This window comes from Amblyomma americanum, chromosome 2 (genome assembly GCF_052857255.1).
Source record: "Amblyomma americanum isolate KBUSLIRL-KWMA chromosome 2, ASM5285725v1, whole genome shotgun sequence".
Lineage (NCBI taxonomy): Eukaryota > Metazoa > Arthropoda > Arachnida > Ixodida > Ixodidae > Amblyomma > Amblyomma americanum.
The window spans coordinates 175,704,361-175,848,539 of record NC_135498.1 but is presented as its reverse complement, the minus strand read 5'-3'; the positions used below and the strand labels follow the sequence as shown (position 1 = coordinate 175,848,539).

At 46.4% G+C, this 144,179-nt stretch overlaps 2 protein-coding genes across 2 annotated transcripts; both read right to left on the bottom strand.

The window, feature by feature from the left end:
• Positions 1-36,726: 36,726 nt before the first annotated feature.
• On the bottom strand, positions 36,727-66,410 carry LOC144120252 (uncharacterized). The gene is made up of 6 exons (XM_077652651.1): positions 66,345-66,410; positions 63,531-63,635; positions 60,779-60,865; positions 49,495-49,760; positions 38,863-39,277; positions 36,727-38,100 (listed from the first exon to the last, which is right to left on the bottom strand). The coding sequence occupies exons 1-6, from the start codon at positions 66,408-66,410 to the stop codon at positions 36,727-36,729; spliced, it is 2,313 nt and encodes a 770-aa protein (XP_077508777.1).
• A 22,891-nt stretch (positions 66,411-89,301) lies between these two features.
• LOC144120250 (uncharacterized) lies at positions 89,302-135,737 on the bottom strand. Its single transcript, XM_077652650.1, has 10 exons — positions 135,657-135,737; positions 129,868-129,957; positions 126,551-126,652; positions 122,394-122,486; positions 121,972-122,028; positions 106,644-106,748; positions 104,086-104,172; positions 96,399-96,727; positions 91,348-91,762; positions 89,302-90,600 (listed from the first exon to the last, which is right to left on the bottom strand). Exons 1-10 carry the CDS (start codon positions 135,735-135,737, stop codon positions 89,302-89,304), a joined length of 2,658 nt encoding a protein of 885 aa, XP_077508776.1.
• Positions 135,738-144,179: the final 8,442 nt, after the last annotated feature.

The following is a 144,179-nucleotide window of genomic DNA, read 5'->3' as shown; positions in this document are numbered from 1 at the left end:
CACCACTCAGAGAACGTTGCACTCTATTTCAAGAGGACAACGTTGGTAAACTTTTTTTTAGACATTGGACCATGGTGCTTCTTGTTTCTTTTTTTTGTGTGTGGAGACGATGCGAATGACGTTGGATAGAAAAATTATGCACTTCAGCTAGTTTTTTTTCGAGAATAAAATTTCCAGCATCACATAACTCTTCCTTCACTTTTGCTCCAGTTTAGAAACTCATTTCTAGAACAAATGTATACATTTCTCTAGCAACGGTGACAATACATTCATTGTAGTCCTTCGAGGAAGTTGATTAAGCATAGCAGTTGTGGTAATATTTAGGTTATTTTTATTATCTTCTTTTGTTAGTGATGTTCAACCGTTCAGTTATTAGAATGCCTTTAAATTTTCTTCTTTCAACTATTTACTCAAGGGGTGAAAATAACTCAGATTTACTATAGATATGAATATGCACTTACAAAATATGCACAAAACAAGTGCAGATGACCACAATTTCATGTATCAGTATCGAAGTTATGCAAACGCATTATGCAAGAAAATATTCCCGAAATTGACACTTTTAAGCTAAAATGCGAGTTAAAATCAGCAGCACTGGAGAAGCAGACCTCTTATGCGGCTTGGCGTTGGCTGTATAACTAGCCCTTTGACTTCATATAAAGCCCCTCTTGAACCAGTCTGTACAAACGCGTCAGCGTTGCCTATGCAATCACGAAAAAAAAACAACTTCCGTGGCGGATTAGTAGCGTGTCTGACTCGTAACCTAAAGTTGACTGGTTCAATTAAAATGTAATTCTTCCGGTTTTCTTTTCAGCGCAGTTTACTTTATGTACATGGATGTGCTCTTCACGTTTGAGTCAAGCTGCGACTTTCTTATCGTCGGTTTCTAAAGTGTTTATCACTTTTCAAATCCTCGGCTTCTCGCGTGACGTAGCCAAATTTTCCACCGATCCGGATTGTTCGCTCACAACAACGAACGCAGTCAGATTTTCTGCTGAACCGAACCATTCAGGCGGTCGCTATAAGAGATCTACCAGAGAATGAAGCAGCAAGGTTATGCTTTCATTCTTAGTTAAGCCATTGTGAGGTAATATACTGGTGCCGTTATGAAAGATTCCTATACGTCTACTATGAGGCTATAATTCTAGTGAATAATTCACGAAGTGTATCCATTTAGTGTCAGGGAAGACAAGCGCAAGCTTTAATGGCGACCTAGAAAAGGCTGGGATCTGCTTTGTAATGAAATAACCTGACTTAAAGAAAAAATACTTTGGAAAGCGAAACAAAAATCTCTTGAATACGTAAAGCCAAGATATCCGACCAATAACGCTTTTCATTGCGCTGTGCAGTTCTGTAGAAGCGTCATTTGTATTCACATACGGTGTCGGCAATTGACACTAAATCCAAGCGCTTGTCCTTCGTTTTTCTTTGCGTCCATGTGTTTTTTTTTCGCGCTTTTCGCCTTACAATAAAAGAGTGTCCCCGGGCTCCCGTGCGCAATTGTTATTGTGCATGATTTCCTCGCCGAGCAGCTTGTTGAGTTAGAGCACATCACAGTGAAGAAAACACGAGCTCCAACTCCAGCTTGGCAACTTTTCAACGCACCACATGCTCCTTTCTCTGGTTGTGATGGAAACTTCCCTCTCACTACAGAATTCAAAGTGCAAGATCCAGATACCGGACATGGGCGTCATTCACGCGCTCAAGATGTCCTAACGTCCAGCTCTTGCTGATAGCAATTTGGACTAGACGGCGATGTTTGGCTTCGGATATCTTTCTTCGCTGCTGCGAAAATTATTAAGGCAATGCGGATGCGACTGACTGTGGAGTGCACCAAGAATTGCGTCCGGAAAGCACGCGTTATGGGCCAAGGAATGACTGGTAATATTATTGAACAACCGCATGATTAGACGCATGTGTTCTGTAGCAACGCGTTGTTGATGTACAGATCGCCCCACATGATTTCGCTTGTGATGACATTGAAACTTCATCTGAAGCGTAGTGTCATAAGTATAGCTTCGGACATTCAAAATTCTCACACAGGCAAAGCTGCTGTAGTCGAAGTGCCAGCGCTGCCCGACTGGCGAGGACCTGATGACGATGATCGGCAGGCCGACCTGCCACTATTTGCTGTGAACGCTTTACGAATGATTACTAGTAATATCCTGTTCTCAAAACAGCTTTACCGTAGGGCCTCGGTGAGGAACATGCATTTAGACCACTCTTGGACGCTAGGAAAGCGCCGGGATATTTTCTCCTTTCAGGAAGCCGGCGGCCACGACCAACTTTTGTAAGAAATAAGCAGCAATTTTATAAACTTCGTATTTCTGACGGTAAAATGAGAATTCCTCTACTATGAACATCAGATACAACGGATGCTATCCTGGCGACCATCAAGTTCGTTGTAATGGAGCTCAACTGCAACCATCTCTCCGGTTTTAATTATGAGAGGGGCGGTGGGGGGGGGGGGGGTGAAAGCAGATGATATTTTTCTTTCAAACGTCCCAGTCACGTGCCAAATAGCCCCCCAGGAAATAGGTGTATATATGCGAAAGATTAGAAGGTTACGTGTATGTGAAACGTTACTCTATATGAAAGGTTAGAAGGATAACCTGTTAATTAAAGTGCCTCATTCTACCGATCGAGCCAGAAGTATGCAAGGAATTACAGCAAAAGGATGCTTTCTCTCGGCCCCGTTCCTTTATACAGGTATTTTACTAAAGCATTATAGTTACTTGTGTTGCCAAGTGTACGCGTAGACAAGCTTCTGTGCGCTTTTCTACATATAAGAAAAAAGTTTATAAGAACTACAGCGTCTAGAATGCAGTTTGCAATCTAATTTGTAGCTAATATGCTTGAGGATCTGGAGACGAGAATGCAGATTCTCACTAGGCTACTGTATAACGAAACAATCTAAAATGCTCCTTTAATAATAATTGGTTTTTGTGGGAAAGGAAATGGCGCAGTATCTGTCTCATATATCGTTGGACACCTGAAACGCGCCGTAGGGGAAGGGATAAAGGAGGGAGTGAAAGAAGAAAGGAAGAGAGAGGTGCCGTAGTGGAGGGCTCCGGAATAATTTCGACTACCTGGGGATCTTTAACGTGCACTGACATCGCACAGCACATGGGCGCCTTAGCGTTTTTCCTCCATAAAAACGCAGTAGCCGCGGTCGGGTTCGAACCCGGTAACTCCGGATCAGTAAAAATGCTCCTTTCAAAACACTCTTGTCGTACAAAAAAATCATGTATTGCCTGTTTTATTGCGAAAAGAACAATTTTTGCTCCGTATATAACGTGTCGAGTCTCCGTTCACACCCAGGTGTAAAACGCTGCACGCATCAGAGTGTTCCTGAACCTGTTTCCGCGGTCAGGCTAGTCATAATTTCAGTTTATTCTTACAGTACCAATGGTTTATTTGGTGACCTCGAGGACGACGGAAACAGACGGGAGGCAGTGGTGGCCCGCCGTCGGTCAGGATGATCATGGCAATGCGGCTAGGCTAATACCCATTTTCTTCACAATGGCCCTGAGGAGAAAAGGAGCCATCCTGGCGACTTATGATGCCGTCAAAACAACCGGGTCGTAGTACGGTTTGCGGCAAAGAACATGCAGAGTCTCGCGGCCATGGCGGCGGAGTTCGGCAGACGGTGTGAGTGGCTCAATACTGTTAGTTAACTAGAAATGTGCGTTCCAGGGCGCTGTAGGGGCTTGATATTTCAAGACAAGTTTCTTGGGGAGGCCTGGAGTACTGGAGAGTATCCACAGCCACACGAATGAACCGGGTGGGAGAGCTGGTGTAAGCTGACCTTCGTCATGGCGGTGTTTGTGGCGCCTCTAAGTGTCTGTCGTGAGCGACATTGAGATGTGGCGCCAGTGTTCGACGTCCTCGGCAGCTGCAGAGAGAGTTGCACACTCAGATGCAGCAGGGCGGGAGCGGAGAATTGTGTCGATGGGAGCGGATGTACGCCGACCGTAAAGCAGAAAAAAAAAACAGAGAGAAGACTGTGGTGGATTACGTAGCAGTGTTATAGGCATACGTTATGTAGGGTTGAATGAGGCCTAAGCTCGTGTGGTTGGCTGCGATGTACGTGGCCAGCATGTCGCCAAGACTGCAATTAAAGCTTTCGGTTAAACCATTTCTTTGTGAATGATAGGTGGTGCAAGTCCGACGAAATATATTGCACTCGGCAAGCAAGGCTTCAACATCGTCAGAAAAGAAGACGCGTCTTCTGTCACACACAAGTTAGGAGCAATGTGGCGAAGAATGAAACGGTGCAGAAGGAATGACGCCACATCACGAGCTGTAGCAGACGGGAGCACCGCGGTCGCAGCATACCTGGTCAGGTGATCAATGACAACAGGGATCTAGCGGTTGCCGGCAGTGGTACACTGCAGAGGGCCGTATAAATCGATTCCTACGCGGTCGAACGGGCGAGGCGAAAATGGTATTGGCTGCAACTCGCCAGAAACATGATGAGTTTGTTGCTTACGGCGTAGGCAGACCGGGAACGGGCAGGCGTACTTGAGGATGAAGTTGTGCATGGCGCGCAAGTAATACCAGAGACGGATGTGAGTGTATGTCTTGTAAACTTCGGCGTAGCCGCATTGCGGGTCAGCGTAGAAATAGCTGCAGACTTGGGAGCGTAGATGTAGAATTACGAGAAGCCCTTTGCGTCCATGAAAGTTATAGTTACGCTTCCAAAAAAATGTTGTCGAGAATGACAAAGTGTGAAGCTTGGAGACGAAGGTAGCGGTTTGCTCGAACCCTAAATAAAACAGATAAAAAGTCGAGGAGAGAAGCAATCTATTGATATTTACTCTGCACGGCATGTCGCTGATGCTCGGCATGTCGCTGATGATCAGAGAAGGTGCAGTGGATTCGAGGGCGGAGAGGATGGCAATGTCGCCTGTAAGCGGGCAGAGCGACAAGGAATCGGCCTCCTGTTGCTTGCAGCCCAACCCGTAGACAACGCGTATGGTTTGTTCATGTAGGCGGAGAGCCCATTGAGGCAGTCCGCCGGAGCGATCTTTTAACGAAGAAAGCCATCAAAGGGAATGCCGGTCCGTGACCTCGTTAAATGGACGGAAATAGATATAAGGGGGAAACTTTCCGAGGGCCCAAACTGGAATGAACAAGAACTCTTTGTCCTTGACAGATCAATTGGTATCGGCTTCTGTCAGGATGCGGCTAGCGTAAGAAACTACATATTCTTCGAAATCATATTTGCGCAGAGTGAGCACAGTACCGAGTTTAATACCACTGGCGTCCGTGTGTACTTTGGTTGGCGCTGACGGGTCAAAGTGGCGCATGATGGGTGTCACCGTGAAGAGATTGCGCAAGTTGTTGCAAGCATTGTTGCAGGCAGGCGACAAAGTCGAGTCCACGTTGCTGCTTAAGAGCTGAGTTAAAGGTTCAAAAATCGCAGTCAAGTTCCAAATAAAACGCCGAAAATATGAACAGAGGCCTAGGCAGCTGCGCCGTTCCTTGATGGAAGTAGGTTTTGGAAAAGCACTCACAGCACCCTTTTTTGACACAATGTGGCATAAAATGGTCGTTTCGCGAGCAGCAAATCGGCACTTATTTAAGTTGAGCTGCAGGCCGGCGTCCGTAAGGCAGGTCGAGTCATACTTGAGCCGGGACAGATGAGTCCCGAAGTCGGGCGAAAAGGTCACGTAGTCGTCCAGATAGCACAGGCACGACTGCCACTTCAGGCCACGCAAAATAGTGCCCATCATGCACTCGAAAGTAGCCGGAGCATTACAGAGGCCGAAATACATGACATTCATTTCATACAGGCCGTCATGGGTCATATATGTGGCTTTTGGGGAAATCGTCGACTACCATGGGGACCTGCTAGCACCCAGAGCACAAATCAAGAGAATATAAAAGTTCCCTTCCTTGTGGGCAGTCTAGAGCGTTATCAATACGTATAATAGGGTAAACGTCATTCTGCGATATCTGATTCAGATGGCGGTAATCAACAAAGAAACGAATAGAGCCATCTTTCTTCCTCACGGGTACCACAGGGAACGCACATGGACTGTGAGAGGCCTGAATTACGCCGCCGTGAAGCATGGTGTCAACCTGTTCGTGAATAACATAGCGTTCAGTGCCGGAGACGCTGTATGGGCGCTGACGCAGAGGAGTATTGCCACCAGTGTCGACGTGTGGCTCAAAGCGGGTTTGTGTGAATCGAAGGACGAGCGAACTTGATGAAGGAGCGCAATAAGTTGAGCGCGTTGAAGGGAGGAAAGGTTGCGTCGATGGAGCGACCCTCTGAGTTCAGTCATAAAAAGGACCAGACTCTCCTTTGAACCGAAAACTCGCACATAGAGCACGTTCACACCATAAATAAACTGATACAAAAACACACCAAACGTAACAACACATATATATACAATTTTCAAAGGCTAAGGAAAAGAGGTTGCTTTAGCGGAAATCTCAGCAGTCATGCATGCTCTGCGTATCCAGTGTGTTGAGGTTGCATGTGTGAATGTACTGGTAACATTAACAGCGGCTGCACAGCGACAATAGTCCTCTTGTGAGAAAGCGAAAAATTTCCAAACAAGAAGGGTTTCAGGAAAAACGACAGGCTCTCGTAACTATACTATTCACTTCGTGTTCATAGTAAGTATTCAACGTATACGATTGGGAAGAGCTGAGGAATAAATAGTAATAGAAAATAAATACGATCTCATTTGGTGGTTACACTAGAAAGGCAAAGATGAAGGATTGGCCGAAAAATATTCACAATAAAACTTAAATATCGCTCAATGGTCTCGAACAGCACTTCACGATAGGCAGCAAAACATCGGAAATGATCGGGGAGGTAGGGCAGACAGCAACGTGGGATACGGGCAATGAGGATTTGACAACTGAGAGGATGCAGTGAGGAGTATTCAGTGGTACTCTCAAGTCATGAATAACAGCTCACCTGTACCGCTTACAATACAGGTAGATAACTGTCGAATGTTGCTAGTATTAAGCTATGGGGCAGAATCTTGGAGGCTAATCAGAAAGTTTCAACTAAAACTGAGGCCTGTGAGGAGGGCTATCGAGAGGAAAATTGTAGGTGTACTTTTCACAAACAGGAGGAGAGTATGGTGGCTTAGGAAACAAACATGCGTTTATGATAAACTGGTAAGAATCAAGGCTGAGAAATTGGCATGGGCAGGACATGTAGAACGAAAGGAAGATAACCGATAGAACCTTACGGTAATGAGCGGGCTATAAAGAAAGGCAAGAGCAGCAGGGGGCGGCAGAGTGCGGTCGACGGGTGACGTCAGCAAGTTTTCAGGGAGAGGTGGCCGCAGCAGGCGGAGGACCGGATCAGTTGTAGATGTGAGGCAGTCTTGCCCCACATGTGTAGCAACTATGTAGATGTGTGGCAACTGTCTGCAGATGATAATTGCCCCGCCTGTATGCTCTGGAGAGAGAAATTTTACACTTGCGCTGCTTTTCCGAACGGATGTGCTGCTGCCTCACGCCGAACAACGGGTGCCGCCTCAACTAGACGGATAACTTTACGGGCTTCCGCCTGAACCTGATTTAAAACTACAATGCAAATCTAGCTGGGAATTGGAGGCTTTATCTCTGCCGTGCCCTGGCTAATGAAATAGGCCTATACAGTGCTGCATCCCGGAAGATGTTTACTAAATACTGACGAATACTACACATACACATGCACATACATACACATACTACACATACACATACTGCACCATGATTTTTTCCAATCACCATCAGCCTCCTTTCAGCGGCTCGAGCATCCGCACAAAGTTAAACGCATCGCGTGTCGTTCATCTGCATTTACAAAGTCATTCATACCACGCACGATCATACAATGTAACAATTTACCAGCGCACATAACCGTTGAATCTAACGCCTCCCCATTTCTTGCTCTCATCAGCAGCGCCGTTTGCATTTGAAATGTTTGAAACGTTTGAAAATGTTTAATGTTTTCTTTTTTCTAGTTGCTGTACTTTTGTGATTACTTCTGTTCTTTTCGTGCCTGATACGTACACTGTAGTGGTTTTCATTTCCATTATGCCTAACCTTTATCCTTAAACATATAATTTGTATTATATTGTTTTTTTATCGCCTGCTTTTTTATTTACTCTCTGGTGCTTAATTATTTTTTCCACGTTATACCAAGCCTATTTATTGTTCCTTTCCGCGTTATTGATGTTCCTTGTAGATATTTTACACTGCCCCCCCCCCCCCTTCTTTGTAATACCCTCGAAGGAGGGCCTTTACGGGTATGCTGAATAAATGTATAAATAAATGATTCGATTAAACTTGTTAAAGTTAGAGTTGCAAGTCCTGCAAACAAAATCCACTTGAAAGGATCAAAGTTCTGTCTCCCTCAAAGTTTTGCCTGCTTTTGTCGTGTGTCAACAGAAAGAGGTCGCTCGGGTTTTGGTTAAGCAAAGCTGAAATATAAGTGCTGCTTCATGTGCACTAAACGTAAGCAGGAAGACACTTATGTCTTTCGGTATTTTTCCTACCTTCTTTGTTTCTGTTTCCGCTGGAACCTACACTACAGGGATGGATGATGATGCAAGTCGAAGCGCCGCGAATTTCTTCAATTATCAATGTTAGGATTAGTCAATATTAAGACGCCAATAGCGATCCTCCTTAGAATTCGTAACGCAAAGTAGAAAGTCACCACTGTCGACGTGGGGGTCTGCTGATATGGGACCTGTTAGCAAAAATTGAGGCGTACTGATCCCTTTCTTTGCCGCACTGCTACTGCTTCGTAATGCTGTACTGCAAGTAGAAGTAGTGTCTTTCGATGCCCAGACGTTATAAAACATTTCGTTTACTTCGGTGATGAAGCGCGCGTAGGATTAAGACAACGTTGCTTTTTGGTGCAACCCTGTAGATATGAAGCTAACGTGGCGTTTTCTTTGCTTTACCCGTCCGAAATTTCCTTATTTTTCTGAAGAAGAACAGGCTGTATTTTTAACCCAGATTGGCTGGTTATAGGTAATGACATCTAAGGCTGTGCGGTTATATCGTTATTGTAATACCGTTCGCAAGATCACTTGTAGTTATTTATAGTTGTTTATTCGAAAGTGCAGCACAGTCGCTTTACTCCAAGCAGGAGTCGGCACAAAGGAAAGCTACATAGCTCGATAGAACACAACAACCCATCAGCTTAGGCAATAAGAAGCAACTACAAGAAACCAAAGCCTGAAACACTGCAGTGAACGCAATAGAAGTCTACAAGTGCATCTTCACACTAACAATTATTTTAGTTTGTAGTGAGCGCTTCAACACTGCGACTATCGACGATGTGTTTCAATAATTTGTCCCAAGCGGTTATGGTTCTCGAATGAAAAGAAAATTTTAAATTATTGATTAGATTGCTGTACGCCCGGATCGTTTTCCTATTTTCAAAGCGCGAGCTTTTGCGCACGGTGCGAGCGGCAATAAAATTGCGGTTGTAACTTTGTATTATGTTGTTATACATTAGATACACGTATTTTAATCTCAGTTCGGCAAGTCTCGATTTAATTTATGAAGACCAAGATAATAAATCATTTCTGTTACGCTATCACTGCCTCTGGACCTGTTGCAATTGAATCTAGGTGCAATTCCTTAACTATCTCTAATTTGGCAGCGGTTTTCTCTGTAAAAGCGTATCTTTGACACGAGGCGTACTATACACATTTCCGTACTAACAATTTCTAGGCTGCTAGCTTCACATGCTTAAGGGCTTTCAAGGCTTTTGAAACCGGAGGGATTTCAAAGCATTCGGGAATACTGAATCGATACGAAGGTTTTAACTCTGAGATATTTATGAGCCGGTGAATCCTTAAGTACAGTGCCAAGTACAGAATAGGAATAATAATAATTGGTTTTGGGGGAAAGGAATTGGCGCAGTATCTGTCTCATATATCGTTGGACACCTGAACCTGCCGTAAGGGAAGGGATAAAGGAGGGAGTGAAGGGCTCCGGAATAATTTAGACCACCTGGGGATCTTTAACGTGCACTGACATCGCACAGCACACGGGCGCCTTAGCGTTTTTCCTCCATAAAAACGCAGCCGCCGCGGTCGGGTTCGAACCCGGGAACTCCGGATCAGTAGTCGAGCGCCCTAACCACTGAGCCACCGCGGCGGGTCAGAAGAGGAATCGTCCAAAACGGTTTTGTTCCTGCCTATATGGAGAACTAAGCTCTTTGCTTCGTTTAATGCGACAGCCACAATACCAGTCGCCTGACCATTATATGCCCGTATTTACCTTCTAGTCATGAATCCTCAAATAACAGATGAACTTTACTGGTAGCGACGTAGTAACTCGCGCGAAAACAACATAATGAAACCCGAAAACGAACTGCAGGGACACGTGTGTCCTGTCTGTTCCATCCCGCCCCTGTTCGCTGTTTTTTTTTCTCGCTCGTTACTCTGTCGCAACAAGTTACTGAGCACCAACTAGACCAACTTTCTCCTTTAAGGTCAGGGGTACGATCTTTTTAAATGCCCTTGATTCCTTTAATAAAAACAAACTGGTCATTGGTTCGATGAACAATATCTGATGGTACCACGGTCCGCGTAATCCACAAATTGTACACAAACGTTGAGCATAGTTACTTAAGGTTCCTCAACAAATTTCTGTTTATTGATTTTTTCAGTACGCTCTGGTTTTTGAAAAGGGAGCAAGTAAACGAGGTCCCATTTAGAAGAGATATTGTGTGAGCGACAGACTTACCACTACCGCCACCTATCAATCCCAGCAACGCCAGGGGCCAAGCCTCAAGCCTACTGCAATGTTTCGCGCAGTGAGCGTGAGCAGACTCAGCGACAATGTGCTGGTTTGAGTGCAATCAGTTTTTAAGCCTGTAGTGGGGCGCAATGCCTGAATAATAAAGTTCTTATCAGTGCGCGAGACGCCCAGCCTCTGCCTAACCTCGCCGATGTCCTCACAACTAGCGCAGACAACCTGGAACCAGCCCGGAAGCCTTGCCACTCGCCCGCTTGAAGTATCCCCTTGCCTCGTCGCCTTCGTTACTTTGTGCGGTTCTGCCGACCACCATGTCCCCACCTCCCCGCCAGATGAAGCCTTTCATCCGCTTCGCCTGAGCCATTTCATTGGCCTCGCTTCTTGTGCTGCTTGTGCTGCCCACCAGAACTCCGCCTGAACTGTTCGCCTGCTCGCTTTCGCGCCCTTGCGCCTCTTGTGCTGTCCCGCTGGCCTCCATGACCATCGGGAAGTGGGACGAGGCTACATCGGAGGACCTCGCCAGCTTTACAGCAGATTACCGCCGCGAATAGCTGGCCCGCCGAAACGTCGATACTGTCGGATCGAACGAAGACGTAATAAACCGCCTCTCGCTGATATCGCCAAAAACTGCGCAATGCCGCCCCTGTGCCGTCCCCGGATTCCGCAGCGTCCATCCTGCGCCCCGACCTTGCGCCCAGTCTGGATGGAACCAAACCACAGAGTTGCTCACGGGTTTACTCCAGCAGGTCCTTCCACATCTCGCAACGCTCTGCAGTCCCAATTCAAGTCACTACTCTACCAGACTAGTCCGCATAGCTTCCAACATACAGGGGTGATGGCAGCATTTACGCGTCCAATTGGATCGAAGAATTGGAGTGAACCCGAAGCCTGACTAAGTGCGAACCGTCAACAGTTCTCGCTGTCTCCTTGGGAAAATTTCGTGGGGCCGCGGTGGATTAGAAAGCCGCCAGTGCCCAACATGAGAAAGGTTCAGGAAAGCTTTTTTAGGTCAGTTCAGCGACGAGCTTACCATGCTGCAGTGGCAATAGGCAGTTACTTGTCGCGTACAAGCGCATGAAGAGAGCCTTGCAAACTACTCTCTTTAATTTGAGCTAATTTCTGGTTGCTCAGTCCCCCTCACCGGCTCTCAACGCATAGAGTATGCTCTTCAAGGCACTGCCGACCAAATTTGGCTTCTACCATTGCAGCGCTACGCACGGCAACAGTCGCAGCGTACATGGAAATGGTCACTCAACTTGAGCAGACATTAAGCCATTCATCCATTCGACTCACACGCATAGAGACTTCTGTTCCCAGGCTACCAATGCCCACACCTCAGGCGCTGCCACGCGCCACTGAACACACAAACCCTCAGGCATGATCTGAGAGAACCGCCCGGCCGCAGCGCATTTCAGACCTCCCACCAGACCAACGAGAAGCCCGCTACCATTCGTATCTCCACTAAGCGCGGTTCCCCTGCCTACCTTCCAGGCCAGAACTTGGTAGATGCTGTATGCTTTCAGTTCAGTAAAAATGGACACCTCGCATCCAAGTGTCCATCTAGATCAGCTGCATCGAAGCCTGCCATGCATCCTTCTGAGATCCTCGATGGATCGCTGGCCTAGTGTGCCCTCGTCAGTGCCACTCTTGCTGGGGTTGGCCCAGTGGATGTATTTACGGACAGTGGTCCTGAAGGGACGCTAATATCACGCCAACTGGTCAGTTTCCTCTCCTACTCTCGACAAGACCCCTCCCACTCATTGTTGGAGGAACATCGGTAACTCCCACCGGTCCTATCTGGTTGCAGATTTCTGTTTAGCCTATCACTTGTTTGGTCGAATCAGCTGTCCTTGATAACAATGTCGTGACCCTTACCTTGGGTGAGGACTGGTTTTCCTTTAGCCAAGCCGAGTTGGTGTTTCAACCACCCAAGCCTACAGAGATTCGCTATTTATTAACAGGCGCAACTGTACTGTGCCATTAATAACTGTTGCCCAGGTTGTCAAATACGGTTATGCTCCAAGGGTTTTGTTTTGACCCCTGTGTACCAGGATACCTCAGCTCAGCAAGCCTGTAACGGTTGCCACTTCCTGGACTTGTGGAGAACCTGTTTCGCCCCATCCATTTCTTCGCGGCCCATCTTCACCATCGTGCGTCAGGACAGCACCGGCTGGGCGAAAAGGAAAGTCTCCCTCAGAAGGGGGAGGGTGAACTGGAAACAGCCACGGGAGCGCCACCTCGAAAGTTACGCGAAATTCCGCTTAACCTCTCGCGCACGCTCCCGTCGCTTTCCGTGGTTCGCGCACGGAGATCTCCCGTGCCTTCCCGCTGGACTTCTGGTTCCAGGCTGCGCAGTGAGCGCAGAAAATGTGCGCTCTCGGAACCTTCCACAGCAATAGGTCGGTGATGGCTTTGCCTCAACAATGCGGCGCGCACGGGAAAACCCGGCCGCCATTGTCGGCGCATAAAAACGCTCGCCGCCGATACCTCCGAAGTCGCGCCCCTACCCCAGCCGGTACGACGGAAGCCCTTCTTACGTAGCCTTCCATTTCCCAGGAATGCCTCATTTATGTTTTGTAGCTAGCTTGCCCACTCTCTGTATTATTTGCAAGTGTAATAGATAGCATATGACTGTTCACGCTTTCCCGTCTCTCCCTTTGTTCCCTCGAACACGAACACCCCCGCGGTTGGCAAGCGGATACTCTGCATCCGCGGAGTGGGAGAGCGGGGGCGGAAGTCTGTCCCCCCCCATATTGCCACAGACTAGAAAAGCTCTTGTGGGTAGCATTGCTTTGCCAATATGATGTTTTGAACATTTGCAGCACTCCCTCTAAATCCAAGCAAGCGGCTTCCCCAGAAATTGAAGCTTGCATTGATTCACCCTTCCCTTCCTCAAACATCGATAGCCACTTGCCAGTGCCTCAGCAGCAGGAAATTGCAAGCCTTCAGCCAAAAGATGCTGAAGTGTTCGCTTATTGAGAGGGTTACTTGGGTCTCTACGAAAGTGAGGAGCACGTAATTGATCTTCTTGACGGTTTTCATACAGTAAATCCCCCTATCGCTGTTCTGCTGGAGAACGTCGTTTCCTTGAGGACTACGCAAGCGCAGTTGTTCGCGAAGGATTCTTTCTTCCAGCCTTAGGACCTTGGAATTCCCCGTCTTGGTTGTCAGTAGAAGTACAAAAAAGGATTTTGTTTTAACTGTGTGAATCTAGCAAGATGACTTTGAGTGTTGTTCAGCTACTTTCATTATAGATGACATTATGGATTATAAATGGTATTGGTGGTTCACTCCACTTTGCCTCCCTGGACCTCAAGTTCGCTTACTGGCATCGTGAAGACGACCAAGCAACAGCTGCTTTTATCACATTATGGCACTTTCATGTAGACCTTAGCCAAAGTTAAAAAACAGCGCAAGTTGCCAAACCTTGCGAACTCAAACAGTGTTAATTTCGTTTATTACCTGACCGAACGGACTTGCTCTAAGAGGGACCGGACGTGAGCGACAGATTCACCACCACCACCACCACCACCTACCATTCACAGCAGCGCCTGAGGCCAAGCCAACAAGCACAGTGCAGTTTTTGCCGCGCAGTGAGCATGACTGAGCGACGATGTGCTCGTCGAGTGCGCGCAGTTTTTAGCTTGTGGTGCGGCGGAATGACTCATTAATAAAGTTGCTCTTATCATTACGCAGGCCTCGCACAGCCTCCGCCCAACCTCGCCCACGCCCTCACAATTGCAATAATTTTGTTACGTGCAATCACCCCCCCCCCCTTTATTTTTGCTAAAATTACGAATATAATAATTATTAATTAATTAATGTAATTAAGGTCTTGTAAATAAGCAATATAATAAATTCTTTGAAGCAGTAATTTAACAGGAAAAGTAATTGATTACTTTTGTAATTGCTTAAGCTGAAAATTCGCCACAATTCTTTGTGTGTAAAGCTGTGCTCTCACGCATACCGGACAGGACGCCTCAAAAGAAGGTTAGACGCGCGGCGTGCCTGTGCCAGTGTGACGAATCGGCAGGTAATGATAGTTCGACCGAAAGTCGGTAAAGTGTTTTATTTGCCCGAGATCGCGGGTGTCCTTTGTTGTCCGGTCGCTGGGGTTGCGGTAGAGCAGTGATGTGTCGCGAGCATTTTCCAAGCATCAATCTGTACGGCTGTGCTGGGGCCTCCGCAAGGGCAGAGAGCACATTTAGTGGTTCGAGACGACTTAGAGGCCGGCACATTATGCTCTGATTTGACCGGGAAAGGGCAAAACTCTGAACTGTTACGTTCGCCGCTGTGAGGCACGTGGGATAGCTTCAAAGACGTATTCTGCAAACTATTAACCGTGTGGCGCGTACATTCCCGAACGGAAGCTGACTGTGTCGATAAAAGTTCTGAGGACACTCAGTTCTGCTTAGGATCAGGAATGCGAAAGCGTGGAAATTTCTAAAACGCCGGTTTTATCCACGATGGCTGTACGCGTTGTTTTTGTCTGTTCTTATTTTTTTTATTTTCATTATTCCTTTCTATTTTTGTTGCAATTTTTTTCTAATTTTACAAAATATGGCCCCATTTTTTGTTTTATTTCATTTTTACTTTTGGTACGTTTTTATTTAATTCATTTTAATTGGTTTTTGCTTTTATTACGTCTTATTTTTATGTCGTCATCAGTTTGACAGCTGTCCCCATCCCTACATCCCCGCTGGCGAGTCATGAGCCTATAAAAGCTTTCGCCTTAATACCGCGGAAGCAATAAAGAACGTGCGTAGTAGACTTTAAATCGTGCAGACAGCTGAAGACAGGAAGGCGCTGGGTTCGTCGCTCGTTTCCATCTTGCGCGCTGAATGTGACGACTGTTTGGCAGTATTTCTCTTTTTTTTTTGTTTGGTCGCAGTGTTTTATCTTCAAAAGGCCCGAGTCAAGGGGAAAAAAACGAAGAAGGGCGAATGTTGACTGATGTGGAGTTTGGAGGCAAGACTGAAGAATGCACGCGTCATGTTCTAAGTAAGAATTTAACGTTACTTTACTTTCTTTGGAAGAAATTTACTGGGACCAACAAGTTTACGGCTGGCTCACAATTCAGTGGACCAACTATTCTTGCACTTGGCCGTTACTGCGTAGTTAGGACCAGGCTACAGCAGCGGGTTGCCCGTGTTCTGGCAGTCTGACATGTGAAGCAGAGAAATAATTCTTCGAAATCAAAGAGGCCCGATTGCATGGCACAACGACAGATTAAGTTCACCGCCTGATGCAGAGTGACGTAAGCGGTTTTACGACATTTAACTGTACCAAAAATGAAAAAGCTTTTCATGTGCTGCAGACAGTTGCCCTCACCTGAAAAAAAAAGGACGGTCTTTCAGCACTGCATGGGACAACCTTTGTCCAAGCGAAATTAATGCTTCGACTCCCACTTTGTAGCTTAATCGCTCTTCGGGTGAAATAAATTGTTTACCTGGAATGCTGAGAAGAGCTGTGATCAGTGTGGTTTTTTTTAAGAAAAACAACACCAAAATTGTTTAGAACTAAGGGCGTCATATTTCGCAAGTAATTATTATATAAGTTCAATCCATTCTATAAGCAGTGATTGGTAATGTAATTTAACTGCATTTGAGACAACACTCATTCTATACCTACTATATTTCAGCAATGCTTGTGGAACCAGCTGTGTTGTGTGAGGAAAATCAGCTTCTGGTTGATAAGAGACAATAAATGAGAATTTCTGTGCAGGTTCGTAGCCTATTATTAAATCCGAATGATTTTCTTGCGCACGAATTAGCGGCAGATGACGCGAGGAAATTCAAAATTAAGCCCTTTATTTAAAACAGCGACTTACTATCTTTCTAGACAGCGGCTGTAAACACAAAAATACTTTGCGTTGCTCCTACATTATGGCCATCCACAGAGTTGGAATGTATTGAATAACACCGCCATTTGCATTTTGTCTCACAATTTTATTGTAGCCAATGGCGCTTCTCAGTCACGATGTTCCATACAAAACACACTGTCATCTGAGCAACTCACGCACACATCAGCAGCTTGGCCTTGTTTTGCAGCGACAACTCTCTCCACAGCCTCTACTTATACAGTATGGTAGCTCTTCATTGTCCAACAATAGTTCTTTGATTTTACAAAGAATGACTGGAGAAGCTGGTCTCGGTGGACTCCGTCAGAGTTGCGTATATTTTGCGAGGATTGCACGAGCAACATCGCTCAGGTAGGGAGGCTTACTGCTGGCAAGACGCCCGTGCTGTTAGCACCATGACTTTACTCTATCAATCTTCATATAATCCGCCATAGCCTCCTCCGTAGGCTTCTCCGCCGTCGCCTCCAGCGTTACCTCCGCCATATCCTTGAGCGTATCCTCCACCATAACCTCCCCCAAAGGCTCCGCCGTAACCATAATTCCTGCCTCCACCATAGCGTCCGCCATATCTTCGGCCGCTGCCTCCACCGTACCCGCGGCCGTAGCCTCCGCCGTATCCTCCACCGTATCCTCCACCATATCCTCCACCGTAGCCTCCACCGTATCCGCCTCCGTATCCACCGAATCCTCCATCGTTACCGCCTTCTCTGCCTCCATCGTCACCTCCGCTGTTGTCTCCTCCATTGTCTCCACCGTTGTCTCCGCCTTTATCTCCGCCATAGCGTCCTCCAGCGCCCCTGCCCTTGCCTCTTCCATATCCTCCACTGTACCCACCATCGTACCCGCCGCCATAGCCTCCACCGTAACCGTTTCCGTAGCTGCGTCCACCATAACCTCGGCTCCTTCCTCCACCATAGCCTCCGTATTTGCCCGCACCAGTCCTTCCACCGTCACCTCCACCGTCGCCACCACCGTCGCCACCGCCGTCGCCTCCACCGTCACCTCCATCGTTGCCTACAGTGTTGCCTCCAACGTATCCCGGGTAATAACCATCCTTGCCATACCGTGGGCCGGCAGTCGTGGTCACCATTACAGCACAAAGCACGGCAGCAATACACTGAAATGCAGAACATAGTTTTCAGAGGAGCATCTTTTCAGTTTCATTAAATCAACTACTTGTGCGCCCCACTCCTGCTGCCGTGTTCATAGTGTTGTGCGCGTATGCGTTCTCTTCTTTTATGGACTCTACACGCGTGCAACCTGCATTTCTGTATTATGGTGTAAATAGTGTATTTGTGTATGTTACCTTTCCTCTTATCCTTTTTTGCTGTCCCCTCACCTCTTTTATTTCATTTTTTCATTCTGCCTGCTATGCTTCATTTCCGCTGCCCCAGCTCAGGTGCCTCCGTAGTGATGGCAGATGCCGGGGCTAGCAAAAATCTTTCCTTCCTTTTGTTTTTATTTTTGAATGAACGCCACCACCTCTTCAGTTTGTTTTCTATGGCACCCATCTTTTTAAACGCACAGGTGTCTCATTTGCAATTCTACGGCACTCATCTTTTTTAAACGCGCAGATCCAAGTTTGCAACAAGCTTTTCTGCCATATTCTAAGAACAGAAAGTCTTCAAACCTTTTTCTTTCCTATCTGATTGCTAGTACCTTGACTGGACAAGCAAAAAAAAAATAATTGCTTAAAGCAATATGTAGTTTTTTTCATTTATTTTATTCCTTGTCATAAATGGTCGCTTGTTTAAGAGAATTTATAAGACACTGCAGTGCACACGAGGAGATTTCCGTCAGCAAACAAAAAAATGATGGTCGGTTAGCGTAATTAGGCAAAATGCAAATCAGGTCCACTGGCAGTTCGGTTTTCACTTCGAGTCTTGTGTTCAGATAATTTTCACGGATGGCAGTTCTTTAAATAGGGATAACGTATTAATCTCCTCATACGTGAAATTGGTCATTATTTACATTCATAGATCGCTGGGAGTATTCCTGCCACTCCTGGCGCAGTGGTGCAGTGGTCAAGCGATGCTCCATTGCCCTTCTATGGCAGGTGCTGCCATCGGTTAGAATTGGGTTCTATGAGTTGGGTTGCGATCCAGATTGCCCATCGTGGGCAGCCTCTCACGATTAACTGAGCTGCCGTCTTACACGTTTGGCAGGCTGCTCACCTGCCACATAACAAGCTTCAACAAACAAACAAACAACGGCTAAATGCGATGAATGGCCACCATACATGCTAGCGCACTAAAGAAGTATGTTCTTGCGTATGAATGCATTATTAGTCTCTACAAATGAAGCTTGTACACACTCACATATTGAAAAATTAGTCCATTCCACTTTAAAAGATATGCTTCTCTGTAACGCATCATGTGCGTGGTGAGTAGACCTAGGTTAAGCAAGAACGTGAAACCTTTAATGAAAACTTTCAATTAAAAAAGGTCTCTAAGTGAGTCAGTTGGATCAGACTGTCACTTAAGCAGTAAGCCGTGTTCTGATGTTTCCTTGATAAGGAAGCCTTCTTATCCTAGCGCAGTTGCAGTTTATTCATTTTTCTTCTCTCCCAATGCTATTAAGTACCGCAAAAAAACAGTTAAAGAGGGCTCCGGCGACCAATTATGACACGCCAGTGCCGTGGCTAACAGCGTGGGGCCCCACTAGAGAAATTATTGGCTATACTTCACTTAAATAATTGGCTGACCTACATGCACAAGACTGCTAAACAGTTTTGCCAAATTTTAAATTTCATTGGTAACAGTAGAATATTATGTTCAAAGGTAGACGAAATGACTCAAGAGCGCTCTTTGTTCTTTTTTGTCAGTGTTTTCTGCCTTGTTAGCAACGGAATATGCCAAATTTTCGTCCATTCACCGAAGAATCCGTCTTTTCATTAACTGATGATCACTTCAACTTTTTAATTAGAAAAAGTGCTTCGATGGACAAAAAATGTAAAATCTGAATAGCTGTTGTACGTTTTCTTTACAGGTGCGTAGCATTTAACCCTGACCCACACGTGAGCCTCTGGCAATAACGCAGATCAGAAAAAAAAACTGTTCATGTGACCAACTAGTCAACGCTCATGGATTGCATGCTCCTGATCACAACGCAGGGAAAGCTGCCGTAAGTTCGCGTACGATCATGTGCTCTACTGTGTGTCTGTGTCAGAATGCAGCATACCCAGCAATTCTGGACAAAAGTGTTTTTCAACGGCAAATAGTTAAAGATTCAAAATATTTTTTAATATATTGGAAGATTTCATTATAAGAATAAATATGTCCGAACACCTTCCCTCTGCAGGTTGCATTTTTTTCCTTTAACGTTCTTGATTCAACCTCCTAAAGGGTTTCCCATTAGTTTTCTATGGCAGTCTTAACTGCTCGATGAGAGCGATGGGAAAACTTTAAAAGAAAGAATTTGCTGTGATTCGAAAGAATTCGCCATTACCTCAAATATTTCTGCAACAGAACGTTGCAATACTCTAAAAATCAAATTTTTTCCGTAAATGCTGGACATGTACACTAAATGAGCAAAATTTCCATACCCGTCATGCTTCGCTAAGTATCCGCTGCCGAAATAGCTAAACTGCAGTGAATAAATTCGCATGTGCGCAAAAGTGTTAATGCAATCACTATGAACGAAAACGCAGCCATGCGACCAAAAAAGCTGTACTGAGCTTTGCAAGGTTTTTTGTGTATATATTTACCTACTAAAGTCTTCTTCATTTCACAGTGTTTAAAGTGAAATAGGCTATCGTTTCTCAAAGCTAGGTGGTATGCATTTTTTCTTGCATGCAGTTCGCAGAATGGGCGGGCAGATTTCACACAGGGAGGCACTTGTAACGATAAAAACGCCAAGAGGGCGCGAGCTCTGTATAAGTCTTCCTTCTGTCTTGTATTGTGCCGTAAGTTACATAGCCTGCCGAAACCAGCTTGTAAACTCTCGAGTTCTTTTTTTTTTTACTTTTCACGGTGCGAACTTTTTCCACCTTTTTTTATAACGGTCCTAAAAAACTTTCTTTTAACTTTTAGGGGACATCCACAAGTCTGGCTCGTCATAAACAAACTATCATTCGTGGCTCTTGACGAGTCCAGCTTGTCTTGTGTTTTCTGATACTGTGTGTCCGGTTTGCACCGTGTATAGCTCGTACATGGCATCTGTTTTTCGTTTTGTGCAGAAATATGGCAGCACGGATCCTACGTAGCCATTTTTTTCGATTTTTTTTATTTGCCCTTTAGGGTGTGATAGTTTCAAAGAAAATAATCTAATTCTGCGTTTGTTGCATGAAAGCCAATGCTTTTTATGCGCTAATAATTCCAAATTACCCAATTGCTAAACAGAAACGCATCAGTACATGCGAATTGCAGTCTGGCCTGTGTATGCGCATAAACTGCAACGTGTGAACCACAATTTGCAGTGTCCTGCAAGGTTCTCGAAAAAAATACGGGTTCTCACCAGAGCATTCATGGCTGCTGTACAACCTCCTGAGGAGCCGAAGACGATACTGCGCATCGGGCCGCCCCAGCTTTTATACCTTCACAAGCAGGAACATCCTCCTCGGCTACTAAAGGTCCCCTATCCGCTTTGAACCCAGAAAGTGACCCATTTGACCGGGACGCCATCACGCACAATTTAACCAAACCAGATACTGTAAAGTGCACGTTAGCTCCTTGTATCTTTTTTGTTGAGGGCGAGTAAAAAAACGATAGTGTTAGGAAATGTGTTAGTGCGCTTCAAAGATGCTTGGCTAATGGACGTCCACAGTACCTAATCTAGCGCAGGGGGCTTCTGTGCTGCCACTAGCACAGTTTATCGCTTCCTCAGATAGTCGGCCACGGCGACGCCCACTGAAGTCGCTGTCGTTGCGGTGCAGTAGTTGTGAGAGATGAGTCATGACGCTGCGTCGGATCAGAAAGGGCTCTTTATAATTGAAACGTGCACGAAGAAAGAGGACGTGCTGTTTTCCATAAGGGCAAGTAACTAAAGTGGTCATAGGAGATTTTATTCTCAGCAGGTAGCTAAGCACGTCATATATTCCCGTTAGCCCGTGCACTGTATTGCTCGTAAACAGGAAATAGAAACTGCTTTGCAGGAAACGAGCACTCCTTCTTCTCAGCTTACGGATGGTGCGGGATGTAGCGAAAAAGTGTGAGTGCTGGAGATTTAGCCAATCAGTCAAAAAGATTTGAAGCACGATATCTTCGTGCACAGCGGACGGCTGTTGCCGGAGTCGTGTACCTTGAACTTTGTCCTTAGAATCTAATGCTAAGGCTTTTTGCTACTTTGTCGACAAAAAATACGTAGTTGCAGTGTTAAGTGCTCTCTGAAGCAAAGTCGTCTTTCTCTGTCAAGTCGGCTGCAGACGCGGAAGTTGTCAGTGCTTTTTCTTCGTAATCCAGTTACTAGGAATAGCCCGACGTGGTTGTTGTCATAGTTCGCTTTTTGTGCTTTTGTGCTAGTTAGGAAGCCTAAGCGAACTTTCAGGATGCTTTTTAAATTGTGATTTACCCAACAGGCAGATTGTGATGTAGTTGCTCACGTAATTTGTAGCCAGGTTTTAGTGAACTCTACAGGTAATTTTTGGCCAGGTTGCGGTGTATATGCATACACATCCTGAACGATATTAATCGTGGGAGTATTAAATTTAAGAAAAAATAAACTTTAAGTGCATAAACCACCTCTCCAAACCTACGGTGTTTTATTTATTTATTTATTTGAACATACTGCTGGTGTTGATGCCGTTTTCGGTGATCCGAGATTACTCAAGGTGGCAGTATTTTTTCATTGCCTAATTTTTCCGGCAATTGCTTCTAAGATGATAATATATAGTTATACATGCTGAAAGCATCCAAAGAAAAGCATAAACAATGCGGCTTCATGCGTCAAAAAATTGTGCACACTTCACAATCACTCACACTGATATTAAGAAAGGGCTGTATGCGGAATGAGCGATAATTTATATAACGACATAAATCGGTTTTCCTTGCACCAAGATTAATTCACAAACTGAAAAGGCTTCAGAGTGCAGCTATTAGAGATCTGTTCCTAGGTTGAGTAACTAGACTGTCGATGTCACCATTGAAGAGTAATGACAAAGAGTGAGATGCAAGGGAAAAGACACGGGAAGTTAAGTGAGGTAGCCGAGCGCGGCTCCGATTGAACAGCAAAAACTCTTCGGATCCTTGCCCAGCTCATAAAACAACTTACTGCGGCAGAGGTTTTATTCCCTACTATAAAGGCGCAACTACGACGTGACCGTGCCGATCTAAGTCGCAAAGAATGACGGCCAACATTAACTGTGCACTTTCGGCACGGCATTATAAAAACAGCAACCAACACGAACAATACGAAAGCGCGCCGACATATCAAGAGAGCCGGCCATGTGAACTCCACAAAACCGACTGCACACGCAACGTCTGGGTTTTTTATCCGCATTTCATATCGCCACTTGTATGGGTTCAGTGGCGACCGCATTGAGGCCTCCGAGAGAACGAGGTTGAGAAATAGCTCAAAAATGTTCATGAAAAATATCGTTTCAGTTAAAACCGACCCTAAGACATGCCAATAAAACGTCAAGCGAAAAACTTAGGGGACGCTTATGCGTTGCCTTTCGGAGTAGAATGCGATAGCCTTGAATTTTCGACAATTACCCAATTCCAAATTCGCATACTCGTAATTACTCAGGCAGGCATCTGTGCATCTATATAAGGTGCTTCACCAAGTATAAGATCACAACCCGTTCATTACGTCCACAATTATTCAGCTTGAACCAACGAGGCCTTAGTACGAGGCGGGTGGTTCAATCCCGGCCGCAGCAGTGGAATATCGTTGGAGGCGAAATTTTAGAGGCCCATGTGTTGTGCGATGTCAGTGCACGTTGAAGAACCCTACATGGTCAAAATTTCCGGAGCCCTTCACTACGGCTTCCCACATAGCCCGAGTCGCTTTGGGACTTTAAACCCACATGAACCGTAAGCCTTAGTACATAAATTCTGATCTCATACCAACCGACATTATTGTGGTGTTTCTGCACTTCCCGCAACAGGCAATACAGAAAAAAGCCTATGGGTAGGATGCCAGCCCCTCTATCCGAAGATCCTAGGTTCTATTCCCACCCCCCACCCAGAATATAATTATAATTGGTTTTGGGGGGAAAGGAAATGGCGCAGTATCTGTCTCATATATCGTTGGACACCTGAACCGCGCCGCAAGGGAAGGGATAAGGGAGGGAGTGAAAGAGGAAAGGAAGAAGGAGGTGCCGTAGTGGAGGGCTCCGGAATAATTTCGACCACCTGGGGATCTTTAACGTGCACTGACATCGCACAGCACACGGGCGCCTTAGCGTTACCCAGAATAACCGAATTCTCTTTTCAGCACTTCCTTTCATTTCGATGTGCAAACCTGCCTGGGAAGTTTAACGGCAATCCTAACATTTTTTTATATTTTCCTGAATTTTACTCATTATTATTCATTGGAATTTTTCGCTCACGGCCGACGATGACGACGACGGTTTTTCGGTAACACGGGATCCTTAGCGCTTTAGCGTTATTAACGCCCCCTATGCGTGTTCCTGTGTGCGCAAGCTCAAGGCTTGAACCAGGAAAACGTGGTGTATCGCGTATGTTCAAAACCTCTCACGTCACCATGGCTCTGCGCGTGTCCGAGCGCGTGAGACATCGCCGTCGCAGGAATGCAAGCTGTGTTCTGAGTGCGACACCACTCACTACGACTGGCTTCCAGCCCGGCCACGCTTCAACTATACTTATAGGTGTTGAGTGCGTGGCCTGTGGGGAAGATCTGCACGACCGTTGCCCGGGCACGAATAAGCCGCCCATGTGCATTATGTTTCTGGCGACCGGGGTCGACCACCGCTATATCGAGCGCCTGCCCAGAGCGATCCTCGATTCCGAGACAGGAGCGTTATTTGTCCGTACGGGCTATCTAATCCCGGAGCACTTTATAACACCAGTTTACAGTCTAGACACCTACATTTGGTGGCGCGGAAGGCACTATTCTGCATGAATCATCACGTGATATTCACGTAGCACCGTTAAATAATTTATAATCGAATTTTTCTGTCAGGCCGGTTCAGTTTCAAAGGCCGAATGATCACTATGACGTCAACATGCGCTTTTAGATCACGTTAGGCAGGAAATAACTCCGATATAATTGCTTTTTCTTAAATTTGTGTGATTCCTCCTCTTGTTGCAGGCTGGTTTAAACATTGTAGTGAACTAAAACGACGACGGAGCAGTGATCAAATAGAAGTTTTTTTATGTCTCGCGCGTCCTAAACGAACACGTCGACATTACAGTCATCGTTCGGCTGTTTAAACCGAAACCAAAACAGCGCAAGAAAAGCTTCAATTATGAATTATTTAGCGTTTGCAGGAGAAGACCACGCGGTAATTCATGTATAATAATGCCGTACGCATCATTACAAAGATGCACCAAATATTTCGGTGTCTGTACTTAAATATCTTCCACAAGCAGAATCATCTCGCTTTATATCACCTGCTCGTATGCAACCTGCCACTGTTGTAAGTTTGTGCTTTTTTTACATGATTTTACATGTGCCACATGAATCTTCAAGCTATTTTCCTTAGCTTTTGGCCTGTGGCCGATTCTGAACATGCTTGCATATTTCCGCAATGAAGTGCTTCTTCCTCTTCTTCTTCAATCAGTTTAGGTATACGTAGACCAAAACGTTACAAAAGCTAGTAAGAGCAACACTTACTAACTCTGAATGCTTTTATTGCTTTTTTATGAATTATTGCTTTCTCTTCAAAGTAGTAAAAAGTCGCCTCTGCCGATCTTGTTTCTACTTGTGATCGCTAGTTAATAACTGGTGAGCAACCACCCCATTAACCGTGAAACAAAGGCGTAGAAGATAGCCAGCAAACACTATTGAATAAACTCAATAATTTTATTTATTTATTTTATTTATACAATATACCTTACAGGGCCCAGAAGGGCATTGAGTTAGGGAGAAAAATAACGGTTAAGTACGATAGGAACAATGTGTTAAATACAACGCGCAGTGCAAGGCAAAAAAAGTAAAAACAGTTATAATTATGCAGGGCAAATTGTAACGACAAGACACTCATCGCCGCGAGAAACAAGAAAGTACATAAAAGGTAGCAAGAATGCATCGCGTGTACCCAATACACATCTAAAGAAAAAGCAGTAGCCATAATAAATATGCGAATTATTAGTTGGTTGTTAAACATTTTAAAGCCGGGTGCGCTGTGGCAGACTAATTTGTTTCTGCAATCGTAAACTCATAATTAAGTCAGGTGTACTAACCCTAGGGGTAAGGGAGCGTAGCCCTTAACTGAAAGTGAGATTGACGGAGAATATAAAACGCAGAATCATTTGCCTTTAGTATGCACGCGCGCTGAGCATGTCGCGCTTCTGCGTCCCTTTCCGGCTTGTGGTTTTCATTTCTCCTTTGTGTGTTCCGGTAGGATTGATTGATGCCTTCGCCTCGCACGAGTTATGCACGTAATGCCAGGTATGTCGAAGCGCAAATGTGTGATTTACGGGGAGCAGAATATCGTAGCTCTCATTGGTGCAGGGAACTGGATACATTGATAATGCAACTTCTTTATTTTCGGTGCGCCCATTTTTAACACAACCCGACAAAACACCATGCTCTGAACCCAGTAACATATGCTCAAACAATTACAACGTATTTTGTGCGAAACTATTACTACCATTTTGTTTCCTTCTTAATACAAATTTAGCCCTCTTTGGGGGATTTCCCTAAACATTGAACCAATATCTTTTTGTTTGTCACTGTCGCGCTCTTCACTAGCTTCTTAAGGCAGTAAATTTCACCAACTTTACTTTTATTACTTCCTGTTACTAAGAAGGTTGTATTTTGTACGACAAATACCACACACTAAAAACGACTAAGCCTATATAGGTGTGAAATGGGAGTTAGCTGACCTCTAGCACTCTAGCCTCCAAGCACAAAGTGTGCTGCCGAACTTCCTCAGTAGATTTTGATCACTAAATATACGGAATGCTTACGCTTGAGAGCGGAGGCTTATTCCCACTGCGAAGCAAACTAACTTAATGGAGTTAGCAATGTGAGGAGGCATTTAAACGTGGCACCGGAGATGTTGGGGTTAGCAAATAGGGGAGATAACAACTTCGGTTAAAATCTTAAGAACTGGTAGAACTTCGCATGTACTGACGAGGACATTTGTTTCTAGTGCCTACTCCACGTATTACGCATATTTTGGGAAGGAAATCTACCCCAAGGCTTGAGCAGCATACCGTGCCCCTTAACCGGAGTGCTCTAGATGACATCTCACTTACTGTGCCTAAGTGGCACACAGGGAGCAAGGCAGTAGTTAGTGAATTCTCCGACCTTTTTGTTATGACACTTACATAGGTTTTAATGCTGTCATTTTAGGTCATGCAGTCAAGAAGCCAAGTTATTTTTATTTTTTGCATAACCACCTGCGAAGCGATGCTCTATTACTGCCACATCTGCGCTACGCCCTGAGCCATTTGCTCCTCTGTTCATTTCGTGTACTGTTGTGTGCGTTCTGTTGTGTAGAAACACCATCGATGCCAAACTAGCCAGTATCGGTGCCCTAGCGAAACATCAACGCTTTCACAGTTACGTTGTTCTCGGTCAAGTTGTTTTTCACAGCCTCCAAAATATATACTCCATCAAGTCAACAACCTAGAATCAGGCTCCACCGAAGCAGTGGTAGATATCAAGTTGAGGTCATTTGGCAATGAGCGTTACCGGCAGGTCGACATTTGGTACGCTCCTAAGGTTACGAGCAGCTGTTTGCGTGAATAGCTGACGGCACGGATGTTTTTGCTCTTCAAGTCAATAATAAAAACTACACTGAATTTTAACTATTCTGCCTTCACAAAAATGGGTCCTTTTGAATGAATTTATCTGGTTCGTGGTTGTCTTGAGCTTGTTTAGGAATATTGCATATGATTAGTTAATGTGTTTAAAGGTTCTATGTGAATTTTAAGCTGAACATATTGTCAGTGATAAGAAATGGCTTATTTTTATGTAGGGGCGTGGCTGGATCTAATGCCCAAGATTGGAAATAAACCTAACGGTTGCCTGTCCGCCGTCTCAACCTGAAATTATATTTTTTTTTTGTACCAAGGTCCCATAAAACGGAAGCATACTGCCACTTCCATCTATATGCCAGAAATTTGGGCTTCGTAAGAGCACCTCGCAGTTTTCGCGTAAGAGGGCACAGCCTATAAAATTGCGAGAAACAAATACTGCTCATGCTCAGCGGTTTGTCAACCACGCCATTCCATGCTTCTGATCTGTAAATAGAGTAATACAGTTATATTGCAAGTTTTCAAAAACCTCTTAATTTATTTTTCCAAATTATTGTGGAAAAGACTGCTTGTTTCTCTTTACCTCCATAAGTTTTTGACTGCTTTTAAGTGCCAACTTATATAGGCAGTAATGAAAATATGCCAACCAGAGGAATGGTAAATCATGCCTGCGCATATGTCAAGCAACGCACTGAAAATTTTTGCAGAAAATACTAAAATGAAACATGTCTCGCAAACGAAAGCATCATCGGTTTTCATGATGTCGTACACTTCCAACACCTCACAGGCTACAGTGTTCGTGCATGTGTCTACAATCTTCACCCTCTTAAATGCTGGCTGGTAACCTTTGCATGCAATGCAGAGGGCGTGCAAGTTCGCTCCTTCTAGAAGAGGGCTGGAGACCAGCGATGGAGTGGAGGCAGAGCATCCGCCTCGCGTGCAAGAGGACCGGGCCTCGAATCCTGGTGCCGCGCATTTCTCCACTGGGTTTAAAAACAAATATCCTCGTTTCGATGGAATTGCTTAACCAGGCCTTGGGTGCAGCCCGAGCTCGGTGACGAGAACCGACAACCGACTCCCTCACTTGAACAGGATTTCGCCACCCTGGTGTAGCACTTGGCCACAACCTTCTACGGAAACACCGATTAACCCTCGGCCCTCAGTTCCCAGCAGCTGCGGAGCAACTGATTAAGGCGGCGGCCAGACCTGTCACGCAGCAGAGGGTGCTAGGAATCTGTGGCTCCAGACAGGCCGCCATTGCAATCTCAACCTGGCAATGTTTAACGCTAGAACCTTATCTAGTGAGGCTAACCTAGCAGTGCTGTTCGAGGAACTAGCGGGAATTAAATGGGATGTCATAGGGCTTAGTGAAGTTAAGAGGACAGGTGAGGCGTATACAGTATTAAAAGACGGGCACATACTGTGCTATCGCAGATTAGCGGTTAGACGAGAACTAGGTGCGGAATTCCTCATCAAACAGGATACAGCTGGCAATGTAGAGGAGTTCTGTAGTATTAACGAGAGGGTGGCAGCTATCGTAATTAAGCTCAATAAGAGGTACAAGCTGAAGGTGGTGCAGGCCTACGAACCCACACCCAGCCAAGATGACCAGATCGTTGAAAGCTTCTATGAAGACGTTGAATCGGCAATTATCAAAGTAAAATAGTACACTGTACAGATGGGCGACTTCAATAAAATCACAGTACACTGTACAGATGGGACAGTCCAATGCGAAGGTAGACAAGAAGCAGGCTGGCGACCAGGCGTTACGCGAGTAAGGAATCGGTTCTAGGAAAAGCAAGGGATAGTTTTTAGTAGAGTTGGCAGATAGGATAATTTACGGATCATGAATACCTTCTTCCTGAAACAAGTGAACAGGAAGTGGACATGAAAGAGCCCTAATGGTGAGACTAAAAATGAAATAGACTTATTGCTATGCGCTCAACCTGCCATTGTGCAGGATGTGGAGGTCGTCGGAAAGGTTCGTTGTAGCTACCACAAAATGGTAAGGTCTCAAATTAGCCCAGATTTGAAAAGGGAACTGAAGACAATAGTGAAGCAGAAGCCAATTAACTAGCTAGCTTTAAGAGGGAATTATAGGAATTAAGGATTTCGCTACAGAACAGATATTCTGCTCTGAGGAAGCCGATCTTAATGTTAAAACAATGAACGATAATACCTATGCTATCATTGCGGTGCGCACTGTAGAAGTGGGCGGTAGTATTGTTCGACGGTATACCGGCAAACTATTTCAGGAGACAAAAGATCGATTAAGAAACGCCAAACCATGTTGATGTCTAACCATAGATACAGAATAGATCTAGCAGAGCTATTGAAGTTGATAAATATGAGCAAGTTAGCCGACACAAGGAAGTTTACTCCGTCTCTAAAGATGGAAGGTAGCCTAAAAGCGACGAAGAGGAAACTAGGCATCAGTAAAAACCAGATGTATGCGGTCAGAGACAAGGAGGGTAGTGCCTTTAGTAACAGGAATAAGTTAAAGAATCCGAAGAGTTCTACACAAATCTATACAGTAGCCAATGTAATCAGAAAGTTAATGAGAAAGACAGTTGCGCACGGCCACTCCTCACGTCAGTAACGAAAGAGGAAGTAAAGAAACCCTTAGGGAGCAATACAAAGGGAAAAAAACAGCTGGTGAGATCAGGTAACAGCAGATCTGTTAAACGACGGAGGGGAGATTGTGCTAGAAAAACTAGCCACCCTGTATAGGCAATGCCATAGACTCGACCGTACTAGAAGCTTAGAAGGACGTTAACGTTATCTTAATTCATAAGAAAGGAGACAGAAAGGACTAGAAAAATTACAGACCGGTCAGCTTACTGTCCGTTGCCTACAGGTAATCGCTGATGGAGTCAGGGCAACCTTAGACTTCAGTCAACCAAATTATCCGGCAGGCTTCGGTAACGGCTATTCCACAATAAATCATATTCACACTACAATCACGTGATAGAGAAATGCGCGGAATATAACCAACCCCTATATATAGTCTTCATTGATTACGAGAAAGCATTTGACTCAGTGGAATCCTCAACAGTCATGCAGGCATTGCGGAAGCAGGGTGTAGTAAAGCCTTATGTGGAAATACTGTAAGATATCCAAAGCAACTGCGCAGCTACCATAGTCCTTCATAAAGTCAGCAATAAAATTCCAATAAGGAAGGGCGTCAGGCAGCGAGACACGATCTCGCTAGTGCTATTCACCGCCTGTTTACAGGAGGTTTTCCGAGACCTGGATTGCTGATAAGAGTTACTGGAGAATACCAAAATATTCTGCGATTCACTGATGACATTGTCTTGCTGAGACACTCAGGAGATAAACTGCAAATCACTATTAATGAGTTAAGCAGGCAGAGCAGCACGCTGGGTCTAAAATTAACGTGCAGAAAACCAAAGTAATGTTCAACAGTCTAGCAAGGGAACAGCAGTTTATAATTGGAAGCGAGGTGGTGGAAGTGGTAAAGGAATACGTCTACTTGGGACAGGTAGTCACAGCTGATGCGGATCATGAGAAGGGAATAACCAGAAGAATAAGAATAGAGTCGAGCGCATATAGTAGGGTAATTCTCGCTGATCTTGAAAGGCCTTTACCAATATCCCTCAAGAGATAAGTACACGACATTTGTATCTTACCAATACTCATATATGGGGCAGAAACGTGGAGGCTAACAGAAAGGGCTCTGCTTAATTAAGGAGAAGGCAGCGAGCTATGGAAAGAAAAATGACAGGGGTAATGTTAAGAGACCGGAAGCGGCAGGATTGGGTGATTAAATAAGCGCCGGTATAATGACATCCTAGTCAAAATCAAAAGGAAGAAATGAGCTTGGGAAGGCCATGTAATGCAAAATCAAGATAACCGCTGAAGGGTGACGCAGTGTATTCCAAGAGAAGGCAAGCGTAGCAGGGTGTGACAGAAAGTTAGGTGGGCGGATGAGATCAAAACGTTTGCGGAGATACGGTGGGCGCAGCTAGCAAACGACAGGGTTAAATGAAGAGACATTGGAGAGGTCTTTGATATGCAGTGGTCGTAGTCAGGCTGATGATGACAAAAGGGGTGAGGCGGGCTGTTTGGTACTTATTGACGATGAGGATGTAACAGCGCTTGAAACGGGAGAAACGTAACGAGACATACGGTTGCGCTGGCAAGCAAACAAAGGATTTATTGCAACATATGACGCGCATAAAAAGTGAACGTGGCAAGGAAAAAATATAAGGGAACCCGCACAATCCCACAAACGGGAGGAATTATTCAGCGCCACTGATTAGAAAATATAATAGATCTGTTTCACCAGCAGTTGCGCTACGCCACCGCCGCAGCGATGCACTCTGGGAATTGTGGCCTCCAGCCGGCGGCCGCGTCGACGCGGTGCGTGGCATACGCGCGGAAAGCGGGTCCTGTTTGCGCGCCACACGACGCTTCGCTGCACGAATGCTGGATTTGTGAGAGAAGTAGGTTCACCTCAGGGGTTCATGTGCTCCGAGAACTGCGCGAAGCAGAGTACCCCGCAGTTTTAGTTTCCTCGAAAAGATCCCCAGGACGGAGTGTAGAAGAATCTGGTCATGAGAGGCAGCTGGAGAAGTCCTCTTCCGCACATTTAGCCGTCTTGTTTCTGTTGGTCGGCGTGCATTGGAAAATGGTAAATTGTTATTGTCTGAAGCTCTGAGATGCCTTTTATGCGCCGCTCAGCTTTGAGGCAGTACCTTAACTAGTTTATTAGGAGTGGGTCGAATTTACCTTCGTGCTGCTTCGTCGAGCAGTATTGGAAGCAATTTCTGCCCGATGCAAGGTTGTATGTGAACAACTGTGTACCATTTTATTGTCATATTCAGGAATCCGCGATATGTATGCTTAATGCGCGTATTCACACTTGACACCTCAAGCTGCCAGAGTAGCGATAGTGCTTTCTAGATTTCATGGAATGAGAAAGTGTGGCTACTATGATCGCGGTTAAGCTAATCTTATCTGTTCGCGCCGCAGATGGAAGTTGATGAAGACGACGATGTGCAATGCACAGTGTGAGACTGCGTTGAAAGGAGGCCTTCCTTCCTTCCTTCCATTGCGTTGCCGTTTAACACATGAGTGTTCGGCTGCGGCAATAGCCTACTGCTCTCGTGCAGTGGCCTGTGTCTGTTTTCGCCTCCGCGGGCTCCAATCCCGGTCGGGGCAATGTTTTATTTATTTGCTCAAAATCAAGACTTCAACAATGGCCCCGCTTTGGCGGCTTTAGTCATGAATTAGAGCTTTCGCTCTTAAAAACGCTTATTTATAGTGTGTTTACCCGTCAGTCAACGTGTTCAGACTCGTACTGAGAAAATAACGAGAGTAAGTCGCACGAGAGGCGCATTCTCAGCAAAGATTGCATTACCTTTTATCAAAACGAAATTCGTGTTGAAACAATCCCCTCAAAAATTAACTTATTGGTCAAAAAATTAAAAACCATTCAACTATAATATGGCGCACTTAAAACATGCCCAGCTTGCTCCTCCTTTTATCACTTTGCACTGAACACATGCGCTTGTCACAACTCTAGAAAAGCAGCCTAGCTCGCTCCTATACTCCTCAGCTTTCCTGCTGATAAGGCGCCTAGCCATCATGAAGCTATATATATATATATATATATATATATATATATATATATATATATATATATGTTTGTACGAATAAGAAAACAACTACCGAATAGCCAGTTTTAAACAAAAGGCATGATGAAAAATGTAATCTGACACAGCTATAGGGATTACTTAGATAGATACAACGAATATTAGCGCGCGCGGCAAAATAAGGTGGAAAAAAATGCAGACTCTGTCTGAAGATATTAAACCGCGTTAATCTCGTTGTGTAGAAATCTTCTGCTTGCAAAACGAGAAAAAGGGATAGCCAAGCGCGTTTTAATCGTCACCTGCATCATTTTTAACGGCAAGGTTCCAGTAAAGAGAGCAGACCGCCGCCGCTCTCGCGTCACTCCCAGCTGCAACTGAATACCCCCTCAGCGCTGCGTCTGCTGTGATTAGTACTGCACCACTCAAAACTCATTAGTTGTGCCTCTGACCCCTTTCACTCAACTGAGTAAATAACACGGTGGAAAGCTATTGCGACGTTGTATAATACCAATGAAGTTGACTTCCAGGCGAGAGATGGCGCAACTGCACCTCCTACTCAGAGCGTTTGTATGCCATATACTCTTTGACGCCTGAATAAATTAAACGTCATGGAAAATAAAAAAAAATTATGAAGGAGCGTGACGTCACACTCTCAGCGCACGCAACCCATCCTCCTATGATGCCTCCGCGTTTTCTTCCTGAAGGCCCGTTTACGCGCTGAATCTTGGGAATTAGGCCCTTGATAGTCACCAGGCTGCAAGCCATGGCTCGATTTGTGATGCATGCATGCTGCGGAACAGCGCCCAGCTGACCGGCGGCTCCGTCGAAACTGATATTGTCAATTAACATAGTCCCTAAGGCAAAGATTGATAGCGGTCTAGATCCAAGTATTAGCGACATGAACTAAGGAATGGATCTGAAGCGCGAAAATTAGCTTGGAGAAGGAGAAAAATGACAGATAAATAATTCGTTATATATCTGTGGTCTTTTGAATATTTAAGACACGAGTATACTTCCTGGTATTAGAAATATTTTAGTTGTGTACATTTGGTTGGAACGTAAAACGCTTTGTGATACAAAAATATATTTATGTTGGGGTTCTTTCGCAGCAGCGGGCAGCGGCTCTTATGTCATCAACTCGACTGTTCTCTGCTTCCTAAAGCGTCAGTACACTCAGCACCTTTTGGACGTTCCGCCTTAAAAGAAAAATATTTACCATTTTACACTATGTGCAGCGAATCTGACATGGACTAAAGAACGTAGGAAGCAGATATATTCTTGGTGCTTTTCTCACAGCCCCCATCAAGCTGAAAAAAGTGTGCCTGGCTGCTCAAAGAAGGAAAGAGGCCAAGAAACGTAAACGGTGTGGTGTCGCACACAGGATCAGTTCGTTGCCTGCAGAACGGATCCAGTGTAAACCTTCCCCTTTTCCTGCGGGGGCCATTACATCAATCAGACCGGGCGATGTCTGAACAAGCGCTTACAAGAGTATAGGAAGGAATTAACGAATGGAAATGACCTATCATATCTGGCCAAGCGTTGTCTAGGGTAGGAGAAGACCAAAAAGAAAACAAAAGTGCGTAGCATTGTTTTATAAGTCACGTGCACTGCACTTTACACCCACCAGGATCAGAGAAAGCGGGAAGTGGTTGAGGCTTTGCGCATCACTAAGAGCCAACAGAGGTGCATCAGCCAAACAATTGTTTTACTAAGCGATAGGGAGATTGCTTTCCTTGAAAATGCTTGAAGGCCGGGCGCATCTCTCGTTGTTTTTCTGTGTTTTCATGGTTTATCTGCATGACCACTTTTCATGTCTTTGAGCGTTCCTTTGTACAGAAACAAAGCCTTTAGCAAATAAAGCCTTTAGTTGAGAGCCAGCGCTTGTGCTTTGTCTATCTTTCTCTGGTCCGTTGTTTCTTGCGGTTTTTTAAAATGAAATGTACCTCATAACCTCCGACTGCACAGAGATCTTGCACCCTCTTCCTCATATGTCTCATTGCATAAAGTCGGTTACGCTTCTAATTCACACCTGACGTAACCTCTTGGTAGCAGACGAGGACTTCTGCCTTCCAGCCGTTGTCAGTCATGTGGTGTGCATAGAGATTAATGCTGTTTGATGAGATGGACCAACGCAGCGAGCGTGGATGCGCGCCATGCATTCCGTTATACTGCAAACGCCACGCGCCATCCTTTTGTTATTCTTTTTACAACGAAACGGGGCCGCTACTGCAACTTGATGGCGAGCGATACCCAGGCTTGGTGGCTAGCGAGACATAGCCCAGTCTCGGAGGCATCTAAAGTTCAAAACACGAGGGCCCTTTGGAGTTCAAACGCGTCTACACCAGTACCGGGCAACGCAGCCTGAACGTGTCTGAAATGATTTTTATGCTCGCATTCTAGTACGGCAGGTCTATTGAGGTGGTCTGTGTGTACTGAGTGAAATTTTAAAGCTCTGTGTGCTCCCTATAACTAAAAAAAATTGATAAAATTTTCTGCTTGCTGTAGCAGTAGATCGCAACCGATTAGGCCGGAACCTAACCGCGAGTTCTTAACCGTCCTGCCCTGATGACGTCAGTGGGTAATCTGGTCGAGCCTTCTGATTGGGCGTACTCAAGTGGAGTGCGCACGATGAGGCTGGATGGGGCGGGAGAGATGCAGTCATGACCGGTTTCCATCTTTTTTTTTTCTGGCGCTTCAGCGTGTATGAGTTGAGACAGGCACGGAGGGGGTTTTAATCGCTGGTGCTGGCAGGAACGTCAGCTTCAAAACATTTTGCGGAGTGCTGACGAAAGATGGAACACCGATCGTTCGTGAGCTTTCCAAACCTCAATAAATATCATGCCATGCTACATTTAATGACAGCGCCAATTCCGTATGCTCTGCCTCATCGAGGCTATGGTCCGCACACTCCCAAATGGCCGCTTGCTGCTGCAAAGGGTGCGACCATCTAATCATAACCATCATGACTGCAACATCAATGCCGGTCGAGTTCAAAGCAAGCGGAGCAATAGTATGGTGCGAACATTGTGCCAATATTTTTTACTCCCGACTGTACATACGTGTGGAGATTTTCAGCTGTCGCCGGGCTCGGCTAGGCGGTGCTAGCCCGCAGTGCTTTTCATATGCAGCGTGCTCAGTTTACTTATGTGCGCAGATGCACATCCGACAGAACAGCTGCAAGGATTTTCATTCGTTTATTCACTCTGAACACCAGTAGTTTTAGGCCGGAATAGTAATGCTCTCCTTTTTATTCCTTTGACAATATACATTTTTAAAAATATCGTGCTCTGGCAATGGTGGCATGGCAGCCTCATCTTTGTTTCACTGGTGTCAAAGCAGTTGTTCTTAGCGAAAATGCCATTTTCTCACGAGATCTAACGGCAGTATGAGCCAGTCACAATAAATTCTCAACTAATTTTACAAAACAACACATTTGAGTCTATATTGCCCACGGAAAAGTTCTGCACTTAAAATAAAACTAAGTTGCAGCGTCATCTTGAGTTCACAAAATAAACAAAATTGATCGTCATACATGGCTCCGTTATGGGGCAATGCAATGATATTAAAAAAACATTTGGTCATTAGTTACCTTATTCGAACGCGAGCTTTCTCGCGTTCACGGTAAACGTCCCTGCCAGAACGTAACAGGTAATGGCGAGTGAAATCTACTGTTGGAAACAAAAGCAAATTATTCATAGTTGAGTGGTGGCGCCTTCGGCAGGCTATTTTCAACCACAAGGGACCAGTCTTCAAAGGCAGTACTCCGTAGCGCGCAGTGAGGCTTACTCCAGCACCGGACACTCGCGGCCGGTGTACATCTGGCTGCCTTGGAGCAACCGAAGGTGACGCCAAAGATCCTGAATGCCTTCAGTGGGACGTTGCACTTGTCCCGAGCGTTGGGTGTGCCGCACTGAGAGATGCACCAAAAAATGAACAACAACTGCTTCTCCGTGATTAGAGGATGCCCACTCAACCGCATCGGCGTCTTGCGCCTGTTGATAGGCCAGAATGAGCTGTAAAGCATCCGAACCGCCACCGCCCGCTTCATGAGCTCCAAGTTGTTCGCGTCTAGAAGGGTCTCATTTCCCGCCTCCTGCAGCGATTCGTAGAAGCATGAAGACTTGATTTCAAACTCCATTAGCGTGTCGCTGTCTTCCTTGATCAAAGCCTCGAAGAGCAGTTCCGTGAACGCTGTAGCGACGTAACTGCCGAGAGGACCGTAGTTTGTGCATAACAGGGCTTGATCGTCGTACAGTGGGACCTCAAATGCGATCGGGAGCAGTTCGAAGCCTCCTGGTTTAAAGAGGAAAACGCATGGAAACCCACCGCTTCTGTAGCCCTTCATTCTGATGTCCACTTCTGTTTGGCGAGCAGCCGCCGTCGCGCGAGCGATGTTTTCCATGGCGTAATCCACCATGTCCGGAAAATGCTTGTAAGTCTCTGCCAGTGATTTTTCCTCGAACTCTTTTTCCAGTTGCAAGACATCAAGGGGGTCGCTCTCTACATTGAGCAAAGGTATATCGAGGAAGAGCGCCCTTGTCTTGGGATTCTTGATTTTCGCCCGGAACACGTCGCGGATGTTTCGAATCATACTGGCGGCGCCCCTCATTGCTGACGATACGATTTCTCGGTTTATGTAGTCGGCGTAAAACGCAAGACCCATGTAGTGGCGGGACAGCGCGTAACAAAAAGTGACGTGGCCGGTTTGAACCTCCTTGTCACTCTGGTACGAGTAGCGGAGGAGGTCGTTGTTTGCCATTTGAGACGCTGCCAGTACCACGCACCAGCCTACGTAGTAGGTCATACGATGTTCACCTTCACTCTTCACCAGGCTGAAGAAGGCGCTGAAAAAGTCGACGTTGAAGATGGTGAACTGAACACTTCCGCGCTCTCCTGTTTTATTGCAGAGTGTGGACAGCTCTTCTTCCCACAAGTCCCTGGGTAAGGCGTCCTGTAGTAAGGCCATGACGTCGTCCAGGCTAGCATTTGTCATCGACCTCCAGTTGGGCAGCCGCATTGGAACGAGCAGCGTCGATATAACCCGGCTCTCGATCGCGGACAACTAGGCGTAGGAGAGCGGCTGCAGAGAATAGTTTTAATGTACTCGTGCTAAAGGAAATTCCGAGTTGCTTGCTTTTCATCCTTTTGCTATTCTTTAAAGTGCCACAAGTACAACGCTTAGAATTAACATATAATTTATGTATGTTCGTGAACAAAAGTAGCCCTATTATGAATTTTAAAATATTTCGACGAACTTGAACTCTGTCTCCTCAAAAACGCCACTAAAACTAATTGTAGACCTTTTTGGCGACTTATTTGAAGTGTGCTAAGTTCAGAAGAAGGAACACAACACAAAACTTTTGCGCATTCCTGGGCTTTTTATAGAAAGGCCCAGCTGTGGCGATAAACGCACATTTTCGTGGATATTCTTCACGTCTTACCAGAAAAAAAAAGCGACGTGAGGAGTGTATCTCAACTGTATCTAAACAGGCAGCCAATGAGACATCGCGGGTTCTTCGAATGTCTTGCTCTTCAACATTTTCGCGAGTTTGTGACACTCATGAGCGGTGATTGAAACCACGGCGCACGGCAGCCGCAATACTGGTGAAACAAGGATGGTTCTAACTAGCGACAAGGCTCAATAAGTCGGCCCCGTACTTTGTTGTTCAGGGCCCAAGATGTATTCTTAAAATATAATGCAGCGCTATGTTTTTAAACGCAGCGCTGGATTGCTTTTTCGAGAAAACAATGAATCACTAATTAGGCCCACAACGCGTTTTCTTAAGGGCCCACAAGTAACGAAAAAGAGAGCAAGTAGGCGTGCCTTGATATCCGGCCTGGAGAACGCTTGCACCAGCCTCTCGTAGTAGTCAGCGTAGTACGATCCCTGTCCTGTGTTCTGGAGCATCACCTTCCTCTTTTCCAGCATCGCTGCGTACAGTGCCGTGGGCTTCACCTCCAGATTTCCTGGGCGGTACAAGATGAAGTGGATAGGGCTGGCCCAGTTCCACTCCACCATCAAGGAGAAGAGCATGCGCAGTAGGCTGGCGTTGCTGTTCGCCTCGGGCCAGATCACGTCGGCCGAGAGCAGTGAGCTCTTGAGTTCCTCCAGGTGGTCTTGCTTAGATTTGTACACGCCGTAGCAGGACTTGTAGAACATGGCCCCCTTCTGAGAAGTGCTCTGACCCGAACTTGGAACGGCCGTTTTCCAAGCGTGCATGGACACTTTGCTGATGAATCTGAAAGCAGCAGAAGGACAACCGGAAGGACGAAAATAAGCTCCATGGCCCTCTGCTGCTCACTGTACATGTGAAAGGTATTTTAAAAATATGCAGTTCGAACGCATGTTTTTATAACTATCAAACCTGCTCAGATAAGAAAACAAAAACGATAAACTGGCAGAGCAAAGGAAAGCAAACACCAGGCAAACAGCAATATCCTTAAGCGCATTAAATCGGTATGTGAGGAAAAAGTTACTCTAACTGCCCACTTCTCGGCGCACTCCCGAACCACACTGTGACAGAAGGGAGGAAGGTGTGAGTGGAAGAACAGAATTAAATTGTAAACTGTGGGAATTAACGTCCCGAAGAGACTCATGCGAATAGGGAACGCCGTAGCGGAGGGCTCCGGATTTATTTAGATCACCTGAGGTTCTTCGACATGCACTGACGTCAGACAAAGCTGACGCGATGGCTGCGTCGTTATGGTGCTCGGCTGCCGGCCCGAAAGACGCGGGTTTGATCCCGGCCGCGGAGGTCGAATTTCGATGGAGGCGAAATTCTAGAGGCCCGTGTGCTGTGCGATGTCAGTGCACATAAAAGAAACCCAGGTGGTCGAAATTTCAGGAGCCCTTCACTACGGCGTCCCTCATAGCCTTAGTCGCTTTGGAACTTTAAATCCCCATAAACCAAACCTAACGTCAGACAGCCACGCGCCTCTTTTGTGGTTGACCCCATCGAAACGCAGTCGCCGTGGTCTGGGATGGAACCTGGGTCTTATAGGCTCAGTTGCGAAGTGCTCTAACCACTGAGCCACAGCGGCGGATGTGCTTTTCGGAGGTCGTACATGCAGTGGGATTTTTGCAAGTCTTTCTGTGAAGAAAAGTTATCTCTGCGCGCTTTCCTGGCTATCTGTTCTTATTTCCAATGCAAATCGATAAGCTAAGTGTGTGACGACTGAAATTCCTGCGGTTGAATCAGCGATAGAGATGAATTACGGCACTGCAGGCATGCCTGCGCACTGTGCCGAGTTTTGCTGTCATGCATGCACAGCGATCGCTGTCAGTAAAGTAACTTATCATAGAACGCGTTTCTTGTCAACAGTGGTAAGCACAGCGGTGACAGTAATGAGGACGAAGTATCTTCATCATGTCGTAGCGTTAACGCCTATACTTGACGTTTCGGCGCGGGAATTTGTCTTTTGTCTTCATTTTATGCTTTCCCTTGGTGTGACGCATTAAATGTAAAGCCAAGCAAGTGAATATAAAGGCGGAGGACGCAAGGGTTGGCATGAGCATAGCCATTTAAGAAATGCTATACGGGACAGCCAAGCATAACATACACTATTACACGAAGAGAACAAATACTGACAGTATAAGGATGTGAGAGCTTGAGAGGGAGACAGGCCCACGCTTGTAAGGATGCCAAAAACACATACTCGAACACTGTAGAGAAGGCACCATTTAGAAGCACACTGTCCACGTTCGAGTGAAAATTGTAAATTGTGTTTTTAACGTCCCGAAGAGACACATGGGCTGAGCCACGCCGCACTGGTGGGCATCGGACAAATTTAAACCACCTGAGGTTCTTTTCTATTCTATGACATAACAAACAGGTGTTTTGACACCTCTCCTCCACTGAATCAGCGCCACGCGGCCGAGACCGAGCTCACAGCCTTGGCATCAAGAGCGGAACGCCACAGTGCCACAGCCGCCGCGCCGGTTCACGTTAAAATCGATAAGAAGCAAAGTTTCATTCAGTTAAAAAAAGACAGTTAAATGTTTGGTATCTGAAAACATAGCCAGTGCAAGGAAACTGACTTGCAATGTCACTCTCCTCAAGCAGTGCTGTCGGTGTGGTGAGGCGCTGCCACCAAGCGTGGGAGCGCTGATATGCATCAAAAAAGCAGAGGTTGGCTAAACGCTGTAGGCAAGAGATCTGCCCTTGTAAAGGTCCCTGATGGTGTAGAGGAGTAAGGTTAGGTGTCAAAGATGCGATCGAATTCGGGGGGAACGGTTCAAAGCCTGCAGAGCAGGAACTCTGAAAGTACCTCAGCTGCCTTCTCTCTGCCGCTTGAAAGCCTATTGACCAGCTTGGGTCACGTGATTAGGCGCCGCCATAGATGTTTCACTCGCTCTAGATGCCGACGGGGCTCAGTTCTTCTCAGGTGGTTGGCTGGGCGTGTCTTACAAAGTAGATCGCTCAGTATCGCGCTGTGTGCACAAACAGCCACTCTGGGTCTCCAAGGATGGCGGGACGTTGCGCCATCGGATACAGCAGTCGAAGAGAACCTGGCAAGGCCCTATTTGTGAAACCAATCGGGAAGACTGACAGCAAACGAAGAGATGAATATATTGCTGCATCACAGCTCTGCAGCCATATATACATTGTGTGTTTGTGCGTGCGTGCGTGCGTGCGTGCGTGCACGTTTATGTGATAGCTATATATTTTCAGAGGCGATGTTTTGCGAAATATTTCTGCTGTCAAAGAAGCCGCCGAGCACGGAACGGGAACTGGTATCTTCAGTGAATATGGGGAGCGCAGAATCCCGGCTGAAGATTAACCGTGCTTCGGTTGGAGTTTTCCGTTAGCCGACCATTTTCATAGCACAACGCATCCGCACGCTAAGATGCATGCTTATTCCCCGAACCCTTTACTCGGCTTTGCGTTTCTTTGGCAGAGAGGCTGCATCCCTCGCCATCGGCTCCCTCCCCCGCCTGTAAGCGAAGACTTTATCGGGCGGCCATCTGGCCCCACTGTTAGAGCGCTGACCTGCGCCTCCCTAAAGGCCCACCCGCCTCCCTAAAACTTTCGACCAGCGGCTGAAAGCACGGAGGGAAGAACAGGCGGGCAGGAAACACCAAGCGTAAAGGGAAGCTTTACTACGCATCGCACTTCCAAGCGAATCAATTTACTAAACGTTTCGCTATATCCCGCTCGTATGTGTGCACGCAGCCTGTCCGCTTTAAAGTTCTTCGGGCCCCGAAAACGTACTTCTTCGAGCCTCTCACTATAATTCGGTTCAGCTAATCAGAGTCATCTGAAGAGCATCAGAGTATCAGAGTCAAGAGTATCCAGCGTTTTGAACAAGCCGCCGCGATGGTTCAGGGTTTATGGCGCGCGGCTGCTGGCCCGAAAGACACGGGTTCGATCTCGTCGTGGTGGTCAAATTTCTATGGAGGCGAAATTCTAGAGGTCCATGTACTGTGCGATGTCAGCGCACGTTAAAGAACGCCAGGCAGTCGAAATTTCCGGAGACCTTCACTACGGCGTCCTTCATAGCCTGAGTCGTTTTGGGACGTTAAATCCCATAAAGTAAACGAAACGAAGCGTTAAAACAGGCCTGATTCTTGCATTGTCCGCCGACACCCGCGGACTCAAGAAAACGAGGCGCTGCGCAGCTGTCGTGCGACTACTTGAAAGCTTTCGTAAACCCTTATCTCATATAAGCTATGAATTACTAATATTTTTTGCGCAAAAACAATCAACAAGGCGGCCGCAAAGGAGAGACTTCGCCTAGCAGACGATCCGTTCATGGCGGTGGACCATGTGGCCCGTGCGCCGCCCACTCATTGCGGTTCTTTCAGAGTTCCAGTGACTTTAGTGCGGCGCTGTTCGGAACTTTCTTTCAGGGGGGTGGGAAACTTGTGACTCTAACTGTGCTTGCCGAAGAAAGGCAGGAACGAAGGAATAATTTCGAACGACATCTACAGAGTGTAAACATGAGATGTACTTTTGGGGACAGAAGTAGCCAGGAAGCGGCCTCGACGGCCGGAGCAGGCGAAACTGCATCGCTGCGCCATCTGGCGATGACAAGCCTGGTTCGAGATCGAGAAGGAGCTAGTACGCGTGCGCCCCTGTTTGATCTCGAAACAGGCGAGCCATCGCTATATGGCACTGCAATGCAGTTTCGCCTTCTCGGGCCGTCGAAGCCGCTCCCTGGCTACTTCTATCCCCAATAGTACAGAGCGCATAAATCTCGTTCACGCTCTTTAGGACCGCCAGGGGGCGTCGAGGAGTACGGACGCGTTCACGTCGGCTCCGCGAAATCAGTGATTTCATGGCGGATTTTTCCTACGTTGACCGTAAATGTCCTTGAAACCTGTTTCCTAAGGTGCAAGCAACCCGAGGATACGACATTTGTGCCTGTAAGTGCATCTTTAAAGCCTATATCGTCACTCCAAGTTCGCCAGCGCTACACGCTACGATAGGCCTACTTCGACCGGGAAGGCGGCGACCGGCGAGCTCCCGCCATCGCCGACCGCGCCCGGCTCCACGATGACGATGGAAGTGGCGGTGGTGGGAACCGACATCGACCCCAAAGAAACCGAAAAAGAAGAATGGATTATGCGACTGAAGAAGCGAGCGGAAAAATTGGAGAACAACGAACGCCACCTAGGACACCAACATGGTGCCGGAGACGCGGCGGCAGCGAACGCCGCCACTGTTGCGACGACCGACGGCAGCGACACGAGAGCCTACAGAGAGGCGGGACGGAAACTCGCTGAACGTTCAATAGCCTCAGACCTCCCGAGACTTCCAGCGACCGGATGGAAAGTAGTTCTGCGTCCCAAAGAAGGACTCACAATGCTGAAGAGCACCACCGAGATGAGAATTGCGGCGGCCATCAGGGAGAACGCCGGAATCACGGACGAGGAGGCACTGAAGGACAGACTAGCTATAAACGCCAAGCAAGGAACGATTACCTACCACTCGCCTAGCTACGAAAACGCGAGGAAGGTGGAGAAACTTGAAACTGTCAAGATCGGAGACAAGGAACGCGGTGTGACCACCTACATGAACGCACCAGAGAGTTGCGGCAGAGGAGTCATCCATGGAATTGATGTGGAATACACACACAAGTATGTACTAGAAGGACTGAACATTAACGGATTCAACCCTCTAGTCATAGATGCACGAAGAATGGGGAAGACTAAATCTTTCCTAATCACCTTTGAAGAAGAGAAAGTACCACGCAGAGTAGTCTTGAGCGCCATCACTTTCAAGTGCTTCCTATACAAGAAACGCTATGAGGTCTGTTACAAGTGCGGAGGACTTGGCCACCGCTCGGACGTCTGCGACAGTGAGGTGACCAAGTGCCGCGGCTGTGGCATGACATCGCCCCCCGAGGGGCACCAATGTACACCGCAGTGCCAACTATGTGGCAAAGAACACTACACCGGGGACAAGAGGTGCAAAAATCTCTTTCGCACCCCTTATATTGTCAAGAAACGCCAATGGGAAGCCAAACAGGAGGCTGAAGAAGCGAAGCAAGAAGACCGAAGGAACAGCCGCTCCCGTGATAGATCCGGCAGCAGAACGAGGTTTCGGTCAGAGTCGTTCCCCCGGCTACAAACCGGACAGCAACAGCCACGCAAGGAGCAAGCTGCAAAGGTGAGCTGGCCAGCTAAAGTTTCCCAGGACTCCGAGACAGTTAAAGAATTAAAAGAACTTATTAAACAGCAGGCAGATCAGATTAAGACTTTAACTGATTATATTAAGAAGCAAGAAGAGCGGATCAAAATGCTAGAAACGACAGCTAAACAACCCGAGGAAAACAAACCGCAACAGGAAAAGGCAATGGCGCCTATGCAAGTGGAGCAGGATAGAGAGGTTGAGACAGAGAAGGTTGAAAAACCCCCTTCAAAAAAGAAACGTACCAAAGAGTCGGATCTTGAGACCAAATTCGAACAACTAAACGACAAACAACAACAGGACATGAAACTACTGAACGGAACACTAATGCAATTCATGAAACAAGTCACAGAAACGATCAGAGTAGAATTTGCAAAGCGAGACGCTGCTCTCACGGCGGAATTTGAGAAAAGGGACCAATGGATATACGCGGAATTCCAAGCAACCAAAAATGCCTTGGCCAAAGAACAATAATACTATCTGGCAGTGGAACTGTAGGGGCTTTCTGCGTAAACGGGCCGTTTTACAATCGTTCCTTGCAAACGGAGACAAACCGGAAATTATAGCTTTACAAGAGTGCGGGAAAAACGCGAAGCTGCCCGGTTACAAATCGTACCCGGGCCGAGGGGACAACACGTAGGTTGCCACCCTTGTCAAACGCAACGTTACCGCGCTGCAGCACGAGACAGGGCACGTCCAATTACATCACACTCTAATCGAAATGATACCGCGTAAGCGGAGAGAGAAAAGCCTATTCGTCTTAAACGTATACAGCTCTCCGAAACAGAGAAAGGATTGCGGCTTCGACAGGCTATTCGCAAAAACGAAGCAGATAGCGGGCAAAAACCCTATCGTCATTGTCAGGGACTTTAACGCTCATCATCCCGCATGGGGATACAAATATACGCAAATCAAGGGCAGAGAACTCTGGGACAGCATTCTCCACAATGAGCTCATCTTGATCACTGACCCCATCAAACCAACAAGACAGGGCAATAGCGTGAGTAGGGACACTACACCTGACTTAACACTCACCGGAGGCCAAATCACGGCAAGGTGGTGTAACACGGGGGAGGACCTAGGAAGCGACCACAAAATTATTGAGATTGTGGTAGAAGACGGACCGCCCACACCGAGACCCAAAAAGGTCGCAGCGGTAAATTGGGATCTATTCAGGGCGAACCTTCCTACCCGAGACGCAATCAGGGACATAGAATCTTGGGGCACAGACCTTCTCGCAGCAGTTAAAGAAGCCACCGAAGAGGTGGAAGCAGACGAAACGCAAGAGGAGGTAGACAGGCGTATGATAGGCCTGTGGCGCAAGAAAAGGGAGCTAGAAGAAAACCTTGCTCAAAACAAGGGGAACAGAAACATAAGTAAGCTCCTAGCCAAACAGAATAGAGATATCGAGGAGCACGCGCTGAACTTAACCAGACAAAACTGGGGTAGTATCTGCGAGCAGATGGACCGCAGAATCAGCAAAGCCAACACGTGGAAAATGCTCAGACATCTCTTAGACCCGGACAAGACAAAGTATGAGGCACGACAACAACTACAGAAACTCGTATATAAATACGAAGGCACTAGCGATCAACTAATCTCTGAAGTGAGGGACAGGTACTTGAGGTGCACACCACCCACACCCCTTCCCGAGTACAAGGGCGCAGAGAATCCTCTTCTAAATGGGCCCATCACCATCGGAGAGGTTAGGGCGGAGTTGAACAGACTCAGAACTAAAACTGCGGCAGGTCCAGACAGAATCAGCAATCGCATGCTGAGGAATTTGGATGATGCATCAATTAGAAACCTAACAGCGTACATGCAGGAATGTTGGGACAAGGGCCGAATACCACCTTCGTGGAAAGAGGCCAACCTAGTCCTTATTCCAAAACAAGGTAAGAAACTAAGTCTCGAAAACCTGAGGCCCATTTCGCTTACCTCATGTGTAGGTAAGCTAATGGAGCACGTTATTCAAACGAGGCTAAACAGATTCCTAGAAGAACAAAAGCTTTACCCCGACACAATGATCGGATTCAGGACACATCTTTCTGCATGCGATGTTATGCTTCAACTTAAAGAACAAGTGCTAGACAAAGAAACAGCTGATACCAGAGTAATAGTCGGCCTTGGCGTGGCCAAAGCTTTTGACAACGTTGACCACGCAGCCATACTAGAACGCTTAGAAACTCTAAATGTAGGGGGAAAGGTATACAACTACGTGAAGGACTTTCTTTCAAACAGAACAGTTACTATCAGCCTAGGAGGGAAGGAAGAGAAAGGCATAAGGCTGGGCAACAAAGGTACTCCCCAAGGCTCGGTCCTATCACCGACACTCTTCAATATTGCAATGATTGGCTTACCACAGAAATTGACGCGTATAGAAGGGCTCAACCACACAATATACGCGGACGACCTCACCCTCTGGGTTACCAGAGGCAGTGACGCGCAAATCGAAGGTACCCTCCAAAGAGCGATCGAGGAAATTGAGTCGTACCTAAAACAAGTAGGACTCAAATGTTCTGCCGAGAAATCTGAAGCGCTCTTCCTCGGCCCACAAAAGAGACGAACAAAGCCCCATGAACATGGGATAACGCTAACGGTAAACGGGGACAAAATACCATCAGTGGAGATGATTAGAGTACTGGGTCTTAGGATACAGACAAACGGTAAGAACACCGAAACGATACGAAAACTCGAATCGAGTGTAAGCCAGACGTGTAGGCTACTCAAAAGAATAGCAAATAAACACGCGGGAATGAAGGAGACGAACCTCTTAAGACTAGTTCAGTCATTTGTAATCAGCAGAATCACATACGTGGCACCATACCTACGGCTAGCCAAAGCAGAAAAAAACAAGATTGAAATCCTAATTAGGAAAGGCGTCAAAACCGCTCTGGGCCTCCCCCCGTACACATCCACCCAGAAAATTCTGAACATGGGGATTTCAAACACCCTAGACGAGCTCATTGAGGCTACCAGAGTAGCGCAACAACAACGACTTCTACGCAGCCATTCGGGGCTAAAAATACTAGAAAAGCTAGGCTTCGAACCTCGAGCGCGGCTCAAACACACGGAGAATATCCCAACAGACATAAGGAACAAAATCAGAATCCCACCACTCCCAAGGAATATGCATCCGGTACACCATGAGGGTAGGCGAAAGGACAGAGCGAAAGCTCTGCAGAAAAAATTAGCCAATAGACAGGACGTGGTTTACACGGACGCGGCGGAATATGAAGGCAGAACGGGTTTCGTAGCCCTGGCGACCAGGGAGGGCGGAGACCGAGTCTCGTGCTGCAGCACACAACAGAGTGATGCAACAGCGGCTGAGGAGGTAGCCATTGCGCTGGCTTTAACTCAACGGAATGTTAGGGTGATTATAACAGATTCCAAATCGGCTATCCGCAACTACAACGCAGGCAGGGTATCTGTCGAAGCAGTCAAAATTCTCACAGCCGGCCCGACACCGGCAGAACTAATTAACCTTGTTTGGACTCCGGACCACGAGGGCCTCCGTGGAAACGAGACAGCGCACGCATTGGCCCGAGGACTCACACACCGGGACCCCAATGCGGTCTCGTCGAGTAGAGAGTCCCTTCAGACGAGCGAGGAGCTGAACACGTACCAAGATATTCTTAACCATTACAGATTAGGAAGACAGACATTACGTGGAGCATGCAAGGGCCTCAGCAAAAAGGAAGAGGTCATATGGAGAAAGTTACAGGCGGGTTTTTTTCCGAACCCACTCGCACTAAGCAGATGGCATCCGGCGATCCAAGACCCCAGGTGTCAACAGTGTAATGAAATAGCAGACATGATCCACATGGTGTGGACATGCCCTAGCCACAACGAACCAGACAGTAATATAGAGTCCTGGGAGGCTTTAATGGCCAGCCAGAAAGACGAAGAACAAAAAGAAGTCATCCGTCTGGCCCTGGACACCGCTGAATCCCAAGGGATCCCAGCCTGCTGAAAGGGGAGGAAGATGACGGCGGTCAAGACTTGTCTTTTTCGCCCTCTGATTCCTTGACGGGTGCAAATAAAGTTATTTCATCATCATCGCGCTCTTTAACGGTGATTTTTGCTGTTCTATTATCCTTGGTTTCCCTGCGCCACTACGTGCGCCTGAAAAATAAATACGCAGCATTAGCTTTCCAGTTTCCTTCACAAAAACCTTCTTGACGGAAACGTTGTGAAAAAAGGTCTTCGGCCTTACTTTTCGAATACTAGCTTATCTGACCAATCCGTCTTTAGGCCATAAAAATGTAATCATTTTTCCTTGAATTGTAATAAAGCTTAACACAACCTTAATAGGTACGCAATATTAAGACAACAGAGTCAAACTTTGCTTTTGATATTTTTTTTCCTCAGAGGATATACGCTACGTCAGGACACGAGCTTCCGTCGACGCATTCCACAAGTATTCTAGTCTCAGGCGCTGGCAATGCAGCTGCGCATGTTTAGAATTCGTTACCGTGCACTACCAATTCTACTCGAAGGCTAACTGTGCAGAACGTCTTAGGAGAATATGACCCTCCTTAACCGCGTGATACCAGTTTCCTAACTCCTGTTGAAAGTTATACTAAATTGCGTAAACCACGTCATCAATATAGCCAGTCTTTTTTCAATGGCGCACATATTGGCTGCAATGACATCGCTGAATGACATGCATTTGGCACGTTTCCTTTAACGCAAAAAAGGCAGATAAATGTTAGCTCTCAGCAGTATTTTTCTTTAGAGAAAAAAGAGACCACAGTGTACCGCTTGTAGACGTCCAAACCAGCGGCTTCTTTTTGCTAGCCTCCCTGCCGGAGCACACGAACTGGTGGAAGTCTGTGCAAGGGTCAGCGTTGGGCTCTAGGGACTCGCTGAGAAGGCTGCTGTAGTAGTCGCAGATGGCGCTGTGGCACACCAGAGGTTTTTGGAAGCGAATGACCAGGATCACCACCAGGGCCAGGAGAAACAGGGTGCCTCCAAGCACTGCTGCCATGAAGAACGTGCTGGTGCGCCCTCTTCCTTCCCGGTTGCTGACCCACGATCCCTCGAGCGTGCGGTTCGTCGTCGTGCCAGATTTTAAATTGGTGTCCATCTGCAGACACACACGTGACTTCTTAAGCAAAGGCGCATGCACAGAGCTTTAAGATAAGCTCCAATGTTTGCAGGATTCTCGTTGATGGTGTCGAAGAGAGAGATAGAGAATCCATTCAGTTTCGGCCGCGTATTAGGCTTACATGATACTGACGACATCCGTGAATCCTCACCGCTACAAAATATTGGAACTACGAGCTCGTTAAGTACTCTTACTTCCTGTTCCCATCCACCTGCGCCCAACGTCTCTGCGATGAGGAAACTATAGAGGGGGCTGCATGAGTTAGTGCGCAGCCAGCATGTCTTGTGGCCTGGCAGGGTGGCAGGAGGATCATTGAGAACAGTGCAGGGAAAAATCTGGTTGAAGAGAAGACGGCAGGCACAGAAATCGTTAGTTCGCAAAGTGAGTGTCATGCCCCTCGCTGTAGCCGACGTTTTTGCGCTGAGCGTGGAAAAAAGAACGTAGAGAGGAACAGATCACTCACTGCAACTAACTGCTTCAGGTGATGCTTCTTATTTACATTCTAGAAAAATATTTTGCCCCTTAAATGAATTATTCATACCACATCAAAGCTAATACTGGAGTTTCCGAAAGCAAAACACCAAAGGATCATTTTTTACGGGCGTGTAAAAAATTTCGTATGAACTGTTAGATTTGAAGGAAATTTTAACGGCGAGAAATCAGGTTCTTGAGCGAAACAACCAAGGGGCCATGGGACGACTTCCTTTCGAAGATTCATATGAGGATAGACAGTGAGGAAATTTCTAGTGGCCAATCATGTCTTTACAAAATAGGTGGAGGTCGTGCTTACGAACTCACTGCTTTGAGAAATATCAAATCAAATCTTATTTACCTCATAAAAGAAGGAAGGAGCACCTAAAAACCGCTACCGCTACATGTAGCTCGACGAAGCGGTTAACCCATCTCACTATAGCAGGAGAGGCATACTGCGCCCGTCTACTGAACGGAGTACCCGGGATAGAACCCGACCGCGGCGGCCGCGTTTCAATGGAAGCGAAACGCAAAAGACGCCCGTGTGCTGTGCGATGTCAGTGCAGGTTAAAGATCTCCAGGTGGTCGAAATTATTCCGGAGCCGTCTACTGCGGTACCTCTTTCTTCCTCTCTTCTTTCACTCCCTCCTTTATCCTTTCCTTATGGGGCGATTCAGCTGTCCATCGAGATACGTGAGACAGTTACTGCGCCATTTTCTTTCCTCGGAACTAATTTCAATTTTTTCTCAGCGATTGAACCGGTGGCGCCATCTCGTTGGTCAAACGTGGAGATTAGGCGAAAGACGGAATCTTTTGCGGCAGATTTGAAGACTTCACCAACTGCTTTAGCGATAATCACGAAAAACTTTTTTGGTCAAATCTGCTGTTTGAAGAATTTCTTGGAACAACGTCGTCAAACCTCCCGCACGAAACTCCGCCACCTCGTTTGCCGATTCTCCACGGCCTACAAAACGAGATGGCGCCACCAGTGTAATCGACTTGTTTCGTTTCGTCGTCGTCCCAGACGATGCCAGCATACGACTTTTTCTTAGTTATTCAGGCAAGTACCCCAAACAACCGCGATATGAAACAAGTCTGCCAACCAAATGCCATTTCTGAGCTCTAACAATTCAGCGATTTAGCGGTGACGTGCATTCTACGGCGCGCCTCTAAATGTAGAACACGCTGGACAGTGAAAAGTGCAGAGATGTGTCCAAGAAAATAGCACTGGCAGCTTCAAATGAACGGAAAGAAAATCATCGCACTCACTTCTCGCCATTGGCACATAAAAAGAACGCATTTTCAACCGTGTTTAGGGCGCTAGCACTAGTTGTTATTCCCCGCATTTGGGCGTTTTGTGTTTGTATGTCTGCCTGTTTATCTACTTCTCTCAAGCTGACAGGCTGCTCACCTGCCCACCGGATGGTGGGCAACTTGCAAGGCGCGCCATGCGGCAGCCCATTTAATCGTGAGAGGCTACTCGCGGGAAGAAAAACCTGGGCCTCGACCCAACCCAAACAACCCACGTCCCACCGATGTCACCACCTGCTATAGCATCTGCCTTTTTTCCTTGTTCCACTGCTCACCTACCCACCGGCTGGCTTACATTCCAAGGTGTAGAAGGTAATAACCTGGCAACAACCTGGGGCGCTAATTACGCTGCACCGACCCTAACCGCACCGAGCTAAGCAGAATGAGCAGCAAGGGTTAGGAGGAGAACGTTATTCGGATGATGTTTGCACAGTAACTAAACAGAAGAAGAAGTTGGAGTTGCAATTAGGTGGTAGCCTGGTCCCGCCTAGTAGGCCGTAGCTGCAACCGATAATTGCCGTGATGCTAGTGCACATATCCGCATTTGGCCTAATTACCCAAATCGACTGCCATTTTTTCTTTGAAAAATGGCAATTCTTGTGGACAACTGGAAAGCAATGGGATAATACTCACGAGCTTACTTGTTGTAGGGCTTGGTAGCGCGGGATGAAACTTTCGATATGTGAAGACACTTCATTATTGTAAAAATATTACGAAACAAGTGACGCAGGGCGCTCCAGCAGTGTTTGGCTCCTTCGCGCATACAAGCCGCCGCTTTAAAGAAAACAAGCACCGCGTCTCCCCCAACGACACCTGACCCCTACGGCCCCAACGAATGACGCATTCTCTATTCCCTCTGACCAACTGCACTCCTAGGGCACCGGAAGTGCTTTCTATCACACTCTCTCTCTAACTCCCTACTGCAATAAACGGTTCGGTCTTCACGCAGCAACCGTGTTGAGCAACAGCAGCAACCGCAGAAGTGGCCTCCTGGTAGAGCTTGGCCTCGTGGCTTCGGTAGGTGGTGGGTTTGACTCCCACTGCCGCCGGGAACCTACCGGTCATGCTGTAATGGGTACAAACCATTCCCCGGCCTGGTGCTCGGCTTCTTAGGGTGCATGGCACTGGAAAGGAGCCTGCGCTTTAAAATCCCAACACCATATGAGCCTTCAAGGGGCACTTTTTCAAAAAGGGCCAAAAATGGGCCAAAAAAAGGCATACGAGACTTGGGGAAGAATAAGCAGCAGGAACTTAATATTCTGGGGTAACACGTGCCTACATTTGTTCATTATGCGAATAGTTTTGCAAACGTTCTTTTAGGTTTCATTAACCTGGTGATCCGAGGTTATACTGCTGGGGAAATAAACACCGAGAACCCTCAACCTTTCTGCTAGTTGAATCGGGCTCTTACCGTGAATGACTTGGAGTGAGGAAACACACAAAAGGTTGTAGCAAAAGTACGAAAGGCATAGTTTTTTTCTGCAGTTATAATTAACGAATGTTGTGTTCTCTGTACTGCCAGCTATGGTGGCACCTGGTCAAAACTTTTTCTACATCTTGGGCTGTCTTGCTTGTAGATAATGAACTTTAGTCGTTGGCACAATGGAATAAAGAAGCCTATAGGTTCAGAATTAAGCCGAGCGTGTAACTAATATACAATCAGAATAAAGCGATCCTAGAATACTTTGTAGCGGAACGGTTCTCCTTTTATGAATTTATTGTCTGGGGAGGAATTTGCCAGGCGATACTAATTTTTACGTTTGCTTTAATAAGAGGCATGTACCTCGTACGTGCCGCCGCGCACCCAGTACAATCTAAGTTTAACAAGAAGCATATAAGGCTTTAAAAGAGATCTGTACATATTGAAAGGGCTTAGGTATGTAGTAGTGATACTCTGAATCGCTTCTGACGAAGGACCATAGTTTGAACCTGACGCTGGTTAGAGCGTACGAGTCTTGAGTCTGAACTCTTCACTGGGGAGTGAAACACGAAGCACCTTTGCAGGCTGAGTTGTTCGAAACTGGGTTTGCCCCCGAAGGGGCGCAGCGGGGTTTGCGGAGCCTCCTCCAAGCACACACCCCTGAAGAAGCCGGGCGCCGGGCCGGGGGTGGCTTGTACCCATTTTTACCGGTGGGTGTCCGGCGGTGGGTGTAGAAAAACGGCGTTTTCGAAACGAAACCAGCAAACGCCGTTTTTTCGCTGAAAGGCGGCAGTGGCGCCATCTGTTTTCTGTAGTGAAAAACGTTACGTCAAGGCGCGAGGCGAGCGTTGCAAACAATATTCTTTTAAACGAAAAGCCGGGTTAAATCAGTCGTTGAGATATTTTTTTTCCGGCTCACTTAGCCGAAAATGTTGCAAGCGCTTCAGTTGAAGGGGATGAAACGGCCGGAACGGCACATTCAAAAGGCCCACGCTTCTTGCAAAGCCCGTTTCGGCGCCTTAAAAACGGCGTCTGCGAGTTTCAGCTCGGCTTGATCCGGAGTTCCCGGGTTCGAACCAGACCGCGGCGGCTGCGTTCCTATGGAGGCGAAGCGCTAAGGCGCCCGTACGCTGTTGGATGCCAGTGCACGTTAAAGATCCTCAGGTACCTGTCAAAATTATTCCGGAGCCCTCCACTACGACACCTCTCGCTTCATATCTTCTTTCACTTCCTCCTTTATCCCTTCCCTTGCGGCGCGGTTCAGGTGTTCGTCGATATGTGAGACAGATACTGCGCCATTTCCTCTCCGCAAAAACCAATTGTCATTTTCATTTTTCATTTCGGCTCGCCGATCTCGGCGCAGACGATTGTGTTTTCGCATGATGAACGGCTCAACTAAGGCGTAATGCACAAGCTCTGCGTGTAGTTTCACTGCAAACGAACCAGCGGTGGAGGCGGGGACATTATTGAAAATCTTCACGATAAAGGTGCACAATACTGTATGTACGGTCTGTGCGGGTGCCGAGACTGGTGGCACTTGGCATCGCTATTGGTGACAAAATCGTGACCCACGTGTTTGGGGGGCATGATTTGGAGTGGTGGCAAATGGATCGGCAACATACGGCTCACAAAGTTGTTAGTCGAGTTGAAGCCTGGTATATGCGAGGGAGTCGTACCGACGACTCTGATCCTCCAAACCGTATTTGTAGGCGACCTTCGGAGGGCCGTGGCGGGCGAACCATTGGTTGCAGAGGGATTCGGGAAGTAACAAACGAATCGTCGTTTTCTGATATACATGTTGGTATCCGAATTTTATCGAAAGCATAGGTGAAAACAACTTGAAACAACAAGGTGAAAGAATTGAAAACAGTACTAACTACAAGCTCGGCTATACAAAAAAAGAAAGAACAGAACTCAGACCAATTGTGATGTGCACGAGATCCCATATCTACCTCCGCTGCAGGTGCCCATGCGACTGCATCTAGTGAGGAAGAGAGAAGGTGATGGCGCCGTTGTCATTCGTTGCGTGGCTGACCTTGATAAGCTGTAACATAGTTCAACCTGAAAAAGCCTCCCGTTTATCTTTGTTTTTGCCCCGATCATGCTTGATCCTTCGACTGCGCACGTAGACGTTGCAAACCTTAAATACTTTTGCGATACTAGTTTTCAGAAGTGTCTTAGTTGTGTTCACTTTAACTTGAGGTCTGGTAGAAATAAGCAGGATGCACTTGACTATTTTTTCGGCGAAGCGCAAATACGCTTTAATGTCATGATGTTTTCAGAAACATGGTTTGCCTCGGAAGAGGATGTGTTTACACCTCCGACGTATAAATCTTATTACATGAACCGCTCAGGCAAAAGGTGTGGTGGCGTAGCAATGCTAATCTCTAACTCGATGGATTCTGAACTAATGTCAGAATTCAGCTGTATCACTCCTTTTTACGAAACGCTTGCTATTAGATGTGGTACTTCTGTTTTTTGTGTTTGTTATCGCCCGCCTTCAAATGACGTTCGTCTGTTCTTGCCTTTTTTAGACTCTTTCTTAGAATTTGTCAGTGAAAGAAAATATACATTAATTTTAGGTGGTGATCTGAACATTGACATGTTACAGAATAGCGGGGTTAAATTAGAACTAGAATCATTATTAAGCTCTTACTCCTGTCAAAACTTTATAACGTCTCCTACACGAATAACTGCACAATCAACTACACTTTTAGATCTGTTTGTCACCAATATTGATCCTTCCCTTGTTAGAGCTGGCACTTTGATTTATGATATCAGCGACCGCTTGCCTATATTTATGTTTGTCAGTCAAGTCGTTAACACGCCTACACGAATGCGCTCAGAATTTTCATACAGGCGCATTACTCCTGATACGCTATCCGCTTTTAGAGACTGCTTAAGCAGTGAAAACTGGAACGATGTGTTCGCAGTGAGCGATCCTAACTTAGCGTATGAGTTATTTATGAGCAAGTTCTCTACGGTATACCTTGCGTGTTTTCCTATCAAGACGTTTAGAATTTGTAAGAGAAGTAGGAAGCCTTGGGTGGATAAAGAGTGCCTTAAGCTTATTAGAAAACGGGACCAGTTGTTTAAGGCATTTATAGAGAGTAAGTCCCTTGAAGCCCTCAAAGTGTTTAAGAAGTACAGGAATTTAATCAAAAACATCTTCGTAATGCAAAAAAGCAATATTACTCTAACCTGTTCGAAGCAACACAAGGACGCACAAACAACGTTTGGAAGGCACTAAACACTGTATTTGGTAATGATTCAGAAGCGGTAACCACAATCGTAAAAGATGGGATAGAACTTCAAGGCACTAAGTTAGCTGACGCATTTAATGACTTCTTTTTATCAATCGGTGGTGCAACTAGTAGAAACCCTGATTTAAGATATATGAAGGAGCGAAGTAATCCAACTATATTTCTAGACCCAGTCGCTAATAGTGAGCTTGTAGCGACATTTTTAACCCTAAGCAATAGTAGAGCTGCTGATGCGGACGATATTCAAGTGAAGCCTGTAAAATTTGCCATTGATGTATTAGCACCTTGTCTTACCCACATTTTCAATATGTGTTTGTCCACAGGATGCTTTCCTCAAAAAATGCAGCGAGCAAAAGTGACAGTTGTGTTTAAGAAGGGAAATAGAAATGACATGTCAAACTACCGCCCCATATCCGTTTTACCTGTATTCTCCAAAGGTTTAGAGAAAATAATTCTGAAACGCTGACCTCTTTCACTGAACGCTACAACTTAATAACATCTGCTCAGTTTGGCTTCCGCAGGAACAAATCTACGGAACTCGCACTGCTGGCCCAAAAGGAGTTCATTCTCGAAAACTTTGAATATAAAAATAGGGTACTTGGGCTGTTTCTGGACTTCTCCAGAGCCTTTGACCTCATTAATCATGAAATTCTCCTTCAAAAACTTGATCACTATGGCATAAGAGGCATTTCGCATCAATTAATTGCGTCTTACTTACAATACCGTACTCAGTTTGTCGTCATTGAAGGAAAACACTCCACATCAAAGTCAATCAAAACAGGTGTCCCACAGGGAAGCATCCTGGGACCATTTCTTTTCATTCTTTATATTAACGAGATAGTTCGCGTTGATGAAACGGCACATTATATAATCTATGCTGACGACACAAGTTTATTCTTTTCAGGCAAATCGTGTGTGGATCTAGGTATCCGAGCGAATAGAACGTTGTCCGAGATTAATGCCTGGGCTCAAATTAACTGCCTAAAGCTAAACATTAATAAAACGAAGGCTATTTTATTTCACCCCCGACAGACACATGTCCAGCGACCTTCTATTTTTTTAAATAACACTGAAATTGAAGTGGTAACGAACTTTAAATCACTGGGCGTGTATTTCTCAGAAAACATGACATGGGATGATCACGTAAACTATATCGTTGGTAAGCTATCTAGGACAGCTGGCGTTATGCGCCGTTACTGCTACAATTTTCCCATACCTGTTAACATGCTCATATATAACTCTTTATTTTCCTCTTTATTAAATTACGCGTTTTCTGTATGGGCAACAACAACAGCTGGAAACATTAGCAAACTTACCGTCTTGCAAAAAAGGGCTTTACGCCTCGCCTGTAACGTTCCATATCGCTTTCACACAGCAGGCCTATTCAAGAAGTACGACATAATACAAGTTCCATCGATGAACGATCACAGACTGTGCCGCTTATATAAACTCAGTTAAATAAAAAATAATGATGCCATTACTAGCCTAGCAAGGCTAGAGAAAAACATTTCTGCTTATAATGTGGGCCATCCTGAGATGTGGTATGTTCCAAAATGCAGAACCAATTATGGAAATCAAATGATAAAATTTAAATTGCCTACACTTCTGAATCACATGATAAAGGATGCTAACATTGACATATCAGATATATCACCAAAAGAACTGCGTTTATTGTTTGTATAATTGCTGTGACATGATTTTCTAGTTCTTCTTGCCTGTTTTATACTAACGTTTTCAACGATGTTGCCATATCCGACTGTGTTCTCTTGCTGCACGCTTCTGTCCTACCCCGGGTGTTGGGGGGTCAGGGCTTTTCAAGCTGTTCACACAGCTTTTCTCCTGTCCTCCTCGCAGCATCTTTTTGTTGTGGAATAAATTTCAAATTTGTTGTGGAAATTTCTCTAGTGAACAGCTGTCATATTGCCTATCTTGAGAGGGCACAGAAAGGGCAGTGTGTTATGTATGCAGCTGAATGTCTCAAGGAGGGTGGCTAAGAAAATGTGGCTGTGTATTTTATTCTTCACGTAATAAATTTCGCGCCCAGTGCAGTGGTTTATTCTTTTTTGTATTTTTTCGGTTTCTATATTATTTAACCAGTAAGTTTTCGAAATGTTTAGCAAAACCAAATCTGGCGTTTCCTACTTTGGGAAATATTTTCAATAAGCAGCTACAGTTTGATGTACTGCAATGCGGAGTGCATTAAGTAGTTCTTGGAGAGATTACTTTTTGTTTAAAACTCTCTTGATAGGTCACATTTCGAGGTAAGGGAAGAGCTAAATCGAAGAAATCGCAGGACGTCTAAAAACTTCATAGGCCCCAGATTCTGCTCTTAAGGCGTACAGTGGGGCAATAACGAACGCTCTCGAACCTCTAAATATATGCAGCACGTCGAAGCATCAATATCACCGATCAGTGCCCTGACAGCTTCACAGGCGTCTTAGGCGCAATAATGAGATTCTGGAAAGCAGACCGTGTTGCCTGGTAACTTTTAACGCGGCCTGTACCACTTGTATACATAGCACCTTAAATGAGTAATACTGGTGGACTGCAAGTTAGCACTAATAAGTGGATTTTGTTGTAGTCGACGAAATTCATGACACAAATCATTAGGATTTACGGAATGAAGAAATGCTGCAGTCTGGAATGCTGAAAACCGCTAAATTAATTGTGTTTGGGAATGTTCCATGCTTTCATATAGCGAGTTTAATATCGAGCTATCGGATTTGCTGAGCGAATCAAATAGTGCACATTTAGAATCACGGCAAACTGTTTAATTACGTTGTCAAGTATTCAAGCAATCTGCACGAAGAAAAGTGCTAGTTTTACTCAAATACTCTTTTCAAAGCAGGGCCGGGCAACACCGCATGCGGCCGCGATCGGGCTGCACAGGAAGGATAGTCCATGGCCACGAGTTACCCTCCTCATGTCACCTCGCGTACCAGTTGTTTCACCTAAAACATTTTACTTTTTTAGACAGGCTGTTTGAGTTAGAAGAGCGCTTTCTTTGGCACAGCATTGTAGGTGGTGTAGAGCATCAGAATAAAGCTAAGACTAACTAGACGGCGGTTTCACTAAGATTTAACAGTTGACTTTTAAATGTTACTGTTAGTCTCCTTATAGCTTCCGCGATGGCTCAGTGGTTATGGCGCTCGGCTGCTGTCCCGAAATACACGGGTTTGATCCCGGCCGCGGAGGTCGAATTTCGATGGAGGCGAAATTTCTGAGGCCCTTGTACTGTGTGTTGTCAGTTCACAATAAAGAACCCCTGGTGGTCAAAATTTCCGGAGCTCTCCACTACGGCGGCCCTCATAGCCCGAGTCGCTTTGGGACGCTAAACCCCCACCAATCCAGTCAAAGTGTTAGTCTCCTTATGCCTTCAGAGGTGTGTAGCCCTCCATAGGTAAAGTCCATATCTGTTTGTACTTGCGAAAACAGAGTCAAATGCTTGGGAGAATCCCCCAAGTGGAGTAGATTTGTAATAAGGGAGTAATTACTCATTGTCACCCACCCAAGCGCAGATATACGGCGACAACGGAAAGCTAAACAGCTTATTATCTATTTCTAAACAGCTTTTGCAGAAACTTCGTAGTTAAAGAAAAATTCGTGCTGGTCCGGGGTCTCTGAGTGTTTCTTAATTTCTGAGAGAGCTGTCAAGCTTTTCTTTGTAGCCGTATGGCTGCGTTTGGGTGGATTCCAGTGAGTATTTACTACCCTTATTAGAAAACAGAGTTACCCTCGGCGCTATGGCCCGCCAAAGTTTGCCTCTTCGCGCCAAAATGCATGCGCTTTCAAGAAACGTCCAGGCAAAGCAATTCCTCCAGTGCATGTAACTCGTGCGCTATAATAACGTCTGAGCGTCTCCTTCGTCTTCGCAAATATTAACCACATCTGTAAAAATCCTTCGCGATTACCGAAGAACACAACATTCTCAGCATACATTTAATCCTGCAGCCGCTACTTTACGATCATTACGCCTTGCTTGCACGAGCGATCATATCGCACACTATTTTGTTGCAGCCTTCTTTCCATATTCTTTACATAGATAAATTACATAATGCAGATATCACTATCATTAGTATACCGCAGTGCCACCAAGTCTACATTCTCGCTCGAGTAAACTTCTCTGAAATGATTGTTGGCAACCCTGGTACAAAGTGAGAAAAACAAGAGTCTTGTCTTTGGATTACGCTGCGTGTCTTCCCGCATCTAAACGTGCAAGCCTCAGCCCGATAACGAAGCAAATGTGCTGCTAGATTTCTTATCGCTAGTCCAAACGCGGCACCCATATGCGAGCTGCTCATCGTTAACGTATTTGTGATGAAGCCAGTTATATTGTTACAGCTGTTACATTGGTGAAAAAGAAGCACCTTTTCACAGTGGTGTTTTGCTTTTCCTCTCAGGAATGCTGGATCATTGCAGTGTATCCTTGAGAGCGTGCATCGCATACAGGCGTATTTATTGCGTCCGGAAAAGCAAAGGACTAAGAGGGTGCTGCGTTCGAAATGCACGGCTCCAAGGCCGCCAGCGCTCACCACTGGCTTCTTGTCTGCCTCCAGGACCGTTGAGCGGGACATCAGTGTTGGTGTTCCGTGGGGGCTTTCCTGTCCTTCGGGTACTGCCTGCGCGACACGAGGATCGTCACAGGTTTTAATACCACTGAGATCGAACTCAGCGTTAAATAACGTACTGGTATTCGTGCATTCATCGTTAGCCAGCATGGTTTTCAATGTGAACGGGGAAATGTAAAATAATAAGACTACTACTTAAGGAAAGAAATAATATTCGGAACTCTTAGACAGATGGCGTCATAAAAGCAGTAAGATTTAAGAATAAATGAAGTGAATAGAATAAAAACGTTGACGTGCCATACCGTGCATGTTAAATAGCAATTTAATGTGACTGATACTTTATCTTTCAGTTATCCCCGTGTGTGTAATCTTAATGCAAGGATTCTTTACCTCAAGTCTATCTTGGTATGCGTCATAGCAGCGTGTGATTCAACTGTGATTAATTCCACTTGTGATTAAAAAATATAGTGCAGCCCTCTTGCCTGCTTTCAGTTTTTTAGCATTGTATCGCGGATTGCTATGATGAGTGTAATTCAGATTAGGAATCACTGCAATAAAAGAGCATTTATTCTGAAGCTCATAACCTGACAGATGCTTGCCTCGCCACAACAACGCACATTCCAATCATTTTTTCGCAACACAATCCCATTGGAACTGTACTCTGGAAAACTAGAAATACGGAAGATACGGTTAGCCACTTGTAATCATTTAGTTGCTGCGTTTTCCAGTGTTTGTGTAGCAGGTGCATGGGGAAGACCGTTTATTACTGCCAACTCCAATGTGTTAAAACGAAACTGAGCTTGAAACTCAAAACAGTCGAACGAAGACTTTGAGGGTACTAGGTGTACCTATTGGATTGCAGAACTTCCCAGACAGCAAGTGCATACTTTCGTCCGGTGTTTTGGCAATAGAGTCTTAAAAAACCACGAAAGCCATCAGAAACAAAGCTATCCTGAGTGACATTTTAGTTTAGTTTCAAATTATTTATAGCTGCAAATAGACTCTACAACAGCTTCCCGTTTGGGAGCGTGTAATCCACAATTGATTATGTGTGTCATATTATTGTTAGTTACAAATTTGTTTCCCGCTGCAAAGGAGTTAAATGCTTGCTGCTCACATGGGTATTGTTTTGACATGCTACGCGTATTGCATAGCAAGTGGTCACCTTGCAATGAAAGGATAAACATAAAATCTCGTCTGGCCATGAGATTCGACATATGAATAGACCACGCTTCGTAAAGGGTATTTGAGCTTCTAGGCGCAAAGGCCATCCTGCACTCAGCACGCACAAAATTTCCAGCGGCAGTAAGAATGTTTGCGAAATATCAAACGCCATATCGCTTTGAAAGGCGCGTGCTTCAGGGCCGAAGTAGAAAGGGAATTTCTAGTCAAAATATGAGCAGCAGAGTGCTAAAGATAGTTTTGGCAAGAAATTAAGATCCCCAGGTGGTCGAAATTATTCCGGAGCCCTCCACTACGGCACCTATTCTTCCTTTCTTTCACTCCCTACTTTATCCCTTCCCTTACGGCGCGGTTCAGGTGTCCAAAGATATATGAGACAGATACTGCGCCATTTCCTTTCCCCAAAAACCAAATATTATTATTATTATTAAGAAATTAAGGCAATGGCGCAGTTCGCGCCTATCAGTCTAGCTTGGCCACATTTCTTAGGTCCCTGTTAGTTGTGCCCTCTCTGTCATGGACAGAGCCCCCGTCATCCCTGCCGGCGATGAAGATACTTCCGTTTTGTTTGGCCTGCGTTCATAAAAGTTGGAAGTCAGCGATGTGTCCCCTCGGCTCCTTTTCGTTGTCTTTTTCCCGCCGTTGAAGCTGCCGTAATATAATGTGCACATAAGCTGATCTTTTGCTACCTTAATTTATACCAAACAGAGTTTATATTTATTTGCTTAAACTCTAGGAAGGGTACTTCTGCACAAACCTTCGAGAGAGAAAACTACGCTTTTTTTCGCATCCTGTGTATATAACAATTATTTTTCTGTCCGCGGATAGATGTATTCAAGTAATAAAAATCTTCCTCGTAATGTAAAGTTTCGGTGTGAAGAAAGGCGTCGGAATTTAACAAAACGCAACGTTAACCAAAGGGCAAGCTAAGAGCATATGTGTGTCTCTAACTCAATCCTCGTGACTACGCATGAGATTGTGGCTATCAGTCCAAACTCCGTCCCGGTGTGACGTAGTTTTTTCGCACGTTTTTTCATCTGCGAATGGCTTAGGATAACAGACGAAACAAGTACCGTGGTACCTTGGCATTAGACTCACGCAATCCAAGATATGCCATAAGCAACATCTCCGCATGCCAGGAAGTTTTGTGGTTGAGTTGGAAATTTGGATGATAGTGTGGCATTTCAATAAGAATTCCGCCATTAGATACTTTGGTAATACATCCGCGTTTAAACTTTCAATTTAAAAAGTTCGAAATACCTTGAGCGGCCTAAATATGTGATAAATACATATATTTTTGACAGCTAGGGAGAGAATACTTCTGTCATCTTCTGTCTGCCTGGTCGTGTTTGCTTTAGAGAAAACAGCTTTCGTGTACTACTGATTGTTTGGTTGGAAAAAGCACTTAATACGCAATGCCGTTTTATAGACAGGAGTGCACTGTATTACAAGAACCTTTATACCTGAAACATCACGTAATACCCTACATCTGGGCGCTTTTGACGTGAACTCTAAAAAATTAGGCCATTCTCACTGCGGGCGCCTTCGGCAGCTGGCCTCCGTAGACGGCAAGCCCGGTCTCCGTAGCAGGTGCAGTAGTCTGTTCAGCTTGGGCCTCAGGAGCGGCAGCGGTCAGTTCCTGCAAGGAACACACATTTAAAAGCCGCATTGCAATCACCTTCACACGCATGCCAGCGTCATCAATTAGCGATTCAAAATTTTCCCTGCGCCTTTATTACATACTCACGCACAGCGAATGGACGTCGACAGTCACTCCATTAGAGCGGCTGTCCTTTGCAATTGGCTAATATGAATTCAAAAGTGAGGACAATAAGACGTGTCACGGCTGGCGGGAGGGGCGGGGGGGGGGGTATGGATGATCACCGTTGCTACCCAAACCATGTGTTATCTTAAAGGTTTTTGCTAGACGATATTTTGAAACTACAACGCTATGAGCAATATTGTGGCTATGCATGCTCTGGGCTATGCTGGCATTTCCTCCGTTTCAAACACGACCTTGCCTACATCGCCTACCCGGTGACGCATCGTCTATAAAAGGCGCTCCTTTAGACTGCGTCCCCAAGTGCGACGCTTCCTTCTGTCAGCTGAAGAACCTCTCGACGTGAGATCCTATCCTCGGGCACTCCAATCCTTCCGTGCCAACCTAAGTTGGCCGGCTGCAATTGGGGTTGGCACTGGTGTTGTTGTGGTGCAAAGGTGCGGCGAGCATGAGCATGTTATTGCATACGCAAGCCGTTCCCTAAGCAATCCAAAGCGGAACTGATGGTGACTTAATACGAATGCCTTGAAGTGATCTACGTCCTGCTCTTTCATGCCCACTTGTACGGACGTCCATTCACCATCGTCACCGACCATCGCTCACGCTGCTCGTTGGTCAACCTTCGAGATGCCTGCGGTCATCTCGCCCTCTGGACAAGAGCGGTCTGCGACACGGCGACGCAGACTGTATTTTGTGGCCTCCACTTGCCACCACTGCGTCTGAAGCCGATAAATTGGGCAATTACATTTCAGTTCCCGTGCCGGAATTTCCGAATGGTTGAACTACAAAAGGGTCTCGGTCTCAAACTCTTCTTAACCACCTCGCACGACCATGGGGCTACTGGACATATTTGTGTACGCAACGGTCTCGTGTTGGAAAAGAGCTGGGGGTACGATTTCTTATCATAGTTCGACAAAACCTTTTCCCATCTGTTTTATGCGTACTGCAGGATGACCGCCCCTCTGGTCATATCGGTTTGGCTCAAATACTCCGCCGTGCACAAGAACGGTTTTACTGGCCGAAAATGCGCTTCATGACTGAACAGCGCGTGGCCAGTTGCAGGCAGTGTCAGCACCACAAACGCCCTCAACCGTCCCAGCTAGACTGCTGCAGTCTGTGACGAATCCCTGCGCTCCATTCGAGCAAGTCGGCATAGGTCTGCTGGGTCTGTTTTCGAAGACTTCCGTTGGGAAACTCTGGATCGTCGCCTGTGCCGGCAATCTTTCTCATTACTACGTAACGGCCACCCCCCAAAGGCCACCGCGTACCAAGCGTCGCTGTTCCTACTCCGCACAATCATCCTACGCAATGGACCAATGCTAGCTTTAGTAAGGGACCAAGGCCGTCAGTTCACTGCTCATGTGCTGCAGCGACTCCTGCGTCTGTGCACAACTTTCCGCCCCTCCACGGTTTATTACCCACAAAAGTACGGCTTGACTGAGAGCATAAACAAAACTCTAACCAACATGCTTTAGATGTAAGTGACCTCACATCACAATAACTCGGACTCTGGACTGCCTTTTATTAGCTACGCTTTCAAGACTGTCATCCAAGAAAAGTTCTGGTGTAGCCCTTTCTTTGTCCTCTACAGACAGCCAGCATATTGTACCGTGGAGACCACTGTGCCTCTCTCCGCCAATTACGACCCCTGTATCGCAGAAACCCTTTGCTCAGGCAGGAAGCTCGGCGTATCCAGCCTGTGGCCAGCTTCGCATACACGCTCAAAAGGATGCTACGAGGAGCGCTGTCAGCACGTCATCTACACTCCGGGCGATGTAGTCTGGCTTTGACGACCGCACAGGCGGCTCAGCCTCCGCCAAAAACTGTATGTACACTGAGACAGGCCTCACGTCGTTATTAACGCGATGGCATTAGGCCCCTGCTCTGCAAAAAATCTCGCTTCGACGTTGTGAGCGAGCAAGAAAATGGCTCATTTGGCACCTAGGTGGCGTGATCTTGTGACGTCATCCTGTCCACCGCGTCCGCCGCAGTGGACACCGCGTAGGGAGAAAACTGCCCAGGGCAGTTATTAATTGTCGCGAGAGGTATGCATTGCGCTCGGGGAGAGCTACCGGGGTTGAGACATGAAAGCGGTTGAGACATGAAATTTTAAGGCTATTATAAGCTTGTAACGGGCTTCCTCTGTATGTAAGGTCACCCACGGCGAAGTTTTGGAAGCAACAAGCGCCTAAAATATATTTTGATCCAGCTCCAAAGAGTCCCTAAATGCTCTTTCTCAAAATCGAGACGCATCGATAGCGCTATATTTGGTGACGTAGGATTGTGGAACGATATCAGTGAATGGTAGGGACATCACAGCACACTAACGTGACGTGCTATGAACGGCGGCGCGCGACATCGGCTAGTCGCTCCGTCGGCGACTGAGCGGAAGGTGTGCTGATCGGGAAATGTGCTGTTGTTTACACTCTAGCCGGCATCAGCATCGTCGGCGCTGAGCGAAAACTTCACTTCGATGAGGCGATGACTATAGTTGCTCGTCTGCGCATTCTCCGTACTACGAATAAGCGAAACGGGCGACTACATTTCACACGTCACCCTTTGACTCACCAGCGGTACGAATAGGCCTGAGTCCGCGGGGTTCGTATGTGCGATGTCGACGACTATGGAGACCATGTTCACAATTTTTAGCGAATACAAATGGTCACCGAGCATTGTTTTGACAACAGTGACCTGAAATCGAAGATTACTAACATCTTAGGACTCAAATACATTGAGCGGGAACCGCCGCTGCTAGCCGATATGACCCACTCTTCCGACAGCTGCAGTGCCCGGTAGCAATCGTTGGCGTCGCGTGCGGACAACAATTTAAGCCATTTTAAATATTGGAAATGGACGCGGGACGTACTTTTAGATAAAGCAATTTAAAAGCAAGTATTGGACACATCGGAAAAAGCAGTTAAAAGGAGCGAGAAGCGCCGGACATACGCGGCGTCAGCAACGTGGCTATGAAGCGTTCCCAAGGCTGGCGCTCTCTTTCGTCAGCGATTCTTGCTGAGTTACCGCACTGCGTAAACAAGTAAACGTACAACCGGCGCAAAAAAGAAGAGATTATTCATCCTAAGTATAACGTATCTTTACATTTAATGCCCAACGAACGCGCAATTGATGCAATACAAACAAAAGTAGCGCTGAGGTGCAGTTGTCATGGGCGTATTGGTGGGGGATTTCCGTACTTCGCGCGGTAAATGCTAAATCTTTGTACAATCATCTTGAAGCACTCATTCGGCGAATACACGGAATCTTTGCTATACAAGCAGCAGAAGAAAGCGAGCAACAGATATCGTAATCAGCAGCCACTGGACCCTGAGCAGAAACGCGGCTGTGTGGGCGGAGCGAAGTGAAGAAAGCGACTGTTATTGGTCGGAACGAACAGTTAGAAATGGTGCAGTTATGTAAAGAGGAGATCGACCGACTGACGCGCTGTAGTCTACGGGCCAACGACACAGACGTACGCCGATCATCGGCGGCAGCGTAGCGTGGTAAAGCCAAATACAACGAAGAAACCGCGTTGGTAAACGCGGTATGCCGACATAGAAAGGCCCAAGCGAGCCGCTTGGTTTCAGAACTCGATGTCGCCCCTCGCCCATTTGACTTTGCTCAGCATATCGCTGTACCAGCTGGCATTTCGAAAGGCGCTGCTATGCACAGCATGTGTACGAGAGCAGATAGCAGTCTGTGCGTCACTACTTTTGGGACCCACGTGACCAGCGTTGCTGCTCTTCGTTGGGATTGACGTCGTAACACACCCGGCGCTCAGAAACCGAAACCGCTCAGCATAAATAATGCCAGAGTAAATTATTTATAGCACATATATGAATCGCGGAGCACGTATCACGCGTCTTACGGCAAAACGCAATGTTTGAAACATACAACACGCCAACCAAATATTGAGTGTCTCCACCCCTTAAAGGCAGAGCTTAAGTGCCTCTCAAGCTTTGCTGTAGAAGCACTACTTCACAGCGTCAAGCCCAAGATTAATGTGGTCTTCAGGCCACAATATTATTCTGGCCTGACCTTGAAGGTCCAGAAATAAAATAAATATTGCCACGGTTGTGTTTCCAACCGGACGTGGCGCAAACTTATCAGCTTCGCTGGACATTGCACGAGAGCACTATGCTATCGCGGCAGCTGGTCACGCCTCGTGTTAAACTGCAGCACGCTCTTGCGCTGTGCATTGCACATCGTCGTCTTCATCAACGTCCATATGCGGTGCACATAGTTCAGATCAGCGTAACCTTGGATAGTGATTAACGTGTGTCTAATATTGTCGCTAGACGTTTCGATGACACAGCAAAGCAAAACCATGAGGTAACCAGGCTAAACACATGCGTTCGCGCGTCTGCTTAGTTTAACTAGGTACCACTTATTTACTTGCCTCTCTGAGGTGACCTACTATATTGCAAGTTTCACCGCAACGAGCCGCCGTTCAACAAAACCCTAAGTTTCTCATGTGGCATGGTTGAAGCCCTGGCGCTCTTGAGATGCTTCATATCTCGGCCCATGGGCTTCGGCTATGGAAGAGGAAAGCTTAATGGCCTCAAAAACTTTTAAGCCCTATTTCCTTACTAAAGGCAGAGAGGATCTAGGCTCTCTCGCGCTGGGCTATCAACCGGGTCGAAGCTGGTCAACGCAGAATAGTAAGTTACGAAGAAATTTAGATGAGGAAACAGAGTTCTGCTCGAGCCTGAAGCACGTACAGGACGCGACACGCAAGTGGACTTCAAGCCTAATAAAATGTCTCGAATCGTAAATAAAAACCGATTACATTGTTTGGGATTGTATGGCTCCAATCAGAGTTTTTTTCAAAGCGATATCATCATAAGCCTCATCATGAAAACAATCATACCTAGATCATCGCCATCAATATGTACAAATAGAGAACTGCCGTTCAGATTTGAAACAAATCAACAGAGGTGTTCCTCAAGGCAGTATTCTTGGCCCGTTCCTTTTTATAGTCTATATAAATGACTTAGTTCATATCTACAGAGATGCAAAATATATTTTATACGCTGATGACGCTAGTATATTTTTTTCATCACCTGAACCTAGTAGCCTTCAGAATAAAGCCAACTCTGCTCTAAGATCCCTTCATAAATGGTCCGCAGCAAACAGTCTACAAATTAATACAAAAAAGACAAAAGCCGTAATTTTCAGACCGAAATCGAAGCAAATAAACAGCAATCTAATCACCCTTCTTTACGAGAACGAAAAAATCGAAATAGATAGTAGTGTTAAAATACTTGGAGTTATCTTCACACAAAATATGCTTTGGGATGCGCACATTGAATCTGTGCCAGGGAAGCTATCGCGTATTGTTGGTATGACGGCGCGACAGAGAGCTATATTACCTTTCAATATAAAGCTTCTTATTTACAATACTCTCTTTTTTTCTTCTTTGTATTATTGTGTATTGGTATGGGGTACCACGACACGTACAAATCTTGAAAGAATACATATACTTCAAAAAAAATTGTTCGAGCACTTTTTAATGTACCGTATCATTCCCATACTTCACAGCTATTTTCGAAAGCAAACATAATACACGCGTTTAATCTTTATAACTATAAGTTAAGTCTGGCTTTCAAACGGGAGGTGAAAGAAAATCTCAAATTTTTTCATGAATTATCAGATCTCGATAAAAACACACATTCCTACACCACCCGTTACACAGAACCGTGGAAAGTGGTCACTGCGCGGGTAAATGATTCCAGGCAAAAAGTGTCATACACACTGCCAACCCTTTTAAATTCATTTCACAAATCAGGTATAGATTTGCATACGATTTCTGTACGAACCCTACGCCAACATTTCATTAACAATCCTTGCTTACAATAACAACTAAAAGTGTTATCTTGCCTTTTGTTATGTTTACCTGTTGTGACTATCAAGTGTGCGTGCATTAATTTTGAATATTGTGCTTTCTGCGAGTTCTTTGTTTTATTTTTTTGTTGTTGTTGTCCTATCGCTGCCTGCTTTGTAGGGAGGCTGCGGGCTTCAGTCAAGTCGCTTGTTGTCAAGCGGCTTTTATCCGCAGTCTTCCCCATCACTGATGGAAATAAACAAGTTATTATTATTATTATTATTGTAATAAATTTGGCCGATGGAGAGGTTTGACTTCAAGAAACAAAACAAGAATCAAAAACCTCATGGGCGCAAGTCGGATTCGAACTTTAGGCGGTACAAGCAGGTGAGTTTTGTTGTCCGCTTCATTAGACCACTACGTAAAACCCCTACCCTAAAACTCGCGTGTTAAACTCCCTGCTGTGCTTCGGATGTTGAAGTCTTCATCAGCTTCGGTGCGTGCGCATCAAATAAAAGCAAGAGAACGAGGCAACTCCGACGTGTGAGTTCAAGTTCGAACGCCTGGCCGGTTTAGTGACAACATAAAAGGTAGGGTGCCTCGGTAAAACGTTCCTTGAGGCAGCCTAAAGAAAGATTCATTGAAGCGCCACCTGACGAACATGAATCAAATCATACGGTTCTGTTTGAGATCTGAAGGTAGAACATTGAGACCTGGTGCTACCGTAATGTAAAGGGGTAATTTTTCAATTGCTCTTAATTATTTCGTCAGAAGTGGATGATTCTGAAATTTCAGTTCTCATTTTTGACTGAAGGTTGATTTGTGTTGTAGCGGGTGTTAATAAACAACCGACAGTTTTCGGAACAGCGTACCTCATGAGTGGTCCTTTCTGTCGGATATGAAACACAGCTCCCGAGGTATCTAAAACTGACTTCGTTCTTGGTTCATCGTATTGAAGCGCCCTCAACGGTGCGAAGTGTGGGCGTTGAGCATGCCGGAGTTAGTTACCGAAGCGATGGTCCTGTGGTAGAGCATCGGCCGCGCATTAAGAAGGCGCTGGGTTTGATCTCCAGCGCCGCCGATTACCCACCGGTTTTCTAATGGGTACAAGATTTCCCCCGGCCTGGTGCTCGACTTTTCTCGGGTGAAATGATTTAGAAAAGCGTCAACGACCAAACCGGCCCTGAAACTACGCTAGTAATTATGACCAGAACATAAGGGACGCGTGCTGTATATCGTAAGGTACTTGGTAGGCCATTAAAAGCCATTTGACATAAAGCTTCTATCTCTTTGCCGCACATATGAAGCATTAAAGGAAGGTAAAGCGGCGGGAACGTCCTCAACGCTGCGCATTTCATCCATTATTTATTCCGCCGTAGGAAAAAGGAGCTACCTAGGAAATCAACACTACCCAGTAGGAAGCGATGAGCAAGTACCACGTAGAGGTGCTTGAAAGCGGTGGGGCAAGCATTGTCTCTATCAGAAAACGATGGATTGGCCAGGGTGAGGGGGGATGCAGGGGCGTAGAGGATTTAGGATAGACGCATAACCGTTGTTTTTTTTTAAATGGACTGTAGTGAGTACCACAAGACAATCCGTATATAAGCGGCTAAAACACTGGGTAACGTTATATTTCACATTTATTTCAACTATTGGCAAAGACAGAGCGAGTGGTTTCGACAGCGCATTGACTCTTATGTGACAACCAATTTATTAAGCTCCTTTCAAGGTGCTACCTTCAAGGCGCTACCTCTCCCGCGAGCCCCTTTATTTTTGTACAGCTATTCCTGAATATCAGCACTTCTAGAAAGACATCAGCGGTTATATAACGTTCGCCTTTCGATAATTCTGCGACATTCGAACAGCAATGCTTAGGTGTTGCACTACCACCTCTACTTGATATCCGCTACTCTCAGCAAGGTCCGAGTTTGAATCGGCTGTAATGTTTCCTCAATATACTCTATGTTTATCGTCCTCCTTAGGTAGCCTCAAAAGAGGAGAACACCACATTTTGAATAACGAATTCTTCCTGGTATCAATTTTTGCCAATAATCTCTTGTCTAGAGTGTGCTCTGTTTCCTTTGACAGTTCATGCACCAGAGCAATTAGCCTAGCTATAGCTCGTGATAGCAACGCACTATCCAGCGTCAATCACTAAAATTAATTTCCCGGCATTAGCGTCTAAGCAGCGGGCTAATATTGCATGCGCTTAGCTTTGATCGCTCGCTACACCTCCTGGTCTTCATTTGCACATTACAATATATATATATATATATATATATATATATATATATATATATATATATATATATATATATATATATATATATATATATATATATATATATATATATATATATATATATACATACATACATTTCATTTTCTTAGACAGCGGCGCCAAATATGCAATAAATACTTTGTGCGAATCAGCGCACTTTCGCGCTAACCATAACGTTTAAACAAGGCATTAACTTTTTTTAAAACCCAGAAAAGAGCCATGGGATGCCTTCCAATAAAGGCCGGTATGAAAGCATAGAATGCCTGTTTCGCGCATGAAACGACACTGAAGACTCGTGCTTTGATTATTATGAAGTACCCCTCCAATGTTGCGCCTTGAGGCAAGTTGGAATGCGGATGCTAAAATGAACAGTATCGAATCAAACTTATTCCTAACATTGTGGGTTTCTGCAGCTCGCTCGCGGCATCCACAGGCTTGGAGTCATCGGCCTGAACAGTAAGAGTGATGATAAGGTTCTTGTGTGTGACCAGTTTCCTCACAAAAGTGGGCAGTAGTAGAACGAGAAAAAATTTCACCAACAAGGACTTTTAACATATAAGGACCTGTGTTCTCAAACTATTCATCTTTCTTCATTAGATTCACTGGCTCCGGGAAGGACGCCGTGTTCTTCTTGAAACCAGATATTTCCCAAGATGCCTTTGGGACGCAATAGAAGGGTAAGATTGTTACATTAAATTGACCAAACGTTCGTGCTTTTTCAACAACCCACAAAGCTTGAAAATTTGGAAGCTGCTCCCAATTCTCCTATCCCTTTTATGGTGACGTTTTCTGCCGCTTCTCCAAAAGCGTATTTAGTCTTCAAATTTTCACCACCAGTCCAATAATTTTCTATACAAATTAGAACTGTTCCGCAACCAAGACGAACACAAGAAAGAGGCACACAGGATTAGCGCTAAATTTCATCTAACTTTATTCACTGGCAGCGCAGCAAATATAAGGAAAAACCAGAGAACTCAATATAACGGTTGGTCGTTATGCGTAACGGAGCGGATTCCAAGAGGAGGCAGGCGTAGGACGGGGCGGCATTAAGTCAGCTGGGCGGATGAGCTTAAAAAGTTTGCAGGGATAGGGTGGGTGCAGCTGGCACAGGATAGAATTAATTGGAGAGCTATGGGAGACAGCTTTGCCCTGCAGTGGGCGTAGTCAGACTGACGACTAGAATGATGACTAGAAGCTATTAGAATAACGCCATAGTCAAAAAAAGAACACGTGAGAGATTATTACGCTATACTAAACAACGCAAGCACTTCTTGTTGATAATGATATGCACAATTGGCTGACGCATTTACTCTGAAGTAACGCTGTTTTTGTGTTTCAGTGATCTCTTGTGTGACTCCTGTTTCAGCCCTTCCCAATCAGTACCAAAATTTTGATCAGTTGATCCCGCATGCTCCTCTGCTACCGCATGTTTATGACTCCATGGACAGCTTCGATGCTACAGCATTACACGAGGAAACAGGAGTTCGTCTACTGGTTTGCTGCAATTTCTATTTTTATCAGTAAAATACGTCCATCCTGATATGACAAGTCCCACATGCAAAAGAAAAGGGCGTGCATTGGGCCACGATTGGCGCCTGTTTTAATTTACACATTTGTAATCCACCTCGACTAAACTCTCCTGCGTCCATTGGAGGGTTCAATGGCTAAAAGGTTGGAAAGTTTTTTTATTCGCTGATGATTTTTTAATATTCACTGACTGCGAACAGAACACCCTTCATCAAAGAGGGGTCTCCTATCTTCATTTTTCTCTCTTTGTGATGACCTAAAGCTAAATTTTCATCAACTGCATTTTGATCACTGATCAAAGGAACAACATGCACATTACTGATAATGTCAGAGGCGTCAGCAAACCGCCAATCGAGTATATTAGAGTCAAGAGGTGGTTCCGACACATGTTGGACAAACTCTTGGGTACCCGAAATAGTCATAAAATCAGAGTACTCTTTCGATTACAGGTCAACACACATTAGCCATTATTCCACATTCCCTCGGGTAGGTTAAAGTCGTCACCAGGATCAGCACAGTCACCACAGAAGCAAAGTGCAAATTTGTGCAGCCGGCGAGTACCTCCAGGATCGCAAGCAGGTGAGCGATCATACTGTGTGACAGTTTGTCACAGAGCGGTCACACTGTGTGACTCAGTACCAAATTTACTCAACTGAGTTGTTATTAATGCAAAGTTCGTTACTTTGATAACAGTTCTTACATGTGTAAAATCACGAGTACTGGGCGTTGCTGTGTCTTCGCGCATAAAAATTAATGAAACACAGAAATATCTCGCTACCTTTTATTGTTGGGTTTAGCAATCATTCCGTGCAAACTATCACAACAGCCTTTCGAGAACTGATTAAGCCAGTTAGCTTTACAATTGGGCAATTCAAGACAAGGAGAGCAATTTTAACGGCGTTCATAACTTTCACACACCGCCACGGCCACTTGTGTCGCACCACCACTTGTAAGTCTGAGTCCGACGTGAAAGGCTTTCCGTCCATAATTATCTTGCCGCAAGAGAGTTTCACAGTGTGGGTGCCTTCACCTTTGCTGGCTTTCACATATTCCCATAAATGTTTTCGTTTAATACGGACGTCATGAGAGCAGTAATAACTGATAGATGTGTGCCTTTTGACTTGTGGGCTCTAAAGAATAGTTTTCTTTTCATTCAAGTTAAGAAGGTCTATGATAAGCGGCCTGGAAGAGGTAGTTGTCATCCAGCCAACACGATGAATTCTCCCAATGCGAGAGATTATTTTTTCCATCTGTGCGGTAAACACACTTTTGAATAACCCATTCCTGAAGTGAATCAGCTGTTCCATCACTGTTTTCCTCGAGTTGACAGATAACAATCGCGTTACACCTACCGCGGCTATCTAGGTCACCATATAAGCTGAACGCGCATTTCCTGCACAGCTGCAGACAGACCCTCTGGATTTTTCTATCAATGCTCTACTTGTCTTTCGCATCCGAGCAAACGTTTAACCTGGCTTTCAATAGAGTTAAGCCGCAAGCCTGTCCGAGCTGTGTAGGGTCGAGCTTTTTTGCTGACTTTACCAACAGTTTGAAGTATGGTTTTCTGCCCGTTAAGAGACATCTGAGCATCATAAGTTTCTTAACCCGAATTTAACTCGACATCTCCACTTCTGAGGAGCACCAGAATGCACGAGGGATCAATGCAGCAAAATCTTGTCGCCACTGCATGGTCTTAAGATCTGCCAGGGAAGTAAAACGCGTATGCGAAGTAGGCTACGCTGTTTCAGTACTGGTTTCCGCAGCAGGGAGCATTATTAGGCGCCTCTGTGCTCCTGAAGCAAAAGGTTCCTCGGTAATCAGAGAAAATAAAATTGTGGCTGCAATTCCTAATCTTCACATCGTTTCAGAAAAACTAAACAGGGTAGCGAAAACACAAATTTAAAGTGGTGTTCACAGCTACTCTCAAGCTAAACAAAATTTAGAGGCCAACGAAGCCCTGCGCTTCCTTTAAACAAAAAAATGCAGTATAAAACACCAAACAAAACATGTTGAGTGCGCATATTAAGTTGCCGATTGCTTCCCGCGGTCTTGTGGCAAGAGTTACGTGGGATGTGCGGGGCGCTTTATCATTGACCGGTTGCGCGACACAACAACCTGGGAAGTTTAAGCGCTGGTTTTCTAGTCGTTCGCTGCCAAAACTTCGCTATAGTGCTCCGTTTCTAAATAAGTGCGGCATAAGTTGAATAAGTCCTGGTCAGCCAGACACGTTAAATCACTGAAGCAGAAAAAAATAGTCGCACTTGGAATAACTGCATAAGTTCACCACCCATCTCTATCAGCAACATAGCATGCGTTCTTTAGTATGGCGTAGTAATCTTTCATTGTATTCTTTTTCTCTGATTCTCTAATTCCAGTAGCTTTAGAGAGCGCATAAAATGAATTGAGGTTTCCCTGAATAAGTCGATGGCAAGTAGCACTCTTCCATGTCTATGTTCCTATGTCCATGTCAAATTTTATACATTCCGAACGACACAACTTCCCGTCTCTTGACCTTATAGGCTATCATTATCATTTACACAGGTCGCTGCGTTGCCTTTAAATTAACTTCAAGCCTATTCGTTAGACTGCAAGTTTCCACTCCACAGGTGATGTCTGGCAAGACGCAGCTATTTTGTACTTCTCTCTGCGGAAATACTAGCAATCTGAGTCCGAGCAGCGTTAATTCATCCACCCTGTTCCAGTCCTGCTAGCGATTTCTTTCTCGTAGTCCGTATCTGCGGTCACTGCCTCCCTTTAACAAGTTTCTTTGCTTACCACTGCCAGTGCTTTACAGCCTTTCCTAAACTTACGTTCCTTTCCCAGGAGCCTAAGTTTAGAGGTGTATGATCGAAACATAAATAGCGAAGTGTTCTAAATTTAATTTCAGAAACCCGCGCTATGTTTAAAGCACTTTCGTTTCTCAAGTCTTGATAATCTAATGCAGTTTGCGAAGAAATGCAGTGCGGTACCATCCACGCAGAAGTGCAATATATGGCAGTCTTCTTGAGTGTATTGAAGCGCATCGTTTTCTTTATTGACAACCAACATTCAGAATTCGTCTCCCATGTTTTTTTCGGATGGGCTCATATAGACGCAGTCGGTTCGCTTTTAATAAATACGTATATTGGGCGTCATGCGGGCTATGTTTATGTGCGGACTATACATTATTTAATTTTTCAGATCGTTTGTCAGACCCGGAGAAGCCTAACGGTTGCTCTGAAAGAAGAAAAGAAACGTGCCCCAAATGGGCGCCTACGACATGTTATCGTGATAAATTATATAGCGGTATCAGCTGCAATTTGCAACAAGCTTCGAAATGCAAGCAAATGCTGTCGCGGTAGAGAAGGGTGGCTGCTTTCGAGTACTTGTATTTGTGAATAGATGCTCAAAATGTCACCAATATAAATAAATAATAAAAACGCGCACGCATCACTGTAGGCGTAACACCAGGGATGGCACCGTCATAATGGTTGCAATGACAGTGATAAGACGAAGATATTTTTTATTATTAAAATAAATTATTCTTAGCGAAAATTTTCCCCTGTGGACTACAGACCGGGAGCGGACTATAGTCCGGAAATTACGACAAGTTCTATTGAACTTCTGATAGCCAGTAGAAAGATACCGCTTTCAGTACTTTGAAAATGCACTGTTCGTGTATTGCTTACACAGGCCATTTTAATCATTTCCACTATCCCAAGCGGAAAGATGCTCGGCACGCAAGGGACATGCGAAGAACGGTGGTACCTTGGTGTCACGTATAATGACGATCTTATTGCCGTCCAACCGCGCGCGTAAAACCTATCGTCTCCCGGAGTGCCGGATACAATCAGTTGGTCGCCGGCTTAAAAATTTCTTCCAATGATTGGAAAGTAGGAACTAAAATAAGACTGAACTTGAGGCGGCTGAAATTACCCCAGCTTCGAATTCGCATCCAGTGACACCGGTAGGCAATGAAAAGAACGATCATACATGCAGACTTAAAGCAGCCGTCCATTACATTCGGAATGTAGTAAGGATCTTTAGATGCACTTTTCCTCTTTCTGCAATCACTTCAACAGTTAAGCGTGGTCATTGAATGTTCTGAAGGTCGAACAAGGAATGCTGGGTTTTGAGCACACATCTTTTACCGTGCTTCGCAGTTTTCCATGTCCTGAAGAGGAAAGCATCCAAACGCAGTAGTCAAGTTTATATGACTCAGCAGCCATGTTTTCTGCGATACCGTGAGACCTCCTTTTCCTGGTAAACATGATTATGCCGGATTGTGTTGCTTCCAAAAATAAACCAGGCTCCGCTATTTCGGCTTGTATGGAACGATTCAAAGTTCCCCTTAGCGATATATATAAAGCTGCAACCTTGGCATAGCAGATGAGGGAAGACTAAATATGGTTGAGGCTTTGCTGACGTATGTGACCTTCTGGCTGGTTGCAGCTTTTGTTTGTTGTTTTTGTTTTTTGCCGATTAATTCGAACGCTTTCTCAGCCTTCATTGTTGGCTTCTTAAGTACACCGAAAAAGCACTTCCTTTTTACCGTTATGGCTTCTAAATGTAGTGTTCAACAATGGCGATCATCGTTTTTAGGTTATAGGGATAGTAACTCTGTGTCTTAGTGTCCACTAAGGTATTTTAATCAGAAGGTAACCAGTTATATTCTCCGGAACGTTTTTAAAGTTGTGCGGAAGTGAGGTGGAAAAATTCGTTGGAGGCACTTAGATATCTCTTACCTGCTGGAAAGCGAAAGCTGTTTGCGACTCATTGCACTGATTTGAATTTGCCGCGCTCGAATTCATTTCACGACAGAGGGTAAGAGCAGCTGGCGCGAGCGGGGCAGAGGAAGCGGTGACGCCACGCTGCGCATGCGCAGCGCGTCGGCAGTTGTTGCTTGGCGGCGGATCACACAGCTTCGAAGTCCTTTCGCTTGATGTGACGTTATCATCCACGTTTCCTCGCCTTTAAGATCACGTGACCTTAAGATGGTCACCATAGGATCACGTGACATCACAGGGTCACGTGACATCCCAAGGTCACGCGACCTAGGTGGCGATGTAACCGACTCACGTTCACTGCCAGAATGAGCCATTAAAGGCTATCGCCTCAAAATTCCTCGAGAACATTGTTAATTGCTGAGTTCTTCTCTTTTGCATTATGGTAAACACCACAATGGAAGGAGCAACGAATTATAGAATAATCACTCGGTATAGTTGTCAGCGGAAAGTTATTAGGATGAGATGTAAGACAGGTATGTCAGATGCTGTACAGCCGCGACGCTTTGGCCGGTCAATGATTTGTGTTAAAATAAAGCTGAGGCTTGTGTGCCACATAATCTCAGCGCAAGCTGTAAAAGGCAGAGTGGATCAGTTTTGCGTCGCTTGACGTCCGATTTCCGCGAACTTTACGTGACTTCAAACCTTTGCAACGGCCGGAGTAGCATGTCATCTCTCTCTGCGAGGACATGACCGCTTCGCCGCGGCTTACAGAGGCTGCTTCTGATCTTCGAGAAATGCACCATGGCCGTTTTGTCGAACGTTGCAAGGTCTACCAGCATTTGTAATTTTGGTGGACATTGCAATGTGTACCAGCAGAGAGGCATGGCTGAAGTTTTAAAAATATTCTTTTACGGCCTGTGTGACAATCACGTGAGTCAAAGCTATTTGAATAGTGGTTAAAAGTTGTCCCAAAGCGATTCAGGCTATGAGAGACGCCATATGGAAGGCATGTGGAAATTTCGACAACCTGGGGTTCTTTATTTTGCACTGACATGCACAATGCGCGATGCATATCACATATATTTTTCACATCGCATTTCGCCTCCATTGAAAAATTCGACCACTGTAGCCGGGATTGAACCCGCGTTCTTGTACTCTACAGTGTAAACTGCGAAGTAGTCATCAAATATGCCGAAAATTACATCTTAGGATGGCCTCATATCCGTGTCTCACTACGGTTATAGTTATGAATAAAGCAGAGAAACCTACAGCTGGCCCGTTACATCGCACTATCTTGCATATCTTGCTGTATACTCAATAGGCAAACCCAGACTTCTGGCCTTCATTTGAACCTCAAACACCTGAGTGGCATGGCCGTGGATTGTTGTCTGTCTTGCGTCTGGCGGCTTTAATTGACTTCGTAGGCATGCTCCTCTTGGTCTTGGCATCGTTCTCTCATTTTCTGGGCATCTCACTCCTGCACGTCGTAATCATTTCGCTTTTGGCGCTTTTGCTTCGTAGTTAACTTCACATGACAAAATGGCGCCGGCAAAAAGAATGCCACCTAAAGAATCGAAAGTGCCAGCAGTTTACTGAGGAATTTAATTTAAGGGGGCAGGTGGTATCTATATTTAAAACGGAGGAGAATACGAACTCGTTTTTTGCTTTTAGTACGCTGAAGATAAAATCCCCACCCTCGGATTACGCCCACGTTTGTCTGTCCGAAGTCTATTGGCACGTGGCCCACCTGCAACGGTGGGCAGGTGGAAACGTGGCCACCGCATTCACAGAAACATGCTAGAAAGCTCTAAGGACAACTATGCGAAATATTTTATGGCGAAACATGCTTTGAAACAAGGGCTGGCTTTGTAGAGTCATTTATATTGCGGTTGTATAACCGGTACTGGAACACCAATCATTCTCATGTGGAACAGATCGTCTGCGAATGGTTACATTGTGGACGTCTTGCCATAACCAGAAAAACAATAGTTAAAACCTTCTAACGTTCCTCATCTGGTCTAATTATATGCTAAGTCGGATACCGTATTTCTATTTGTTTCCTTGTTTTTCGAGTAGGGCTTGCAACGCTTATAACTCCACACTATCGCAAAAGATGACAAACGTTGCCCGTCATGTGTAAAAAAATTGATGAAGAATTAACGGGCTGCCTTCAGAAAAACAAGGGGCAGTGTTAATCACTGGGATGTGCAGTCATCAGCTCGCACTATCTACGTCTATCGTTCGACCCTATCTCAGCGTCGTTGGATCTGAGGCAGATGCGGTCACGTTTTAACGCGTACGTTTTTGAGAAAGTCAGGAACGAGCCCTTTTGAATCGAAAAGCTTCACTACGCTAGGTAAAGCAGTCGTCCCGTAGACCGGAGAACGACCATGAACGACTTTGAGCCCACCCATGACCGTGTGTTGTAGTTATGGCGCCGAACCCTTGACTCTTGATCTTTAGTTTTCCTTTGACAATGGGTGACCTTTTGGTTCACCTTTAACCTCAATAACATCCAATGGGATTATGTGAAGCGACGTGATGACATCCGATGGGGGTGTTGTTAAGACCATGTGATACGACATCATAGCCACTTAGCCGCGCGGGTTTATACAGAACGGCTATGGCGAGCGTGTAGCGGAGCTGCCATGGACGAGCCTCAGACGCTTAGCAAGCGTCCTGCCTTTTCGCTGAATTCTGGGTTAGCCAAGTTAAGTCACTGCCATTTTTTTAGTCCCAAAAGCACTACTCCAGACGTACCAACCCCGAACAAGTCTCCTCTTGTCCTGTGCCGTGCTCCGAACTAACCAGAGCTTACCCGAGTTTCTCGGATAACCTCGAGTTAGTTCGGAGGAGCGTCGTGGAAGCTGCAGCCGATGGGAGGAGGAAGCTCGGATAAGTTAGGTGCAGCATCGCGCGAGTTGCCATTTGGAAGAAGGTTGCAGTTAAATTACTGATTGGTCTCAAGAGGTTGTTCGGGAAGAGCATCATAGGTCGAACAACTTCCACCGGTGGCAATGAAAAAAAAAGAGCCACCTGCCAATGAAGTGACGCATTAAGTGGCTGCGCCACTGCACTGGTAGTGGTATGACGACTCCCCGAAATCTCTGGATTGTTCTGCATATATGGACATTAACCCACTAAACCTCCCCGCAGCGGTGGCTCAGTGGTTAGGGTACTCGACTACTGATCCGGAGTTCCCGGGTTCGAACCCGACCACGGCGGCTGCGTTTTTACGGTGACAAAACGCTAAGGCATCCGTCTGCTGTGCGATGTCAGTGCACGTTAAAGATCCTCAAGTGGTCGAAATTATTCTGGAACCCTCCACTACGGCACCTCTTTCTTCTTTCACTCCCTTCTTAATCCCTTCCCTCACGGCGCGGATCAGGTGTCCAACGATATATGAGACAGACACTGCGCCATTTCTTTTCCCCAAAAAACCAATTATTATTATTATTATTAACGCACTAAAGCTGTCGTGTCATACGCTAAGAGGGAGCTTAAGCGTCCCCTCCGAATGAAGATTGAGCACATTGTTTCGCACGTCTACTCTGTTTAACTACGTGAAACCCGTGTAATTTTTTATTACGCTTCTTCCCTGGCCAGTATTGTCCAGGGAAATCCGCGCAGTGGCTTGGAAACTTCCGCCGTAGGTGGCGGCAGAAAGGAGCGACGAAGCGATTGAGTGGGCACGGGAACATTGCAAGAAGCATGGCTCCTGACTTCCGCTTTGCTCCGATGCAGGTTACGCTGACGCTCTTCTTCACCTGGCTGATACCGGAATCGCTATCTCCCCCTGCCCATCAGCTCAGATGCTACCACCGCCACTGCCTGACAGTGGCCCCTTCAACATATATTTCATCCCTGCGCACCCGATGGAATCGCTCGCCTTCGGCTGTTCAACCCCATCGACAACTGCATCATCGCCCGCAAGGAATTTATGCTGTGGCCACTCCGTCCTCGGATTCAGTGGGCACGGGAACATTGCAAGAAGCATGGCTCCTGACTTCCGCTTTGCTCCGATGCAGGTGTGTACGTTTTCCTTGTACGCTAAAAAGAGCTATGACATCTGCCTGCTGCTGTTCCCGTGCCCAGGGGTGCTGTGTGAAACTGTGTGCGATTGCTTTTCTATGGCTTTCCTACTGTTGTGCTCCGGCGACATAGAAACAAACCCCGGCCCCACCACTCAATCCCTATCAGAAATTCACTCGCTCCCCGAAGACCCTGCACAACAGATGACCGTAATTTTTCAACCTCTCAAAGATGTTCACGCCCGTTCATTGCAAAGTTCGAAGGCACAAACTGAACTGACCGCAGATATTAAATCCATTAAGGCTGGACAGAAAAGCATCGAAACAAAAATAACCAACATTCAGAAGCGTTTGGACGAAGTAGAAGAGAAAGGGAAAGTTCTTGACACCTTCAGCCATGAATTTGCAGGCATGCAAGAATCAATTGAACGCTTAACTTCACAAAATAACTTTTTACAAAAACGCCCAGACGATATGGAGGACAGGTCGCGCCGCGATAATTTGATTTTTTCATGGACTAACAGATTCATCTGAAACGTGGCAACAAACTGCAAGCGTACTGACCAATGCACTGATGAATGTCCTTGACTCGCTACCAAACGACCCATTTCAGCGTGTTCATCGTTTAGGGATATTTTCCGCTAATAAATGCAGACCAATTATTGCTAAGTCTACCAACTACAAAATAACAGAGTTAATCCTATCACATCGCAATGATTTCAAGGAACACAAAATTTAAATAAGCGAGGATTTTTCCCCCGCCACTCGATTTGCGAGACGGAAACTTACCGAATTTGGAATCTGCCATCCGGGATAACCCAAAATTCGCCTTCGCTAAAATAAGCTATACATACGCAGCAAATGCTTCATGTACAATCCATCTACCGAAACAATCGATGAAATCGAGATTCCATCTGAACACGCGCCCCAAGGATCAGTAATTCACCACATGGGGCGTCCTAGGGGCGCAAGAGGGGCAGTGGTCATTCATCACCATCTGATGTTATGATTCTTTATACTAACATCAGAAGTATCTTGAGTAAGAAAACTTCTCTTTCATCGGCAATCGACACCTGTTCTGCGCATATCATCGCCCTTACTGAAACTTGGCTATCATCTCAAATTCACGATAACGAACTATTTCACAACGCACACCGCTTCGCAGTATATCGCAATGACCGAACTAATCAGCGGGCAGGCGGCGTACTCCTTGCTATTTCGAAAGACATACCGTCATCATGCATCTACACTAATAGCGTCTAGGAAACTGTCTGCGCATCAGTTACTCTCGACCATCAGAAAATAATATTCGGCGTATGCTATCGTCCTCCTTCTCAACGCTCGTTTATTAACGACCTTCATGACGAGCTTAACATAATACATAGCAGATTTCAATCTGCTTCGTTCTTTTTGCTAGGTGATTTTAATTTCTTGGGTTACCCAGCCTCCCACCCTATCTCAATTTTCATCCGATGCCAGTGATTTTTTTTATTTATGCTCCCTTTTTTCACTTACCAAATTAGTCACTAACGCTACCAGAATCTCTGTCAACGCAGCCAACACTTTAGATTTGATCCTAACAGATCGAGCTGACTCAGCTTCAGCCATCACCTATTTACCTAACATAAGTGATCACTCTTTGCTCATTTTCAACATTGACACTGCCTGTCCTAAACCTGCAAGAAAGAAAAAAAAATATACTAGATTATATTAGAGCAGACTTCGATGCCATTAACAATGAATTATCAGTTTTTACTCAAAACTTCGTCAGAAACTTTGACGATCGCTCTGCGTAAACTAACTGGGATATGTTCACGGCCAAAATTCACGAACTAACTCAGAAATATGTTCCAAGACGCACCATCACTTCTAATCCTCAAGCCGCATGGTATACCGCCGATATAATACGCCTATGTAACAGAAGAAAACCGCCGATACCGCACAGCCAGGTTATCACCATGTAACGCTCACTGGGACGCATGCAAGACTGCCGCTGATGCCTATATAACTGCGCTTAAGCAAGCAAAAGATAACTTTCTTTCTAACACTTTACCATCCATGCTATCTACCAACATTAAAAAATTTTGGCGCGTCGTCAACCCCCATACCGAAGAATCTATTAACTTAACGGATGCGTCAGGTGACCCTATTCCGGCTCATTTATGCGCATCAGAACTTAACGAAACTTTTGTTCAGAACTTCTCACGCACATAAAACACCCAACATCCCGTTCCATTCCGGTATAATTTCTCAACTATGCCTCAAATTGTCATCGATTCATCTGGCGTTGCTTAACTTATTGATGCCATACAATTTCATTCATCGCCCGGTTTTGACTCCATTGATACAAAATTTAAAAAAAATACAATTGTCTACAGTTCCTTTTTACTAACAAAAATTTTTCAGCAGACTCTTGATAGTTCCATTCTGCCAACACAATGGGAAGTCGGGAAGGTGCTTCCATTATTCAAATCAGGAAATAGAACATCCCCAACAAATTATCGCCCGATCTCGCTCACTAGTACTTTTTGCAAGCTATTAGAACATGTCATCTTCACTAACATTGTGAACTTTCTCGATGACATTTTGTTTTTTACACCCGCACAGCATGGCTTTCGGAGGTCATTTTCTTGTGAAACCCAACTTGCCAGCTTCACCATCAAACTTCACCATATTTTAGATCGCGCATCAGAAGCTGACTGCATTTTCCTAGATTACTCGAAAGCATTCGACAAGGTATGTCACCGCTTACTATTTTTAAAGCTAACCCAACTGAATATTGACTACAACGATCTGAAATGGGCTGAATAATTTCTTCTTAACCGATCGCAGTTCGTTTACACTAGTAATTTTAATTCACCTTTCAGCGAAGTTTACTCGGGCGTGCTGCAAGGGTCAGTGCTTGGGCCCCTTTTATTTCTAATTTACATCAATGATCTCCCTTCCATTGTATCATCTAACATTCTTTTGTTTGCTGACGACTGTGTTTTTTCCGCGAAATAAAATCCCCCGACGATGCTAACATTCTCCAGCGTGATCTATATAACATTTCTCTTTGGAGTAATGAAAGGCTAATGGAACTTAATACTAATAAGTGCAAAATTATGCGAATATCAAGAAGTTCCAACTCTCCGCCTGTGTACAACCTAAATAACGTTGCCTTGGAAGGGGTTACTTCATATAAATACCTGGGTGTTCATATTTCTGCTGACCTTAACTGGACTCGCCATATTAAGTACATTGCTAACAAAGCTAACCGCCTGTTGGGCTACGTGCGCCGTAACTTTTCCAAACCTCCATCTTCTTTGAAATTATTGCTTTATAAAACACTAATACGTTCTAACCTGGAATATGCCGCAGCGATATGGAATCCGCATCATGAAAAACTGATAACTTTGCTTGAGCTGGTTCAAAATAACGCTGCTCGTTTTATCCTGTCCAACTTTAACCGTACCGCAGGTGTAGCAAGCATGAAAGCTAATCTTTCTTTACCTCTTTTGGCATCCCGCCGGCAGACAATTCGTTTGAGCCTTTTTCATAAACTATACCATCACACCACGCTTCGCGATTCCCTCATTTCGTCCCCCAGATACGTGTCAAATCGCATTGGTCATCGTCACAAAGTTGGCATTGAATCATGTAACACTAAAACGGCATTTCAGTCTTTCTTGCCTCGTACATCACGTGAATGAAACCGCCTTCCCGCAGATATCGTCGACATAATTGATAACCAGCATTTTCGTTCTGCACTAGCTAACATTGTATAACAGGAGAATGATAATACTTGTTCTGTAATATGCATTGTATCTATATATGTATTTTTTGTTTTGTAACCACTCCCCTCTTTAATGCATTTGGCCCTGAGGGTTCAATAAATGAAATGAAATGAAATGAAGTTGACTTCCAGGCGAGAGATGGCGCAACAGCACCTCCTACTTAGAGCGTTTGTATGCCATATACTCTTTGACGCCTGAATAAATTAAACGTCATGGAAAATAAAAAAAAATTATGAAGGAGCGTGACGTCACACTCTCAGCGTACGCAACCTATCCTCCTATGATGCCTCCGCGTTTTCTTCCTGAAGGCCCGTTTACGCGCTGAATCTTGGGAATTAGGCCCTTGATAGTCACCAGGCTGCAAGCCATGGCTCGATTTGTGATGCATGCATGCTGCGGAACAGCGCCCAGCTGACCGGCGGTTCCGTCGAAACTGATAGTCAATTAACATAGTCCCTAAGGCAAGGATTGATAGCGGTCTAGAACCAAGTATTAGCGACATGAACTAAGGAGTGGATCTGAAGCGCGAAAATTAGCGGGGAGAAGGACACAAATGACAAATAATTCGTTATATATCTGTGGTCTTTTGAATATTTAAGACACGAGTATACTTCCTGGTATTAGAAATATTTAAGTTGTGTACATTTGGTTGGAACGTAAAACGCTTTGTGATACAAAAAATATTTATGTTGGGGTTCTTTCGCAGCAGCGGGCAGCGGCTCTTATGTCATCAACTCGACTGTTCTCTGCTTCCTAAAGCGTCAGTACACTCAGCACCTTTTGGACGTTCCGTCTTAAAAGAAAAATATTTACCATTTTACACTATGTGCAGCGAATCTGACATGGACTAAAGAACGTAGGAAGCAGATATATTCTTGGTGCTTTTCTCACAGCCCCCATCAAGCTGAAAAAAGTGTGCCTGGCTGCTCAAAGAAGGAAAGAGGCCAAGAAACGTAAACGGTGTGGTGTCGCACACAGGATCAGTTCGTTGCCTGCAGAACGGATCCAGTGTAAACCTTCCCCTTTTCCTGCGGGGGCCATTACATCAATCAGACCGGGCGATGTCTGAACAAGCGCTTACAAGAGTATAGGAAGGAATTAACGAATGGAAATGACCTATCATATCTGGCCAAGCGTTGTCTAGGGTAGGAGAAGACCAAAAAGAAAACAAAAGTGCGTAGCATTGTTTTACAAGTCACGTGCACTGCACTTTACACCCACCAGGATCAGAGAAAGCGGGAAGTGGTTGAGGCTTTGCGCATCACTAAGAGCCAACAGAGGTGCATCAGCCAAACAATTGTTTTACTAAGCGATAGGGAGATTGCTTTCCTTGAAAATGCTTGAAGGCCGGGCGCATCTCTCGTTGTTTTTCTGTGTTTTCATGGTTTATCTGCATGACCACTTTTCATGTCTTTGAGCGTTCCTTTGTACAGAAACAAAGCCTTTAGCAAATAAAGCCTTTAGTTGAGAGCCAGCGCTTGTGCTTTGTCTATCTTTCTCTGGTCCGTTGTTTCTTGCGGTTTTTTAAAATGAAATGTACCTCATAACCTCCGACTGCACAGAGATATTGCACCCTCCTCCTCATATGTCTCATTGCATAAAGTCGGTTACGCTTCTAATTCACACCTGACGTAACCTCTTGGTAGCAGACGAGGACTTCTGCCTCCCAGCCGTTGTCAGTCATGTGGTGTGCATAGAGATTAATGCTGTTTGATGAGATGGACCAACGCAGCGAGCGTGGATGCGCGCCATGCATTCCGTTATACTGCAAACGCCACGCGCCATCCTTTTGTTATTCTTTTTACAACGAAACGGGGCCGCTACTGCAACTTGATGGCGAGCGATACCCAGGCTTGGTGGCTAGCGAGACATAGCCCAGTCTCGGAGGCATCTAAAGTTCAAAACACGAGGGCCCTTTGGAGTTCAAACGCGTCTACACCAGTACCGGGCAACGCAGCCTGAACGTGTCTGAAATGATTTTTATGCTCGCATTCTAGTACGGCAGGTCTATTGAGGTGGTCTGTGTGTACTGAGTGAAATTTTAAAGCTCTGTGTGCTCCCTATAACTAAAAAAAATTGATAAAATTTTCTGCTTGCTGTAGCAGTAGATCGCAACCGATTAGGCCGGAACCTAACCGCGAGTTCTTAACCGTCCTGCCCTGATGACGTCAGTGGGTAATCTGGTCGAGCCTTCTGATTGGGCGTACTCAAGTGGAGTGCGCACGATGAGGCTGGATGGGGCGGGAGAGATGCAGTCATGACCGGTTTCCACCTTTTTTTTTTTTTCTGGCGCTTCAGCGTGTATGAGTTGAGACAGGCACGGAGGGGGTTTTAATCGCTGGTGCTGGCAGGAACGTCAGCTTCAAAACTTTTTGCGGAGTGCTGACGAAAGATGGAACACCGATCGTTCGTGAGCTTTCCAAACCTCAATAAATATCATGCCATGCTACATTTAATGACAGCGCCAATTCCGTATGCTCTGCCTCATCGAGGCTATGCTCCGCACACTCCCAAATGGCCGCTTGCTGCTGCAAAGGGTGCGACCATCTAATCATAACCATCATGACTGCAACATCAATGCCGGTCGAGTTCAAAGCAAGGGGAGCAATAGTATGGTGCGAACATTGTGCCAATATTTTTTACTCCCGACTGTACATACGTGTGGAGATTTTCAGCTGTCGCCGGGCTCGGCTAGGCGGTGCTAGCCCGCAGTGCTTTTCACATGCGGCGTGCTCGGTTTACTTATCTGCGCAGATGCACATCCGACAGAACAGCTGCAAGGATTTTCATTCGTTTATTCACTCTGAACACCAGTAGTTTTAGGCCGGAATAGTAATGCTCTCCTTCTTATTCCTTTGACAATATATATTTTTAAAAATATCGTGCTCTGGCAATGGTGGCATGGCAGCCTCACCTTTGTTTCACTGGTGTCATAACAGTTGTTCTTAGCGAAAATGCCATTTTCTCACGAGATCTAACGGCAGTATGAGCCAGTCACAATAAATTCTCAACTAATTTTACAAAACAACACATTTGAGTCTATATTGCACACGGAAAAGTTCTGCACTTAAAATAAAACTAAGTTGCAGCGTCATCTTGAGTTCACAAAATAAACAAAATTGATCGTCATACATGGCTTCGTTATGGGGCAATGCACTGATATTAAAAAAAACATTTGGTCATTAGTGACCTTATTCGAACGCGAGCTTTCTCGCGTTCACGGTAAACGTCCATGCCAGAACGTAACAGGTAATGGCGAGTGAAATCTACTGTTGGAAACAAAAGCAAATTATTCATAGTTGAGTGGTGGCGCCTTCGGCAGGCTATTTTCAACCACAAGGGACCACTCTTCAAAGGCAGTACTCCGTAGCGCGCAGTGAGGCTTACTCCAGCACCGGACACTCGCGGCCGGTGTACATCTGGCTGCCTTGGAGGCAACCGAAGGTGACGCCAAAGATCCTGAATGCCTTCAGTGGGATGTTGCACTTGTCCCGAGCGTTGGGTGTGCCGCACTGAGAGATGCACCAAAAGATGAACAACAACTGCTTCTCCGTGATTAGAGGATGCCCACTCAACCGCATCGGCGTCTTGCGCCTGTTGATAGGCCAGAATGAGCTGTAAAGCATCCGAACCGCCACCGCCCGCTTCACGAGCTCCAAGTTGTTCGCGTCTAGAAGGGTCTCATTTCCCGCCTCCTGCAGCGATTCGTAGAAGCATGAAGACTTGTTTTCAAACTCCATTAGCGTGTCGCTGTCTTCCTTGATCAGAGCCTCGAAGAGCAGTTCCGTGAACGCCGTAGCGACGTAACTGCCGAGAGAACCGTAGTTTGTGCATAACAGGGCTTGATCGTTGTACAGCGGGACCTCAAATGCGATCGGCAGCAGTTCGAAGCCTCCTGGTTTAAGGAGGAAAACGCGTGGAAACCCACCGCTTGTGTAGCCCTTCATTCTGATGTCCACTTCTGTTTGGCGAGCAGCCGCCGTCGCGCGAGCGATGTTTTCCATGGCGTAATCCACCATGTCCGGAAAATGCTTGTAAGTCTCTGCCAGTGATTTTTCCTCGAACTCTTTTTCCAGTTGCAAGACATCAAGGGGGTCGCTCTCTCCATTGAGCAAAGGTATATCGAGGAAGAGCGCCCTTGTCTTGGGATTCTTGATTTTCGCCCGGAACACGTCGCGGATGTTTCGAATCATACTGGCGGCGCCCCTCATTGCTGACGATACGATTTCTCGGTTTATGTAGTCGGCGTAAAACGCAAGACCCATGTAGTGGCGGGACAGCGCGTAACAAAAAGTGACGTGGCCGGTTTGAACCTCCTTGTCACTCTGGTACGAGTAGCGGAGGAGGTCGTGGTTTGCCATTTGAGACGCTGCCAGTACCACGCACCAGCCTACGTAGTAGGTCATACGATGTTCACCTTCACTCTTCACCAGGCTGAAGAAGGCGCTGAAAAAGTCGACGTTGAAGATGGTGAACTGAACACTTCCGCACTCTCCTGTTTTATTGCAGAGTGTGGACAGCTCTTCTTCCCACAAGTCCCTGGGTAAGGCGTCCTGTAGTAAGGCCATGACGTCGTCCAGGCTAGCATTTGTCATCGACCTCCAGTTGGCCAGCCGCATTGGAACGAGCAGCGTCGATATAACCCGGCTCTCTATCGCGGACAACTCGGCGTAGGAGAGCGGCTGCAGAGAATAGTTAGAATGTACTCGTGCTAAAGGAAATTCCGAGTTGCTTGCTTTTCATCCTTTTGCTATTCTTTAAATTGCCACAAATACAACGCTTAAAGTTAACATATAATTTATCTATGTTCGTGAACAAAAGTAGCCCTATTATGAATTTTAAAATATTTCGACGAACCTGAACTCTGTCTCCTCAAAAACGCCACTAAAACTAATTGTAGACCTTTTTGGCGATTTATTTGAAGTGTGCTAAGTTCAGAAGAAGGAACACAACACAAAGCTTTTGCGCGTTCCTGGGCTTTTTATTGAAAGGCCCAGCTGTGGCGATAAACGCACATTTTCGTGTGGATATTCTTCACGTCTTACCAGAAAAAAAAAAGCGACGTGAGGAGTGTATCTCAACTGTATCTAAACAGGCAGCCAATGAGACATCGCGTGTTCTTCGAATGTCTTGCTCTTCAACATTTTCGTGAGTTTGTGACACTCATGAGTGGTGAGTGAAACCATTGCGCACGGCAGCCGCGATACTGGTGAAACAAGGATGGTACTAACTAGTGACAAGGCTCAATAATTCGGCCCCGTACTTTGTTTTTCAGGGCCCAAGATGTATTCTTAAAATATAATTCAGCGCTATGTTTTTAAACGCAACGCTGGATTGCTTTTTCGAGAAAACAATGAATCACTAATTAGGCCCACAACGCGTTTTGTTAAGGGCCCACAAGTAACAAAAAAGAGAGCAAGTAGGCGTGCCTTGATATCCGGCCTGGAGAACGCTTGCACCAGCCTCTCGTAGTAGTCAGCGTAGTACGATCCCTGTCCTGTGTTCTGGAGCATCACCTTCCTCTTTTCCAGCATCGCTGCGTACAGTGCCGTGGGCTTCACCTCCAGATTTCCTGGGCGGTACAAGATGAAGTGGATAGGGCTGGCCCAGTTCCACTCCACCATCAAGGAGAAGAGCATGCGCAGTAGGCTGGCGTTGCTGTTCGCCTCGGGCCAGAGCACGTCGGCCGAGAGCAGTGAGCTCTTGAGTTCCTCCAGGTGGTCTTGCTTAGATTTGTACACGCCGTAGCAGGACTTGTAGAACATGGCCCCCTTCTGAGAAGTGCTCTGACCCGAACTTGGAACGGCCGTTTTCCAAGCGTGCATGGACACTTTGCTGATGAATCTGAAAGCAGCCGAAGGACAACCGGAAGGATGAAAATAAGCTCCATGGCCCTCTGCTGCTCCCTTACATGTGAAAGGTATTTTAAAAAATATGCAGTTCAAACGCATGTTTTTATAACTATCAAACCTGCTCAGATAAGAAAACAAAAACGATAAACTGGCAGAGCAAAGGAAAGCAAACACCAGGCAAACAGCAATATCCCGAAGCGCATTAAATGGGTATGTGAGGAAAAAGTTACTCTAACTGCCCACTTCTCGGCGCACTTCCGAACCACACTGTGACAGAAGGGAGGAAGGTGTGAGTGGAAGAACAGAATTAAATTGTAAACTGTGGGAATTAACGTCCCGAAGAGACTCATGCGAATAGGGAACGCCGTAGCGGAGGGCTCCGGATTTATTTAGATCATCTGAGGTTCTTCGACATGCACTGACGTCAGACAAAGCTGACGCGATGGCTGAGTGGTTATGGTGCTCGGCTGCCGGCCCGAAAGACGCGGGTTCGATCCCGGCCGCGGAGGTCGAATTTTGATGGAGGCGAAATTCTAGAGGCCCGTGTGCTGTGCGATGTCAGTGCACATAAAAGAACCCCAGGTGGTCGAAATTTCAGGAGCCCTTCACTACGGCGTACCTCATAGCTTTAGTCACTTTGGGACGTTAAATCCCCATAAACGAAACCTAACGTCAGACAGCCACGCGCCTCTTTTGTGGTTGACCCCATCGAAACGCAGTCGCCGTGGTCTGGGATGGATCCTGGGTCTTATAGGCTCAGTTGCGAAGTGCTCTAACCACTGAGCCACAGCGGCGGATGTGCTTTTCGGAGGTCGTACATGCAGTGGGATTTTTGCAAGTCTTTCTGTGAAGAAAAGTTATCTCTGCGCGCTTTCCTGGCTATCTGTTCTTATTTCCAATGCAAATCGATAAGCTAAGTTTGTGACGACTGAAATTCCTGCGGTTGAATCAGCGATAGAGATGAATTACGGCACTGCAGGCATGCCTGCGCACTGTGCCGGGTTTTGCAGTCATGCATGCACAGCGATCGTTGTCAGTAAACTAACTTATCATTGAACGCGTTTCTTGTCAACAGTGGTAAGCACAGCGGTGACAGTAATGGGGACGAAGTATCTTCATCATGTCGTAGCGTTAACGCCTATACTTGACGTTTCGGCGCGGGAATTTGTCTTTTGTCTTCATTTTATGCTTTCCCCTGGTGTGACGCATTAAATGTAAAGCCAAGCAAGTGAATATAAAGGCGGAGGACGCAAGGGTTGGCATGAGCATAGCCATTTAAGAAATGCTATACGGGACAGCCAAGCATAACATACACTATTACACGAAGAGAACAAATGCTGACAGTATAAGGATGTGAGAGCTTGAGAGGGAGACAGGCCCACGCTTGTAAGGATGCCAAAAACACATACTCGAACACTGTAGAGAAGGCACCATTTAGAAGCACACTGTCCACGTTCGAGTGAAAATTGTAAATTGTGTTTTTAACGTCCCGAAGAGACACATGGGCTGAGCCACGCCGCACTGGTGGGCATCGGACAAATTTAAACCACCTGAGGTTCTTTTCTATTCTATGACATAACAAACAGGTGTTTTGAAACCTCTCCTCCACTGAATCACCGCCACGCGGCCGAGACCGAGCTCACAGCCTTGGCATCAAGAGCGGAACGCCACAGTGCCACAGCCGCCGCGCCGGTTCACGTTAAAATCGATAAGAAGCAAAGTTTCATTCAGTTAAAAAAAAGACAGTTAAATTTTTGGTATCTGAAAACATAGCCAGTGCAAGGAAACTGGCTTGCAATGTCACTCTCCTCAAGCAGTGCTGTCGGTGTGGTGAGGCGCTGCCACCGAGCGTGGGAGCGCTGATATGCATCAAAAGAGCAGAGGTTGGCTAAACGCTGTAGGCAAGAGATCTGCCCTTGTAAAGGTCCCTGATGGTGTAGAGGAGTAAGGTTAGGTGTCAAAGATGCGATCGAATTCGGGGGGAACGGTTCAAAGCCTGCAGAGCAGGAACTCTGAAAGTACCTCAGCGGCCTTCTCTCTGCCGCTTGAAAGCCTATTGACCAGCTTCGGTCACGTGATTAGGCGCCGCCATAGATGTTTCACTCGCTCTAGATGCCGACGGGGCGCAGTTCTTCTCAGGTGGTTGGCTGGGCGTGTCTTGCAAAGTAGATCGCTCAGTATCGCGCTGTGTGCACAAACAGCCACTCTGGGTCTCCAAGGATGGCGGGACGTTGCGCCATCGGATACAGCAGTCGAAGAGAACCTGGCAAGGCCCTATTTGTGAAACCAATCGGGAAGTCTGACAGCAAACGAAGAGATGAATATATTGCTGCATCACAGCTCTGCAGCCATATATACATTGTGTGTTTGTGCGTGCGTGCGTGCGTGCGTGCACGTTTATGTGATAGCTATATATTTTCAGAGGCGATGTTTTGCGAAATATTTTTTGCTGTCAAAGAAGCCGCCGAGCACGGAACGGGCACTGGTATCTTCAGTGAATTGGGGGAGCGCAGAATCCCGGCTGAAGATTAACCGTGCTTCGGTTGGAGTTTTCCGTTAGCCGACCATTTTCATAGCACAACGCATCCGCACGCTAAGATGCATGCTTATTCCCCGAACCCTTTACTCGGCTTTGCGTTTCTTTGGCAGAGAGGCTGCATCCCTCGCCATCGGCTCCCTCCCCCGCCTGTAAGCGAAGACTTTATCGGGCGGCCATCTGGCCCCACGGTTAGAGCGCTGACCCGCGCCTCCCTAAAGGCCCACCCGCCTCCCTAAAACTTTCGACCAGCGGCTGAAAGCACGGAGGGAAGAACAGGCGGGCAGGAAACACCAAGCGTAAAGGGAAGCTTTACTACGCATCGCACTTCCAAGCGAATCAATTTACTAAACGTTTCGCTATATCCCGCTCGTATGTGTGCACGCAGCCTGTCCGCTTTAAAGTTCTTCGGGCCCCGAAAACGTACTTTTTTGAGCCTCTCACTATAATTCGGTGCATGAGAGTATCAGAGTCAAGAGTATCCAGCGTTTTGAACAAGCCGCCGCGATGGTTCAGCGTTTATGGCGCGCGGCTGCTGGCCCGAAAGACACGGGTTCGATCTCGTCGTGGTGATCAAATTTCTATGGAGACGAAGTTCTAGAGGTCCATGTACTGTGCGATGTCAGCGCACGTTAAAGAACGCCAGGCGGTCGAAATTTCCGGAGACCTTCACTACGGCGTCCTTCATAGCCTGAGTCGTTTTGGGACGTTAAATCCCATAAAGTAAACTAAACGAAGCGTTAAAACAGGCCTGATTCTTGCATTGTCCGCCGACACCCGCGGACTCAAGAAAACGAGGTGCTGCGCAGCTGTCGTGCGACTGCTTCAAAGCTTTCGTAAACCCTTATCTCATATAAGCTATGAATTACTAATATTTTTTGCGCAAAAACAATCAACAAGGCGGACGCAAAGGAGAGACTTCGCCTAGCAGACGATCCGTTCATGGCGGTGGACCATGTGGCCCGTGCGCCGCCCACTCATTGCGGTTCTTTCAGAGTTCCAGTGACTAGCGCGGCGCTGTTCGGAACTTTCTTTCAGGGGGGTGGGAAACTTGTGACTCTAACTGTGCTTGCCGAAGAAAGGCAGGGACGAAGGAATAATTTCGAACGACATCTACAGAGTGTAAACATGAGATGTACTTTTGGGGACAGAAGTAGCCAGGAAGCGGCCTCGACGGCCGGAGCAGGCGAAACTGCATCGCTGCGCCATCTGGCGATGACTCGCCTGGTTCGAGATCGAGAAGGAGCTAGTACGCGTGCGCCCCTGTTTGATCTCGAAACAGGCGAGCCATCGCTATATGGCACTGCAATGCAGTTTCGCCTTCTCGGGCCGTCGAAGCCGCTCCCTGGCTACTTCTATCCCCAATAGTACAGAGCGCATAAATCTCGTTCGCGCTCTTTAACTGTGATTTTTGCTGTTCTGTTATCCTTGGTTTCCCTGCGCCACTACGTGCGCCTGAAAAATAAATACGCAGAATTAGCTTTATAGTTTCCTTCACAAAAACCTTATTGACTGAAACGTTGAGAAAAAAGGTCTTCGGCCTTACTTTTCGAATACTAGCTTATCTGACCAATCTGTCTTTAGGCCATAAAAATGTAATCATTTTTCCTTGAATTGTAATAAAGCTTAACACAACCTTAATAGGTACGCAATATTAAGACAACAGAGTCAAACTTTGCTTTTGATATTTTTTTTTCTCAGAGGATATACGCTACGTCAGGACACGAGCTTCCGTCGACGCATTCCACAAGAATTCTAGTCTCAGGCGCTGGCAATGCAGCTGCGCTTGTTTAGAATTCGTTACCGTGCACTACCAATTCTACTCGAAGGCTAACTCTGCAGAACGTCTTAGGAGAATATGACCCTCCTTAACCGCGTAATACCAGTTTCCTAACTCCTGTTGAAAGTTATACTAAATTGCGTAATACCACGTCATCAGTATAGCCAGTCTTTTTTCAATGGCGCACATATTGGCTGCAATGACATCGCTGATGGACATGCGTTTGGCACATTTCCTTTAATGCAAAAAAGGCAGATAAATGTTAGCTCTCAGCAGTATTTTTCTTTAGAGAAAAAAGAGACCACAGTGTACCGCTTGTAGACGTCCACAACCAGCGGCTTCTTTTTGCTAGCCTCCCTGCCGGAGCACACGAACTGGTGGAAGTCTGTGCAAGGGTCAGCGTTGGGCTCTAGGGACTCGCTGAGAAGGCTGCTGTAGTAGTCGCAGATGGCGCTGTGGCACACCAGAGGTTTTTGGAAGCGAATGACCAGGATCACCACCAGGGCCAGGAGAAACAGGGTGCCTCCAAGCACTGCTGCCATGAAGAACGTGCTGGTGCGCCCTCTTCCTTCCCGGTTGCTGACCCACGATCCCTCGAGCGTGCGGTTCGTCGTCGTGCCAGATTTTAAATTGGTGTCCATCTGCAGACACACACGTGACTTCTTAAGCAAAGGCGCATGCACAGAGCTTTAAGATAAGCTCCAATGTTTGCAGGATTCTCGTTGATGGTGTCGAAGAGAGAGATAGAGAATCCATTCAGTTTCGGCCGCGTATTAGGCTTACATGATACTGACGACATCCGTGAATCCTCACCGCTAAAAAATATTGGCACTACGAGCTCGTTAAGTACTCTTTCTTCCTGTTCCCATCCACCTGCGCCCAACATCTCTTGATGAGGAAACTATAAAGGGGGCCGCATGAGTTAGTGCGCAGGCAGCATGTCTTGTGGCCTGGCAGGGTGGCAGGAGGATCATTGAGAACAGTGCAGAGAAAAATCTGGTTGAAGAGAAGACGGCAGGCACAGAAATCGTTAGTTTGCAAAGTGAGTGTCATGCCCCTCGCTGTAGCCGACTTTTTTGCGCTGAGCGTGGAAAAAAGAACGTAAAGAGGAACAGATCACTCACTGCAACTAACTGCTTCAGGTGATGCTTCTTATTTACATTCTAGAAAAATATTTTGCCCTTTAAATGAATTATTCATACCACATCAAAGCTAATACTGGAGTTTCCGAAAGCAAAACACCAAAGGATCATTTTTTACGGGCGTGTAAAATATTTCGTATGAACTGTTAGATTTGAAGGAAATTTTAACGGCGAGAAATCAGGTTCTTGAGCGAAACAACCAAGGGGCCATGGGACGACTTCCTTTCGAAGATTCATATGAGGATAGACAGTGAGGAAATTTCTAGTGGCCAATCATGTCTTTACAAAATAGGTGGAGGTCGTGCTTCCGAACTCAATGCTTTGAGAAATATCAAATCAAATCTTATTTACCTCATAAAAGAAGGAAGGAGCACCTAAAAACCGCTACCGCTACATGTAGCTCGACGAGGCGGTTAACCCATCTCACTATAGCAGGAGAGGCATGCTGCGCTCGTCTACTGAACGGAGTACCCGGGATAGAACCCGACCGCGGCGGCCGCGTTTCAATGGAGGCGAAACGCAAAAGGCGCCCGTGTGCTGTGTGATGTCAGTGCAGGTTAAAGATCTCCAGGTGGTCGAAATTATTCCGGAGCCGTCTACTGCGGTACCTCTTTCTTCCTCTCTTCTTTCACTCCCTCCTTTATCCTTTCCTTATGGGTGATTCAGCTGTCCATCGAGATATGTGAGACAGTTACTGCGCCATTTTCTTTCCTCGGAACTAATTTCAATTTTTTCTCAGCGATTGAACCGGTGGCGCCATCTCGTTGGTCGACCGTGGAGATTAGGCGAAAGACGGAATCTTTTGCGGGAGATTTCCGTCTTTGGCATGAATCGCGCGTGACGCTGTTTCCTTCGCGGTTTGGGTATAAAGGATCAGTAAGTATTTCCAGGCCCAGGGCATCCCGAGCTCGTACCACGCTCAGACCACGAAGCGAGTTCGTTTTGTTATTCACGCCCACAACCTGGACTCATTTCTTATTGTGTAAATAGTTTGTACATATTACTTCTCCCCCTATCCTCTATTCCTGTCCCCTCACCTCTTTCATTTCATTTCTCCATTCTGTATGCTGTCCTTTATTTCCGCTGCCCCAGCTCAGGTGCTTCAGTATCGATGGCAGATGCCGGGGCTAGCAAAAATCTTTTCCTTCCTTTTTACTATTATTTTTAATAAAACCACTACCACCACCACCACCTAATCTCCACGGTCGACCAACGAGATGGCGCCGCCGGTTCAATCGCTGAGAAAAAATTGAAATTAGTTCCGAGGAAAGAAAATGGCGCAGTAACTGTCTCACATATCTCGATGGACAGGAATCTTTTGCAGGAGATTTGGCCCCGCCGCGGTGGCTCAGTGGTTAGGGCGCTCGACTACTGATCCGGAGTTCCCGGGTTCGAACCCGACCGCGGCGGCTGCGTTTTTATGGAGGAAAAACGCCAAGGCGCCCGTGTGCTGTGCGATGTCAGTGCACGTTAAAGATCCCCAGGTGGTCGAAATTATTCCGGAGCCCTCCACTACGGCACCTATTCTTCCTTTCTTCTTTCACTCCCTCCTTTATTCTTTCCCTTACGGCGCGGTTAAGGTGTCCAAAGATATATGAGACACATACTGCGCCATTTCCTTTCCCAAAAAAACCAATTATTATTATTCCGGGAGATTTGAAGACTTCACCAACTGCTTTAGCGATAATCACGAAAAGCTTTTTTGGTCAAATCTGCTGTTTGAAGAATTTCTTGGAACAACGTCGTCAAACCTCCCGCAAAAAACTCCGCCATTTCGTTTGCCGATTCTCCACGGCCTACAAAACGAGACGGCGCCACCGGTGTAATCGACTTGTTTCGTTTCGTCGTCGTCCCAGACGATGCCAGTATACGACTTTTTCTTAGTTATTCAGGCAAGTACCCCAAACAACCGCGATATGAAACAAGTCTGCCAACCAAATGCCATTTCTGAGCTCTAACAATTCAGCGATTTAGCTGTGACGTGCATTCTACGGCGCGCCTCTAAATGTAGAACACGCTGGACAGTGAAAAGTGCAGAGATGTGTCGAAGAAAATAGCACTGGCAGCTTCAAATGAACGGAAAGAAAATCATCGCACTCACTTCTCGCCATTGGCACATAAAAAGAACGCATTTTCAACCGTGTTTAGGGCGCTAGCACTAGTTGTTATTCCCCGCATTTGGGCGTTTTGTGTTTGTATGTCTGCCTGTTTATCTACTTCTCTCAAGCTGACAGGCTGCTCACCTGCCCACCGGATGGTGGGCAACTTGCAAGGCGCGCCATGCGGCAGCCGATTTAATCGTGAGAGGCTAATCGCGGGAACCAAAACCTGGGCCTCGACCCAACCCAAACAACCCACGTCCCACCGATGTCACCACCTGCTATAGCATCTGCCTTTTTTCCTTGTTCCACTGCTCACCTACCCACCGGCTGCCTTACATTCCAAGGTGTAGAAGGTAATAACCAGGCAACAACCTGGGGCGCTAATTACGCGGCACCACCCCTAACCGCACCGAGCTAAGCGGAATGAGCAGCAAGGGTTAGGAGGAGAACTTTATTCGGATGATGTTTGCACAGTAACTAAACAGAAGAAGAAGTTGGAGTTGCAATTAGGTGGTAGCCTGGTCCCACCTAGTAGGCCGGAGCTCCAACCGATAATTGCCGTGATGCTAGTGCACATATCCGCATTTGGCCTAATTACCCAAATCGACTGACATTTTTTATTTGAAAAATGGCAATTCTTGTGGACAACAGGAAAGCAATGGGATAATACTCACGAGCTAACTTGTTGTAGGGCTTGGTAGCGCGGGATGAAACTTTCGATATGTGAAGACACTTCATTATTGTAAAAATATTACGAAACAAGTGACGCAGGGCGCTTCAGCAGTGTTTGGCTCCTTCGCGCATACAAGCGACGCGCGTGCAAGATCAGTGTAGAAAAACGGCGTTTTCGAAACGAAACCAGCAAACGCCGTTTTTTCGCTGAAAGGCGGCAGTGGCGCCATCTGTTTTCTGCAGTGGAAAACGTTACGTCAAGGCGCGAGGCGAGCGTTGCAAACAATATTCTTTTAAACGAAAAGCCGGGTTAAATCTGTCGTTGAGATATTTTTTTTTCGGCTCACTTAGCCGAAAATGTTGCAAGCGCTCCAGTTGAAGGGGACGAAACGGCCGGAACGGCACATTCAAAAGGCCCACGCTTCTTGCAAAGCCCGTCTCGGCGCCTTAAAAACGGCGTCTGCGAGTTTCAGCTCGGCTTGATCCGGAGTTCCCAGGTTCTAACCAGACCGCGGCGGCTGCGTTCCTATGGAGGCGAAACGCTAAGGCGCCCGTGCGCTGTGCGATGCCAGTGCACGTTAAAGATCCTCAGGTACCTGTCAAAATTATTCCGGAGCCCTCCACTACGTCACCTCTCGCTTCATATCTTCTTTCATTTCCTCCTTTATCCCTTCCCTTGCGGCGCGGTTCAGGTGTTCGTCGATATGTGAGACAGATACTGCGCCATTTCCTCTTCCCAAAAACCAATTTTCATTTTCATTCTTCATTTCGGCTCGCCGATCTCGGCGCAGAGGATTATGTTTTCGCATGATGCACGGCTCAACTAAGGAAGTACCGTTTTGAAACTTCCTACGGTACAGAAGTTACCGTAATGCACAAGCTCTGCGTGTAGTTTCACTGCAAACGAACCAGCGGTGGAGGCGGGGACATTTTTGAAAATCTTCACGATAAAGGTGCACAATACTGTATGTACGGTCTGTGCGGGTGCCGAGACTGGTGGCACTTGGCATCGCCATTGGTGACAAAATCGTGACCCACGTGTTTGGCGGAGAGGATTTGGAGTGGTGGAAAATAGATCGGCAACATACGGCTCACAAAGTTGTTAGTCGAGTTGAAGCCTGGTATATGCGAGGGAGTCGTACCGACGACTCTGATCCTCCAAACCGTATTTGTAGGCGACCTTCGGAGGGCCGTGGCGGGCGAACCAGTGGTTGCAGAGTGATTCGGGAAGTAACAAACGAATCGTCGTTTTCTGATATACATGTTGGTATCCGAATTTTTTCGAAAGCATAGGTGAAAACAACTTGAAACAACAAGGTGAAAGAATTGAAAACAGTACTAACTACAAGCTCGGCTATACAAAAAAAGAAAGAACAGAACTCAGACCAATTGTGATGTGCACGAGATCCCATATCTACCTCCGCTTCAGGTGCCCATGCGACTGCATTCTCTAGTGAACAGCTGTCATATTGCCTATCTTGAGAGGGCACAGAAAGGGCAGTGTGTTATGTATGCAGCTGAATGTCTCAAGGAGGGTGGCTAAGAAAATGTGGCTGTGTATTTTATTCTTCATGTAATAAATTTCGCGCCCAGTACAGTGGTTTGTTCTTTTTTGTATTTTTTCGGTTTCTATATTATTTAACCAGTAAGTTTTCGAAATGTTTAGCAAAACCAAATCTGGCGTTTCCTAATTTGGGAAATATTTTCAATAAGCAGCTACAGTTTGATGTACTGCAATGCGGAGTGCATTAAGTAGTTCTTGGAGAGATTATTTTTTGCTTTAAAACTCTCTTGATAGCTCACATTTCGAGGTAAGGAAAGAGCTAAATCGAAGAAATCGCAGGACGTCTAAAAACTTCATAGGCCCCAGATTCTGCTCTTAAGGCGTACAGTGGGGCAATAACGAACGCTCTCGAACCTCTAAATATATGGAGCACGTCGAAGCATCAATATCACCGATCAGTGCCCTGACAGCTTCACAGGCGTCTTAGGCGCAATAATGAGATGCTGGAAAGCAGACCGTGTTGCCTGGTAACTTTTAACGCGTCCTGTACCACTTGTATACATAGCGCCTTAAATGAGTAATACTGGTGGACTGCAAGTTAGCACTAATAAGGGGATTTTGTTGTAGTCGACGAAATTCATGACACAAATTATTAGGATTTACGGAATGAAGAAATGCTGCAGTCTGGAATGCTGAAAACCGCTAAATTAATCGTGTTTGGGAATGTTCCATGCTTTCATATAGCGAGTTTAATATCGAGCTATCGGATTTGCTGAGCGAATCAAATGGTGCACATTTAGAATCACGAAAAAATGTTTAATTACGTTGTCAAGTATTCAAGCAATCTGCACGAAGAAAAGTGCTAGTTTTACTCAAATACTCTTTTCAAAGCAGGGCCGCGCAACACCGCATGCTGCCGCGATCGGGCTGCACAGGAAGGATAGTCCATGGCCACGAGTTACCCTCCTCATGTCACCTCGCGTACCAGTTGTTTCACCTGAAACATTTTACTTTTTTTAAATAGGCTGTTTGAGTTAGAAGAGCGCTTTCTTTGGCACAGCATTGTAAGTGGTGTAGCGCATCAGAATAAAGCTAAGACTAACTAGACGGCGGTTTCACTAAGATTTAACAGTTGACTTTTAAATGTTACTGTTAGTCTCCTTATAGCTTCCGCGGTGGCTCAGTGGTTATGGCGCTCGGCTGCTGTCCCGAAATACACGGGTTTGATCCCGGCCGCGGAAGTCTAATTTCGATGGAGGCGAAATTTCTGAGGCCCTTGTACTGTGTGTTGTCAGTTCACAATAAAGAACCCCTGGTGGTCAAAATTTCCGGAGCTCTCCACTACGGCGGCCCTCATAGCCCGAGTCGCTTTGGGACGCTAAACCCCCACCAATCCAGTCAAAGTGTTAGTCTCCTTATGCCTTCAGAGGTGTGTAGCCCTCCATAGGTAAAGTCCATATCTGTTTGTACTTGCGAAAACAGAGTCAAATGCTTGGGAGAATCCCCCAAGTGGAGTAGATTTGTAATAAGGGAGTAATTACTCATTGTCACCCACCCAAGCGCAGATATACGGCGACAACGGAAAGCTAAACAGCTTATTATCTATTTCTAAACAGCTTTTGCAGAAACTTCGTAGTTAAAGAAAAATTCGTGCTGGTCCGGGGTTTCTGAGGGTTTCTTAATTTCTGAGAGAGCTGTTAAGCTTTTCTTTGTAGCCGTATGGCTGCGTTTGGGTGGATTCCAGTGAGTATTTACTACCCTTATTAGAAAACAGAGTTACCCTCGGCGCTATGGCCCGCCAAAGTTTGCCTCTTCGCGCCAAAATGCATGCGCTTTCAAGAAACGTCCAGGCAAAGCAATTCCTCCAGTGCATGTAACTCGTGCGCTATAATAACGTCTGAGCGTCTCCTTCGTCTTCGCAAATATTAACCACATCTGTAAAAATCCTTCGCGATTACCGAAGAACACAACATTCTCAGCATACATTTAATCCTGCAGCCGCTACTTTACGATCATTACGCCTTGCTTGCACGAGCGATCATATCGCACACTATTTTGTTGCAGCCTTCTTTCCATATTCTTTACATAGATAAATTACATAATGCAGATATCACTATCATTAGTATACCGCAGTGCCACCAAGTCTACATTCTCGCTCGAGTAAACTTCTCTGAAATGATTGTTGGCAACCCTGGTACAAAGTGAGAAAAACAAGAGTCTTGTCTTTGGATTACGCTGCGTGTCTTCCCGCATCTAAACGTGCAAGCCTCAGCCCGATAACGAAGCAAATGTGCTGCTAGATTTCTTATCGCTAGTCCAAACGCGGCACCCATATGCGAGCTGCTCATCGTTAACGTATTTGTGATGAAGCCAGTTATATTGTTACAGCTGTTACATTGGTGAAAAAGAAGCACCTTTTCACAGTGGTGTTTTGCTTTTCCTCTCAGGAATGCTGGATCATTGCAGTGTATCCTTGAGAGCGTGCATCGCATACAGGCGTATTTATTGCGTCCGGAAAAGCAAAGGACTAAGAGGGTGCTGCGTTCGAAATGCACGGCTCCAAGGCCGCCAGCGCTCACCACTGGCTTCTTGTCTGCCTCCAGGACCGTTGAGCGGGACATCAGTGTTGGTGTTCCGTGGGGGCTTTCCTGTCCTTCGGGTACTGCCTGCGCGACACGAGGATCGTCACAGGTTTTAATACCACTGAGATCGAACTCAGCGTTAAATAACGTACTGGTATTCGTGCATTCATCGTTAGCCAGCATGGTTTTCAATGTGAACGGGGAAATGTAAAATAATAAGACTACTACTTAAGGAAAGAAATAATATTCGGAACTCTTAGACAGATGGCGTCATAAAAGCAGTAAGATTTAAGAATAAATGAAGTGAATAGAATAAAAACGTTGACGTGCCATACCGTGCATGTTAAATAGCAATTTAATGTGACTGATACTTTATCTTTCAGTTATCCCCGTGTGTGTAATCTTAATGCAAGGATTCTTTACCTCAAGTCTATCTTGGTATGCGTCATAGCAGCGTGTGATTCAACTGTGATTAATTCCACTTGTGATTAAAAAATATAGTGCAGCCCTCTTGCCTGCTTTCAGTTTTTTAGCATTGTATCGCGGATTGCTATGATGAGTGTAATTCAGATTAGGAATCACTGCAATAAAAGAGCATTTATTCTGAAGCTCATAACCTGACAGATGCAACAACGCACATTCCAATCATTTTTTCGCAACACAATCCCATTGGAACTGTACTCTGGAAAACTAGAAATACGGAAGATAAGGTTAGCCACTTGTAATCATTTAGTTGCTGCGTTTTCCAGTGTTTGTGTAGCAGGTGCATGGGGAAGACCGTTTATTACTGCCAACTCCAATGTGTTAAAACGAAACTGAGCTTGAAACTCAAAACAGTCGAACGAAGACTTTGAGGGTACCAGGTGTACCTATTGGATTGCAGTACTTCCCAGACAGCAAGTGCGTACTTTCGCCCGGTGTTTTGGCAATAGAGTCTTAAAAAACCACGAAAGCCATCAGAAACAAAGCTATCCTGAGTGACATTTTAGTTTAGTTTCAAATTATTTATAACTGCAAATAGACTCTACAACAGCTTCCTGTTTGGGAGCGTGTAATCCACAATTGAATATGTGTGTCATATTATTGTTAGTTACAAATTTGTTTCCCGCTGCGAAGGAGTTAAATGCTTGCTGCTCACATGGGTATTGTTATGACATGCTACGCGTATTCCGTAGCAAGTGGTCACCTTGCAATGAAAGGATAAACATAAAATCTCGTCTGGCCATGAGATTCGACATATGAATAGACCACACTTCGTAAAGGGTATTTGAGCTTCTAGGCGCAAAGGCTATCCTGCACTCAGCACGCACAAAATTTCCAGCGGCAGTAAGAATATTTGCGAAATATCAAACGCCATATCGCTTTGAAAGGCGCGTGCTTCAGGGCCGAAGTAGAAAGAGAAGTTCTAGTCAAAATATGAGCAGCAGAGTGCTCAAGATAGTTTTGGCAAGAAATTAAGGCAATGGCGCAGTTCGCGCCTATCAGTCTAGCTTGGCCACATTTCTTAGGTCTCTGTTAGTTGTGCCCTCTCTGTCATGGACAGAGCCCCCGTCATCCCTGCCGGCGATGAAGATACTTCCGTTTTGTTTGGCCTGCGTTCATAAAAGTTGGAAGTCAGCGATGTGTCCCCTCGGCTCCTTTTCGTTGTCTTTTTCCCACCGTTGAAGCTGCCGTAATATGATGTGCACGTAAGCTGATCTTTTGCTACCATAATTTATACCAAACAGAGTTTATATTTATTTGCTTAAACTCTAGGAAGGGTACTTCTGCACTAACCTTCGAGAGAGAAAACTACGCTTTTTTTCGCATCCTATGTATATAACATTTATTTTTCTGTCCGCGGATAGATGTATTCAAGTAATAAAAATCTTCCTCGTAGTGTAAAGTTTCGGTGTGAAGAAAGGCGTCGGAATTTAACAAAACGCAACGTTAACCAAAGGGCGAGCTAAGAGCATATGTGTGTCTCTAACTCAATCCTCGTGACTACGCATGAGATTGTGGCTATCAGTCCAAACTCCGTCCCGGTGTGACGTAGTTTTTTCGCACGTTTTTTCATCTGCGAATGGCTTAGGATAACAGACGAAACAAGTACCGTGGTACCTTGGCATTAGACTCACGCAATCCAAGATATGCCATAAGCAACATCTCCGCCATGCCAGGAAGTTTTGTGGTTGAGTTGGAAATTTGGATGATAGTGTGGTATTTCAATAAGAATTCCGCCATTAGATACTTTGGTAATACATCCGCGTTTAAACTTTCAATTTAAAAAGTTCGAAATAACTTGAGCGGCCTAAAATATGTGATAAATACAGATATTTTTGACAGCTAGGGAGAGAATACTTCTGTCATCTTCTGTCTGCCTGGTCGTGTTTGCTTTGGAGAAAACAGCTTTCGTGTACTACTGATTGTTTGGTTGGAAAAAGCACTTAATACGCAATGCCGTTTTATAGGCAGGAGTGCACTGTATTACAAGAACCTTTATACCTGAAACATCACGTAATACCCTACATCTGGGCGCTTTTGACGTGAACTCTAAAAAATTAGGCCATTCTCACTGCGGGCGCCTTCGGCAGCTGGCGTCCGTTGACGGCAAGCCCGGTCTCCGTAGCAGGTGCAGTAGTCTGTTCAGCTTGGGCCTCAGCAGCGGCAGCGGTCAGTTCCTGCAAGGAACACACATTTAAAAGCCGCATTGCAATCGCCTTCACACGCATGCCAGCGTCATCAATTAGCGATTCAAAATTTTCCCCGCGCCTTTATTACATACTCACGCACAGCGAATGGACGTCCACAGTCACTCCATTAGAGCGGCTGTCCTTTGCAATTGGCTAATATGAAGTCAAAAGTGAGGACAAGGAGACGTGTCACGGCTGGCGGGGCGGGTCGGGGGGGGGGGGGGAGGCTATGGATGATCACCGTTGCTACCCAAACCATGTGTTATCTTAAAGGTTTTTGCTAGACGATATTTTTAAACTACAACGCTATGAGCAATATTGTGGCTATGCATGCTCTGGGCTATGCTGGCAATTCCTCCGTTTTAAACACGACCTTGCTTACATCGCCTACCCGGTGACGCATCTTCTATGAAAGGCGCTCCTTTAGACTGGGTCCCCAAGTGCGACGCTTCCTCTCGACGTGAGAACCTCTCGAGGTGAGATCCTATCCTCGGGCACTCCAATCCTTCCGTGCTAACCTAAGTTGGCCGGCTGCAATTGGGGTTGGCACTGGTGTTGTTGTGGTGCAAAGGTGTGGCGAGCAAGAGCATGTTATTGCATACGCAAGCCGTTCCCTAAGCAATCCAAAGCGGAACTGATGGTGACTTAATACGAATGCCTTGAAGTGATCTACGTCCTGCTCTTTCATGCCTACTTGTACGGACGTCCATTCACCATCGTCACCGACCATCGCTCACGCTGCTCGTTGGTCAATCTTCGAGATGCCTGCGGTCATCTCGCCCTCTGGACTCTTCGCCTACAAGAGTGGCGTACAAGAGCGGTCTGCGACACGGCGACGCAGACTGTATTTTGTGGCCTCCACTTGCCACCACTGCGTCTGAAGCCGATAAATTGGCAATTACATTTCAGCTCCCGTGCCTGAATTTCCGAATGGCTGAACTACAAAAGGGTCTCGGTCTCAAGCTCTTCTTAACCACCTCGCACGACCATGGGGCTACTGGCCATATTTGTGTACGCAACGGTGTCGTGTTGGAAAAGAACTGGGGGTACGATTTCTTATCATAGTTCGACAAAACCTTTTCCCATTTATTTTATGCGTACTACAGGATGACCGCCCCTCTGGTCATATCGGTTTGGCTCAAATACTCCGCCGTGCACAAGAACGGTTTTACTGGCCGAAAATGCGCTTCATGACTGAACAGCGCGTGGCCAGTTGCAGGCAGTGTCAGCACCACAAACGCCCTCAACCGTCCCAGCTAGTCTGCTGCAGTCTGTGACGCATCCCTGCGCTCCATTCGAGCAAGTCGGCATAGGTCTGCTGGGTATGTTTTCGAAGACTTCCGTTGGGAAACTCTGGATCGTCGCCTGTGCCGGCAATCTTTCTCATTACTACGTAACGGCCACCCCCCAAAGGCCACCGCGTACCAAGCGTCGCTGTTTCTACTCCGCACAATCATCCTACGCCATGGACCAATGCGAGCTGTAGTAAGGGGCCAAGGCCGTCAGTTCACTGCTCATGTGCTGCAGCGACTCCTGCGTCTGTGCACAACTTTCCGCCACTCCACGGTTTATTACCCACAAAAGTACGGCTTGACTGAGAGCATAAACAAAACTCTAACCAACATGCTTTAGATGTAAGTGACCTCACATCACAATAACTCGGACTCTGGACTGCCTTTTATTAGTTACGCTTTCAAGACTGTCTCCCAAGAAAAGTTCTGGTGTAGCCCTTTCTTTGTCCTCTACAGACAGCCAGCATATTGTACCGTGGAGACCACTGTGCCTCTCTCCGCCAATGACGACCCCTGTATCGCAAAAACCCTTTGCTCAGGCAGGAAGCTCGGCGTATCCAGCCTGTGGCCAGCTTCGCATACACGCTCAAAAGGACGCTACGAGGAGCGCTGTCAGCACATCATCTACACTCCGGGCGATGTAGTCTGGCTTTGACGACCGCACAGGCGGCTCAGCCTCCGCCAAAAACTGTTTGTACACTGAGACAGGCCTCACGTAGTTATTCGCGCGATGGCATTAGGCTCCTGCTCTGCAAAAAATCTCGCGTCGACGTTGTGAGCGAGCAAGAAAATGGCTCATTTGGCACCTAGGTGGCGTGATCTTGTGACGTCATCCTGTCCACCGCGTCCGCCGCAGTGGACACCGCGTAGTGAGAAAACTGCCCAGGGCAGTTATTAATTGTCGCGAGAGGTATGCATTGCGCTCGGGGAGAGCTACCGGGGTCTCACAACCCCTACCCCATCGCTTAACTGCTGTACCACTGCGCCAACAATGGCATGCGAACATCCCGCGATCTACGAATGTAAAGTAGAACAGGACCGTGTCTGCGAAGTGATATGTAAAGAAGACTCAAGGCCGCTGCTGGGTCCCATTAATGCTATTGCATCATATCTTTAAAGCGGTTCAGACATGAAATTTTAAGGCTATTATAAGCTTGTAACGGGCTTCCTCTGTATGTAAGGTCACCCACGGCGAAGTTTTGGAAGCAACAAGCGCCTAAAATATATTTTGATCCAGCTCCAAAGAGTCCCTAAATGCTCTTTCTCAAAATCGAGACGCATCGATAGCGCTATATTTGGTGACGTAGGATTGTGGAACGATATCAGTGAATGGTAGGGACATCACAGCACACTAACGTGACGTGCTATGAACGGCGACGCGCGACATCGGCTAGTCGCTCCGTCGGCGACTGAGCGGAAGGTGTGCTGATCGGGAAATATGCTGTTGTTTACACTCCAGCCGGCATCAGCATCGTCGGCGCTGAGCGAAAACTTCACTTCGATGAGGCGATGACTATAGTTGCTCGTCTGCGCATTCTCCGTACTACGAATAAGCAAAACGGGCGACTACATTTCACACGTCACCCTTTGACTCACCAGCGGTACGAATAGGCCTAGAGTCCGCGGGGTTCGTATGTGCGATGTCGACGACTATGGAGACCATGTTCACAATTTTTAGCGAATACAAATGGTCACCGAGCATTGTTTTGACAACAGTGACCTGAAATCGAAGATTACTAACATCTTAGGACTCAAATACATTGAGCGGGAACCGCCGCTGCTAGCCGATATGACCCACTCTTCCGACAGCTGCAGTGCCCGGTAGCAATCGTCGGCGTCGCATGCGGACAACAATTTAAGCCATTTTAAATATTGGAAATGGACGCGGGACGTACTTTTAGATAAAGCAATTTAAAAGCAAGTATTGGACACATCGGAAAAACCAGTTAAAAGGAGCGAGAAGCGCCGGACATACGCGGCGTCAGCAACGTGGCTATGAAGCGTTCCCAAGGCTGGCGCTCTCTTTCGTCAGCGATTCTTGCTGAGTTACCGCACTGCGTAAACAAGTAAACGTACAACCGGCTCAAAAAAGAAGAGATTATTCATCCTAAGTATAACGTATCTTTACATTTAATGCCCAACGAACGCGCAATTGATGCAATGCAAACAAAAGTAGCGCTGAGGTGCAGTTGTCGTCATGGGCGAATTGGTGGGGGATTTCCGTACTTCGCGCGGTAAATGCTAAATCTTTGTACAATCATCTTGAAGCACTCATTCGGCGAATACAAGGTATCTTTGCTATACAAGCAGCAGAAGAAAGCGAGCAACAGATATCGTAATCAGCAGCCACTGGACCCTGAGCAGAAACGCGGCTGTGTGGGCGGAGCTAAGTGAAGACAGCGACTGTTATTGGTCGGAACGAACAGTTAGAAATGGTGCAGTTATGTAAACAGGAGATCGACCGACTGACGCGCTGTAGTCTACGGGCCAACGACACAGACGTACGCCGATCATCGGCGGCAGCGTAGCGTGGCAAAGCCAAATACAACGTAGAAACCGCGTTGGTAAACGCGGTATGCCGACATAGAAAGGCCCAAGCGAGCCGCTTGGTTTCAGAACACGATGTCGCCCCTCACCCATTTGACTTTGCTCAGCATATCGCTGTACCAGCTGGGATTTCGAAAGGCGCTGCTATGCACAGCATGTGTACGTGAGCAGATAGCTGTCTGTGCGTCACTACTTTTGGGGCCCACGTGACCAGGGTTGCTGCTCTTCGTTGGGATTGACGTCGTAACACACCCGGCGCTCAGAAACCGAAACCGCTCAGCATAAATAATGCCAGAGTAAATTATTTATAGCACATATATGAATCGTGGAGCACGTATCACGCGTCTTACGTCAAAACGCAATGTTTGAAACATACAACACGCCAACCAAATATTGAGTGTCTCCACCCCTTAAAGGCAGAGCTTAAGTGCCTCTCAAGCTTTGCTGTAGAAGCACTACTTCACAGCGTCAAGCCCAAGATTATTGTGGTCTTCAGGCCACAATATTATTCTGGCCTGACCTTGAAGGTCCAGAAATAAAATAAATATTGCCACGGTTGTGTTTCCAACCGGACGTGGCGCAAACTTACCAGCTTCGCTGGACATTGCACGAGAGCACTATGCTATCGCGGCAGCTGGTCACGCCTCGTGTCAAACTGCAGCACACTCTTGCGCTGTGCATTGCACATCGTCGTCTTCATCAACGTCCATATGCGGTGCACATACTTCAGATCAGCGTAACCTTGGATAGTGATTAACGTGTGTCTAATATTGTCGCTAGACGTTTCGATGACACAGCAAAGCAAAACCATGAGGTAACCAGGCTAAACACATGCGTTCGCGCGTCTGCTTAGTTTAACTAGGTACCACTTTTTTACTTGCCTCTCTGAGGTGACCTACTATATTGCAAGTTTCACCGCAACGAGCCGCCGTTCAACAAAACCCTAAGTTTCTCATGTGGCATGGTTGAAGCCCTGGCGCTCTTGAGATGCTTCATATCTCGGCCCATGGGCTTCGGCTATGGAAGAGGAAAGCTTAATGGCCTCAAAAACCTTTAAGCCCTATTTCCTTACTAAAGGCAGAGAGGATCTAGGCTCTCTCGCTCTGGGCTATCAACCGGGTCGAAGCTGGTCAACGCAGAATAGTAAGTTACGAAGAAATTTAGATGAGGAAACAGAGTTCTGCTCGAGCCTGAAACAATCTACCCCTTTAGCACGTACAGGACGCGACACGCAAGTGGACTTCAAGCCTAATAAAATGTCTCGAATCGTAAATAAAAACCGATGACATTGTTTGGGATTGTGTGGCTCCATTCAGAGTTTTTTTTCAAAGAGATATCATCATAAGCCTCATCATGAAAACAATCCGGCCCCGACTGTAATAAATTTGGCCGATGGAGAGGTTTGACTTCAAGAAACAAAACAAGAATCAAAAACCTCATAGGCGCAAGTCGGATTCGAACTTTAGGCGGTACAAGCAGGTGAGTTTTGTTGTCCGCTTTATTAGACCACTACGTAAAACCCATACCCTAAAACTCGCGTGTTAGACTCCCTGCTGTGCTTTGGATGTTGAAGTCTTCATCAGCTTCGGTGCGTGCGCATCAAATAAAAGCAAGAGAACGAGGCAACTCCGACGTGTGAGTTCAAGTTCGAACGCCTGGCCGGTTTAGTGACAACATAAAAGGTAGGGTGCCTCGGTACAACGTTCCTTGAGGCAGCCTAAAGAAAGATTCATTGAAGCGCCACCTGACGAACATGAATCAAATCCTACGGTTCTGTTTGAGATCTGAAGGTAGAACATTGAGGCCTGGTGCTACCGTAATGTAAAGGGGTAATTTTTCAATTGCTCTTAATTATTTCGTCAGAAGTGGATGATTCTGAAATTTCAGTTCTCATTTTTGACTGAAGGTTGATTTGTGTTGTAGCGGGTGTTAATAAACAACCGACAGTTTTCGGAACAGCGTACCTCATGAGTGGTCCTTTCTGTCGGATATGAAAGACAGCTCCCGAGGTATCTAAAACTGACTTCGTTCTTGGTTCATCGTATTGAAGCGCCCTCAACGGTGCGAAGTGTGGGCGTTGAGCATGCCAGAGTTAGTTACCGAAGCGATGGTCCTGTGATAGAGCATCGGCCACGCATTAAGAAGGTGCTGGGTTTGATCTCCAGCGCCGCCGATTACCCACCGGTTTTCTAAAGGGTACGAGATTTCCCCCGGCCTGGTGCTCGACATTTCTCGGGTGAAATGATTTAGAAAAGCGTCAACGACCAAACCGGCCCTGAAACTACGCTAGTAATTATGACCAGAACATAAGGGACGCGTGCTGTATATCGTAAGGTACTTGGTAGGCCATTAAAAGCCATTTGACATAAAGCTTCTACTTCGTTGCCGCACATATGAAGCATTAAAGGAAGGTAAAGCGGCGAGAACGTCCTCAACGCTGCGCATTTCATCCATTATTTATTCCGCCGTAGGAAAAAGGAGCTACCTAGGAAATCAACACTACCCAGTAGGAAGCGATGAGCAAGTACCACGTAGAGGTGCTTGAAAGCGGTGGGGCAAGCATTGTCTCTATCAGAAAACGATGGACTGGCCAGGGTGAGGGGGGGATGCAGGGGCGTAGAGGATTTAGGATAGACGCATAACCGTTGTTTTTTTTTTAAATGGACTGTAGTGAGTACCACAAGACCATCCGTATATAAGCGGCTAAAACACTGGGCAACGTTATATTTCACATTTATTTCAACTATTGGCAAAGACAGAGCGAGTGGTTTCGACAGCGCATTGACTCTTATGTGACAACCAATTTATTAAGCTCCTTTCAAGGTGCTACCTTCAAGGCGCTACCTCTCCCGCGAGCCCCTTAATTTTTGTACAGCTATTCCTGAATATCAGCACTTCTAGAAAGACATCAGCGGTTATATAACGTTCGCTTTTCGATAATTCTGCGACATTCGAACAGCAATGCTTAGGTGTTGCACTACCAACTCTACTTGATATCCGCTACTCTAAGCAAGGTCCGAGTTTGAATCGGCTGTAATGTTTCTTCAATATACTCTATGTTTATCGTCCTCTTTAGGTAGCCTCAAAAGAGGAGAACACCACATTTTGAATAACGAATTCTTCCTGGTATCAATTTTTGCCAATAATTTCTTGTCTAGAGTGTGCTTTGTTTCCTTTGACAGTTCATGCACCAGAGCAATTAGCCTAGCTATAGTTCGTGATAGCAACGCACTATCCAGCGTCAATCACAAAAATTAATCTCCCGGCATTAGCGTCTAAGCAGCGGGCTAATATTGCATACGCGTAGCTTTGATCGCTCGCTACCCCTCCTGGTCTTCATTTGCACATTACATTATATATATATATATATATATATATATATATATATATATATATATATATATATATATATATATATATATATATATATATATTGCTACGGTTGTGCTTGTGCTTGGTGCGCTCGCGCTTGGAACGCGAAGAGGACGAAGTGCGTTTCTGCTGCTGGGCTTCGCGTGCCCGGTTGTTCGGCTGCGTGGCTGTAAGCTGTTTCCCTGTAAATATATTTTTCCCTTTTGGTGTGCACATCTTCACGTTACATTATTGGTGGAGGTGCGGGGTACAGCCACAGCAAGCACGTAGCTTCGCAGCGGTCGTCAGCTCGCCGGCTCTTCAACCATGACCAGCGAAGGGGCCGCTCCGTCGGCGTCCGCCAACCCGGCGTTCATCATTGCCCATCCGAGAGATCCTGGGACCTTCAACGGAACGGACGGCGTCGACGTGGAAGACTGGCTCGCAATGTACGAGCGCCTGAGCACACACAACAGGTGGGACCCGACCCTAAAGTTGGCCAACGTCATCTTCTACCTGACGGGCACTGCCAGGGTATGGTTCGAGACCCACGAGGATGAACTCACCAGCTGGGATCTCTGCAAGCGCAAGCTTTGTGACCTGTTTGGTAAGCCATTCGGGCGTCAGCTCGCTGCGAAGAAGGAGCTCGCATGCCGTGCACAAACGTCCACAGAGTCCTATGTATCATACATTCAGGACATATTAGCTCTCTGCATGAAAGTCGACGCCACTATGTCAGAGTGCGACAAAGTAGGTCACGTGCTCAAAGGCATCGCAGATGACGCCTTTAACCTTCTTGTATACAAGGACTGCGGAACGGTTGACGCAATCATCAAGGAATGCCGCCGGTTCGAATAAGCGAAGAGCCGCCGAATTTCTCCGCAGTTCACGCGGTTGCCGAATACGACTGCGACGTCGTCCTGTGTAGACTCGACTCCACCGAGCCGTCTGCCGACATCTGAGAGCCTGACACGACTTGTGCGCCAAGAAGTAGAGGCAATGTCCCCCGTTGCGTTTCATCCACCCGCAAAAGACCGTACTCCAGCAGTATCCCTTATACAGGCTGTCGTTCGCAAAGAATTTGCCAATCTTGGGATTCAACCTGTTTGCTCAGTTAGTGCCCCATATGCCCGCCGCATGTCCCCGGAGCTCGGTTCTGAACGTGCATACTACCCTCGACGCAGCCGCAATCCAGATGAATGGAGAACACCTGATGACAGGCCCATCTGCTTTAACTGCTCCCGAGTTGGCCACATATCTCGACACTGCCGAAGCCGTCCGTCCTCGACCTACAGCCGCTACCCGCCGGGTTCTGCATATTCCCGCCGCTCTCTCTCGCCCTCGGAAACGACCTCTTCTGGCCACAACGCTCAGACCCCGCTTACCAACCGTTCGTCGTCACCTCAGCGCCGTCGATCTCCATCGCCCCGACCTCGCCGCCCTTCGTCGCCGGCCCCATATGCCCGCTCCCGGTCGGAAAACTGATGGCTGCAGCGTCTGGGGGTGATGCTGCTCTGACGACCCGACCAGAAAACCGTCCTTTAACTCTTCATGCTCATCGGAACATCCTTAACGTCGACGTGGACGGGGTCCCTGTTACCGCTCTGATCGACACTGGAGCGCACGTCTCAGTCATGAATGCTCGTCTTCGCCGTCGCCTAAGGAAAGTGCTCACTCCTGCCCCCTCAACTGTGGTCCGTGTTGCAGATGGCGGTATGTCTATTGTCGTCGGAATGTGTACTGCTCGTGTTTCAATAGCCGGCCGCCATACTTCTGTGCTCTTCACTGTCCTCGAACACTGCCCTCATGACATCATTCTCGGCCTTGACTTTCTCACCGACCATTCCGCCCTTATAGATTGCGCCACAAGCATCGTTCAACTCGCTCTACCTGTTCCTTCAGAGCCACCGGATCCAATTGTTCACCGACTGTGCACCGCCGACTTTGTCCGCCTGGACCCCGATGCCGCCACTTATGTCCGTTTCTCCTCGGTCCCGCCAGTTCCCGATGGTGACTACATCATTACTCCGGTTCCTGATGTGCCCTTTACACGCAGTGTTGCCCTTGCGCATACAGTTGTCACCATGTCGGCAAATCAAGCGTCCCTTCCGGTTCTCAACTTTGCCTCTTACGTTCAGCCGCTCCCGCAAGGTATGTCGCTCGCCACGCTGTGCCCTGCTGCCGAATGCGTCGTATCGGCGGTGAGAAGCGTCCCACCCTCGTCGAACTGCCGCGACTCTGACGTCCCACCACCTGATGAATATGCAAAAATGATTGCTGCTGACCTCTTACCTGGGCAAGCTCACGACCTTCGGTATCTTCTGTCGTCTTTTCGCGACATCTTTGACTTCGATGACCGCCCTTTGGCTCGAACATCTGTGGTCACGCATCGCGTCAACAGCGGTGACGCAGCTCCTATTCACAGACGACCCTACAGAGTGTCCAGTACAGAACGCACCATCATACAGCAAGAGGTGGACAAGATGCTCAGTAAAGACATCATAGAGCCCTCGTCGAGCCCTTGGGCCTCACCAGTTGTGCTGGTTAAAAAGAAGGACGGCAGCTGGCGCTTTTGCGTTGATTACCGGCACCTAAACAACATAACAAAAAAAGACGTCTATCCACTCCCAAGAATAGACGATGCTTTGGACTGCCTTCACGGAGCCAAATTTTTCTCTTCAATTGACCTTCGGTCCGGGTATTGGCAAATCTCTGTTGATGACAATGACCGCGAAAAGACGGCATTCGTCACACCGGACGGCTTATATCAGTTTAAAGTTATGCCATTCGGTCTCTGTAATGCGCCAGCTACCTTCGAAAGAATGATGGACTCCTTGCTTCGCGGCTTTAAATGGTCCACATGTCTATGTTACCTCGACGATGTTGTGGTTTTTTCGCCCACGTTTACCACGCACCTCGAAAGACTGCCGAGCATTCTTTCTGTCTTCCGTCGAGCCGGGCTACAGCTCAATTCGTCGAAATGTCAATTCGGTCGCCGCCAACTCACCATTCTCGGACATCTAGTCGACGCTTCTGGTGTCCGCCCGGATCCTGTTAAAGTTAAAGCCGTCAAGGACTTCCCTATTCCCCAGTCGTCTACGGATGTGCGCAGCTTCGTCGGCCTCTGCTCGTACTTCCGCCGTTTCATCAAAAATTTTGCCGGCACCGCTCGCCCCCTGACCGACCTTCTAAAGAAAGACACCCCTTTTACCTGGGGCCCTGCCCAAGAGGAGGCCTTTTCTTCGCTAGTCGACTTACTCACCTCCCCACCTATTCTGGCCCATTTTGATCCGTCGGCTCCGACTGAAGTTCGCACAGACGCCTGCGGTTATGGGATTGGCGCCGTGCTAGCCCAACGTCACCAAGGGCAAGAACGCGTTATTGCATATGCCAGCCGCCTCCTTTCTACAGCTGAGCGAAATTACTCAATTACAGAGCGCGAGTGTCTAGCTCTTGTTTGGGCCGTAGCTAAGTTCCGACCGTACCTGTTTGGCCGTCCATTCTCCGTAGTGACCGATCACCACGCCCTTTGTTGGCTGTCTTCACTGAAAGACCCCACAGGCCGGCTCGGACGTTGGACGTTGCGCCTCCAAGAGTATTCTTACACTGTTCATTACAAGTCAGGGCGTCTCCATCAAGACGCCGACTGCCTGTCTCGGCACCCTGTAGAGCCGCCTGATCCTGGAGACAACGACCTCGGCCCGTGCCTCTTCGCTATCTCCGATCTGGTTAACATCGCGGACGAGCAGCGACAAGACTCTTCCTTGCGTATTCTCATTGATCGCCTCAACTGTGCCAGCCGAGATCCTTCATTGCAACTGTTCGTCATTCAGGATGGCGTCCTATACCGCCGCAACCTTCGTCCTGACGGACCTCCGCTTCTGCTAGTCGTTCCCCACCGTCTCCGTTCATCTGTCCTAGCGCAACTACACGACCTACCGACCGCAGGCCACCTCGGCGTCTCCCGCACATACGATCGGGTCCGACGCCGCTTCTTTTGGCCTGGTCTGTACCGCTCTGTTCGGCGTTACGTTGCCTCCTGCGACCTCTGTCAACGCAGGAAGAGACCATCAACGTTGCCTGCTGGCCTTCTACAGCCTATTGACGTACCTCTCGAACCATTCTACCGTGTTGGACTCGACCTTCTCGGACCTTTCCCGACGTCCTGCTCCGGCAACCGTTGGATTGCTGTCGCGACCGACTATGCGACGCGGTACGCTATCACGCGTGCGTTACCAACAAGTTGCGCAACCGATGTCGCCGACTTCCTATTGCAGAACGTAATCCTTCACCACGGCGCTCCACACCAATTGCTGACGGACCGCGGCCGCTACTTTTTGTCCCGAGTAGTTGACGATATCCTCCGGTCCTGTGGCACGCAGCATAAGCTCACTACAGCTTACCATCCCCAGACGAACGGGCTTACCGAGCGCCTCAACAGGACTCTGACCGATATGCTATCCATGTATGTCTCGCCCGACCACCGCGATTGGGACGTTGCCTTGCCTTATGTAACATTTGCTTATAATTCGTCGCGGCATGATACCACCGGCTATTCTCCTTTTTACCTTCTGTTTGGTCGGCATCCTGCGCTGCCATTGGATACATTACTACCGAGTTCTACTGCCTCGACCACAGAGTATGCACGTGACGCCATCTCCCGAGCAACTATGGCCCGTGAAATCGCCCGAGACCGGCTCACCGCATCTCAGACCTACCAGAAGTCAGTTTACGACCGCCGGCATCGCCCAGTACACTATCCGCCAGGCTCACTCGTCCTCCTTTGGTCTCCTTCTCGCCATGTCGGTCTCTCTGAGAAACTTCTACGTCAGTACAGTGGCCCTTATCGAGTTCTCCGTCAGGTGACCGACGTGACCTACGAGATTACACCTCTTCATGCTCCGACGTCGTCCACTAGCCCTTTGACTGACGTCGTTCATGTAGTCCGTCTCAAACCGTACCACACGCCTGCTACATCATCCACTTAGCACCGGGACGGTGCTTTTGCCGCCGGGAGTTATGCTACGGTTGTGCTTGTGCTTGGAACGCTCGTGCTTGGTGCGCTCGCGCTTGGAACGCGAAGAGGACGAAGTGCGTTTCTGCTGCTGGGCTTCGCGTGCCCGGTTGTTCGGCTGCGTGGCTGTAAGCTGTTTCCCTGTAAATATATTTTTCCCTTTTGGTGTGCACATCTTCACGTTACAATATATATATATAAATAAATAAATATATATATATATATATATATATATATATATATATATATATATATATATATATATATATATATATATATATATATATATATATATATATATATATATATATACACATATACACATACATTTCATTTTCTTAGACAGCGGCGCCAAATATGCAATAAATACTTTGTGCGAATCAGCGCACTTTCGCGCTAACCATAACGTTTAAACAAGGCATTAACTTTTTTTAAAATCCAGAAAAGAGCCATGGCATGCCTTCCAATAAAGGCCGATATGAAAGCATAGAATGCCTGTTTCGCGCATGAAACGACACTGAAGACTCGGTGCTTTGATTATTATGAAGTACCCCTCTAATGTTGCGCCTTGAGGCAAGTTGGAATGCGGATGCTAAAATTAACAGTATCGAATCAAACTGATTCCTAACATTGTGGGTTTCTGCAGCTCGCTCGCGGCATCCACAGGCTTGGAGGCATCGGCCTGAACATTAAGAGTGATGATAAGGTTCTTGTGTGTGTCCAGTTTCCTCACAAAAGTGGGCAGTAGTAGAACGAGAAAATATTTCACCAACATATAAGGACCTGTGTTCTCAAAATAATCATCTTTCTTCATTAGGTTCACTGCCTCCGGGAAGGACGCCGTGTTCTTCTTGAAACCAGATATTTCCCAAGATGCCTTTGGGACGCAATAGAAGGGTAAGATTGTTACATTAAATCGACCAAACGTTCGTGCTTTTTCAACAACCCACAAAGCTTGAAAATTTGGAAGCTGCTCCCAATTCTCCTATCTCTTTTATGGTGACGTTTTCTGCCGCTTCTCCAAAAGCGTATTTCGTCTACAAATTTTCACCACCAGGCTAATAATTTTCTATACAAATTAGAACTGTACAGCAACCAAGACGAACACAAGTAAGAGGCACACAGGACTAGCGCTAAATTTCATCTAACTTTATTCACTGGCAGCGCAGCAAATATAAGGAAAAACCAGAGCACGTGCAGATACCAGTTCACACACACCACTATCAACAGAACCGTTCAAGATATACCATCTCCGGTTTACATAGATTCACAGACGTATCACTATAACACAATAAACCCCTCTTTTCCTTATATGACAAGCCGCCAGTGGTTCCCTTGCCCTAGAATCTTTGCTTTTGCCAAAAATCTTTATCTCATGAAACCGTGGTTGGCACTTTTTGCAGGACTGGCATCTAGCCTGCGGCAAATTTTCTGCCGCTCGAGGGCACTCAAAACACTCAGCGTAGTGCTGAGGAAGATGTGCACCACTAAGGTCTTTCCGTGAGGGCGCGTGCTAACCTGCCCTTTCATTGATGCAGAGCCCTGTTTGGCCCACATAGACCTTCCCGCATGACAGCGGTATCTGGTAAACCACCCGATGCAGCAATTCGTGAACTATTTCTTTGCATGTTTGACGCTGCAACCACTCTTCTCTTTGCTCGCAATGCGCGCGCAGAGCTGTGACCGCTCTCGTGGGGCCGAGAAAGCAACCGGCACGCCATGTTTGTTAGCCCCTTTTTTCAAGTCGTGGGCTACCTTGTGCACATACGGCACTACCTCCGGTTTGGCAGCCGTTTCTCAGCTGACACATGGCTGCTGCAACTTGATGGTTTTCATCTTCTGTAAGAGGGCTTCAGCAACCGCTGTGATGACTCTGCCTGGGAGCCCTGCCAACAGTAATCTATCTACCTGCCTGTCATAGCTCCCTTGCATAGTATGACCGCACGACTTCATTAGAACCGATTCAAGGCAAAGATTGGCAATGGCGCGTTTCACAGTGTTCGTCTTGGTAGCGCTACAGTTCTAATTTGTTACAACATGCACCATCTAGCCCAACTAAAAGCTCTTCTAAATTTGCTATTATGCAAGAAGCGTGCCTGCTTGCCTTGTACTTATGCACCTTAAATGAACTGCTTCCCCTTTGAAGTGTCTGCATCAAAATACGATATTCTCTGTAATAACTAGTCTCTTACTAGTGTTAAATGAAGACAAAAGAGTTTTTTTCTTTATACTACATAGCAACCTCATTTAGAATAGTCCTGCATGCGAGAACCACGCCCTTGGATGATTTTAGTACCTGTAATCAGTGAGCAGTGCACATCTCCGGTTGATCTATCTGCTTTGGTGTTGAATACTTCGCCCGTAATAAAACAACGAAATAGCTTCCTTGTCACTCATGAGCTACTCAAGAATCTGTTACGTACTCAGCAGGCAGTGAGGACGTCTGGGCGTCTATTTATTTATTTATTTATTTATTTACAGATACTGTCAGCCTTATTGTCAGGCCTTGGGCAGGAGTGGACAACACAAATCAACAAATTCAAGGCGTTTTGTGACAGGGTGCAGAGCTCAGCCTGGCCGGGCCGACCAGCTTCTGTTTACTCTACGGTTCCCATTTCCTACGCTTTGTCGTCGACACAAAGCACGTTATATTATAATCGGGCTCGTTCGCAGCGGCGCTGTAATCTGGCCCGGCTTCCCCTACTACGCTGCAGGGACCACCTGTTCATGTCCTACTGCTGCCAACTTTACCCATAAAGTGAACGCTCAAATAACCGAGTGCCCGGCTACGCGGAAGTATCGATCGCCGCTCGTTCAGTCGCTAACCAACGTCTGAAGTTTTAATCACCACAACTAGGGCGCGCCTCTTCAAATTCCACGCACCTTTTATGAACGAGATCAGGGCACGCACGGCACTCCGCATTTCAAAGTTTAGAGAGGACTTCGCTGATTTCAGTAAAAAAAGTCAAATAATACACGCTTAACGGAGAGCAAGCTCGGCGCTCACCTTTTGCAGCTCCGTTTCAGCCACCGCAGCTTTGGCATCTTCGGCCAGTGGAGAAAGCTGCAAGTGATTTTCGTCATGTTAGAATTCATGCGCAGGCACCAGAGTGTAAGGCAGCTGTCTGCCACACGGGTTGAGCGTTATTGGCTTTCCGTGCATGTACCGGTTCGTCCGATCTGAACCGGAGTATATTATCCGCTATGGCTAATGGTTACATCAGATGTATAACTGAAAACTACGCATCCTTTGTTTTTGGAACTAGTTCTAAACAGAATGCAAACTACCATTGGGCCTATTCTAACGTTAGCTTAGCCGAAAAAGAAAATTCTTTCTTCTGCGCGGAGTATCTTCTCTCGTTCCACTTGCAGCTGCCTGTACGCCTGGTAGCGTCGCCAAGCAAAGAGCATGCTCCCGTCAGTTCTCACTTCCAATCCCTTGGCGTGGTGCTTGAGCCGCTGCTTCTTCCTCTTGCTCTTTGACTGCACTCCAGAGTAGTTGCTCTTCTCCTCCGCCGTCTCCTGGTCAACGAATCAAAAGCCACGCCGTAATGAGGAAGAGTATATGATGTTGAATACTAGCATATCAGTAAGCAAGAACGCATCTGCCACCAAGCGCGCTTTTTTTTTCCAGTACTTAATTTTTTCCCCTCAAGTTGATCTTGGCATCGAAATGCTAGTAATACCATTTGGGTTTTGTTATTCGGAACTTTGATTTTTGGGTATTTTCTCTCCCGTATATCGTGACAACTCTGCAATGTACTGCGCCGATGCCTGCTATGTGGGGATAAATGTCCCCGAGTAATCCAGTAGCCCTAGAAGACGCGAATGCGGTGAAAGACGTTAGCCCTGAATTTTAGATCCCCGCGAGTTCTGTACAGAAATAATCAGCAACACACGCAAGAAAAATGCTTACCATTAAATGCAAAACCCGTGAAATACCTAAAAAAACATGAACCACGTCTATCGGAAGCTAAGTCTGAGAGATTTTTAGTCCTTTCGAAACTCGAAGCGACCCTTGGTCTCCAGAGACGACGTTTGGTTAGCAAAAAAGACTAATTGTCAGAAATGAAAATAGTGTGCAGCTTTTAAGGACTAAATTTTTATCCCCGGTACCAATGGGGTGAACGGCGGGATGATCAGCATTGTTCAGTCCCCGTTATTCAGATACTCCCCGCTGTCTCTCTTGCTGTCCGTGAGGGCGCCATAGCCCTGCCGCAAGAAAGGCTTATTGGTATCGCAGGGACTGCCAGCTTCGAATTACTATACCTGGTGTTTACGGAAAGACTAGTTTTCAAATGTACATTTTTTTGGGCTGAACATATTGGTTTTGAGCATAGTATTACTAGTCTTGGCGGACACCAGAAAACCGGTGAATTGTTTTATGCACTAAGCTGAATCACTACATTATAGTGGTTAACTTTTTAACTATTTGAGTTAGGCGCCTAGTTGCAATTAGAGATTTGCAGCCGGTGGTTAATAATAGCCATATCAGTTTTTAGAATTTAAGAAATGTGATTACCCTCGACGCTGTGGCTCGACAAAATTTTGATATATCGTACCAAAACGCATGAGCTTTCAAAAAGCAAGCAGGCGAAGCCGCCTTTCCAGTGCATGTAAAGAGTCAAAGAAGGCAAATTTTGTCGTGCCACAGCGCCAAGCGTAATAGCGATTTCTAAATTCTAAAATTGATATCGCTAGTAATAACGACCGTCTACAAATCTCTAATTGCGACTAGGCGCCTAACTCCAATACTTTAAACCTTTTTATTGAAAATTAGTTAACCAGCTTATTACTTACAACGATTCAACGGTTTTCCGTTGTCTGCCAGCACTGGTCATACAATGATCAAAAAGCTACATTTTTAGCCAAGCAAAAACAATTTTTGAGGATTAAAGTCTCGCGAGAAACACCTGGTATACGGCGCTCTTTAAAACTTGTTGGATCTAGGTTGCGTGAGTACGCGTTTAAAATATGCACGGCATCCTTTCGTTACACTATGTTTACCATTGTGTGCTATCAGCGAAGAGATCCCATCTGATCTGCCGCTGCTTGACAACGAAGGGCAAAATAAAGGTGGAACACAAGTTCTGATGGTACTTTTTAAATAGTATAACGTCCAGCTGGCCTGGAGAGGCAACACAATTGCATATTCTGCGCCAAAACATGAACAATAACATGTGCAAGGCTGTGCGGCTGCGAAACGCTTCGAGTTAGTATATGCACTGCTTGGTCAGTTGATTTTGTGAGTGGACAACCGTTGCAACCACTAAGCATGTTTTGTAAAATTTATGAATGCTTACTTTCAAAGGCTGTGACAATATAATAGCCACAAGTTGCGCATAAGTAGCAAGATATGTGAAGAAATCCAGTGGGTTGCACGTATATCTTGCGTGGCTGGTGTATGACTCACGTATTCGGCACTGTGAAAGAGTTGTGGCAGTGTAGTAATTAAATGTTATTCATTGCCTGCCGAGACAGATTTCAGAACAGTGTATACCCGAAAAAGAGAGTCCAACCTGTTTGCGTTGCCACGTGGACATTAAAACTTCCCCAGTGCTGTGAAATCTAAAGGCACAGCGATTCGGGGGGGGTGGGGGGGGGAGGGCTTTGGTTGAGGCTTGTAAGCCTCGAGAATGTATGTGAATCTCTCAATGAAGGTTTCACGCGAAGAGCGAATGTTTACATTGGAACGTGTGAATGCAGTTCTTGTACTCCGCTGCCTATGGTGTCTGTGGACTTAGACTCAACATCTTATCAAGGCGGAACTTTGGGTATTTGAGCATAGTCTTTTGAATACGTAATGTCTAGCACTTTGGGACACAAACATCAAAACAAAACACATGTGAACAGGAGCAACGCTATATTGATATACAGGCCCTCTTACACGGACAATGCTTACAAGAAGGCTCAGGGCAGCGTCCCTATAACGGCTCTCATCGTAAGAAGAGTGCAGTGGTCTAGCGGAAAGCGTACCTGACTTCAAGTCCAGGAGTTTCTAATCTCCACCATGGGTGAACGAGGATTCTTTTTCTTTTTTTTATCTTAGTAGACACTCCTCTTTCAGGATGAACAGTTGGTCCGGTGCATTCATCGTGACGGACGAATGGTTCCACCCCATTGGATGGTTTGCTACAGCACATACATTTAATCCCTCCGTAGTTAGTCTCAAAAGTGCTTGTAGTTGAGCAAACTAGTCCCTGAGAGGGCGAGGAATCATCCTTTTCAGTCCATTTTCTGTCCATGTCTTTCTGCGCTCTCAGTACACGCTGCACAGCCTTTCTACACTAAAAACTACCAAGATTTACAAAACTTCCGCTTATTGTTGTTAGGAAACACTTGCTTGCGCTAATCGCGGGAAGTTCCGCGAGGTCGTGAAACAGACTCAAGCGTTCTAAGCAAATGGGAGATCAGAAAGTTGTGCAAGTTGATTGATATGCATACTGAAGAAATTGGCGCGGAAAAAACGAGGACAAGCGAGACAAACAAAAACGAGCGCTACCCACAACTGAAGGTTTATTCGAGAAAATGCTCGAATAAATAGGAAAACCAACAAGAACTAAAACGAAAAACGTCATGAACATCACATGTTACCTCACCCCGTGAATACCAATGAATTGGTGAGGAACATATACTCCCTATCAGAGAAGCGGACGGAACTCTACTAACGCACTTATCTCCACTGATGCGCATATGAAAGGCTTCCATGAGCTCATGCGGGAGTTGATCCCTGTGCCGCAATAGGATGGTCGTTTTTTCGAAAAGCGGTTTGCACCGGATTTCCTTTTCCTTGTCTTTTGGGCTGCACGAGCGGAAATGTTTAGGGAGATAATCAACAAAATCTCCCCCGAACAATCCTCGGTGTTCTCCTAATTTTTCGTTTCTCCTAATCCCGCTTTTTCCGCGTCAACTTGTTCAGTATGTTTTAAGCAAGGTACCTTTAAGACATGAACATAAACTTCGTTCTTCATGAAAATTAAAAAAAATAAACAAATATTTTAGGACAAGTATGATTATTAAGAACCTTATACTTATATTTATCATTGTGTATTCTAATTTTTCAGTGGTGTCGTCGGCTTTTTGGTCACTGAATATCGAAGTTTGTCGGTGATGTCACCAAAATTTCGCTGGCATGCTGCTCAGGGAACAGCAGGCACCCCTGTAAATACTTCCTTCTTCAAGAAAATTAAAAAAAAAACAAATATTTTAGGACAAGTGTGAAACTACCTGAAACATAAAAAATATTAGGAACTCTATATACTTATATTTATCATTGTGTATTCTAATTTTTCAGTGGTGTCGTCGGCATATTGGTCTTTGAATATCACAGTTTGTCGGTGATGTCACCAAAATTTCACCGGCATGCTGCTGAGGGAACGGCAGGCACCCCTGTAAATTACGCCTTCCCACCTCTTGAGTAAGTGTTGTCATTCTTTCTAGCCGTAAGCCTTTGCCCTCCGTGCAAGCAGGAACGCTTTAAGCTATCGCAAAAGGCGCATGTTGTGACGTGAATGAGAATGAAATATTTAATTCTCAGCGCTGATTGCTCTCGGTTGACGCTGGCCTTGGAAGAGACCGTTGCTTACCAATGGTTGCTTCTGCGGGTCGTTTTCGGTCTCTGCGAGCTTGGTCTCGTCGGCGTGAAGAGCGCTTTCCTCAACATTGGTGGCCAGGGGATCGACCGCTTCCTGCGGAAAAGTATGCAGCAGTGGTCTGGCGACACATACCAATCTTTTATGTAGATATATCAAAATTTCCGCTCATATTATCTACACGATCTCCCCTGTAATTATTTCTTGTTTAACTGCCCCTCTACAATCGCCTTCATCTATAGGGCAGCTTTGTTGTTAACAAGGAAGCGCAAAATACCGGACGACGGAGAGAGCAAGGGACACAAAAAACAGGTTCACGAGCGTGAACCTGTTTTTTGTGTCCCTTGCTCTGTCCGTCGTCCGGTATTTTGCGCTTCCTAGTTAACAACATGCATCACCAACTAGCCCGGCAGCTTGCTCTCCTGAGGGCAGCTTTGGTACACGTGGACACAGCAACTGACATAAATTCTCCTTTAACTGCGCAAACTACGTGGCTGCCATTAAGCGAAAATGCCGGCACGAGTCCGTGAGTGGCCACCGGGCTAATACTCGGGCGCCTGCAGCAAACCGACTGCAAGTACGAACTCTGGACAAGAGTCGAGAGAGAAAATATGCATCATCGAAGGCGACGAGCTGGGCGCCCCGGCGATACCGAGCAAGTGGCGACATCGGAGAGAGGGAAAGCAGCGCCAATAGCGAACACGTGTCACTGGCTGAGCCGACGCAACGTGCGAAGTGATACCTAATGCGTATAGTAGAACAAATACAAAAGCATCACATAAAGCCACGCAAAGCAAAGCGAAAGGAAAATGCGGCAATTGTGTAGCTTCAAATCATTAACGAGCTATACAAGCCCCCGCCGCGGTGGCTCAGTGGTTAGGGCGCTCGACTACTGATCCGGAGTTCCCGGGTTCGAACCCGACCGCGGCGGCTGCGTTTTTATGGAGGAAAAACGCTAAAGCGCCCGTGTGCTGTGCGATGTCAGTGCACGTTAAAGATCCCCAGGTGGTCGAAATTATTCCGGAGCCCTCCACTACGGCACCTATTCTTCCTTTCTTCTTTCACTCCCTCCTTTATTCCTTCCCTTACGGCGCGGTTCAGGTGTCCAAAGATATATGAGACAGATACTGCGCCATTTCCTTTCCCCAAAAACCAATTATTATTATTAGCTATACAAGCCGGCGATGGAAAGCGACATAAAGTGATGGAGCTTTCATGCAATCGAATGCGGCAAAAGGAATAAGCACGGAATTAAAAAAATACGGAATAGAAGAACATCAAATTTAAGAGCATCTAATGGGAAAGCAGTATCCGAAAGGTGTATCCACTTACGCGTTTCGTCCCATCAGACCATCGCAGCATTTATAAATTTTTGGTATGTTTCTTATTGGAATCTAAGCACGTTGACAAAGTTATTTGTGTTATCCTGATGCTAGAAGATGTATATATAGCAGTGCTCAAAAATGGAGAGACCTCGCGAATCGCGGTAATCGCGATTTTTCTGTGTTTTAAAGCGTGCCCAGCAGAAGTATGTGCGCTGAGAGGCTAACATATTTGGTCAAGCGCCCTATGCATATCCCTATGCATGCAGTTTAGTCAGTCCGCGTGATCTCTCCACTTTTGCGCTGGCGTGTACATCACACTTCAGAAGCAATTGAGGATCGTCTAAAACCCCTAAATAAAACAACTGAACCTACCACTGCGCACCCTTCTCAGCTTTCCTAATATAGTATATTACATGGGCATTATTCAGCGCAGCTTTTAAACTCTTCGAAAAAAAAAAATGGCACGGGTCAGGGCAAGTATAAGAAGCGGAAATGGGGAGGGGAATCGGGTATTGTAGGGAGGTTATCCTTCAGAGTAGCATCATCTCTTAGTATAGCCAACAGATAGAGAAGGCGACCGGTGGATGTGAGGACGTGTTCGAAGCTACTAATGTGCGTTCGCTTCCGTGCCTCTCGACCGGCTAGGCAGGGCCCAGTGCTTTTGGAAATGCGCCTTGTGTAGTGATGTGATTCAGGTATCCTTGACCCAGAGAACAATATTCCTGCGCTATACCGTGCTCTGGACGCAATAAGCCCCATGATATACATGTTACAGCCAGCAAGACACCAGTGGAAGCCTTTTTCCATGTGTTTCAGAGAACACTTTTAGATATTTCTAAAATAAGAGAGTTGGAAATATTTTCTGAAATGAACTCTCAGCTGCGGAGGGCATACGTTATGTGCGAACCATACAAGCTAGCTGGACAATAACGAAAGTTTTATTTTAAGGAGTATAGTTAGTAAATCCGGAAGTTCATATTAATGGCGAGGTCGAAGCTTTAGAGAACACGATGCCATGTTAGTATTTTTTACCGAAGGAAATGTCCTGCTGTAAACTCTTGCAGTGAGAAGAAATGTGGTATTTTTTTTTTGCACTAAATAGAGCCAATGAGGCTTGGCGTAAGTTATGTGCAAACGCATCGTCCACATGTGGCTTGTTGCAATGCCTACGGCGCGCAGTTCAAGCTTCCTGAGCTCTCGAAGACGACTTCCACGTAGCCGTAGCATCAGTTTTATAGCACTAAATATTCGTACCGGATGAAGTACCCAGAAGGGAATGTAATTTGACGCGACAGTTCCCCTCACTCTGCGCCCCAGGCAGCGCCTACGTATTAGATGCGCCCGAACTAAAGGCCCGAATTTGGTAGAGGAAAAAAAAAAAACCCTGGGCGCACTGAAGCTCCGCTTTATGGGTATGACGCTACGAGTTATGGTTCGCTTTAGCGGCCCGTTGTCCTCTTTGCATATCACTTCGCAGGCGTAGACACTGTTTTCATTTGAATGTATATTTGTCATTTTGAATTATTTTATTTACAATCTTTTCAGTGTGTATTTCTTATTTGGATTTCACATTTAAAGTTTGAATCCTACATTAATTCATTTGATTTTTTACCGAAACCGATTAGTTTTTATTTTGCGTTTTTTTATTTGTGGCGTCTTGCTTCTGGTTAACTGGCCTAGAGTTGTGACGACATGCCGTCACCGACGACTGCGAATTTTGTTTTCACACTCCAGGGGCTGCCATGTAACGATACTTCGTTCTTACTCCCTTCGGGTTTCCGCCAAATGTTCAGTCGAACGCTACCGCGTTTAAATATGTAACTTTTGAGCACTTTGTACGTATAAGCATGCGCTCTTATTGGCAGGTTGTTAGCCGTTACTACTTTTAATTTCATCTGCTAAATTGTAAAAAGGTGTAAATGCCTGATGTGTCAGTGCACTCGCCTCGAGGAGTGAATCGTGGTAGTGAATAAAAAAAGTTCTTACTTCTGCGCCCTTGGAGTGCGTCTTTGAATGGTGCTTCTTCCTTTTGGCCTTGGAGTGGCCTAGCGAGTAGCCGCTCTTGTCGTCGGGCGCCTGGGTGAAAATTAAAGCCAGACATCCCACACTGAGACACTGTAAGCTTCTTACGATGTCCACATCATGACAGAATTACGCGTATTGCGAGAAACGGCAACGTTTCCTTGCAAACTTGCTGGCCTAGTGGGTGACAGAGCACTGTCAGAAACGATGTGTAGAAGAACGTGTGTACTTGATAGTGACCTGTAATGAGCTCATGTTTTGTGGATAAGCTCATGGATAACATTTGGCAAAACACAGTAGTAATAGTGTGTACTACTAACGGTGCGCTCAGCGCCAATTGGCAAGCAACATAGGTGTATATCAGGATATGTCCGAGCAGCGAAAAAAATCCCACCCGAAGGTAAGTTCGGAACCACCGAAACCAAAATTCAATACACGATACATTTCTTTCACGCTTGTGCGTTTATTTGCAACACAATATCGTTGCCAGTGCGACTTTAAATTGGCGCAAATCTCTCTTTCGTAAACACTATTGCGACATACAGTAATTCCCCGATATCTTTTTTTTTACTGAAGTTACACTTTTAAATTTACGTGCACTAGTTTGGAACGGAAATACATGTCGTGAAATGTCTCTTCCGCTAATCTGCTCTATTTTGTGTTTTTTTTTCTATTCATGCAGGTCTTTTTTTAGCGGATCTAGAAATTTCGTCACAAATACATATCTTTCATCTTTATCTTCTCTGTTTAGATCATCATTCCTAATTATCCTCTCTATTTAGCATAAAACATAGGTGATGTCAGCGCTCAAAGTATTATTTTTGCACCATTGAGTTGGCCTAGTTGGTATGCATTCATAATAAAACAGCGCAAAAGACGACAGACCAGAGAAAGGGGGAGCGTGTGTGCAGTTTTGCTCGACGTTTTTCTGTATTTTGTTAGAGCGTGAAAAAACGGGCGAACTTAGTGCGCTCACGTGTGCTAGCGAACACATCGTGCCGGCGAGCGTGCGATGGCCTTCGAAGCGTGCCGTGCGCAGCGCGCACAGCCGGCAGGCGAGGATAATCGAGGTGGAAAGCGCGGGAGTGGAGAAGAGTGTCCCTAGTTTCAGTATCAAGCAGTTTCAGTTTAAGAGAGCGCGTTGTTGGGCGCATCGGTCAGGCATTTCAACCAAGCGCACTGCGCACACGGAGACAAGGACGGCAAGGTAACACAGCAAACGCAGGGTATTATTTTGCTTCGCTCCGCCATGCATCGCAGATCCCTCAAACTTTTGTGGCCGACAGCACACCGTCTACTGTGCACATTAGGCTACGCGGCGAGGGGCTCAGAAAGATACGTAATAATTGTGGCAGTCCGGCACCTTATTAACTAAAATAATTGAACTACCGTAAGCCGGCATGTTTATATTTGAAACTATGAGGCAGTCGTATTCCTACACAATTTAACTTCATAGGATTTTCTTAAGACCCGCGTGCTCCGAGATACTGGCGTCCCAAGCTTTCAGCTCTAGCTATGTAATTGCGCATGCAAGGCGGTTGCGATCGGCGCGAAACTTCCCCTGGCATGACGCGGCGTGACGCAGCGTACAGCGGCCGGCGAAGCTGACAGCTGTTTGCCTTTCACTTTTGGCAATGAAAATATCAGAAACGCCCGACGCAACGGCTGTATCATACAAAGGAGGAGCTTGGGGTCGGCTTCCACTGCCTAGCATGCGCAATATGCAAAATCGGTGAAAATTTTTGATGCGAATGTTCCGCACCATAAGTGCTTTAGAAGAATTTCAGCATATAGAGTACAATATAAATGCCACCGCCTCCAAGCTTTCTACATATTCAATGACGGTAGTCGCAGTGGCTACAAATTTCGTTAATATAGTTTAGTTAATGGTGGGCTTGACTGTGACAGATATAATCTCACTTTTGTCCCGTGGTCAGCATAAGTTGTTTCTATAGATGAATTTCATGCACAAATTAATGCCTAATTTAAAGAAATCTGTAGGCCTTAACTTTGATCATCCCTGATACCTTTATATGTGTATACAGGCCTGCAGGCTTATAACATTTATCAGGAAATCGACCTTTCCCGTCATGTGCTTGTGCCTGCCTGTCTGCTCTTCACCCCAGCGCGCAGCGCATGGTGCTCTGTGGCGGAGCTCGAGGAATACGCCGGCAAGCCACGGATTGCTGAGAGTGAAATAACGCCAGTAATTACACTGCCACTGAGCAGCCACGGAGCAGACACCGCTGTGTCTTAGAATCGCTAAAATGCTGCTGACTTTAAGGTTGCGTCACACGATCACCAAAGTGCATAGACCTTTTCTGTCTCTCCTTGGCTAGTCAGCTGTGGCAACAATGTCCGAAAGTTAATGTTGATGCTTCACCAGATTAACAAATGAGTGCTTTCTACAGCCCATTGTTGAGTACACCGCAACCCGTCAAAGAAAATGTGAGATATGGATAGGTCATGAAAGACAATAGCGTCCTGGGTGAGCTTCGCCAGGTTTAGCCTCAGTCACAGTTCCTTCATTCCACTGCAGTATTTGGGTTTGTGCACGCATCTTGAACATTAAATGCAAGATAATTACGTGGTTCACAAAATGATGGTGATAGCAGCTGTGTAGTTGCAAGATCACCGCAGAATGTACGGTCTTCACTGTGGAGCGGGTTTTCTACTTTGTGCAAAATGCCGATGTACAAGAGTGCGAAATTTAGACAGAACTATGCAGCTGTCACAATCCGCCACTGCAGAAAGAAACGCGATGCCGCTTTTCCAGGTTAAGCTTTATCGTTAACAGCTCTTATTTTTTCTACGGTGCAGTATGAGAGTGCCGTAGGAAATTTTCCTAAGGTAAACTGGAATGCTGCGCCCAAATAATAGCGACTGTCTTCTATGACGACATTCCGGACTTCAGCTTTGCGTTGTTCTATAAACTTTGTTCCTGTCATCTGCCCGCTGTCCCTTCAGGCAATGCAGAAGTCCATTCAACTCCTCCGGTGCTCTTTTCTACGGCAAGAAGCCATTTTCTGACGCAATTAGAGACGGCCAGTAAGAGCAAAAGTTAACAGGGATGAAGAAATGAAGTTGATAACACAAAGTGATTTTTTCTTCTCAGAGTTTCATTTAAAGGCCATCTTAAGCAGCCACTGCCTTCAACAAAGAAATGGCCGCATTGAAGCAAAGCATAGTACAACTTAGATACCACACAATGCCGTCCCTTTGCAATATTTGTCTTTTTTTTTTAAATTTGCGCGTGGTAGACCCAGCTGCGTTGCGTATGCTAGCCTGACCAAGGTGCTAAATTTGTTGATTCTTCGGTTTTGTGAGTTACATTGAAGACAGGCAAACAAAGGCGGCAGTGCGTTTCTCTGCCTCGCTTATCCCTCTTCATAGGTCATCTTCAAGTTCCCCCAAGGGTCCGTTGGTTACCTTGTCTACACACTGCATCCCCGCGCCCACTTATTTTTTCCTTATTTTAAAATAAGCAATTGTACCCGACTCCCAGTGCTCTCGTTCTGTCTTTTAACATTACACCAATCATTTTTTTTCCGTAGCAATGTTGTCCTCCAGTTAGGTTCAACCCTCTTTGTTAGGCTGCATGTTTTGAACCCCTTAGAGGAAATGTTTCGTAGCATGGAATTACCACCACTTTTTTCTAATTCGCATCCTTCATCCTAGTTCTTTGCTGGCTGCCTTGTTCTGATTATTAGCAAGCTGTCGCTCACGGAATCCTGACGCGAACGGCAATATTCTACACTTGACCGAGGCACCTCCTAGGGGCGAGAACTTAAGCTCACATTATGCACAGAGACCATGTGACGAGTCCTGAAAAAATGACCCCCCGATTTATATTTAGAAAGTTTATGAATGCGTTGATGTGAAGGGAAGCTCGGGACGAAAACGTTACGAGCGGCCTTCCTAAAATGTTCTTGTATTCTAAATATGATCCAAGCAAGCACTTAACCGCTCCAATTGTCAAGCTTGAGTAAGACACATACAGCGTCTTTCCTTTCCTGATCTCCTCTCCATGCGCGACTCTCGAGAGACTAGTTGTGCACACTGATAACAGAACTCTCTACTCGAAGGGAGCTGGGGCTGACCACGAGGAAACTCAAGTGCCCACGTATGCCACACTGACACGAAAAAAAAGGACATCCACCATCATCTTCTTCACCGCGACCCTTAACTGTTCCACCTTATCTAGGTTACATACGTGAAGCGCATCCACGCGGTCGGTGGCTGTGTTGTGCAGTCAGTTGACGGTGTCGTGAGGTCATGCGTTCGAGTCGCACTATCAACATGCGGATGTTTTCCTTCTTCTACTTTTTATTCAGTTCTCTTTACCCCCCCCCCCCCCCCCCTCCTTGAAATTAATACTCCCAGAAAGTAGAAGATTGAACAGACGCCGTTATACCCCTAGTAGAGCTCCTTACGAGGCACACGGAATTCGTGTTTTCGGATCCAACTGGAGACATGTGGTTTTTGTTCGACTTTTTTAAAAGTTATATTTCAACCGTAAAACAATTACATTACTAATTTTCAATTGATCAGAGGCAAAAATAAAAAAGAAACATCTTCCTATGCTTCCCTTGGTTTCGGTGAGGGTTTACATTTTGGAAATACGAACGGTAAAATCGTGTTCTATTCTGTTTCATACTTAGCAGGCAATGCTGCAGAGGCTGCGGATGTAGAGCGTGCGCGAAACCATATTGATCTGCCATGTATAATTCGTTCTTCTCTAAACTTCAATGAGTGTTTAGACAAAAACAAAGAGCGGTATGAAACAAAGTTGTAGCTTTGAAAATCACGGTCGAAGCTGTAAGGCGTTTAGTGTTCGCGCCATATGGCTACAATTTTCACTGGAGGTGAACTACACTTTGGGCCCGCTTTGAGCGAGATCGATTTGCCCTACAATCCGCTTATAATATCCTTACATATTATTTTTGCTTCTCGAAATCCGGATGAGTTTCAGGGCAAGTTGTAGCAGACTGTGAAGCAAAGTCCAGGAGGTGCGAGCCATGGCACTTAAGGTATGTCGCAACGAAATACGCTTGTGTTCACTTTGGTAGTATCGCGAACTGCTTTTTGGACGCCGACGTAGCCTACGCGAACAGTGACGCTAGCTTTGGCAGCGTTGGCTGCTATGTATGGAATGGGGTATAGACGATACTCAGCTTCCGTCCTCGTAAGCTGCCGCGTCGAATACGCCGTTATATCGTCCTGCTGCCTTCTCGTGCTACAGCTGCCCATGACTGTTCGTCGCGACGAACATCGGTCTTCATCAAATGCGACACTTGATAACGAGATTTGTAACGTCCGAAATAAAGAAGAGCTTTAAAACATAGAACAAGAAGGTTCTGTTTTGCGTCAGCTTTCTGGATCGGCGCAGCGTGCCGTTGTCCTTTACGATGACGCAGCGTTTTTCAGTGTTTTAAATGTCCCTGCATAAGAAGCCTCTCCGAAGCGTTCAGTATCCGCAAGCAGCAAATCCATATGTTTTTTCATCTGCCCATCTTTCTGGTAGTAGGCTGTCGTTAAGTGCCACACGTCTGGCTTGGAATTAAAAGGCTCCAATTCTTGGTTGTCCTGCTTGACACTTTCGCGCTGACACGCTCGAGCTTCCCCAAACTCGGCAGCTATCTCGCGTACGATGTGCTGTGATTGTGAAGCTTCTTGAAGGATCATTTACGGCCATAAGTTTAAGGGGGGCTTGCGTAAGAGCCGCGAGAGAAGCGAAGGTGATCCAGCCTTACCTTCTGCTTCGACGCAGCCTTCGACTTGTGCCTCTGACTCTCGTCCTCTTCAGAAAAAGGGCTCCTGACTTGATCGGCCATCTTCGGAGCTGGCGCCGTGCAAAGCGACCCTGCTTCAGCGTCTTTTAGGCGCGCGTGATGCCACGTGTGCACACGGCACGCACTTCGGTAGCGCTCATCATCTTCCTCAGACCAGAAAGACTGGACAATGTGCACTCATGCTGCAACCAATGGCCACTAAGTACCCAATTACTTAGAATAGATCAGGCATCATCATAGCCAGTATCATTACCGTCTAGGTTATTCCTGAGTTCATAGTAGCACGAGGGGAAGGAAGAAGAAGAGCGCTGTGAACGGCAGCATATCTTGATCGAGCTCCTGTTTTTTGAAATACTTTGTGCTTCTGTAGCCTTCAAGGCAACCTCGCCGTCCCAGGCGATGGCGGATGACCCGCCGCCTCTGCTGCCTTCTGTGGCTAGCAGTGTGAACTGCACAGATCAGCCTGGATGCAGTATGGATCTCCCCTCAGAGCTCCCGGGATCGTCCAGTTTCTCTGACTCGGATGACATGGAGTTCGACGGAGGCTACACCGAGATTGTGAGTCGGCGCCTGAAGAGGAAGCTTTCCAAAACCTCGACTGAGTGTGGGCCCAGTGTGTGTACGAAGCGGGCTAACAAGTCCATTGTGCCAGCGAAGATGCCTCACCAATCCAGTGTGAGCAAGAAAACAACCAACGAGGCCAATGTAAGTGAGCAATCTCTCACTTACACAATTTCATACATGCCTGTTGAGGAAGAGAATCTCAACTCCATCAACAGGCAGAATTTGACTCTTCTTCTTGAACGACTGGTTCCGGGCCAAGTCAAAGAAGTGCGTATTAACGCAAGAAGGAATATCCTCTCTGTTGATGTCTCTAGCCGGGCAACCCTGGATAAGTTGAAGACCGCGTCTGTCCTTGGCAACATACGAGTCCGCTCGTTCTTCGCTCATGGACTTAACACTACTGCTGGTGTGATTTCTGACGTGGACATAGAGATCACGGATATGGACTTGGTGCAACTGCTATCAAGTTCTGTTCGCATAACTGACATCCATCGTTTCGGCAAATCACGGTGTGTCAAACTAGTGTTTGAGGGTACTACTTTACCATCGCATGTGAAAGTGGGTTTTGTGAGGCACCCAGTGCGTCCTTATGTGCCCCGACCGGTGTAGTGCCGAAAATGCCAGAAGACTGGACATGTAAGTGCTGCGTGTACGAGCACGAAAACATGTCCGCGTTGTGGTGGCGTGCACGATGGACCTACATGTACGATTGAGTCTCCAGTTTGTGCCAACTGCAAAGGTCCTCATGAGGCAACATCTAGGGAATGTCCGAAGGTGAAAACAGAGATGAAGATCTTGAAGAAAATGGTGAGAGACCATTCTACTCACCGAGAAGCAGCAATCGCAGTACGTCGCTCCAGGAGGAGGACACGAAGTCGGCAGAAGAAATTGAGCTCAGTAAATGACGTGTCAACACATCAGGAGGACCGAGACCGCTCTGCCGCGCAAAAGCCACTGCCTCCAGCTCCGCAAGAGCCAAGACTGACAACCCCCCAGGAGGACCCCGCAGAGTGGCCACTTCTACCATCGCGTACTGTAAGCTCTGTGACACGTCCGCCTGTGCGTCCGCCGGCTGTGTCGACAACAGATGATCAAATCAGGGCGATGTTGAAACAGCTGATAGGCACCTTACGGCTGATAATTGCTGGAGTGGACACGCCAATTGCTAAGGCTGCTGTCCAAATTTTAGACGCTATTGAACCGGTGCTTGCCACCCTTTACTAGCAGTCAAAATTATGGCTCTACCGTCGTCAGCACCCTCACTGCAGGAGAGAATCTCTCGATCGGCAGTATCACAATGGAATGCTCGAGGTCTGCGAGGCCGCATAGCAGATCTCAGGCAGAGGATCTTCAAATACCGATTTCCGGTGCTTGTAATATGTGAGCCTAATATCACATCTCCTTATCGACTGTCCGGTTATGAAAGTTTCCTCTCTGAAGCGGCTGGGCATTTGAGCAAGGTACTACTATGCGTCCGTCGTGACCTCACTTACGTTCGGCATCAAATTCCTGGGGGCAGTAGCAACGAGTATGTAGCAATCACTGTGACTTTGAATGGGCGCACAATCTCTATTATAGGTGGCTACATACCACCAAGGGGTCGATTTGATGCCCTACGACTACAATCGCTACTTGACAGCGTTTCGGAACCCCATATAATAGTAGGAGATTTCAATGCGCATCACCACGGCTGGGGAAGCGCCGTTACGAACGTTCGAGGACGGGATATCGCCACGTTCATGAACAATGCAGGTCTCGTTTTGCTCAATGATGGCACGCCGACATTTCTACGCGGGACTACCTACAGCAGCTGCCTGGACCTTGCATTTGTATCCAGGCGCCTGTCATCGTTCGCAACGTGGTGTGCTGATATTGAAAGTTATGGAAGTGACCACATACCGACGTATGTGCAGCTACGGTGGTTTCACCGTCTTCCAAATGCCAAAATACGTTGCACCGACTGGAGTGCTTTCCGCATTATTCTAGAAAAAACCTGTGGGAAACTCGCTGATCCAACAGATGTGGAACAGCGTATTATTTCGGCCATGCACGATGCAACACGCAATATCTCAGCGCCAAATTCCACAGCACCAGTGGATGTGATCTACGCGCAGCTTCGGGCGATTCGTCTGCGCGCAGAAAGAAAATACCGGAGGACAAAGGATGTCTCGGATCTCCGGGCCTCTCGACGTGCCCAGAAGCAAATACAGCGCTATTTGGAGAACCTAGGCAAACAACGTTGGCGGTCATTTTGCAGCAGATTGGATCCCCGCAAACCACTCTCCACAATCTGGCACGTTGTTCGAGCACTGCCGACATTTCCCCAGCAGAAACACCCTTTCCGTGCATTGGCACTTCATGATAGACGGCAAGAACTAGAGGTGGCGGAGGATTTCTGCTCGAGAATTGCCGGAAGCGCTTCTTTACCTCGGCAGCATCGATGTGCTCCCCCCACGATGGACGATCGACTGGACATCCCCTTCACAATTCAAGAACTGAAAGCAGCTCTTTCTGCTTGCACGCATCCTTCATCCCCAGGACCTGATGGAATAACATACAATGCGCTTCGTCATCTAGGCCCACAGGTAATGGAAGCCCTCTTAACATTGTTCAACCACTCTTGGGCCTCTGCCACTGTACCACAGCAGTGGAAAAGAAGCCGCATTGTGGCCTTGCTCAAACCAGGGAAGTCGCCACTCACATTAACATCCTACAGACCAGTAGCTCTGGCAAGTTGTATTGGCAAGACGATGGAGCGTATGGTGCTAACCCGTTTAGAATGGTTCCTTGAAAAACATGGGCTATACCCTTCCACAATGACGGGTTTCCGCAAAGGCCGGTCTGCCATCGACAGTGCAATTGATCTCGTGTCAACGGTAGAACATGAAAAACGCCGTCACAGGTTGACTGCTGCTCTTTTCCTCGACATAAAGGGCGCATTCGATAATGTTCAGCATGATGCAGTACTAAATGCACTCGAAGAATGTGGTATAGGCGGACGTCTACACAATTGGATTGCAAGCTATTTGACAAACCGGACAGTCTACATGGAGACTCTTGAAGGTGACACAGCAGATCATCATGTTGCTTGTGGTGTTCCTCAGGGAGGAGTGCTCAGTCCAACGTTGTTCAATCTTGTGCTCATTGGCCTTTTCAAACAACTACCGAAGACTGTTTCAATATCCGCCTACGCAGACGATATTTGCATCTGGACATCAAGTGTCACGCGTCCCCAAGTGCAAGCAAGATTGCAGCGTTCGGTGTCCATTACGTCTGCGTACTTGCGCCGTCAGGGGCTTGAACTTTCGCCAACTAAAAGCGTAACATTGGCTTTCACACGCAAGATAATGGCGTGGTATCCGGTCACAATCGACGGGCAAATTGTTCCATACGTAACACATCACAAATTCTTAGGTGTTACGATAGACCGTGACCTTTCCTGGACGAAGCACATTTCTGTGCTCAAGAAAAAGCTCGACAGCTTTGCAAGCATTGTGCGGTGTATGGCAGGAAAATGTTGGGGTCCCTCTGAGCGATCTTTACTACACGTGTACCAGGCGTTGGTAGTCGGCCTTCTCAGATACAGTGCACCCGTTCTCTCGGGGGTCAGACTATCAGGCCTGCGTGTGCTTGAAAGCGCGCAGGCTCGTGCTTTAAGAGTATGCTTGGGTTTGCCATGTAAAACTTCTACATGGGGCACATTTTATGAGGCCCGCGCCTGCCCAGCACGAATTTATTTTCAACAGGAGCCACTTCGTGTGCATTTGCGGCATCTGACCAGGCATCGTCATCACCCCCTGACTAACATTAGTGCGGTGCGTCCAGATGCAGCCTTTTCCAGAGCCCTTTGGATGCAGCGCAATGCGCTGCCTTCGAACTACGCGCCACACCAGATTGCGGAGGTGCCACTTTGGACAGTACCAAAACCATCTATACGGACAACAATCCCAGGGATAACAAAGAAAACGCACATTCCAACAGTCGGACTGAAACAGCTGGCGCTGTCATACATTACATCTATGTATACTAACACCCAGCATGTTTTCGTGGACGGATCCGTTACGACCACTTCTTCAGCTGCAGCGGTGATAGTGCCAGGAAATGCCTCATGTCACCGTTTCAGGCTCATGCACAAAACGTCCTCTACGGCAACCGAATTGGCAGCCATACGAGAAGCCGTCCTTTATATTGGTCACCAGCCAGCGCAGCAATGGACTATATTCTGCGACTCGAGATCGGCATTACAGGTCGTACAAACTTATCTAAAACCAAGAGCATGCGAGCAGCTGGTTCAACAGATTGTGCTTTTGTTAGCCGAGGCTTTCCACCGCGGCCATATCATAAAGTTTCAATGGATACCGAGCCATTGCGGCATAGCGGGAAACGAGCGTGCTGACGCCGAGGCTCGGATGGCACATAGTGATGGTGCTTTCATTGAGATAGCCTTTTCAAGATCAGACATTGGAGCCTTGTTGGCGCATTTAATGCAGGCGGCAATGCAGTCGCACTGGCATGATCCGAGTCATCAACAGGACCGCGTGTGTAAGCTTGACGCTGGCTCACGATTACATTTCCCATCTGTGGTGGTGCGACGTCATGGGACTTTACTCCACCGGCTACGGCTTGGCGTTGCCTACACCAAACACTATCTTCACAAGATCGCATCGAAAGTAACCCAAATTGCGCACAGTGCAACACACCAGAGACTATTGGACACCTTCTTTGCGCGTGCCCGAAGTATACTTCTGAAAGAACAACATTGCAGGCGACCGTGAAAAACCTGGACTCTCGCCCTCTCTCTGAGGAAACTCTTCTGGGCGCAAGGACGAGACGTTCTGATTGGTGGCGTGTGACAAAAGCCCTGCTGAACTTTTTGTGTGAAACAGGCCTGGATACTCGTTTTTGACCGCCTGTGCACAACCTACATGGTTAATGACATGTGTCGGTGTTGTGTTGCAGACACCAGTTTTGAGTTTTATGTGTGTCCAGTAACCGCGATGCGAGCGCCAGCCAGTGTTGTGTGTGTGTGTGTGTGCGTGTGCATAGACATCACCCGTGAAACTCATTGTATTATGCCATCATCAGCCTTCATTCACACTTTCCTTTTCCTCCTCTTCCCTTTCCCCTGTGTGGAGTAGCAGGCCAGGGCCCTGTTACCACCGGCCGACCTCTCCGCCTTTCTTTCATTAAAATTCCCTTTTTTTTCATAGTAGCACGTGGCAGACAACAATGTGTGGCACTCAAAGACTAACAAAAACATTCGCAGCTCGCTGTCAAGGTTGGCTGATAATGGCAGGAGGTGAAAAAGATGTAATGTTAACTTTGATACACAAAAATTCTCGAAATCCGGCCAGCATGTTGAACTATGAAACCGTACTCGAAAAAGTTGAAGAAGGCCGGAAAAAGACGCCAATCAATACAGTGCACAGATAGGAGTTTCTTATAGACTGAATTACCAAGATGAAGAAGAAATACACGTAAACCTGCGTTTTCTAAAAAAAATAACAGTGCAAAGTGCAAGGCAAATGAGAGCAATAATAACGCTTCTAGGTGCAGTCATTCCGTATTTGCTGATATTCTGCTTTAAGTAGTTTGACGGAGACAACCCATTAAGCGAGTACGAAATACAAAGTGGAGAATGAGAGAGAGTTAGAGTTGAATGAAACGCGTCCTTTATCAAAAGCTTCGTTAGTGACTGCGACATTGCAACTAGCGTGGAAAGCACAAGGACAGAGGCAAAAGGAACAGACGAGACAGCACGCTAGACTTCAACTGACGTTTAATGCACACGTAACAGATTTTAACATATTGGCCAATATTGGCCAAACAGGCCAGTGCCTTAATGAAAGGCTACGAAAACACGGTCTACAGTCGCAGCTCTGATGGCCGGAGGCCATTTGGCCGCACATTGCCGCAAATGCAAAATAAAAACAGCAGGCGGTAATGAAGAAAAATGTGTTCCACTCTTTAGCCACACCAGAGTGCTGAGGCGGCTTCATAGGCAGAGTGACAGGGAAATATTTGAGGCATTTTGCATTGACAAGGCAGGGGACAAGTCCTCACAAAAAAGGAGATAGTCTATCTGTTGAAAAACTTGCGCATCAATTTGGTTCAAATGTTTATTCCTTGTTTTGACAACCTGCTTCTTGATAAAGTGGAGGGGGGCGGGGGCACAGTCTCCTGAGCATGCGCCGAAAGCAAGTGTTAAAATCTGTTACGTGTGCATTCAACGTCAGTTGAAGTCTAGCGTGCTGTCTCGTCTGTTCCTTTTGCCTCTGTCCTTGTGCTTTCCACGCTAGTTGCAATGTCGCAGTCGCTAACGAATACACACCAACTAGCCCAACTGTCTTCCATGATTATCAAAAGCCTGTCATGTGCACATTTCTCGAGAAATCTGTGTCGGCATGTCGTTCCATCGTTTTCAAGAGGGCCGAGGCCCGTCGCCGCCGACTGCCTTAAGCTCTTTGCTCGAAAATTCTGCCGCAAATCTCCTGGCCTCAGCCAAGAACAGAGTCAATCCGAACAAAACAGTCCATGCATCCATGTGTGGCATGAAGAATTTATGCGTAGTTCTTTGAGCGTCCATAGTTTTGGCATTCCCAAAGGACTTGAGCAGTGGTCTTCGGTCTTTGGCAGCGACGACACATCCTTTTGTCGCGGCCATTGTTGAAAGACTCACGTTTTCATGCCAAGTTTAGTGTAGTAAAATCGGTACATTGTTAGCGCACTATTATGCGTTGAGCGAATCAGTGGCTTTTCGGATTACAGATAGTTGACCGCCCCACAAAGCACACGCCATTACGGAACACCTGGAGAATGCGAATGAATGGTGAAAATGTCTGGATAGGATAAGGACGGGGCACGAGAGTTTCCCATATAAGCGCATAAGAAAACGCTTAAATATGAGAGGATTGTAGGAAGGCGTTAGAGGGAGCGACAAGCAGAGGGGGTGAAGAAATTTGTCCGGATTGTACGAAGGACCTGTAATTCAGGTATGCTGAGGCGAAAGGAGGTAAGCGTGGGGAAGTCTAAACGGCCTGTAACTATTAGGGACTATGTGCTTGTATAAGCTGCTCAGCTCTCGTGGTCACTCTACTCGAACCTACCAAAATGGTTCTTGCAAAGGAGAACCTACCTTTTCTATGCCCATGCTATAGCCATTTACTCCTTCGTTGGGAAATTGTAGGTTCATACGTAGATAGTATACCCGTCGCCATTTAAGGTGGAGTGTGCGTAACATGACTCGGATTTATTTCCATTTTGAACCGGTATTTTTTTGGGCCATTTTGATCAGAAAACTCTGTTTTGAACGTTAGGATCCAATTCGACTTCAGTCTCTTCGTTTCCCGTTTAAGTAGGTGCGTTTATTTTTCAACAGAATTTTCAACGAATTGCATTGTTATATAATGCCAACAATAAGCAGTTATACGGGAATATTGCTGTTATTACGTCCGATTAACATTTGAAGGAGTTCTAAAAAGTATTAGACATTTCAATTTGAACCCGTGTTTCCACTACTCCGACAAATAACCGAAATAAGCAGAGAACAATAAATATATCCATGCAGTCTAAGGGAACGGTACCTTCGATTTTTATTACCAACCTACCAAGTGCAACAGAAAAAGAGAAACCCTTAATTTCAACTCTATAGGAGACACCACAAAAATCATTTGAAGTTCTCTCCAGCGAGCTGCTCTTAATGGGCTGTCGCATACGTTTGAGTTTCAACAAATTTGTGATAGCTGGAGCTTCACCTATTAAGCTGGCTGCTTCAATTTCTGAGTGCGATAGCACCAGTTACACGCTGCTGTGCCGATAGCGTCCTGGTTCGTAAAGTGGGCAGTATTCTTGTCCCGACCGTGGCGGCTACGTTTTTATGGAGGCTAAAAGCTAAGGCGCCCGTGTGCTGTGCAATGTCAG

Bases quoted from the DNA above. Each gene is read 5' to 3' on its own strand.
- LOC144120252 (XM_077652651.1), bottom strand. From the start codon at position 66,410: ATGGTCTCCATAGTCGTCGACATCGCACATACGAACCCCGCGGACTCA. The intron at 63,636-66,344 runs GTGAGTCAAAGG...TGTTCCTTGCAG, and splicing joins CAGGCCTATTCGTACCGCTG to GAACTGACCGCTGCCGCTCC. The intron at 39,278-49,494 runs GTTCGTGTGCTC...TGCTGCTTTCAG, and splicing joins CCTTGCACAGACTTCCACCA to ATTCATCAGCAAAGTGTCCA.
- LOC144120250 (XM_077652650.1), bottom strand. From the start codon at position 135,737: ATGGCCGATCAAGTCAGGAGCCCTTTTTCTGAAGAGGACGAGAGTCAG. The intron at 129,958-135,656 runs GTAAGGCTGGAT...ATTTTCACCCAG, and splicing joins AGGCTGCGTCGAAGCAGAAG to GCGCCCGACGACAAGAGCGG. The intron at 126,653-129,867 runs GTAAGAACTTTT...ACTTTTCCGCAG, and splicing joins CGCACTCCAAGGGCGCAGAA to GAAGCGGTCGATCCCCTGGC.